Source organism: Megalops cyprinoides, chromosome 15 (genome assembly GCF_013368585.1).
Source record: "Megalops cyprinoides isolate fMegCyp1 chromosome 15, fMegCyp1.pri, whole genome shotgun sequence".
In the NCBI taxonomy this organism is placed as follows: domain Eukaryota; kingdom Metazoa; phylum Chordata; class Actinopteri; order Elopiformes; family Megalopidae; genus Megalops; species Megalops cyprinoides.
This window is the reverse complement of record NC_050597.1, coordinates 1774226-1917884: the sequence shown is the minus strand read 5'-3', so window position 1 is coordinate 1917884 and position 143659 is coordinate 1774226. Positions and strand designations below refer to the sequence as shown.

The window sequence follows — 143659 nt, the reverse complement described above, 5'->3', positions numbered from 1 at the left end:
GGGAGCTAAGCTTTCAGAGAGGGGACGGCAGCGTGGAGAAGTGGTCAGGAGCAGGACTCATAAGCAAAAGGTTGCTGGTTCGATCCCCGACTAGGGCAACACTCTTGGGCAAGGTACTTGACCCAGAATTGCCTCAGTAAATATCCAGCTGTATAAATGGATAAAATTGTAACCTACTGTATGCAAGTCACTCCAGTGACTGCTAAATGACAATAATGCAATGCAGCACAGCTGAAGCCACACCCAGCACTGAGCGCTCGGAGCTCCGAGACCCCGCCTCTCCCAACTGCTTCGACAGGATCACATGTGCAGCCCAAATGTGCAAAATAAGGCCCCCCCTCCCTCTAGCAGCTTTACTACTCCCTCCTCAGGACAGAAACGGCCCCAAACCGAAACCCTCACCTCTGGGGGGGGGATGGGGGTTCAGCAAGTTTTCCATGGTGTTCACAGTGCTGTGGATCACCTTCATCTAACACAAAGCACACAGGCCCCCCCTGCCCCCCGTGCCAGCCGTACAGCAGCGTGGAGCACACAGATGTTTCCGCCCAGGCAGTCCTGCCTCATTATAAAAAAAAACCCTGTGATTTAAAAAAAGTCGATTATTGCAATGCCACAGCAGCGTGTTATCCGCCAGGCACACGGGTCCAGAGGAGTGGGACTAATTGGCTCGTTTTTACAGCCAGTTCTCAGGACCTGAAGAGAGCAGCTGGAATCTGAGTGTTTCAGCTTAACGCAATCTCCCCGGCCCTGAGAGACTCTTTAAAAGCAGCCTGGATGTATTAACCATAATTCTGCTTCACAGCCCCTGAAATCTGCGAGAGTGGGGTCGACCCCAAAACACCCAAGCCCTTCAGCAGAGATTACACATCAGCGTGGAGGCACATCTCTGAACTCAGCCAGGCAGAGCACAGGACTCAGCCAGGACCCCGGTGGAGTCCAGCCTGAGTTTGTCTTTCCTAACTGACTCTGACGTGCTGAACGGAGTCAGGACTCGGGCTGCACCGATTCCCTGCCAGCTGCAGGTCTGCTCACACCTGTGGCCTGTGGCACCGGCTGGGTGTCACCACCTGTATTACAACGAGCTCTGCTGCAGACACTCCTGGGCTACTGAATTTAGAGCTTACACCCTTCCCACAGCACTGACAGGACCCTGGGGCACTCAAATGCCTGAACACACAGACACTGCTCTGGGCAAACACAGCTGCCACCATCTGTCTAAATTCAGTCACCATTCTATTACATGAGCATCCACACATACACACACACGCGCACGCACATACGCACATTCACACACATGCACATTCACACACACATACACACACACTCAAGCATTCACGCGTGTGCGCGCGCGCGCGCACACACACACACACACACATACACACTCAAGCATTCGCGTGCGCGCGCACACACACACACACACACACACTTCAGCTGACTGAGTACATGCCAGGCTGTTACCGCCAGGCTCGGCCATGGCAGTGGGGCAGACACAGAGAGGCACAGCGCTACTCTTACTCCTGCTGTTTGTTCCAGACAGGCTCCTGGCGCAGGCTCCGTGGCGACGGGGAAGCTTGTGCCGTACTCCCCCGGTCACCGCGGCGTGAGATCAGTGCCACAGAGCCAGCCAGGAAACGTCACTCACGTCATCACCTATTTACCCTGCCCAGACCAGCCTTCCTCTCCCTCCTTCCCACATCACCCGCTCTTCCTGTGGGGACAGAGAGGCCGCCAGCGCTCACCGTCTGCTCCGTTACCGTGGGAGACGGGCATCGGGCAAAACCCAGTCAGCTGCGTTCATCCGCTGTCCCTAAACACTGTCCAGCGCGCTGTCCAAACTGCGTCACTCTGGCCTTTCCTGGCTGTGCATTTCTACACCGGCTGACGCTAATGCACTCCTCTGTTGTGGTAATAAAAGGCTGTGTTGTATAATCAGGGCCCACAATGTCCGATTGTGACCCGTGTGAAGGGTTTGTGTGCGGCACCCACACAATGGGGGCCTGCATTATTAAAGAGAGAGGGAGAGGCTGCGTTAGCACGGCACCGCTTACAGTGCGGCTCTGTTCCTCCCAGCGGCCGCGGCTGAACGGAACGGAGAGAGCGCCGTTCACTGCTCTCCTGTAACCGGATCAGGAAGCGCTCCCAGGCCGGGCCAGTCTTCCCCGCCCCGCCCCGGCTCAGAGCAGGACCTTTATGACGGCTCCGTTTCCCCGAAACAAGGCGGCTTTTGTGCGACTTCCTGAAGAGGGAAGCGAGCACCCCTTTCTGCTCCTGAGATTAATTATCTGAGGTAGAAGGAGGGGAGCGTCAAACTCCTCGCTGTGTTAATACAAAAGTTCACATCCTCTGCCTCCACCACACCCCTGAGAGAGGAGCCAGGGGCCTCTACTCTCACACTCAGCTCTGGGAGACACTGTCTGTCCACCACTGACCTCTGAGGTACATGAGATTGCGAGAATGACATGGCAAATGTTAACGATGGAATGGCTCCACTAATGAGCTGACTGATCTACTCATTAGATTACATTACATTATCATCATTTAGCAGACGCTCTTATGCAGAGAAATATACACAGGTCGAAATCTTATCCATTTATGCAGACACTCATTTATGGAGTGTCCAGAGTGTTCCAGAGTTAAGTATCTCATCCAAGGGCAAAACAGCAGTGCCCCAGCAAGGAGTTGAACCAGCAACCTTTCTAAGCCCTGCTCCTTACCACTATGCCACACTGCTGCCACCCATCACCCTGAGATGGTGTGCAGCTGAATCGCTCCTGAACCCCACACTGTCAGCGCCTTATCTGCTAGTGCAGATAAAGACGTCACCACAGGAGAGTCACATGAGCTACACAGAATGTTTACCAGTGAGAAATAAAAAAAACGCACCATTGTGACTGACCAATAAGCAGCCTTCTAAAAAAAGCGTGACAAAAAAGCTTCACGATCAAAGGCTGCCCATTCCAAGCAAGAAGCTAAACTTAGAACGCTGCGTAACACACCAATTAAAGTCCTCCACAAAGTAAAAACACCTACTTTCTCATAGGAGTCTGACGGCCAATAGGATGGGAGGGATCGGCGCTTTGTGAGAAACGTGTGATCCTGTAATGAGAGGGAAGGCAGAGACGGAGGGAGGGAACAGCAATGTCAGACAAAAATAGAAAGAGCTCCTAGATGCTGAAGAAAAAGAAACACAAAGGCCATAAAAAGTGAAGATCTCAGAGAGAGAGAGGAACCATGTCCGTTCTGCGGGAGAAGAGCCAGCCTCTCTCACCCCCTCAGCATCAGCACGCTTCCAGGTTCAGCTGGAGCAGCGACTTCCAGCCAGGCGAGGGTTAACACTCACGCTCAGAGAGAATGTGACCGCATGCTGTCTGTGAGCATCTGGGACAAGCTCTCGAAACTTTCTCACACTCTCTCATGGCTTTCTAAAAAAGCATGTAGCACTAAATCAGAGCATCTGACAGTTTGAGACGGGAAAGGAGCGGCTAAGGAGACACTATTGCCCTCTGACTGCTCTCTGTGCCTGGCTTCTCCCCTGCTTCACCATCCTTTCTGAAGCTTTGTTTGAGCTCTGAGGCTTAAGAGGGTGGGACACTGTCTAGGAGGACAGGGAGAATCCACAGTGATCAGCCGGGAGCAGCCGGGCGTATCAGCGTGTCCAGTGTCAGGGTCAATCTGCCTCTGGAATCCATGGCGATGGGACCCGGAGCGGTCTGCACATGCTAAGAGAGGGGTGTGACTCTGTGTGGAGCAGGAGGCTGGCTGATTGGTTGATACCTGAGATCCTCCACATCACCACAGAGGCACTCAACACCCGGACATGTCTACCCATGTGAAATCCACCCTAATGCTGAGCTTATTCAAAATCCATAAAGATTCACTATGCACCATGAATCTCGCCTGATCAAAAGAAAAACCCGGAAGCACATGTGTTGCATTAGAGACACAAGGCAATTAACAAAATCAAGTCCAGTCAACGTATTCTGTTTTACACCGTTTTACTGAACATTAAACTGAATGCGTAATGCAGGAGAAATGGCAGCCGAGGAAGCGGCACATGCTCAGTGCCTTCCTCAGTACCTGAGTGTCTTCCTCACTGTCTGAGTGTCTTCCTCAGTGCCTTGTTAGAGGTCAGAGCATCAGTGACCCACCACAGACATGAACCACAGCACACAGCGTGGGACAGCGGTTCACTGACTCCTTGTGTCGATGTGTAAAACTGAGTCACCCACACTGCCAATATGCCAGCCAGCCTGTACAGATCTGCCAGAGTGGAAGCCCTTCTGTGGTCTGTCTGTCTGTCTGCCTGCCTGTCTGTCCTCAGCGCAGTTCCTGAAACGTCCGAGTGCGTCAGTGGGTCTGTCTGTCCTCAGAGCAGTTCCTGAAACGTCCGAGTGCGTCAGTGGGTCAGAGGGTCTGTCTGTCTGTCCTCAGAGCTGTTCCTGAAACGTCCGAGTGCGTCAGTGGGTCAGTGGGTCTGTCTGTCCTCAGCGCAGTTCCTGAAACGTCCGAGTGCGTCAGTGGGTCAGTGGGTCTGTCTGTTCCCGCCCTCTCAGAGGACAGTAATCTACACCAACGCACTTCCTCAAAATCCCTCTGCGTTCCCAAAACAGTCCTCACCGGATGCCGAGGCGTCCCAGAATTCCCCTCTCACTGACTCACGTCCGCTTTTACACAGCTGTTTCGGCCCTACCTCAGGGGTGGACCTCAGCGTTCGGCACACGGGCGTAATTACAGAGCTCCATCTGAGAGCGTCTTTTTCTGAGAGCGTGGGAGGGAAGGTGGGAAGCAGCTCCTGAGGCACTGAGACAAAACACAACAGGAAAAAAGACATCTCGGAAGAGGAATCCACTTACTCTTCCATTTCCTAAGTGTCCCACACAAAGTGCCAGAATACACCAACCACAAAAAGTTACAGAACCATTGCTGTGGATGTCTTATAAACTCTTTACTGATGAAACTGAAAACAGACAGTCAGCACTCTCCTCTTGGCCTCAGAAAGTAGGAAGCTGCATTGGACCAAACCTTCAGGTCATTCAGCCTGCTAAAAATTGCCTGAGAACACCGAGAGTTAATCTAAGGAAACTTGAAGCTAGACCCAGTCCCTTCAGAGGCTGTGAATATTACCTGATCCTCTGAGTTTCCTAATGATCAATATCGTAATGACTGCCCTCTAATACTAAAGCAACCTTGTGTGACCAGTACATGCTGTTTTTCACATCTTTCTGTATTTCCTATCTTTCACACAGAGAAGTGCTTGTTTGGACGATAACTCTATAAATTCCGATGAATAAACCAAAACATGTGACCACAGCATGTTTTGTTTTCCATCCAGCAAAGCTAACATTGCTGACCTCAGATGTGATCTGTTTGTCTGTTAAGATCGAAAGTGCAATCCAGACCACATCACCATCAAAACCTTCTGCTTACTGTGCGTGTGGGGTACATCTTCAACGTGTGACACTATCCTAATCCAAACCGATCTGTTTTCAGCAAGCTCACTTAACTAGCTTCTAAAAGAAACACAAAAAGTTTATTTGCAAGCATGTTAACCCTCTTTGAAGCGCATGCATGTCTCCGTCTAACATTACTACTGATGGAGATAAGCTACTTCATTGAGGCGACTGCTCCTGCTACAGCAGCCAGTCACACAAAAACACCAGCTGGAGTTCAGAGCACAAAGGGCCGATCCAACTCCATCCCACTGCTCTCTGATGCAGGCGCTGGCCTATAGCAAGCCCCTGCTAAGTGCAATGGACAGGGAGGAGACATGAACAATCTCTCCTGAACGTCGGGCCTTTTCGGAAGCATTTTTACTGCCCCTCTGCTCCACTTACGGGAGATTATCCTAGGGGTCCTGGTTTAGCCTTCCTGGAAAAAAAAAAAAACAACAGCACCAGACAGTGTTAACTCCTGGCTTACTGCTCACCAGGGCCTGTCTCTGAGGGAAAAACAAACTCTGTAGAATGAAACTCTACAGAGTGCTGATGAAGCTGACCTGGAAAAAACAAAAGCTCATTCTACTTAGCTCTTCACCTGGTCATTTCTCTTGACCAGATTCAGTGTTTGGTGGAGCTCAGATGGATCTCACACCCACAGTACAAGGCAGTCACACCAAACCCAGGAGAACCAGGCTTCACTGTCCGTGAACCATGTTGTTCCTCACACCCCAAATTCTCGACACAAAACATCCCTCCAAACACGACCCCATTCCTGTCTGAGACAAGGAGCAGAGGTCTGCAGCCAGGCCAGTGCTGATTGGACACACACTCATGGCTCATCCTAGAGACAGCCTGCCCACTCCAGAGAGGAGAGCCAATCAAACAAAGCCATGGTTATGTGCCTCCATAACTGCTGCTGACAGTTATTATTTATGTGAAAATTATTTGGCAATGCTGTACAGCTGTGTGGTCATGCCATTAAAGCTTGTTTTAATTTGAAAATGAGTGGGAGACTCAAACAGCCACTACAACCAGAATCACTGACAGCCCATTTTACTCTCCAGCTAAATCTGCTCATATTCAGCAGAACCCGAAGAGGTGTTTCAAACACACTCCCAGAGGCCTCTCTTTGGAGGCAACTCCTCTCTATGGCATTACATTCTGAGGACATCCTAATCCATTTTTACTTTTTTCCAGTTTCAGACAAACAAATTGTGTGTGTGTGTGTGTGTGTGAGAATGCAAAACACAAGCAGACAGCAGTCAGGACACAGCCTATACCCTTACCCACAATCCCCCCTGGCTTTACTGTGACACCTGACGTTTCCCGCCCAGCAGCTGTCAGAGTGAAGCATGCTGGGAGACGCAGAGGAAGTGAGTGGCAGCACTCAGCCATCGGCTAAATGACCGTGAAACGCATCGGTCACGTTGCTCGGAAATTTACAGCAGGAGAAAGCTCGTGGACGATTATTACCCCCATAAGGTGGCGGTCATGAGTAGCGAAACTGTCCAATAACCTCAGGGGTTTACAGTACAGGCAGGTGGGCTGACACTGTCCAATAACCTCAGGGGTTTACAGTACTGTCAGGCGGGTGGCGGCTGAGTTTCAGTCTGTTTTAATAATTCAGTGAGATGAACACAGACTAGCGACTAAAAGCAAACAAACCAGCGCGTCTGTGAGCGTGCTTCTGTGAGTGCATATTGTCTCGTGTACCCTTTCCTGTCCGGAACACCTGACGCACGCTTCCCAGAAAACATCTGAGCGCAGCACCACTTCATCCAACCCCGATTAACTAATGACCAGACCACAAAACAGGAGAAGGGAAAAAAACAGGGAGGTACAGCCCATACAGTACGAACACTTCAGCAGCATTAGTAAAACACACTTTCATAAACGATAGATCTAAGACAGAGCAGAAGGTGCAGAGAGGGAAAGGGTGTATGCTGCGCTTTGATATGGCTCTGAGCAGGAAATCTGCAGGTTCAGGGTCAGAGAGGGGTGAAAGTAGGGCCCCTAGCAGCACACAATCAGCTCGGCCTATTCAATCACCACGGCCTGTCCAAGGCACAAATGGGGCTGGACAAGTAAGGACAGGCATTAGGGGGCTAAGGGAACAGCAATTACCAATACACCTCCCTCTAGCCTAGCTGGAGAGATGGTGCTCCACAGGCAGGACTGGTCTGAGCCGAGCCGAGCCGAGCCCACCACCACTATGGATGATCTATTTAAAGGGGAACCATCAAAGATCTCTAATTTAACCCTGCAAAATGCTGAAAAACATCTGACATCCGTCTCTCATTTTGTTCAGATACAAGCAGTGTCTGACCTTCTATGTACCAGCACACATTGAACTTTACTGGCAACCATGAAATAAATTCATACGCACATATGTCACAAATCATATCAAATCTGGAGTTCACCTTTATTTCTCTGTATCCCACAGAGACTCTCTCCCAGTACTAGACAGGGAGAGAGTCCTTACAAGAGAGGAGCCAGTGAACACAGCACTGACCCTGCTCAAGCAAGACACAGGCATGGGCCAACATGGTGTTTTTTGGGTCAAGAAAACAGGTTACCCTTTCACTCACACGGAAAGCTTCAGGCCAGACCGGTGCCAATGAATGCACACCATGGAGAACTGGCCTGGCGATGTTCTCTCTCTCTCTCTCTCTCTCTCTCTCTCAACATCTCTGCCCGACCACAGGGTGTCACATGACAGACACAAAGCCATAGGACAGCTCTCCACCCAGCCTCCCCCTGAGGGGAAACTGGAAGCCATGAAAGACTCAACGCTGGCTTTGAGAAGACGAGTCTCTGTGCTTCCAGCTGGTATAGACAGAGATGAGCTTCAGAGACCATGTACACAAAAGCCTATGTATTTAAGGCCCTGAATAACACAGTGTTTCTTATTGCTTGGGAACAGAAATGACTTACTGTCTCCATGTTTCATAAATAAACCACACAAAAGTTCCACACAACAAGCTCGTAAGACAAAGTGTGATTTGAGCACCCTGAAAAAACAGAACAGCAGCATGTTTCAGGCAGAAACACAACAGGCAAAGCGCTGTTTGTTAACAGAGGCTGTTTGGAAGCCATTAAAAAAGGAGTGTGCAGAGGCTGAGCAATCCCACGGTTTTTATGTGTAGAAAAATAGCCACGTTTCTGTTTTGGGCTCAGGTCCCGCTTGTGCGGCGGTATACGGCCATGAATGACGCTGTCTGTGCTCATGCTGGCGCGTGAAAACCGAGCTAAAAAAAAAAAATCCAAAACAGCAGGTTTGGAAATTTGTGCGTTTTTTAAATGTTTTTTCCACTGAAACAGCAGCGAATGTGCCCACTGTCTGACCTACTTTTCCAAACAAACAGGCCGCGCACAGACCGGACCATGTTTACCAGTAACAGCCTCCTGCTCTGAATCTCGCACCCCTTCCAAACACCCCTCACCTCCACTTATGGGAACCATATCCTTCCTTTTATTACCTTCTTTCCAAGAATTTCAGAGTGATGGGGAACATGTTTTAAAGACTACGCCTACCTCCAGAGACACTACGCAGCCTTTTATAAGATGAAAAATATACATCCAGCTCAAATGCCAATTTGCAGTTAAAAGACACGCTGAACATACTATATTTGGCCAAGCCCACACTTAAAAGCATTTGCATCTGTATGACATAAAAGTCCAGCCTGGGCAGACGATGCTATTGCCTGATTTAAAGTTATGTAAAAGAACGACAGCCTGCTATGGCATTCTCAGTGACGGCTCTGTTATACCAGGCTGTCCCGGAGCGGGGCTCATCGGGACCCCACCGATGTCCGAGCGGCTGGAGATGACCACAGCCGACTGGGCCCATCGTATGAAGACTCCAGCCTGTAGAATGCTGTACAGTCTCTGTGCATTCCCACGCCAATCAGAGATACCAGTGACACGTGGGGTTTCAAACATGCGTGTTGTGGGTGGGGGGAGTTCCATTCAAACTTTCATGCCAAGGAGTAAAGCGAAACTGTAACTCTGTACGCTATAGTCAAGCTTTTGCTTCACCGTGTCATTAGGTTTGTTTTGTGTTACACACATAAATAGAATTGTTAAAAAATGTTAAGCCTTGCCATTAGTAAAGAGTAAAGAACATACACTTTGTCTGTCTACTATTCAAAAATGAAAGCAGGCAGCTCTGAGGTTTGAAGATCAATATTACTGTTCCAGACCGTTAGCTTAATATTCTGCCATCGGCTCAGTGCGAGGACTCACCAGGACTGTGCAGGGGAAATACGGTTCCCCTGAATGATGCTAAAACGCAGATCCCCCATCAGAGGCAGCAGTGTGCCGTGTTTCCAGCGGTCAGCATGCTGTAACAGAGCCCTGCAGAGCACAGCAGTGTCACTGATACCCCTGTCGCGCTCCTGTATCAGCCGAGCAACCTTACGCCATGGAGACCAGCAGCCTGACCCTCCTCTACTGCACCCCCACAGAGAGACGGCCTCACAGCCCTGGCCTGGCACTCCCCCGCTGCCCCTCTCACCCACTATAGGAGAGCTGGCCCTCCAACCCTGGCAGAGCGGACAGTTTGTCCACAGCCCTGTGGGAGTCAGCGTCCGGGCTGGAAGGAACTGGCCTTGGAGGCTGTGCTGGGACCTGTGTCCCCTCTCCCGGGACCTGTGTCCCCTGCGTGCTCTGACAGACTGCCACTGAAGCAGCTTTACTCATGGTGCAAGTGAAGAATTTCCATGCAACTCTTCAATACTGGTGCTCCTGTCACAACAAGTCTTTCGTTCCAGAATCATCCCGCTCACTTTCAGAAATCTGCCTCATTCCAGGCTAACAGCTCAAAAGTGTTTCTGAATTACGACTTTGTGATGGCAACTTGTAGAAATGGATTATCTGAAATCCGCAAGAGTGAATACACAGCTAATAAAAGACTTGAGAAATTAACAACAGTGTCAGAAGAGAGGTTAATCCAAAAGTACAAAAAACTTCAGAACTATAAAGACCTTTACATCTGCACAAGAGGCAGCTGTTTATTTCATCACTTACTTCCCTGTTATCATTACAAACTGATATCATCAGCTAAACTGCCACTACAGATGCACACAAGACCTTTTCAAGATCACCATCTTTCAACTCCAAACAAAGCAACAGCTTCTGAACTGCCCCCGAGTGTGACTTCCAAGAGTGAACACAAGCCGGAGGAAGGACAGACACTCTGCCCTTACACCCAAAGCAACACTGCTTCATCCTGACACCCAGGGCCACTGCCATCTGCCTGGGCCCTGCAAGGCTCCAGCAGTTGCTCCTTTGTTGAGTTGAAGCTTCGGAGATTGCAGGAGAAAGACCCCCTCTTTTCATTTCAGGGCCTGCCACCTTGCCTTCGTCACACAAAGGGGGGCGCATTGTCCTTGGCTTGACACCTCTTTCTCCCCCTTCCATTCAGTGCACACGGCGGCTCGGCCATCTGGACCGGTCGGGACACATGACGGGGTCTCGGCAGAGACTCATCTGCTCGGCTGACACAGCCCCCACACCGCTCCCAACCTCTCCGGCTCACCTGCTCCTCGCCGCCGTTGCCACGGCGCCAGCACGCCGAGAACATCGCGCTCCATCCCGCTCTGTCCGCCGTTCTCGGGAGCTCTTATTTTGGATTAACTTAATGGCCTTTTAATTTGATGAGGGGATTGATTCTGGCCTTTCCACATAGCCCGTCCCCTTCATTGCTATAATCATTCTCAGCGCGGCTGTTACCACCTCATCCCTTTTTTGGCGATTCAGGGGGATCAATTTTCCGACGGGGAAAGACAACTCAGTCTCCGTCAGCATTAATTTTCACGGGGTGTTCTTTCATTCCCTAATCAGACTATGTTCCCCTTCTTTCTGCTAACAGCTACTGTGCATTGCTAAAATGAACAAGTGAAAAACGACACGAGTCGGTTCTCCGGCTATACGAGGCAGTCTGTGGGCAGTCGTGGGCAGAACTGCTCCAACAAAACGAAATAATGGAGCATTTAGAAAGCTCGTAAACCGTTAATACAGCCACAGCGGTAATGAGCGTTTAAAGTTGTTTTGACAGGACGATCACAAAATAAATCAAATGCCAACTTTGCGAGATTGTGTGACAGGCTTGTAAAAACACATAACGCTGTCAGGGAAAAAAGTTCTGTCAATGCCTGGCTTGGCACCTAAACGGGATGAATTTATGCTTGCTGTACATAAGCTGAACCCCACGAAGACTGTTTCAACGCATAAGTGGTGTCAACAATGCTGATCCAAATTATCACGGGACAAAGGACCGGCTCTCGCAGCCAGATGCCCAAACATGTAAATCACTTTATGCATGTATGCACAATAAGACAAACCCGGAATCGCAGCCCCCAGCTGGTGCTTCAGTTTTCCAACAACAGCCGTTTTGATTTGATCGCCAGCAAATTATCGTTCACTTGGAAATTACAGAAAAACTAGAGGCGGTAGCAGGCAAGTAGCAGTGATCAAAGTTGGCTATATTTACGATGAGAAATTAAATTCGTACCAATAAAACAGCAGAACCACCAAAATAGCTAGCCAACTCTGTAATCAGATATTGTAAGTATCGTTCCTAATCTAAAACAGATTACAAACTCGAGTAGATACCTAGCTACATATTTTGTTTCACAGACAAGGATCTAACGCCTTATTAAGTTAATGCTAGCTGCTAAATCACATCAATCTACCTGCCATCCAACTAAATACTACACTGACAACCCCCAATACAAGCTCGCCAGCAGACTAACCAGCTCAGTCAAAATAAGACCAACGTTGGTGGGAAAAGTAGTTAACAAGTCACTTAGATAAACTGGTTAGCCGAGTCTCAGACGAGATAACTAGAATACACGTGTAACACGGATGTGGTGACAAGCAGCGAGCTGGCTAGGTAACGTAGAACTAACTGATAAACATGTTTTTTTTACACATTTTAAAAGTAGACCTACATCGTCATCTTGCCACCGATGCAAAATGCATCTCCACGTCCAAATCCACAGTGACAGGAAGATAACGTTAGATCGTTTCCCGTGCAAAATGACCAAGAACCTAATGTTAGATGTTTTCCTATGCAATACCAACTGGCTAACTAGCTAACATCTGAAATGTGTACTATACTAAGTACCTGGCTCAGTGTCTGATGCAACTGTGCTGTGCATGGCAATTCAGTGCGCTGTATGGCAAGTTTTGTAGCCAGCCAGTCGGTTTTACTTACAGTGTTACTCACTGTCGTCGATTCTCCAAAATCTAGGAGCGGAGTTCAGTGTCGGTGATTATTAAATCACAGGATGGAAACAGGATGAAAACCCAGTTGTCGTGGTTAGCGAGCTAGCTACACGGCGAACAAAGGACAAGAAGCGGGGAAATCCTCTTTGCTTTGAACAAAAGAAGGCCACAGTTGGGTTATGTTCTCTGGTTTATTTTGAGTTTTATCCCTGTCGATGTCCTTTTAATTACGGAGCTACACTAGCAGAGAACCTCGACCAAGACACGACGTAGGAAGAAATCGCAACTGACCACAATCTGCTCAGCTGGTTGTAGTCACAAAAACCTGTCGCGTCATTGGCTGGCTAATTATCATGAAATGGATTGTGGGTACCGTAGTTCAAGATTCGTTGTTTTCTCGTCGGTGATTCCGTATAATCTGTAAACAAAAACATCATCTCCCGTGACGCTGTGCCACTGAAATCTTGATACGCCGGGTAATGTCGCTTTCGTTGATTGCTTGAAATGAACTGCTGGTTGTTTATTCTTACGGTAAACGCTTTGATTGTTTTCTGTGTATGCGGTATTCTTCTAATAATTTATTGGTACAAACAGCGATTTCCTGTTTCAGCAAATGACAAATTATTTCATCACCACAGTGTTTTGAAATACAAAAGAATCAGTAAACTGACCTCGCAGTCCATTATTTTCAGATACGAGGCTACAGTCTGAAAATTCAGCTCTGTTGGCTGTGAAGCTGCAGGAAGTCTCATTTTCCCCCCGTGTGATACCCATTATTTATTGTTGTCTTAAGTTTTATGTGCATTCTTTTTTATTAAACCTTTATTGACGAAGGAAGGTCAATGGAAAACCACTTTACCATTTATTGTGATGACAGCCAGACTGGGAATTTGACCAGAACACTGGGGTTAATTCCCATGTTCTTTCAATAAACACATTGAGTCTTATAACCACAGAGACAGAGGACATCAGTTTAATGTCTCATCTGAAAGAGGTCACCTTTTTTTTCTAATACAGTGCCCCTAACATGGTGCTGGAGTACAGGACTGACACCCCGCAGGGAAGAATGTCCCCTATGAACTCACTAACACCATTACCAATGACATTGGCATTTACATTCAGCAACTTTTCAGATGCTCTTACCCAAAGTGACTTAGCACAGCAAAGGTATAAAAGAGAAAATAATAATGCCATGTAAGCTAACACTCTTATCCATGTGTCTGACCAAGCCGAGTCCCACTCTGCTTCAGCTGTTCAGCACAAGAAGACTGCAGGGCAGGGAGCCCCTTGGCTAATTTCTTCAGTATACAGCACATAGGTCTGTCTTCTCCTCACACTGGAGCAGAAAACTGTGGTTTTCTCTGGTTGTGTAGAAGTATCAAATTTAGGTACAAACTGAATGTAATGTAATGTATGCATGTGCACCAAAAGGCTTGTCTTACTAAGGCACTAAGTGCAAAGAGCCTCTTTGCAACTCTCAGGAAGCAAACAAATTGGTATTTGAGAAACCACTGGGAGATGCAGATGCAGAATATTAGAAGCAAGTATGCAAGTGTGAGACAGCCATTAGTGTCGACCACAGCTATCTATAAAACAAATACATAGATATCAATGCTATTTAACAAATTCCAAAGCATAATTGTCCAATTTGAAGTGAGTACTACCTGTTGACGGTGTGTGTATTTGTATGTTTCATGTATTTGACTGGAATAATGCAAATGTTTCCAGAAGAAAACAAATGCATCAGGCAATATATGAGAGCAAAGCTCCACAGTACATTAAAGTAGCAGTCAGGTGTGCAACAGATGCAACCTAAGTCCAACTGCCCGATTTAGGCCAGCTGGTGTTTTAAAGGTGACTTCTGGGAGTATATTAAGGTCAGTTGCACAGTGCACAAATCACAACAACCTGGAATCAGCAGGGGGCTTACAAAAACATTCCACTCTGCAGGGTAGGGCATAAGCTGGATTGCTCTCATATCGTATTTCTCGTCCATAATGGCTTCATAACCAGATAATATAATGGTGTTCAAATTTGCTCTTTTTATCAGTAGCTGTATTTGCAAAGCAATGTCTGAGTTAGAGTGCTCAGATGAAAGAAGTCTGTCCTTTTATGAAAAACCTGGAATTTATGAGATCTCATGTTCCACACAGAGGTAAAACTTTAAAAATTAAAGTTCTAAAAGCTTAACCCTGCACTTTCACCTCTATAAGCCAGGGTCTCATATCAAAGCACTCTGACACGCTCCTTTTCAGATCATGTCCCCATTCCTCATCTCAGCTCCCTTTCTGATTCCATGGGGTGTTCCAAATGTGCATCTCTGTGGTGAGAGCATAGCCATACAAGGGAAATGACCCCCTCAATGCAAGCAGTGGAAAGTTCAAGCGTGCCCAGAGACAGATTAAATAAAACTCCCGTCACACTCTGTGGTCAAGGTAATCGAAAACACACAGGCTTCCAAACGCTCCGCCGTCACAAGGCCGTGAAACATGCAGCCACATCAGATAATAAACCACCCAGCTGTCAACAGAGTGAGACCTGCCAGAAACCAACACCCTGTGTCTCTGACTGAGGAGACAGTTGCTCCGTTATGCACCTCATACAGAAACAGTTCTTAGGAAATGGAGTGTGCTAACAGGCTTTTACCTGTTTCATTTACAAACTGCTAGGGTCACAGAGCACTGTTTGACTGTCTGCATAGACTACTGTCTGAATAGGTAACCAAACTGACAGACCACCTATTCAGAAAAAGGAAACACAGGTTGCTCCAATTCTTTTTCCAGATGATCTTAAAGACCACTAAAGGTACTTCCCAAGCTGACATCAAGAAGGCTGAAAATTTCAGTCTGCAGCCATGGTGTTCCTCATGTTCAGTTTAAACAAATATGCCCATTGTTCTAAATGCCCCTAATCTGCTGTGTACAATCTTAAACTGATCACACTTGTGGACATCTGGTGGTGCTTTTACAGTAAGTGCGTCTGTAACAGGACATGTCAGAGGACTGTGATGCCCTCATTATTATTCCAAACCACTGCTGGAATTTCTCCCTTGCCCTTTGTGTGGTGTGTGATTTATAACCCATTATACATAGTTTTGTTAAATCACAAGGCATCCGGTGGAACTGCCAGCCACTTCTTTGGAATTCCTTCATGCGGAACTGCAGGTCATGGGGTCACACCTTGGCTAACAGGAGGAGGAATAGAGCCACAGAGCAAGCGGGAGTCAGAGGCTGGAGGACCGGGGGAAGTGAGGAGACGACATCTGCTCAACAATCTATCCAAGCCCGATTCTAACAATTATGAATTATGTGTTGTATGAGTGTATAAAAAACAACAAACAAACACAGAAGTGGTACGGTGCAGATCTCCTAATACAAGATAAATGGTGTATTTACTGACTCAGCCAGCTCTTGGGTTCTCCTTGTACCCCAGCTGTCTCTTGGACTGCACACCCCCAACAGCAGGGGTTTGTTCAGTTCAGGTTAATTTTTATTACCAAAGCTGTAGTCCAACTTGGCTGAATTGAACTGATGAATGGTGTTGGCTCCAAGGTTAGGGAGTCTCCATGAAAACAAACAGAGAAATACAATATGAAGAAGCCCCGAGATCATTATAGCCCTGACAAATACAAGCTATATCCTCACCACCAAAAAAGCTGGGGGCTGTTTCATCACAAATAAAGCTCCTGCTCCTGCTCCAAAACGATAGTCATCGAAACCTCTTCAGTTCAGATTCCCCGCCTTTGGTTTGTATAGCCTGCTCCTCTTCAGGTCAGCAGCTTGCCTGTACGGGCTTACCAGGAAGGGAGGCTACCTGCAGCTACATGTAGATGTCAGCAGCAAGTGCCAGATTAAAGACACAAAACAACAAGGGTGCTCATGTGAGAAGTGTCATGAACCGTCCTGACACAAGACAGATGCTCTTATTCAGACCAACTTGCATAGTTTACATGCCATCCATTTAGACAGCTGGTGCACTACTGATGCACTTCAGGTTACAGAGGTTTCCCAAGAGTACCACAACAGTGCCCCACCTGGGAATCAAACCGGCAACTCTTGGACCGTGAGTCCGGCTTCTCATCGGGGGTTATGATGCCATATACTCCTGGAGAACACTAGTAGTGATAAACCTCCGCATGTCTCCCTCTGGAAGTGTCAGGCAAGTTCATACGAAGCGCAAGGAAATTGGGAACTATGGTGGAGACGTCACACACTGACATCACAAATCAATACAACTCAGTACTATGAACGTGCTGTTGCGTTATAGCAGGTGCGCATCATTATTTTACAAATCAATCTCACTGCAAAATTAATCAAAATTAAATTTAAAGGGAAAGTTACAGATACCGTCCTATTTTTTAATTGATTTTACCTGGTATTTTTACCAGGGTGAATATCTGGAGTCTGTGCTGCTCAGAGAATACTATCTAACTCTCCTGGTGAGGGCTCCTTGATGACCTATTTTGGCTGAAAGTATGAGAAACCCGCAGATGGAGAGATTAAAGTGCTCTACCAGACAGCATGTCAGGGGCAGGACATGTTCACCCAGCATGACCCAGACAGATTTGCAGCACCGGCACAGTGTTCACAATGGGAGCCAAAGTACAACTAAAGCTTTCTGCATACTCAGGCAGATATGTTCATTCTCAGGGTTTTTTAACATTATAATGCAAACATAGCACCAACTGCTTTGCATTGCAGTGTTGCGCAAAGAGGGGTAATCCTCCATGGCCACAATGAGGCAGACATGTGGACCAACTTGAAGATTTGCCATCTTCTTGGATACTAGCTAATTAGCTCACTTGGCACTTATTATTGCTTAACAACCCCTTATCACTCGCTAATGACTTTGCTTTCTAGATAGAAAAGTAGGTTGTTTTTAAGCAGAATACTTCTTCTTTTCTTTTTCCAGGACAAGGCTACTAGGATCTCTCTAGAAAGCCATTTTTGATTACTGCCAAGCAATGGAGCCAGGGCAACTGCTGCACAGTGCACACACACACACACACACACGCACACACACTCACACACACACACACACACACACACACACACACACACTCTCTCTCACACACACACACACACACACACACACACACACACACACACACACACACACACATACTCACACACACACACACACACACACACACACACTCACACACACACACACACACACACACACACTCCCACACACACACACACACACTCTCTCACACACACACACACACACACACACACACACACACACACACTCACACACACACACACACACACACACACTCCCTCACACACACACACACACACACACGCACACACACACACACATACTCACACACACACACACACTCACACACACACACACACACACACATACTCACACACACACACACACATACACACACACACACACACACACACTCACACACTCACACACACACACACACACACACACACTCCCACACACACACACACACACACACTCTCTCTCACACACACACACACACACACACTCACACACACACACACACACACACACACACTCCCTCACACACACACACACACACACACACACACACACACACACACATACTCACACACACACACACACACACACACACACACACACACACACACACACACACTCACACACTCACACACACACACACACACACACACACACACACACTCCCTCACACACACACACAGACACACACTCACACACACACACACACACACACACACACACACTCACACACTCACACACACACACACTCACACACACACAGTGTGACACTGTCATTCCAAACTGATACAGATACACACCATATCCATGCCTCACACTCACATTTTACCTGTCCTGGGATCCAACTGTCAATCATTTCAGCATTACCATAGTAATAACTTTTTAACATTCTGTACATTTTCCACACCCTCACCTTAGAACTGCAACAGAAAAAACACTATTTGCTATTGGGAAGGAAGCCAAAGAAAGCATGGCAGTTTACAGGTCAGAAACTAAGCAAAAACCAATGAAAAACAGAGAAAGGCATACCATGAAAAATGTGCAGTGAGGGCCCCAGAAGTCATCAAGAAAACTGTCTCTGTACCCTGATCTCCATTCACCTCCATGCACGCAGTATCTCACAGGAATGGCAGCTTTGCTCCTGCCCTCTGACTCTCTTCATTTGGAATAATTCCTTTGGTTTGGACAAAAAATGCACAGCCTGCCTTATCTCCCTCACCTCCCATACCAGAGCCTCAAGGACAGTTTGTTTTCATAAAGGGAGTGTGCAAGTGTTTGCTGCTATTGAGATTAATCACCAAAACATAGCAACAGCTGTCTTAAGTGAGCTACAGGGTACGAATAGGCTAATTGTGGTGAGAAAAGGGGGTTCGGCATAACCTGCCTTCGTACCATAAGGTTATATGATAAAAAATGCTGCACTTGTGCTCAACAAAATATTAAATTTCCCAGTTGCAGTGTGTTTGGACTCTGGCCTGTCTGCTGTTGTTAGGCTGCCATGGCGACAGTTGCCATGTACACAGATATGTTTACAGAATGTTCTAAATGTCACAAACTTACAGGGAACAAAGGAGTGATTGACTGAATTGCATACCTCCAGCCGGGACGTACTCACCCTGTCATACTCTCATTCACCCAGCAGCTGCATTCTAAAGCCAGATCCATTCCCCTTCCAGATCCTCCACAATTCAACTCACACACGCCCAGGAATCCGGTGGACCTGTTATTACTGTTGTAAGGACTCTCTGCTAAGTTGGCATTTCAGGTCAGAAGGGGTCTGTGATTGCTCTGAAGGTTGGTTTAAAGCACTGATAAAAAAAAATATTGTACTGTGGTGCATTGCAAAGTGTCATTTGGATTTTTTTTCTTTTGTTATTTCAACACCTGATTCTGCTGAAAGCCTGCTTTTAAAAATGTGTGGACCGCATAGGTATTTATGGAAACGTTAACATTAATTACACAGGCAAACGTGGTAATTTTGTGCTGTAGTCAGTCACCTTTCCAGCTCCTTGCAATTATCTGAGCTCGGCTGTACCAGGAGCAGAGAGAGAGCGGAGCAGCCTGACCCTTTCAGCAGGTCATGGAGAGTGCGATCATGTGACACTCCTACCGAGATTGCCCGCCTTCAGCACCGCGGCGCTGGAACGCTCAGATTGCTTTCAGGCGAGGGTGAGAGGACTCACAGCGCCGAAAGCCCGTCAGCACTGTACACCCTCACGTTCTGAGACACTAATAGAGGTGTCAACTCAAAGGGATTCTGTCTGAGGAAGTGAGTCAAATTTCACTGGTGGTTTTCATTTCATTTTAAAATGGAGGAGGCAGTGTACATGTTTTAAAAGGTTCCAGGGATAGTGATGTTTTTATTAGACCCCCTGTGGAGCCTTTTTTAAAAGAGGAAGAATGGCTCGAACAATTGCAGGAGAGGGACAGAGAGGTCTGCAGCTGATTCAGCCATCCAGGCCAGCTGAGTCCTCTCCTGGACAGCCTGCCTGGCCCTGCTGAGGCTCTGCTCTGAGACGCCACGCCCTCATGTATTAAGACTGAGCAGGGAGCCGGACGCTGAAGAGCTGATCATTTGCGATGCTTCTCGTCGCTGGAACCGCAAACTGTTTACAACAACCACAGTGAAACACATTCATGTGATTGCTGGACACCCAAAGATGGCAGCCGAGAGTCCCAAACGATCACGCCGTGCGTGCGACCTGTCCTGACGGCAACAGCATGCACATGCTATCACAATTAAAGGAAAAAAGGGCCCTCTTAATCCTCTCTGGCAGTCAGGCACTGACAGGGACGCCGTGGTAGGAGGAGGGCTGCAGTCACGACCAGCAGGAAGAGAGTATCGCTCTCGCCGGGATCAATGCCACATCAGCCACACCCGCAGCTCAGGGCACTGACGGTACTCTGTGTTCCAGCCACAGACGGAGAGAGGGAGGCCTGATGGGCACGATCTGCCATTTCCCAATCATTGTTATTAACGATGTCATCACTGCTGATGTGGAAGGACTGCCTCTAAATGAAGTCAGTCATGTTAAGCAGAGAAGGCGTTCGAAGCTGACTTGGTAATGCAAATGCACACTGTAAATTGGAAGGGGGGGACTGAGATGAGAGAGAGAGAGGGAGAGAGAGAGAGGGAGGGAGAGAGAGAGGGAGAGACAGAGGTAGTGAGAAGAAGAGAAGGAGAGAGAGAAGGTGAAAGAGAGAGAGAGAAAGGGATAGTGAGAAAGGGAGACAGAGAGACAGGAGGCTAGAAGAGGCAGTGACAAGGAGAGAAGAGGGCAGAGGAGAGAGAACATGGAGGATGGAGAGTGAAGTGGGGGAAGATGGAGGATGGAGAGTGAAGTGGGGGAAGATGGAGGATGGAGAGTGAAGTGGGGGAAGATGGAGGATGGAGAGTGAAGTGGGGGAAGATGGAGGATGGAGAGAGAAGTGGGGGAAGATGGAGGATGGAGAGTGAAGTGGGGGAAGATGGAGGATGGAGAGTGAAGTGGGGGAAGATGGAGGATGGAGAGTGAAGTGGTGAATCCAGCAGGAAGTTCCATACTTTCTCCTGGGACAGTGACTTTTGTAGTCAGGGAAAGAGGACCTTGTGCTGGAGGCTCATTCTCTGCATTGTACTCCAGGCAGGTCAGGACCTCAGTGCCTCTGCCTCTCTCACTGACGAAACAAGCTCTGGACCATGTCTGGTTGGCTCCTGTCCACAGTGTGCAACAGTGGGTTTGATGCGTTTAATGCTTTTACTCAGAAGACAGAGAGTAATGAAAAAGAAAATCACAGGTGCTCAAAAGACATAGTAAATATAAAAAAGATAGGCCAAACCCCTGAGATATAGACATTTACAGACTTTAAATGTGGCGCAAAGCCAATAATCTCTGATGCTGCTCAGAAACAAACCAAAGAAACACTGCAACATGGAATGTATCTGCGCTCTGATGACTCAGATAAGATTAATAAATGTCTGTTCTTTGCAATTTCTCTTTGAAGTTTCTCCCGTATTATTTTTATGTTACTTTACTGCCCTATGTCCTTATTGACCCCTCCGCAAGAGTTAGCCCCCCCCCCCCCGCCCCCCAACCAACAGGACCAGAGGGGATGAGAATTAATAGGGGCCTTTCTCACTGACATCAAAAGCAACAGCAACAGCAGAACTGCCCAGCCCTGGAGAAAGCTCGCCTCCATAACAGAACTACTCCACATTCCGAATCAATGGTGAAATAACTGAACTCATTTATCCTGGATTACATGCACTCCATGCGCAGGCTGTGGGTAGAGTACGCAGTTTTCTTTACCCAGGGTTCCTTGCTCCTGTGGGCGGGGCAGACATGGTACGCCTGGCCCCCCTTCCTTCCTGCCATTGTGAGGGGCAGAGACTGGAGCAGACGGCACTGAGGGAGACTCAGCGCCGGCTCCCCCCTGAAGATAAGCACAAGAGCTGCACTGATAGGACACCTAAAAAACACGATTTTACTCTGTCTGCACAACACATTATAGTCCTCCTCCTTCTCTGCTCATACATCTACAGACTTCATAATAGCTGACTGATATTTTTAGGTCTATAGTCAACAGTGCATCAGATGGGTTTTTTTCTTGAAGTATTCTCTACATTAGGAAAGCCTTCATGAGCATTTCCTGTGCTTAAGTGAGTGTGGGGGTGTGTACAGGCTGAGAAATGCACAGACATCAGAGATCTTCAGCAGGGTTACCATTCACAACCCAGTGTGCCTGTCTTCCTTCCACAGTTAAAAAAAAGACACGACAATCTTTCTTAAAAAGTTTAATGTTTCAAAAGTCATAATGTAGGTTATTTTGCCATGGAACAGTTACGCCACTGAGTGGGAGCAGGCAGGGTAAGCGAGTTTAGTTCAGAGGTAGCTGGTCGACTGGGATCCAGAACACTCAGACTTAGCACTCCAAAGCCGACTGGTCCAACACTTTCCATTGAGGGTGTGTTCACAGATTTCAACTGGGATGATGGTTGCTCCTCTGTCTCAAACACTGTGGATAATGTGTTCACGTGGATAGAAATACAGAGGGTGACTTCAGCTCAGAAGGTGGTCTGCCATCAGGTTTCTGAGCTCAGCTGGTAGGAGGTGGTTCCTTGGCTTTCTCACAGGCATTAGTTTGAAGTAGGAGCTGCACAGATCCATTCGGCTTTATGTTATGTATATTAACTCAATCATGTCTGTCTGTACCCAAAAAATAGAAACAGCAATGTGGCACCCATCACTACATAACAATGACCACACTCAAACATAATGGCGGTTTGACACATGGTGAAAATTCACACTTTTGGCAGATTTTTGACGTTACCAAACTGTTATCCCGAGAGAAACCTGCTTGTCTTCCCCTCCTGCCTGATACAGAGGTTTGGGATGAGGCCAGCAGTCTGCTCAGAGCCAGCACTGCGGGGGCAGGGGGTGGGCTAGCACTGTCAGAGGGAGAAACAGGGAGCAGCTACACACAGGAAAACACAATGGAAATCCCGTCTCTGATCACTATCGGGAGGAGGAGCATTTGGAGTAATCCCTTTGCAAATTGATGGTCTGGTAAAGGCAAGAAGAGCAGCTTCACAAAAGCAGAGTAGGGAGTTGGGAGGGGGGTGAATTAGCTGAGCGCTATTCCTGCATCACAGTTTAGAGTACAAATGTTTCTTTTTTCTCTGTTTTTGTTTTGTCATCAGTACAAGCATCTTTTTTTGAATCACTGAATGAGCTTTCTTCAACCACAACCCAAAAAAGTTCACTTTCATTTGACATTTGGCACTGCATCTTGACCTCTGATCCCGGTACAGTAGATCCTGCCGTTTCAGTACATTTCAGTTCCGTTATCAAACATTTTGAAAACATAATATCTCACATTTTTTACTATTCCCTAACTAATTCTGTCTCATACCATCTGTAGTATATGAATTCAATTCCCAAAGTTGACAACTCATTTCTGATTTAACTTATCAGCTAGTGTATTTTGTGAACACATACAGTTTGGAGTCTGGAGAAGCACAATAAATATGCCAAATTTAAAAATACGTATGTATAAAACACTGCAGACGGACTTGCTGTTTGTGCCCAGACCTGGCCCAGACTCTGCTGCAGCTCTCAGCGGGTGCAGACGTCTGAATGTAAACTTGACTGGGTTTCTCACAGGTGCTTCTCCCTGGCACACGAGGGCAGGACTGACACCTGCTCAGCACCACCTGAATCAAACACACTATCACTAAGCAACGATTAAAAGACGAGGACACCGCTGCGCTGCAAGGAGCGGCGTCCCAGGTTCCTGCTATCCCAGCAGCCCCTCCTCTGGCCAGCACAAGGGGGCGCCGAGAGCAGCCAGACCTTGCTAACAGTCTTCTCAGGCCACGCAATCCTCAACACCCATCCCCTTTTCCACGGGGAAGACAGGCACGTACACACATGAAGAACGAGAGCCCTACACCCTTTATGAACAGGAAGTAAAATATTTAGCAGCTCTGTGAGCTCACAGCACTGATTAGCCGCCACAGGGAGCTGGAGAAGGTACCGGCTTCCAGAGAACCTCGGGGGGACGGTGTCAGGACGGCCGGCTCTCAGAGGCACAACGCAGGAGAAACAAATGGGCGGTGACCGATTCCTATCCAAACATCACAGCCTATGAAAGCAAACCTATCTACACACAAATCACATTTAGATATACGTGTTCTGTATATAACGTGTGCAAATCAAGGAAAGAAGCTAGATATACTGCATTTGATTAGTCACAGTAGGTGAGACAAAGCACGTGTGGAATGATGATGGTAAAAAAGGAGTTTTCTGAGAGTTCAGAGATCCTGAGGTAATGTTCTCTGGTACTTATGTAGCACCTCGGCCTAACAGCCTAGATGAGCCTGGAGGGGGGTTAGGTGGAGCTCTGTCCAGAGACCTCCCCCATCCCCCCCCCCCCAAGCTATGCAGTAAATCAGAGGAGGTGCAGTGTCCTTAAGCGCTGGGCTTGCGCCCCAGGCCGCACCGTGGAGCCTGGGACTTGCTTAGCTTGGCTCCCCGAGACCTGCTGCATCGTCAGGGGCTGAGGTTCTCATGTCCGCAGCTTGAGGATAACTGTAGCCAGGATGAGGAAGAATGTGTTCCAGCCTAAGGTGACCGCGAAGCCTCGCCACACCATCATTCGGGACAGATCCCATCCTGTCAAAATAAGAGGCATAAAGGACAGATCCCATCCTGTCAAAATAAGAGCATAAAATCCCATCCTGTCAAAATAAGAGGCCTAAAACCCCATCCTGTCAAAATAAGAGGCATAAAACCCCCGTCTTTGGGAACAGCCAGCACATTCCAGACTACAGTAGCAGTGTAGCACAGTGGTAAGAAGCAGCGTTTGTAACCAAAAGGTTGCTGGTTTGATTCCCTGCTGAGGCACTGCCCTTAGGCAAGGTACTTAACCCACAGTTGTCTCAGTAAATATCCAGCTGTATAAACAGGTAAAATTTTAAGTTGCACTGAGTAAGAGAATCTGCTAAACGACAACAATGTAACACACAGCACTGGGGCTGCGTTTCATAACTTATAGTTCCTTATCTTTAAACTTCCTCTGGCACGATTGGCAGGGGTTTTGGTGTAATTGTAGTTTTATAGGTACCTTTCCATCTGATTACAATCTACTGTAGAGTAAACAGGTCATGAGTATGGCTTCTTATCAAAACAATATCCTCAATCAAGTAATTAAGACCCACAGCATAAAGCAGAGAAGCCCTGCAGCCAGAGAGGGCTGGGGTCTCATGTGACCCTGCGCTGAGTTTCACTGGGAGCTGGGAGTGCCTACGGTTCATGTTCTCTTGTTATCTCTTCCTCTCTCTATCAGCTGTGTGTTCACCATTATCTCCGCTCCGCAAACACCGTTTGAAAAGGCTTCCTGTGTGTGCAACACCATTGTGCGGGTGACAACTGGGGCCAAGCGTCTGTCAGCACAGACTGTGCCAGGAGGATGACACAGAATAAGATCCCCGGTTTGACTCACAATGGGGCGGTGGAATACTGAGAGGGCTTCTGAATAATTAAGAGGAGGGAGAGGCGAGTGTTCCCGCACGGTAAGGCGACCCGGGCCGCACACAGCCACTGGAGCGTGATATTTTCCCAGCCGGGCGATGACGCGGCCGCTAAACCCGCATCGTCACTGCCACCACCATAACAACAGCAAGGAGACGCTAATGAAACGCAGGTAAAGTGCTCCATCAGGCAGACTTTACAGCACCTGGTTTATGTCATGTTGAAAAAGGTAAGGACTCATATGCCAGAATCAGCTGGTGTGACATGCTGGATAAAGACTGCATTGTACAGCACAGCTGTCTGTGTAATGCACGCTCTATTGTTCTGTGTCTGTTTGCTCTGTGTGTGTGTGTGCACATATGTGTATGTGTGTGCGCGCACATATGTGAGCGTGTGTGTGTGCGTGTGTGTGTGCAGGTATATATATCTGTGTGTGCAGGTGTGTGTGTGTGTGTGTGTGTGTACGTGTGTGTGCAGGTGTGTATATCTTCGTGTGTGTGTACAGGTGTGTATATCTTCGTGTGTGTGTGTGTGTTACCTCTGTACATGATGCAGCGCAAGGCCTCGGAGGCGTAGGTCTGGGGCAGGGCCAGACTCAGGTAGCGCAGGGGGTACGGGATGCACTCCACAGGCCAGATGATGCCTGGGGGAGGGGGGACACAGGAGCAGTGCATGAGTGACATCAGCCGACCCCGTCCGTACCCACCCCAGCCAGAGAGCCACCTATCCCAGCTATCCCGCTGCACTGTAACACAGACGCTGCAGTGAGAGGCCTGCTCTTTTCTGCGTACAGCCAGCTGCCTGCCCGTGACACAGGGTAACACGTAACTCTAAGGAAATAACACCTTGCAACTGTGGTCATAACAAGCTGGTTGTATTTCACTGAAAAACAGAAATGTGGCAAGGATGCCAATGCCAGCAGCACTGTTGAAAGCTGGTTGGTTTTGTAAACGAATCTGAATGTTCCAGTGTAAGAACCAGCCAGTTGGGTGTCTGACTATATAGCCCCTGGATTTATACTTTATGTACACACTTCCAAATTATACGCAGGCATTTTCTATAAGCATTTTCTCATAACCTAGGAAAATACTAAAACCATTACGGTAACAACATAGCCGCTGTACAGAGTTAGAGCCCTGTCACACACCTCCTGCTCCATTTCACACACACGCACACACATTACACACTCAGGTATGACTCTGCAGCTGCTGGAGTTTCCGCTCCACCATCAGAGCGCAGACGTCCTGCTCCTTCTGCACGCTACTACAACGCGGAGACTGTCCTGGAGAGGGTGTTATAGACTGCCCTAGACCGCCCTGGAGGTCTCACCCGGCCCGCCCTGGAGGTCTCACCCGACCCGCCCTGGAGGTCTCACCCGGCCCGCTCTGCTGGTCTCAGTGACACCATGCCTTGTTCACACGGCCACTGTCACGGTTCCTGTTCTACAACACTGCCCTATGACGACAGCTGTGCGGGGACCTACCGCTGATGATGAGGTTGGGGTAGAAGATGCCGAGGGCTGCCTGATTGGCTGACTGCTCATCGTCAATGGCGGCAGAGATGACCAGGCCAAAGGAGATGCCCGTCACACCCTGCAGGACGATCAGTGCGATGACGAGGGCCAGCGAGCCCTCGTTTGGGATCTGACAAACACACAGCAAACAGACAGACAGACAGACAGACAGACAGGCAAACAGGCAGGCAGACAGATAGGTGGATGATAGACAGAAAGACAGGCAGACAGACGGACAGACAGACAGATAAATAAACAGAAAGAGACAGATAGATTGGTAGATAGATAGATAGACAGATAGATAGATAGGCAAGAAAAAAGAGCAAGAGAGAAGATGAGAGTGAGATAAATCCAAAGTATCACAGCACATTAAAATTGGCAGTGGTATTGGGGCACTGATTAAGAAAGAACAAAAACACCAACTTGCAGATAAAACAAGGTCATCTCGCAAAGCCAATTACAAATAACATGTTGATTTTTAATGGCTCTGGATGGGTCAGGCCTTGGCTTTCCACTACATGAAACATCACACGCAGACTCGCACAGCAAGATGTCCCTGGCAGGCACACTGGTGTACGGGACACAAAGAAGACTTTCCTTGTGGGCCTGGAGCTAAGCCCAAGTTCTCCTCATAAGTCTTTCTCAGGAGGTGAACTGGAGTGGGAAAGATGGATGATCGCAGGCCTGGGGGTAAGACTCCCAGTGCTTTTATAGCAAGTGCAGTAAAGGGAGGGGGGGCCAATACCTCTTACTTAACAGGTGACACGTCTCAACCGACACCGGGTAAAAATAGATCAGACAAAACAGCACGTTTCCGGCTACCACAGCAATCAGATTGTTGCCATGGCAAAGGTGTACCTGTATTTAGGTAGCATGACTCAGGAAGTGGTTATTTTGCATGGGCCCAACTCCTCTATTCGTGTTGGCTTTGAGCAACGTGCAATGTTTGGCCACGTTACACGCAACCATGTCAGCTGAAGTTCAGTGCTACTCCTGTACACTGACCCAGCAGTATGTGGACATGAATTTATCTGTGACTGCTTGGCCAAATATTTATTACTTTACCATTCTCAAACAGATCCAACTACCTGCAAATCCTAAACTAGAGACCCTTTGCTAAAACCCAGGGTCTGGAGTTGCCTGGTCTCTCTGTGGTTTTCTTATGTAATCTGGTGTAACACATTACAAAGGTAGATGTTTAAAACCTGCACTGTCAGCTACAGCAGCAGCAGTGACCCTTGCATCCACCTCCTGTGCTCTCTGAGGCAAGGAGGAAAGAGCTAAAAACAGGACCAAATGCTTATCATGCTGTACAAGCAGCAGACAAGAGGAGAGTCCGTGAACCTGATGCAGGGAGGGTAAATGAGTGATGGGCCGTGAGGTCCTGGTGGTTAACCCTCTTTATCAGAGCGGAGACTGTCTGCTGTGGAAAGGAGGGGCCTGGGGAAAGGGGGGGGTGAGGAGGGCACACTGATAGCGTCTCCATACCACTCTCCCCTCCTCTCACCCTGCATGTCTGTGCTTCCTCTTCCTGTACCTCCTGCTCTTAGTTACAGCCTGTTCAAATCGACAGCCATCAGGCAAATCCTCCGTTTACACACCGTAAAATGCGAGGCTTTGAAAGGCAGTCATTTCCTCTGTGTCAGTTTCGTCCTGTGTGTCCTGACTCCATTTTCTCTCTGTCTCTTTGCTCTGCAACCTTCAAGGCTGGTAAGGTCACTGGGTTGCTAAGTGACCTTGCTGCTGGGTTGCTAAGCGCTACTGATGTATGCAAATGAGCATTAGAAGTGAGAGGACGATGAAAGGCTTGGATGCACTTTCTAGAAAAACAGCCATGACGGCTTTCCTTGCGCAGTCTAACCTGAAAACATGGCTAGTCTGGTTGGAGGAGGGGGTGGTGGATGGGGGCGGAATGGGGTCAGGAGGAGATTTAGCCTTTCGGCAGGAACACAATGCCATTATTTTACTACAAACCCCTTTCTCAAATACAGCAAGGCAAATTGCAGCCTATGGGGAAAGAGGTCTGTTTTCATGAAAGTGTCCATGCAGAGGTATCAGGGTGTGAGGGAGGTACAGTGGAAATAATGTAACTTCCTGTCTCAGGGACAGGCACATGCTAGGCATATGCTAACAGTACTGCTCCCACAATGCACTGCCACAATCAGCAGTGAAAGTAACCTAATAACACCATGTGTGCATGTGAGGAGAGGTCTGCGTATGACCATTTCTTCTGTAGCACACATCCTGTGTTGTTACTCTTTGCATTTTCAGTGCGCTGTCTTTTCAAAACATATCTGAGGATGAAAAATACTGAAAACTCTAGGAAATACAGAAGAGCCATTCTGGACCTTCATTAAAAAACAATTAAAAAACACTGTGAGCAGCTGCACACTTAACACAGTATAAGCAAATCTAACCAACTCCAACACAAATGTGTGTTTTCAGGACTAACACAGACAGGAGTGTGTGTGTGTGTGTGCATATGCGGGTGCGGGTGTGTGTGTGTGTGTGTGCGTGCGCGCGTATGCGGGTATATGTGTGTGTGTGTGTGTGTGTGTGTGTGTGTGTGTGTGCGGGTGTGTGTACATGCGCGTGCAGGTGTACATACCTTGAAGACGAGGAGGATGAAGAGCAGCATCAGCAGGATCTGGACGCTGATGACGAAGAGCTGGGAGAAGAGGTGGGCCAGCATGGTCTCCAGAGAGCTCACACCTGTGGGAGACACAGAGAGGCCTTACGCTCTGCTACCCAAATCAACCTCTCATTCCTGTCTGTGCACCCCAACAAGTCCAAAATCCATCTCAAATTCTTTTCCATACACCCCAACACATCCCAAATAAACCTGTAATTCCCCTCAGTAAACCCCTGACACCTCCCCGATCGACCTCATGTTCCCCTCCATACTCGACACCTCATGAATCAACATCACATTCCATCCAACACGCCCCACTGACACCTCCCACATAATACTGCCATACACTCATAGTGCTCAGAGCACCAACAACACAACCCAGCCCTATGTTCGTGATGAGAGAGCTCTGAAACTAGGGTAATTTTTCCTTTGGAAGATGTATTGCATCTGCTGTCATATTTCACTGACAGAACAGGTATAAACATGACTGATATATTCAAGCACTGACTCATCTTTCACAATGAATAATCTCACTCCTAAACAGGACACATTGATGACAGGGAGTTTTGTGACTGGCCATGATGTCACAGAATATTTTGGTGTACTGGAAGCTCAAGAGAACATGCTGAACATTTAAAAATTGTGAACTGCATGCACCCTCTAGTGGATAACTTTGTACCACATAACCAAACTCACCAAAAATTGTTTTAATAAAATCAGTTTTCTCTACCCCAAATATACAGTGTAGTAGTCCTTCCCTCTAAAATCTTCCCTTTAAGAAATGAACAAAGTAAGACTTGGGGATCAATAGGAATCTGATTCTGAATCTGATCATGTACCACCTGTTGCATGTATCTGATATGAGAACCACTGGAACCCTTGTATCAGTGTTTAAAGTTTAAACAGAGCAGGCAGTGAGGCAGGTATTCACTTCTGCATTTCAGGTAGTGAAGTCACCTCTACTCAGGACATGTGCATCTTCACCACTGCTTTGTTCAGGTCCAATGAAAAGAAGCTCATGCTGAATTCTTATATGCACCTTTCTGAATCTGTCACCTGGAAAGGTGAGCTGTTTCTGCCGTTTCTGCCTGGAGCTGCACTCACCTGCCACCCAGCACCTGTCCAGCAGCCCCTCCTTCCTCTCCAGGACGAAGGACAGAGCGGTCAGGCCCACCGCCAGGTAGAAGGTGATGCTGAGGGGAGGGAGGAGCAGACACAGTGAGCGACGCCATGGTAACAGAGGTCAGCAGACACAGTGCAGAGTGCTCAGCGTACACCATACCTCAGAACTGCTCCCGGGGTCACGAAGGTGGTGAAGTCAGTGTTCTTACTGCCATATATGGGCTCTTCAATCTGAGAGATGTAGAGGAGAGAGAGGGAGGAAGAGAGAGAGAGACCGAAAGAGGAAAAGAGAGGGAGAAAATAAACTTTCACACCTAGAGATGAACAGAATATACCTAAGTTTAAATTCGTTCATGTGTTGATCTTACCTTTATGGGCAGCGAGACCAGGTAAGACCTGGATCCCAGTTTATTCTGAACAAAGGCCTACAGGAAACACAGATTATGAGGGATTAGATGGAGGTGGTATAATGAACCAGAATGTTGCACTGCTGCTCAGAGAACACATTACCAATAAACTAAAATAAGATGAAGATTAATCAATACTGAGCCTTTTTTTGCCATAAGCAGTAGTAGCAGTAGAGCTGGGAATCCCTGTATGAGGCGGCTATCTCTGCCAGTCAGGCCTTACAAAATGCAACTGATCTCAAGACAACTTTCCACTGTTTATGATTCTTGGTTCTTTGGGCAGACATCTTTGCTGCTAGCAAGAAATACCTCAAATGCTTCTTGAAGCTTTTTCTGGAGCATTAGAGCAATTTGTCGATCTGAAAAATAAAGCAAAGTGACCAGGCTTTTAAAAAAACACTATTCAACATTTAACATATTAAATCAACAACTCTGGCATGCCAGTTTAAAAAAGTTGTCAACTATTGACAACTATGTGAACAGTGCCACCTTGTGGTCACTTTCAGAGTCCAGTGCATAGGCAGATATTCAGCCTGTATTTTAATGAGTCTTGCTCAGGATGTAAGGAAGTTGAGGTAAAACATAAACTCACTGGTCAGGTCAAGCCAGACATGTACAGATCCCCCATCCACTACCTCCCGAGAAACTCTGCTCTGTAGCATTCTGTAAATAAGCACATTGCAAACAACCACTCATTTGTAACAACTTTTCTTAAAAACTGCTGTGTCTCAGTAATAATAACTTAAATTCACCTCGAAACATTAACACATATGTCTGTAATATTTAGATATACATATATATTCTGTTATGTGTTTATTCCTATGAAGTGTGTTACTGTGTGTCTGTGTATGTGCTCTGTTTTTAGAGCACAGAGATCCATACTGCTATTCTCAACAAAACGCACAATGGCACTGTACACTCTGTTCAACAGAAATATCTGTGGTCCCCTCTGATTGGTCAGACAGGGGAAACCACTGGAAACTTGACCCAATCTGTAAGCAGCAACAGGCCAGACCAGACTTTCTGCTTCAACTGTGATTCACACCTGAAGCAATGCAGACTACCCCACCAACCAACTCCTGCCACACGCATACACACACACACACACACACACACACGCACATACACATTCACACACATACACAGATTAAAAACACACACACTCATTCATACACATACACAGATTAAAAACACACACACTCATTCACACACACACACACACACATACACATTCACATTCACACACATACACAGATTAAAAACACACACACTCATTCACACACACACACACACACACACACACACACACACACTCACACACACACGCACATACACATTCACACACATACACAGATTAAAAACACACACACTCATTCACACACACACACACACACACACACACACACACACTCACACACACACGCACATACACATTCACACACATACACAGATTAAAAACACACACACACACTCATTCACACACACACACACACACACACATACACACACACACACACACACACACAGACACACACACACACACACACACACACACACAGAGGATAAATGTGTCCCATGACGGCAGCCGTACTGACGTCGCCGCTGTGATCTGGTTGCTGTGGACAGTAGCACAGTGAGGGGAGGGAGAGGGAATGAAGCAGAGTGATTTATGGCTGTGAGACTGGAGGGTACAGCTGCCACTGAAGCTCTTTAATCCACGGCACTCACACTGTGAGCCACGCCTGGGACTGACGGCAGAGAGCCACGCCCACTCACAGGGCTCACTGTGAACGAGGATCAGAGCAGTCTTGGTACTGTTAAAGCGACACAGCACGGCAGCTCTGAGCCACACGGCGACAGTGGGAGCAACTCACCTCTTCATGAGATAGCTGGAGAAGTTCTTCCCGAATTCTAAAACTCCCCAGTACTGGCCGTCTCGGATCCCAGCAAACGCCTCAGAGTGTGGTAGCACAACCTGAGGGAGAAAGCCGCCTCTAGAATTCATTTATCACTCATACAGGGAGGAACGGCTAGCCCTTAGAGACACTTTGCTAATAATGCACATCACTACAGAGAACTTTCTGCTGTTTCTGCTCTACACATTGTAATGATAATCATAATGCCTACGTATACACCATACTAACATCCAAACAAATCAAACCAACTCAGTATGGCCAAGACTCAGTCTAATCTTAATAATTTTTTTTCCTTTAAACATGGCAAACTGAAGTATGTGAGTGTTTCTTATTTTAGTGATTACACACGGAAAACTGTTGCCACCAAACCCATTGAATTTCTGCAAGCAACAGATAAAAGCAAGGCATCAAGGTTACACTGAATCTTAGCCCGTGTGTTACATAATCAAATCACATTATGTTTTTCACTGTGGTCTGTATTTTTAATTAGGAATGCCCAATGCTTTTTTGATCTTTTCTAAAACTTTGGAATGCCCAGTTGTAACACAGACATGCTGCTCATTGCTGCAGCCCCCTGACGAACCCGAGAGGGAGAAGGCAGGCACACAGGTGCTCTCCTCCGAAACATGCCAACCACTGCGTGTTTTCACACTGCGGTCCCCATGCCAAGCCTGGACACTTCACACACAGCTTTATACTGCCAGACTGCAGGTGCCCGGCTAACCAACGGGGGTCACTGTAGTACGATGAGAAGGACAAACCCTGGCCCCTACCCACTCCTATCCCCAGCAGAACGACGCCACTGTGGGCTCCCAGGTATCGCCTAACCCTAACTCTAACCCTACCCACCTGTATCCACAGCAGAACGAAGCCAATTCGTTCTGCTACTGTGGGCTCCTGGGCATTCACTGGCTGATGACATGGCCAGGATCGAACCCAGGCCATTGAGCTCAGCTTGCGTTCAAAGTGAACGCCTTGACCATGGAGCTACTCTAGGGTTTATCTTTGTGACACACAACCAAGAATTCTGTCTTTTGAAGGAGGTGTCATGTTAGAGAACAGTACAGTACTTCTGCAATGACGAACAGCCAATCAAATCAACACATGATGTTCACCACTTCTTGCAAAATTTAAACTTCAAACAGTCAAAGCAGAAGTGAAAATCACTGCTGCAGCATGCATCAGAGTTGGCCTTAGGTTGGCCTGGCTACTAAACAGGAAGTGAAAGGGGAAGTCACATGCCTCCTCCTTGGTACTGTTATGTGTTTAAGGCTCTCTGCTGCACTGGCTTGATCACCTCTCACCTCAGACGGAAACATAGCGGATAACATCTCAGATGCTGTGTTACAGGATTGGATTCTTAAGTTATTTATAAATTTCTTCATTAATTGACTAATTCATTATGTGAATCATTAATTGGTTGATTCACTGGTTGATTGGCTGGTTCATTGGCTGACTGTCATATTGATTGATTGATCTGTTGGTTGGATAATTGATCAGTTTTTTGGCCGATTGATTAACTGAACAGTTTTTTGGTTGATTGACTGATTGGTTTGTGGGTTGACTGATTGAATAGTTTGTTAGTTAATTGATTGATAGGTTTGTTGGTTGATTGACTGATCGGTTTGTTGGTTGATTGACTGATTGATTGATCGGTTAGTTGACAGATGGCTTGATTGGCCGGTGGGTACCTGCTCCACGCTGGAGTTGTCCAGGAAGGAGAGCAGCGATCGGCTCAGTGAGGTCTCGCTGGTCTCGTTGTTGACCACGGCCACCTGAATGCCGCGGGGATCGCCCCCGATGCAGAGGCACATCAGAGAGATCTGGATCACCGGCAGCAGGAACTGGAAGCACAGGAAGCTGCCCCAGGACAGGGAGAGGAAGAAGGAGAAAGAAAGTACTGGCATTTAGTGAAAGAAACATCCTTTACAAGCACTGTGGCAGGCTGACCTCTCAGACACCTGTCATACAGCATCATATTGAGAAAGAAAGTTTTAATGCAGCTAAAAAAAACATGTTAAAAAAACAAGCAGACGTGTTTTTGTGTGGGATCAGAGCTGATTGGCTGGTGAATCTGTAATATCAGACAGCAGGACTCCTCCTCCTCACCCTGGCAGCCTCTTCATCCGCACCATGGTCTTTATCATCAGAGCCGCGATGTTCCGCCATTTCGGCAGCACGTGCCGTGCCCGCACTTTCCAGTCCGCTACACACACAGAAACACAAAAATATCATCTACATTCATCACATATTCATTCATGACATTTATTTATTTAGTTTTTATTCAGAGTATGTTTTCAGAGAGGTCCAGAGTTAATGGCACAGCAAACCCAACAACAAGGAGAACATTTATTTTCGACCAGACAGAACTTCCTGAAGACTTCTGAAGAATTTTTGGGAAAATATGTGGATGGCTCATGCGTTTTATGATTTCCCTGGTTTATGGTGGCCCTAATAGCATTCAAAAAGGATGAGCCTCACTGCAGAGCATCAGACAAGAGGCTGTGTCAGTGACAAGTGTGGTGACGATCTTAAAAAAGGGGAGCTAATCCAAAAAGGGAGAGTGAATAAAAAATGCACCTACATCTAAAAAAGTGGCAGTTTGCTATGTTACATATATAAAAAAAATATATCCTACTGGAGAGCCCCCCCCTCTCCACACACACACACACACACACACACCCATCCTGCTTGGCTCAGCTCCTCACTGCCTCTAGCTCTCCACACACAATAACCTAATTTAATGACTGATGCTGTGATGACACTTGTCAACATGTAGCCACTAGTGCCTTCTCATGCTGTAAGACTCCAAGCAACAGCAAAGCCGACTATGCATTGTGACATCACCAGGAGGGACAGACCTGTGAGTTTGGGCTCATCCGAGCCTGGTCTGGACCCCGGGCTCAGAATGGGCTGGCTCTCATCCTTGCAGCTCTCAGATGATTGGCTGCCCTCCTTGTGTCGGTCGTCTGGGCTGCCGTTGGGCTTGGACACGGTCTGATCCGACGACTCGCACAGCTGCAGGAAGGCACTCTCCAACGTCTGCCAATCAGCAAGCACTCTGTGTCACTCGGTGACTGACAGGACACAAGGGCAGTCTAAAAACACCTCTGTCCTTCATTTATTATCATTTATTCACTTATTATCAGGGGCATCGGGTGCTTTCCTCTCAAAATCAATCATTCCATATCACCAGCTGACTTTATAGTTACAGTTAAAATGCTCATCAAACTGGAATTTTTAAGATTAGAGTAAGTCAGTGAGAACTTAAGGGAGAGCGTTTGGTTGGACATGCGATATCAGCCACACATTGAGTCAATGGCACTTATGAGGGAGATGAACAAATGTTTGGCATGGCCAACCAAACACCTGCCCTGGAATCTACTGTATCATAGAACAGCCCCAAGGGGCTTTTTCTAAACATAGGAGCAACATCAGATAGGAATGTTAAAATGGCAGGTATGTGAGAACAATATCTTACTCATTCATTCTTTTAGCTATAGTACTGATCTCAGAACAGTGAATGGGCAAGCCGTTGCCATGGTACCAACCGCTGCATTGTGCTGCTTCATGACCTCATCCGGGGGGGCCTCCGCCAGCAGGCTACCATTCCGCATCAAACCCACCTGGGGAGGGGGGGGGGGGAGAAGAGAGTCAAAAAAACCCACCCACGCGTCTGCGTAAGGGCTCAATCCTACCCAAAAACTGAGCCACCCACCAGTCTGCATAAGGGTGTGCTCCTGCCTCACTACGCACTCACTGACAAGCGCGTATAAGGCTGTGGCCCTGCCCCACTAACCGTGCTCCCATCAGAATGCATGCACCCACAAGTGCGTACGAGGCTGTGGCCCCGCCCCACTAACCGTGCTCCCATCAGAATGCATGCACCCACAAGTGCGTACGAGGCTGTGGCCCCGCCCCACTAACCGTGCTCCCATCAGAATGCATGCACCCACAAGTGCGTACGAGGCTGTGGCCCCGCCCCACTAACCGTGCTCCCATCAGAATGCATGCACCCACAAGTGCGTACGAGGCTGTGGCCCCGCCCCCATGCGCATGTCACAGGTGTGCTGCAGGTATGGGTAAATATATTGGTGGTATTTTGAGTGCACTTGCTGTTAACGATCATATTCGTTAATACTGGATCACTGGTTATTGCAGTGGTTAATAAAAGCAGTTCATCATAAATGGACTTGTATGGCTTTGTCTCAAATGTTTTATGAATTTTTAGCCAGTGATTGTTGTATTAGAGATGGCATAGTCACTAATGCACAATGAAACACACCACATGACCAGGTAACTCTACACAGCTAGCTCCAGGCCAGAAATATGAAAACATCACACGTAACGAATCTGTAACTCCCATCTGGAAACAGAAAGAAATGTAACCTTTTCCTAGAGGGTTTGTGCTCCCTCGTAGTTTCATTATCTGATCGTATTAGCAGAAATGTGTCCTTGGCTAGAACAGGGCGTGCTCGTTTGACACAAGACATCAGCTGCTTAAAGCAGAAAACATTTTGCTGCAGGACGAGTTCTGTGACTCAGGTGAACTCCTGTCCCAATGCGGTTATTATGTTTTTTTGTGTCAGGTGGCACCTCTCTTCGGGAGAGCAGTCTTGTGATTCCAACCGCCGCTATTCTTCCCCACGCTAACAAAAGAGACAGTTACGCCACTGTCTGGGCGACGCTAACTATGCCGGCGTTGCCTTCTACGCCAACACAGAGCAGTAAACTGATTCAGCCTCATGTGACAGTGATGTCACTCCCATGCGTACTCCGTGTGAAAAAGCACTCTGAACCTCCTGAGCCTGATAATCAAGCCATTTCATCTGCACTTTCAGTCCCCAGAGAAACACGCCAGGGGAGATTGCTGTTCTTCAGAAGGTGATGTTTGGCACACATTTTCAGGAAACCCTCGACACACAGCACTGCGGTGGCATTTGAGGACCTTCTTTCGGCGTTATTTACTTACAGCTGAAGGAGAAGTGAAAAGCACGCTTGCATACTGTCTGACTGTTCACAGAGATAAGAAAGCTACGAAAGCGAGTGCCGGGACAAAGAGCCCTCAACGTCAGGAAAGTGCCGCTCATGTAACGGCTTGTGATGGCAGTCAGACACATGAACTTGAGTGTGGAGGGTCTTGCAAATTGTTTAGAGCTTGGACTGGACACTCATTCACTGTCAAGATGACAAACCATTACAGAGAACTCTAGCTCCTGTGGAAACACTCACTCAAAGCAAAAGTACATATCCTCTTTTTCGTTCTGTCTGTAGCCGTTATACCATGTGGCGTCCTGCTTCCTTGCCTGTACAGATGGCCTGGCTAGATGGTTTTGCATACCATCTAGCCAAAAATTGATTTAGATATTTTAATTAAGTTAAAGCATTAATAAACTATTGCTGTACAAGATTTGTTTTTATGTTATGTATGTTCCTGACCAGAGCAGTGCTGTGTACAGTGTGCTGGTCTGGAATCGGATTTACAAGTGAAAGAGCATTCTAAGAATTCAGTAGCTAAGCTACTACTTAGCAAACTCGCTAAATGTATGCATTTGTGTTACAGGCACAAATGGCAAGTTCTGAAATAGCAGAAACAGCTAGCCTCCCTTTAGTGACTTTAGCCCCCACCGAAGTGAAAACCCTGCTACTGAAAAGCTCCCAGAGCGAAACTCAGACGCCTGCGGGCCTGGTCTACTCTCGCACACTCAGGCCCCAACACATTCACACCTCGGGGGCTCCGCCTGGCAGACCAGCCTGGCTCGGGTCCAGGGAGAAACGAGACGCTTTGCACAAAGTTCCCTCCTTAAAGTCACACAAACAAAGGCCTTTCAAAGACAGATTGTCCCTCTTCCAGGGGGGTTCCTCCACAGATGTTTTTGTTACAGATATAAATCCTTTTTGAGTGTTCCCCTCCCTGACATTTTTGTACACAATTAACAATAAGAGAGAAAGCCCTTTGATCACACAGGCCCATGGAGAAACAGAAACAGGACTGCAGACAATGAGAGGCCTGCTTCTTACCACGTTGGCTTGCCTGGCCTCCTCGATGTAGTGTGTGGTGATGATGACGGACACCTGTCCACCTTTCACAATCTCAACCAGGTGCTGCCAAATCCTAGGGGAACACACTATGGGTCACTGCGGGGCGTGAGTACAGCTGACCGCACCATCAGTGACAGGCAAAATTACTGCACAGTCATTTTGTGAAGTGGTTTACTGTAGAGTACACCACTTCACCATAGGGGTTCGAAAGGACTTTAACTGAACCATGAATGATGCACCTCTACACAATCCTACCGGTCATGTGTGCACAATCCATATGTATGGCTGGTCATAGCAATGGACACTAATCTCTGTTTACTTAATGCATGACAGGGCCAGACATGGTGGCCGGATATAGGCTTGCATTCTTCTATTGATTACAGGTATGAGTGGAACAGTGATAGTGGAACAGTGACATAGCATAGATTTATAACACACAGCATAGACTCATAGCACACAGCATGTACTCATAACACACAGCATGTACTCATAACACACAGCATCGACTCATAACACAGCACAGACTTATAACACACAGCATAGACTCATAGCACACAGCATGTACTCATAACACAGCACAGACTCATAACACACAGCATGTACTCATAACACACAGCACTCAGACTTCACTACACAGAGCAGTCATGCAGAGCGGCCAGAGGGCACAGGTGTAGTGCAGTGAGGACGGAGAGTGCAGGTGTGGTACAGGTGATAGTGTAAAGGCAGTGTACTGGTTCTGTGTACAGGTGTAGTGGAGTGGGGATGGAGAGTGCAAGTGTGGGACAGGTGATAGTGTAAAGGCAGTGTACTGGTTCTGTGTACAGGTGTAGTGGAGTGGGGATGGAGAGTTCAGGTGTGGGACAGGTGATAGTGTAAAGGCAGTGTACTGGTTCTGTGTACAGGTGTAGTGGAGTGGGGATGGAGAGTTCAGGTGTGGGACAGGTACAGGTGTAGTGCAGTGGGGATGGAGAGTTCAGGTGTGGGACAGGTACAGGTGGAAATGTAGGGGAAAGGTGCAGCTTCAGGCAGAAACGCAGGTGCAGGTGCAGTGAGGACACAGTGCATATGTGCGTATGCAGGAATGCCGCGACACGGCGGTGTCTCTGAGAGGCGTCTGGCGGTGCGTACTTGGCGCGCAGTACAGGGTCCACTCCCACTGTGGGCTCGTCCAGGATGAGCAGCTGTGGGTTCTGCAGCAGAGCGGCGCCCAGCGACACTCGCCTCCTCTGTCCTCCACTAGGGGGCAGAAAGGAGCAGTTTACCCCACATCGAAAGCAACACCAGCAGCTTTCTGATTCTCCAAGCTATCTTCTCAATCTCATCTTTGTCGAGTCGGAGGTGATCCAGTGACACAGTTAAAACCTGCCAGACTGCACCCTACCTGAGCCAACAGGGCTTTCTGCCTTAGCTGACATGGATTTTCATACCAGGGATTCCTCAGCATTGTGAATGACAAACAATTCTCTCTGGAACCTATCACGTAGAGGGGACCGGGGACCAAAGTGTCCTCAAGAAACAGCACGTGCATTGTGAGACAACAGAGCCAAGATGGCGGAGCAGCGTTTAAACCACTACAGAGGACACATTTTTCAAGGCAAATATGCAAAGTTTTTTTTTAAGTATACACATGTAAGAGTCTTCTTATTGTCATAAATGGATAAACATAAAATGTGAAAGTGCCAGACCTGTACAGAACCTGGGATCAACACTGAATCTCTAATGACACAAGATTGGCAAAACACTTGCACCTCTTCCCATTCCACATCCGCTGGGAAGCAGTCAAAACCAGAACAATCTTATTAATGGCTGCCACAAAACTTATCGGGTGTCTGACATTACCCCTGCTCCATTTCCTGAACGGACACCAAAACACAGCGAGGGAGTGATGGACTGTCTTTGTGGGGGAAACAGCCGATCTCCTAACGCTAACACTGGACTTTGTTCACTGTGCAGAACGCCACATTCTGCCCCTGGTCACATGACTGTGGAGGCATGAGGCCTCCTCTTTATGCTGGAATAGAGCCAACTAGTGAACACAGAAGAAGTGAAGAATGATTGGTGGCAGATTTGTATTTGAACTCCATTGGTTGGGACTTTTAGTCTATCAATCATTAATAAATATATTAAGCATTTTATGTTGAGTTACAAAACAAATATGTAATGAACTGTAGATAATGTTAACAGGAAAAGGATGCGCTTGTCTAAAACCTGACATTCAGAGTTAACGATAAACCTGTTTGTGGCAACACTGAATCAGCCTAACAGACTTATTTTCATTTTTGAAAATTATTGAAGGGTAGTGAAAATGCGAGCTTAGTCACAGCATTGTAAATACAGCGTGCACACTGGTGGATTTGCATACCACACTGCCATGTACACACGTACACACATGCACTGTGATTCATCTCCTCTGTGTTGCAGAACCTTTAGAGCGACACTCACCTGAGATTCCTCACCAGGCTGGACTTCTGAGGCAGGTCCAGGAACTCAATGAGGAAATCCATACGGGACTGAGTGTCTTTGGAGGAGAGCCCGTGGATCCGGCCGTAGAACCACAGCGTGTCACTGATGGTGAACTCATTGTACAAGGCCAGGTCCTGGAGAAGACAGCGGAATGAACTCACTCAGAGTAGATATCACATCACAGTGATCACGCTGAGTCCCAGACCTTGGTGGCCTAATTCACCCCCCCCCCCCCGACCCCCCACCCCCGATCTGACATCTCCACAGTTCCTCTTCCCTGCAGTAAATGCACAGAAACTTGGGCCACTGATTCACAGAGCAAAGCATCACAACCTGCCTCCAGCCCCCAGGACACTGCCTGCCTGTTAGCTGCAATGGTCATTAGATTAGATTTGTGTTTTCTCTGTGAGGATTCCCTGTGTGTAGTTTGTTGGAGCATATGGCTGTACCAACTCACCTGTGGCATATACCCCACCATTTTTCCCGGGACCTCATGCCCTGGGAAAGCAGGGGGTTTCCCCAAAACTGTGATGTGCCCCCGTGAGATCTTCAGTGTTCCCACAATGCATTTCAGGAGTGTGGTCTTCCCACAGCCACTCGGACCCAACAGGCCATAACTGGGAGATGAGAGAGATGGGGTGCAATCAGCACTAAACCTTGAAACAAACTGAGTGCTAATTAGTATTGATACTTTTGGGTGTAACAGTCACAGCACTGCTAAAAATACTAATGATTTAGCAACGTGTAAAGAGATGAAGCATTGCTGTACATTTACTGTACAGATCTACAGGCTTGGGTGCTATTCTGCACCTGGACAGCACAAAATATGCACTAGCAGAACAAGAGAAAGGAAGGAACTCTGAAAAAGTGTAAGAAACAAGAGAGGTTATGGAACAGATACTCTGAGGTTAACAGACAGGAAATGCATAGCACAGCATCACAGGACATGCATTTTACAGTGTCACAGGAAATGAACTGTAGCTATGTGGGATTTAAATGTGAGTACCATCAGCGACTCTCTTGCTGAGGTATTATAGATACATTAAAGAAAGGTTACACACTTAAACAGTGACCGAAACAGTACCTTTCAGCCCTAAAAGGTAGCTCATGGATGGAAAAGTTCACCTTGATCAGCGCATCAAAATCACCCCACACACTGCAGGTCTCTGTAGCCTCAGCTCACACGCCTTTAGCGTGTGCTGAGGCTGCCGTGTACCTCCCAGCCGGCACATAGACGGCTGAGTACATGCATGGAATGCGGTCTGAAGAAATGTTTGCCTGAGAAGAGGGATGCTTGGGTGGAGGAGTGACAGGTGTCGCTGAGGCATGTGAGCAGCACAGAGGGGTAGTGAGCGTTTCTGCGCGCCACCAAAGCGCAGAAGCGCGGCATTGTGTGGCGGGGCGGGGCTGGGCGGGGGGACTCACATGTGCCCCTGGGGGACCGTCAGGTTCAGGCTGTTCAGGACCTTCAGCTTGCCGTAGGACCGGCACACGTCCCGGCACCTGATGGCCGAATCCCCGCAGCTCACAGAGGAGAGCGCTTCCGGGTCAGTCCTCATCCTCCTCTCTCTGCCCTGGGGGGGGGGGGGGGGGGGGCTGTGTGAGATCTGTGCTCCTCTAAACAGCCCTGCTCTCCACAACAACAACAAAACACCCCTGCTCTCCACAAAAAACCCAAAACAGCTCTTCTCTAGACAACAATCTAGAAGACAATCAGTACAGCATCTTGCATTTCACGTCACAACAATCAGAACAATGTGTATACTATACACTCACTTCATGGATACAAATCTGATTATTATCAGACCTTTCAGGATAAGACAGTCCTGCGTAATGATAACCATCGAAAGACAGCACTGATAGGAAGATTCCTGCACTTTTGATTGCGTACGGAGTTTAAAGAAACAATTTGTCATGCTGGAGAACCAAGTGTTGAGGAAAGTTTCTCAGTGACCCCCACAAAACGGTATCTTAGCAACAGCTCTGAATCTGCCACTCTGGTGTCGCAGGGTTACAGCTGAAGGCTCCGACCAATACCGAATCTAGGTCATATGTGCCATAATCTTTAATCCCGGCCGCGTCTCGCGCTTTCCTCTCTTACTTACACTTCGATCTCTAGATTTCACAAGTAGATGACTTCAGCAGAAAATTAAATACACATTTTGGGGGAAAGGATGTAATTTACGCCCCGCAAAATCCGCAATATTGACAGAAGTTACATTCTACATATTAAAGTGAATTACTTAATTGCATTATTAAATCGGCATAAAAATATAAATTCTGCGCATTAAATGACAAATTGTGCATTCTTAGCAAGATTTTCGCTGATACTTACGCAATGTTACTTTTTCAAACATTGGTTGGCTACATACAAGTGCGCACAGGAGAAATACTAGCTACATAACCTTTGTGGAAAACTAAGGAATGCATCACACCTCAAAACTTGTCATAAAATAACATCATATCAGATACAAAAAAACCCATATAAACTCACCACAAACAGATGCCCTACCGAAGAACGAACACGTCGAGAGGAATAGGAAAACTACCTGCATCTGCGGTCTGAACACATGAACGAAACCTTCAGACGGGAAGCCCATGTGAAAAATCAGCTGACAATTCCTTTCTAATACTGTAAGAACAGTTGCAGAACTGGTTTGCAGCGGCATTATTCCGTGTGAATGTTACTCCTTCGGTGATCAGCCTGCTCGCCTTCGCATTATTAACGCAGAGACCAGAAAAACAAACACCAACAAAAACAGCTTAAGTCGTTAGCTTTATAATGCTGGTTTTTGTGCAACTGCTGCACTTGTATCGCACGTGATGATCTCGCATTAGATTGGGGGCGAACTGCTTCAGGTTCAACGGGTTTTATTATGAAGCAGATTTTATTTTAGCCTACATAGCCTGCGCTACGTTACCGGTTCGGAACAATTCTGAAACGGATTCAGCGTTACCTTGGAACACCAGCGTGTCTTCTCTGGGCTTGCAACAGCACGGCGTTGCGGTTTGGAAAGTGAACCTTTTTGTTTTTGTTTTGCTCCTGAAAAGATGTATCTGTGCGTGTCTGCGGCGACTCGCAGGTCGCACAGACAGAGCGACGAGATGCGCGGTATTTATATACCGGCCGGCCTCTGCTCCAATCCAGCGCTTGTTTCAGTTCTCCATTCCAGAGTGATGCGTCATTTGTAACGCTGCAGCGCTCGAGCAACCTTTTCAAAATCACTACCTCTGTTCCTTTTTTATCTCTTTCACCCGTCTAATTCAACTGTGCAATCGTATATACATTTCGTCTTTAACGCGACATTGTGACATACGCCGAGTTAGCCATCGCGCTCTGTTATTACTGCAGTTCTCCTGTCGACCCTCTGAATACGCAGGCTAGTACTGTGCAGCACTCCGACGCATCGCGATACGATATCAGTGAGTGTGCAAATATATTTATGTATACGCATCTCACCCGCTCATCCATCTCCGTGGTGTCCAGCGGTGCCTCCCGGGCATCCCCCGGTGCATCCCCCGGTGCATCCGCGGCCATGGTCGCGGGAGCCGGAGCGGTCAGGCGCGGCGGAGCCCGGGCGCACACACACACGCACAGATGCGCGCCTTAACACATTCAACGCCGCTGCGCTCTAGGGAAGCCAGCCATTTTTCAATTGCCTTGATACATTTTTCAAAACATAGCAACAAAGTGGAAAACCTAACAATAATACATTGCTGTACATGAAAGTCATATTTATTTGATGCGGTTTATTTCCGTTTTTGCAATGTATTTAGACAGGAAGGGAAACTCTTAATTGACAGCTCTGCTCCTCAGACACCTTTGCCCCCCCTAAGGACCTTTTCCAACTGCTAATTGATCTTCACGCAAAAAAATACCTAATTATTACATCGTTTACAATTTGTGCTCACTCTTGCAGAGTGACTTATTTGACAGTTACTGCATCATAATATAAAACAGTGCAGAGGCCTCAGCTGCTGACTGAGGTCGTGGTCATAGGGCGGTCATGGTTGAAAAACAATAGAGGTAATTATCTCAGAGAAATCAGTGCAATACTGCCCACGTGCAATGTAAAGAAACTGTACCATGGTTAATCTTGCAGCGAACAAAATAGAATTAGCTTTCAAATCTGTTAAAGAATTTGTTATCATTAAGTAGATGACCATGGTTAAAATGTTTATGTGAAGGGAAGTTTTGAAACATATACAGAACACATCAGACACATTGGATTATCTGCATTAAACTGTATTAGCAATTAATGCATCCATTCAATTAAGATGAACGTGTTTCCATTGAGCCTCATTAAGGACATGGCACAGTGGGCTACAGTCCTGGGACGGTATCACTTGTCCGGACTGCTACTTTTACTTTTACTTCTACTTTTGCTACACTGTCCTGTGTCCCTGCCGAGGACTTTGTTCCTGTAGCAATGGAAGCACTTCTGACTTCATTACATCATCAAAATACCAGCAAAGCTCTCACAGCTTTAGTGGTGGTATGGTGCATTTTACCGGGGAAAAGAGTACATTTGAAAATGAAGGGATAATTCTACATTTGGTAAGTGAAGCTGAGATGCTGCAAATGTGATTACAATTAAACATTATATATTTATATAATGTTTGTTTGTTTGTTTGTTTGGTAAGTTCTGCATAGGCACCCTCTGTAATTACACACAACTGCTGTTTCCATGCAAGCATTACACAGAATATCGGGGGTGTCAGACAGGTCCTTGCAAATCGCAAATGTTTTGAAGCTTTGTTCTCTGAAACTTCCTGTAGTCCTCCTCAGCCAGCACCTTGAGTTACAACTGAAATAAGCAGCGTATTCACAGTAATTTTGGAAGAATTCAAAGTATTTCAATTCAGTAGTTTGGAATTTTATGACAAGCCTGTCTAATGTACACACAAACACATGGGATTGTGGGTTACAACAATTTTGTGCCAATAATTTGTATAAATTCAAGGCTGCAAGGCATTGCCATATACCTTTAGCACGGTGCTGCTCTAAAGCTACTAGTACTAGTACTACATACTAAATCTTTTCATGTCAATCAGAAGCTGAACGGCCATGCCAGCATTCAAATTAAACTCTGACAGGGTGGAGTTATTCCCCTCGAACAGTAACAGGAGAAAGGCTGACTGTAGCACAGAGGTGAGGGGCTGAGGAGTGCCTGTCTGAAGCGAAAACAGACTGGTCAGACAGGAGCTGCTCTTTGGGCCATCAGCAAACAGCCCCACAGGCACAGTAAACCTGTTCTCACATTCAGACCTGATCGATTATCCACTTAGCACCCAAACTCTCGGGCCTGGTTTCACTCAACTGAAGAGGCAGCACAAAAACATTTGGCCTGCTAGATAGCTTGCAATGATGTTTGTTCAGCCAAAGAAAGATTTAATCTTTTCTTTACCAAGCTGGCTAGGTATAGCTACTAACATGAATGCTAACATGCTACAATGATGCCCTTGGATCAGCGACATGGGGACACCACTTGTGCACCTGTTGGGACAGACCTGGGAGTTGTGTGGTCCAAGAAACGGAACTATGAGCTGGCCCAGTTAGTGCCAGCTGATTGTTTGTGTGTAAACTGAACATACTTTAAACGCATGGAAAAGAACGTGGCAGGTTGACTGGGTTGTTCCAGAGCCATGTAGAGAGAGAGTCGCGTAGGCTTCAGATAGTTCCAGGAAGGTCTTGGCAGGCAATTTGAACGCGTAAATACAGAGAGACAGAACTGTGATTTTTTATAATTAGTAGTCAATAAATGCATTGATTTACAATATTTATATAGCACACTGACATGTGTATGTAGTTACACCAATATGTTTTTTAAAATGTAAAATTCGGTACTATTTGAGGATTAGTTAGTGTGAACAGCTAGCGTTACCTGCCTTGCTGACATATTTTAGGCTAACGTTACCTTGGTTAAAGAGCGCGTTGCTGTTAATTGCTTTTAATTGGTTATTGTTATTATTATTATTATGTTCTTAAACCTGTATGGTAGTCAAGAGCAATCATATTCTAATGTTTATTGATATATTTAGAGGGAGGGGAAGGGAAGAAATGTTTCGAAATTTTCTAACATTTCTATAATTCAGAGTGGTTTCTGTAATCCCATGGTAACTGAGGGCCTAAGTAACCTTAATGACTAATGTAATCTTTATGACTTTCAGACTTGACAGAAGGAAACCGGCAGGTGACTACCAAAGATATCAATGAGAGGAGGAAAAAATGGTTGGCTCAAGTCAGCAGGAGCAATCTTACTATCACTAAAGATTACAACAACAAAAATATGTGAAGTAATCATATAATAGGCTGTTCGTGATTAATATTATATGTTGCTAACTTTGTATAGCCTAATCTGTTATCTAACGTTACCTAAATCTACTAATTTAGTGGGGGATAATCCACTAACATGCTTTAATGCACATGTTAATTTGATTCAGATGTGCTGATAATATACAATCTGATTCTTTAAACATCTTACCCTTTAAAAGTGCATCACAAACAGTCTATTCTGCTGCAACTCTACTGCGCTGCTAGTATTTGCTGCTAACTTCCAGGAACTATTGCGAGGCTCCACGATCCGCCATTGCTGTAAAAAACGGTCCATTGGAGCGAATGGAGTTGACGCGACTCTCTCTCTACATGGCACCAGGTTGTTCTGTTTCACATAATCCTCTCACCACATGTAGTCACCACAGGAGGGCAGTAGTGAGGCGGGAGGGCAGCCAGGAGGGTGGAGTTTGAGTTCAGGCCATAGGGGAGCTGGAGGGTGGAGTTTGAGTTCTTGTGAAAAGTGTCTGATGCCATTCAAGCTGTTGTGCATGCAGTATTGCTCGGTGTCATCATTACATTGACGTAAGTGAACGGGGAAAAATATGACCATTTAGGATGATGTGTCATTTGTGTCATTTAAACAAAAGGCAAAAGCAATAGCCTGGGAATTCCTTGTGCCAATGATGAGAGCTCCAGCCACAGGCTACAGCTCTCCCAGAGAGGCCCAGTGCACTGAAGGATCATGGGATAAGGCTGAGCCATTGCCGGGGTGGGGGGGGCAGAGCTGCAGTTGGTGAAGCTGCAGTAAAGCCAGATGTATTACATTTACATTTAATTGCATTATGGTCATTTAGCAGATGCTCTTATCCAGAGCGACTTACACAGGTTACAGTTTTACACGTTACCTATTTATACAGCTGGATATCTACTGAGGCCATTTGGGGTTAGGTGCCTTGCCCAAGTGTACAGCAGCAGTTCCCACACGGGGAATTGAATCAGCAACCTTGCGGTTTCAAGCCCTGCTCCTTACCACTGTGCCACACTGCCACCCTGTGGAGGTGCATATGAGATGGGGAGGTGCAGACCTCCTCCCAAGTGTGGAGCAGCCATCTGGGCCCAAACCTTTCTGTTAGAGCATGGAATCTGGACTGTTAAATTAAACCGACTGATGATAGTTAAATAAATCCACTCCATGCACTGGTTATTGGAGAATTGTGGGGGATTGATTCACACATGATCAGAATGGGTCTGGTTTTTTACATAGTTACTCCTGTGACTTTGTGGGATGCACTTTTGCACACCTGATTTGTATGAGCATGATATGAATCTCTTAATTTTAATAAGGAATGACAAGAATTGAACCTCTGACTGTCCCTGTAGAATGGTGAAATAATTTTATTGTCCTTGGGATTTAAATCAGTCACAGGCAAGTAGCCTCCATCAATGTATGCTTTACCCCTCAGAACTGTATCCAGGTTTGTGTTTAACAAAACGTGTTTATTAATTGAACAACATTACAGGACACAACATAATCAATAATTAAACAAACATCCACCAGGAAAGACACTTGTTATGCAGGACTAGTTTACATTGATAAATGACCCACTGAAATCTTTACACAAAAGCATGCAGTCACAGGGATATCAAACCTCAATTTTAGTTCATGAACTTGCCACATGGTGGCTCTTTGTTTTTGGTGTGTGTGTGTGTGTGTGTGTGTGTGTGTGTGTGTGTGTGTGTGAGAGAGAGAGAGAGAGCCCTCAGGCATGTGTGTAGACATCTGTGAGGAAATTATCAATGGCAATTGTTTACGATTTAGAATATGAACAAGTTCATTTTCATTTTTCGTTCCATTTATTCATTTCATGTTTTTGTTTGTAATGTAACATTATGTGATGGCATTTTGATTGAATGTATGTCACACTTTTCTCGTTTTTCATTCGGCCGTCACGTCTCCGGTATCTGTATTTCTTTTTTTGTGAAATGCATAATTTATATACAGGTGTACAGATGTGATGTAGTATCAGTTGATATTTATAGATAAAATATAAGCAATTTATAGTGTATTTTATATTTTTTCATTGTAAGCACAAAAATTACATTCAGTTTTTACATTCCTCCCCGCAGCACCTAAATCAACAGACAAAAAAACCGCCAGATCATCGCTGAAATGTGGGCGAGAAAAGATATGAACGGGTTACGACTAGAAAAGGATTTCATCAGACTCTGTCTTAATGTGTCAGAACGGGTTATTCCTTTTATTCAAAGTGAGCGGCAGGGGAGAGGGCGTCGCTCACAATAGGCCACTTGCTGCAATTCCTTGTTGAGTGTGCAGTGGGAGACACCTTGTAGTAGCCGGCGCAGTCGCTGCCGCGGCGCTGACAAATTCCTGGGCTGGACTACTCCTCAGCTGATAATAATCCTATGGTATTCTGTACAAGATGGCGGTGGCGAGCACGGAAAAAGACGGAATAGTGAGTATATGAAATAAAAAGGAGAGAAACCTCTGATACTGTTTTCTCATTCAATCCGCGACGCTGTAAACATATCGGGTATTCGCATTTAAATACAGCGTTCTGGTGTCTGTGTGTTTCTGATCACTGTAAAATAAGGGGTGAAAACATTTGGGAAAATAATGCTGTTTAAGCCTAGTGTGAAAGCGACTCAGTAGGGTTTCTGTGGGTCGCGACGGGGATCTATGATCCAGGCCGACACGTTGGCATGGTTTTTTGACAGCATCATGTTGGAGGTAGGCTACCAGTTTGTGTTCCATGCGAACGTTTTGGCTATTCTTGAATACGGTGGTGAAGATGAGCACTTCTACACAGAGTGTGATAGAACAGTTAGACAGATGTTCTGACAGGCTTCATATTTGCACTTAATTTCGTTTAAATTTCCGGCCACTTGGCGATCGTGGGAATTTTAATTTTGCACAATGTGTCTTGTTGAATAGACATAACTACGGCCTTAAAACTGTGTACCCCGCCCTGAGTTATTTTTGTGATTACACAGGCTATATCTTTAAAAACACACTCCTTGTGGGTTTTCTTTGTGTCTATCAGAAGCATACCGAAGATGGGCATTTGAACAATTCGTGCAGTAACCCTGGTCTGATATCCCCCGACAAAGAGGACGTTTCACGGCTGCTGGTAATTCTGTTTTTCCCTCCCTCGCTTTAAGATGTGCTGTTCGCAGCGCGTTTGTTTTATTGCATGTGTGCGTGTCCTCGAAAGAGCTGACAGCTGAACTTTGAGGCGTTTTTTCGCTTTCTTAGACTGTCCCTTTCAGCGGCCGAATCAGAGGCGGGATGCGGCCGGGGAAGAAGATCATCGTGATGGGGATTGTGGACATTGAGCCTGAAAGGTGATTATTTCCCTCTAGAAACAAGTTATTTATTTTACCCCCATTAACAAACGCGTGTAAACGACACGATTCCTGGTTTTGGGATACCGATTGCTGTTTGTTTCAGAAAGTAATTCCATTAGTCAGTCTCCTAGTTGTAGCTGGGATTTCAGCTGTGGGAATTCCACTAATACGTGGTGTGATTGCAACGTAGGCTCCAAGGCTACAGAAATGCCTGAAGCTGAGAGCAGATTTTTTAATCATTGGGTGTGATTCAAGCCGCGTATTATTCCAGTGCGGTTACGCCGCATGACCTGCTGATTAACGCTCTCCTACCAAATCTGAATCACGCCACAGTCTACATCTATGTCACTTAACGTCCCATATACTGTATAGAAGTAATTATTCCATTATAATTCATTCTGATTCATCGTGCAGTTTTGACATCAGCCTGACGTGCGGACGCGGCGCGGAGGAGGAGCCGCCGGCAGACGTGGCCCTGGAGCTCTGCGCCCGATTCGCAGACCGGCAGTTCCTGCGCAGGGCGCGCGTCTCGGGGAGGTGGGGCGAGGAAGAGGCGTCCATCCCCTACTTCCCCTTCATCCAGGACCAGCCTTTTAGGGTACCCGTCCTTTACTGTACCTGTCCATTACTGTCTCCCCTGGAGGTGTTACTGTACTGTTTGGGGAGGGAGTAGGGGTGGGGGAGTGGAGCTTTAGGGTACCTGTCCTTTACCCTTCCCTCTGGAGGGAGGGGTTTCCTTGTGTTACCTTTTGGCACACTTTCCGCTCTGTTAGTAAGGATGCTGTGTCAGCACTCTTCTGCTTCCACAGGCCCTACTGGCACCACGCACCAGGGTTATTTTTAGACACCGCAGCGCTGTGATGCTGGCCTGATTTATGTCACAGCACAACTGGAAGATAATGAGCAGACCTTTCTCATGAATGGGAAGCTGCCTGCAGCTGGGTCATAAAATGCTCTGACAGCCTAAATTAGATATGACACACTGTATGCAAAGCCAAGGTTCATCTGCCCAGTGAAAGTGCCGCCAACATTCGACACCTGTCAATACTCATTCTGTATAACAGAGGAAAGCATGTCTCTCCTTTTTTCCCCTCTCACAGTTTTTGTGTCTGGTTTTTACAGAGCTCATCTGAAACATGATGGGTGAAACGTCTAAACCAATCAACTCAATCCGAATCAGAACTACCCAGGGGTATCCAGTACCATAATTCTTTCCTGGAGCAGGGCTCCAGCCTGGTTTCACTGCCGGTTAAAAATCATAAAATCAATCACTCAGTCTATTGACCCCAGCTGCAGTGAAGTGAGATATTTCTAAATAGGACAAACGCCCAACAGAATCCCTGTGTGCAGAAGGCTGCAAAAATATCCTACACGCACAAAGGAAGGAACTAAACGATTACAAAACGGAAACGATTAGGCCAATCTCCTTTATTTCTGTGCAGATTGAGATCCACTGCGAGCACCAGCGGTTCCGAGTGTTTGTGGACGGGCACCAGCTCTTTGACTTCTACCACCGGGTGGCCTCCCTGCCGGCCATTGACACCGTCCGGATACGCGGGAGCCTGCAGATCACCAAGCTGGGTTAGCGCAGCGCGGCGTGGCATCCGCGGGAGAGACTCCACCCGGGAGAGACTCCACCCGGGAGAGACTCCACCCGGGCGAGAAACACGGAGACATCTCCCCTCACATCGCCCAGCGCCGCGGAGGAACAGGCCAGCCCCCGCGCCGACGGTGAGGCTGTCTGCCGCCATGTAAACCCCTTCACATCAACCGTCGGACTTTTGCGTAAATATTTCAAACCCGTACTGCCGTCTTTGTAGCACGCGGAAGAATGGTTGCTATGTGTAATTGTGTGTCTCAGATGTAAGGTGAACTTTTAGGTGTAGATTTGGCAGGGATTCCACAGTGTAACATGTGCAAAAAGCCTGTAAAACACCAACCAGTGTATACCCAGAGTGTTGCTGTGTGCTTGCTGTCTCCTGGATACACTGCAAAATTACTGAAACTGCTTCGTAGTAGAAACAAAACAATAGGCTCTCAGGAATAGAATATCTACTGATGTATTTATTTGTCTGAAATGTACATAATAATCAAGTCGATAATTGCTAATGTTAACTGGGGATTGGATGTGTTACTATGACAATATGGTTAAAACATTTTCTGAAAAAGGGTGTGTAAAATCTGGGGCACCCCCCACCCCCACTCAAAATTAAATCAGCTGCATTTTAAAGTTAATGATTCTGAGGGAAAGAAAGATAAAGCCCACATCATTTTTGTGTTGTGAAGGCTGTTCAGTGCATAGCAGTGTACTGGCAGGGGCAAATGTGGAATTCTACAGTTTAGTTAATAATTCTGGTTCTACCCAGTCATTCATTTTTGTAAATATGTTCTTGCACTAACACAGAGCTACACTGTAGTAATGTAGTCGAGACAGAACTGTGTTTGGTGTTAGTGGTCCAGGTGAACTGTTGATTCGTTAATTGGCACCAAGAGCTGTTTTTTGAAAAAGTTCTCAGTATTTCACCTTATGATAGTGTCTTCATGGGACAGTGTGTGTGAGTGATTGACTCTGTGTGTGTGTGTGTGTGTGTGTGTGTGTGTGTGTGTGTACAATGGAGCTAGAAGTTAGCTTAATGCCTTCTGGAAAAATGTAACTGCATTTTTAAAAAAAAATGAACCACAGGGAAAGTTTTTTAGTTTGACGTATGAAGCATGTATGAGGTAATTTGACTGTATGAGACTGACAATTAGGTGCTTAGTACGCCCAACCAAACACATTCCCTGAGTCTGCGTTCTCATATGACAGGTGCCTTTAAATATGTTTTTTTTTTTGACCTGGACAGATAGAGTCACTAGTCATTTAAGAAACTCTCAGTTGTCAAGCACTCTGCGCATGTCGGATTCTCTTTCTTCCATTAAATACTAGTCAGTAAGGACTAGGTTACCATATGCAATTAATTAGATTGTTCTCCCACATAGCAACACGATGCCCGGACAAAGACATTGTTCAACAGCCTGAATGTAGAATTGTGGACATTTTTAAAGCATAGCTACAACTAGAAACTGTATTGTCGTTCACTAACTGCTCTGAGTAGAAATGACAAATGTCAATTAATGATAATGAGAAAAAATATAAGTGAAGCTCAGTAAAGTAAATGGTTTTTCAAAAAATCGAACATAGTAACCATGGTTGTGAAGATCACATTTCCATCTGCAGCATAGCTCATAGCTGAGCTTTGGTTTCCTGTTTCAGAGATATACATCTCTGTGTCCACTTCCAGAATATTTCTATTATCCTCATAGTTAATAGAGAAATAGGGCTGAATTGTTTTTCCTGAGTGTTTGTGCTTCTCCCTGGATCAAAACTCTGTGTGTTTTCCATGTAGACAGAGATTCACATCTCCCATTGTTCTGTCTCCACACTTCCTCCTTGGAGTTTCCCTGCTGAAGGAGCAGTTGTGTGGGACAGAAGTCAGTTGCAGGATCTTTATGTTGATCTCCAAGTTCTAAGTGCATCTGATGACATAGACATAAACTGATGTTACACTAAAGCCAATGTACAAGGGCACAGTCCATCTGTCACTACTGAAATCCAATGAAGCCAATGAGGAAAGAGCCTTCTGCAAAACAAAAGCAGTGTTACAATATTAATAAATCACGTCTTTGCAAAATGAAATACCTCTTTTATAAACAGCAGTGTGGGAAATTGCAATCTGAGTTTCGCTGCTGTTTGTCTGTTGCCCCAGCGTTGTGATAGCGTGGGTCATTGCCTCTGATGGTCTCTGTGTGCGTCACTGTGCCGTGGACCAATGGGAAAGCCCAGCCATCAGAGTACTGGAATGCTATGAAAGGCCAAGCCACTCTGCCTGATGTGACCTGCTCCACATTCTCTGTCACACATACTGGACCACAGACAAGATAGCATTTGTCCAACTGATGACTATTGTCCAGGATGGCTGTTGTGTTGTATCAGAGCTCACTGCTGTCATATGGTTCTGCTGTTGGCGTCAGCCTGTGACGTAGTGCTTCCTGCAGATGGAATATACTCTCTCTCTTTTTTAAAAGTGACTCAGACTCAAGCCATATTAAAGTGGACTAGATGTTGCTGTTTATCTGGTCCCTTCAGAGACGTCTTCCTGCTGCCTCCAGCTTTCACCACTTGACCAGCGAGGCCAGCATAGGAAGGATAATGGGTAGTTTTGAATTGTGCCATAAATTTTGGTGTAAAAAGACAGCTATTTATTTGTTTCTGAATAGTGTAAGGGGCAGGGTCATGCTCATTGTGGTGATTATAATCCTGGTGTACCCACTGAAAGTGGACACATCTGCTGTAGAAAATCAAACTTCAGGCATAGTTCAGTTCATTCAGCTCAGCAATAATGTATCTTCAGTTCCTTACCTCTGCATGTGCACAATATCGTTTAGAAAATGAGCATGCATACACATCCAGCAAAGAAGATTAGCATCTAAAATGAATTCATGATGTTGTTGTGCTTTCACAGTTTAGCATATGTAGAAAAAAAAACAGTGGTTCTTTTTTTGCAAAACAGGGTATTATCATAGAATGGAATGGAGGGAGATGAGTTTGCAAAGCACTGATTAAAGACCTCCACTCTGGTGAATGAAAACCCACAAACACAAACAACCCCTTTCAAAACTAACTCTACTTTTTCATTACAGGCAGTAAGTAAGCAATAAGCTCCACTCAGAGTGATGTTGATTTGCCATGTTTTCTTTTTCTGGATGAATGGGGCAGCTTGTCTCGCAGGGAATGGTTTACCAGTTGTTGTTTTAAAAGGACCATGGGGTTGGGGCTGTGTGTGAAATAACAGGGCACGGCTCAGCAACGTTGTGGGTTTCTGTTTGTGTTGTCCTGGTGTAGTGTGTCCCTTGAGTTGTCTCAGCCCTAAGAACTGTCACATTTTGTGGAAAAATGAATAGAAGTGGCTGGGTGGAGGGATAGTGTAGTGCCTCAGTACAGGCTGGTGAGCTGGTGAGTGAGAACCCCCCCACCACTCCCACCCCCCCAATCCAGGAACAGGAGGGACAGGGCAGGACTCAAATACAGGGCCTTACTGTTTAAGGCAGGGGTGTCCAGCTCAGCTCCTGAGGGATCATGGTTTTGTTGTTTTAGGGGTTATTTTAAGCTCTGACCTATGCTTTTAATTACCTAATTACTCCCCTTTATTATATGTTTTTAATTGAAAGTTCTCTCTTAGCATTGCTTTCTCCGCATGATACATCCCTCTGTGTTGTGCTTTGGGACATGCATCAGTGTAAATACGTACATCTTATTAAAGTACTGGGCCAGTCATGCCAGCGGAACTGCTTGAACTAAAACCAGTGTACACATGGTCCTCTGTGAACTGACTCTGACACCCCATGCTTAAGGCATTATAATGAGCTATTAGCAGTTACATCAGTATAAACCTTAACCTGCTGAGTGAATCTTATATTCATCTTAGTAATGGGTTTTTACAGTTCCAAAAGCTAAATAATATGAATGCTGTGTATGAAAGTTACAAGTCATTAACATGCATAATTTGTCTTGTAAGTCATGTGTTTTAAGTCTAAAGGTTTGGGATTGTAAGTTCTATTTTGCTAGTGTGTTGAACATTGAAAGAACCAAATAATACCTGCTTGAGGTGCAGTGTTACTCTGTTACAATGTCTTTTTAAATGGTCCATGAAGAGGACTGAAGTGTTTCTCCTTATGAACTGAGTTCTTATCTTGAAAGAAATCTCTTCAGTGAAAAATATGAAGATAATGATTTTAACTGTAATGAAGCCTAAACATTTTAAAATGCACTGTTTAAACTACAATATAGGGGCCTTGAAAACAATTGTGATTGGTCGAAACTGAATGTCATTGCTCCTGATTGTAACTAAGTGTGGCTATGTCTTAGGTCTTGATGTACCAGCTGTTACACCAGCCTGGGGCCTGGTTTTTACAAATTCAAGTAATCGCTGCAGTCTAGTTATGAGAGGATGTGTCTTACTGTATGAGTGATCTGTCACTCAAGTACTAATATGTACCTCAGTTGTTAATACATTAAAGACAGGTATGTTTTAACTTTGTCAGTGAAGTGGTTGAAATTGTATTTTCCTACAAGATTGGTTGTGTCTTAACACTGAGCTGTAGGTTGGATTTTAAAAAGCAAGCCCTGGTGTTGGACGTTAAAATGCGTGATGTTTTTCTACACTAAGAATGATGTACATGATGGGTCTTATTCAGAAGAACTATGTTGTGTTGTTTGTCAAACTAATGCTTGTGTATGCAATCAGGTTTATTTTTAATCTATGAAATTGAAGGCCTGTTACCACAGAAAGCTCAACTGAGTATTTTTACAGCTACAGTACAAGAAAGGTGATAATGTTGAAAGATGCCATAGGCTTTTGAAATGCAAGAAGTGCAATTTGAATAATACTAATTATTACCAATTTTGTTTTCACCAATTGACTTACTTAAAAAAGCACTTTCCACGCTAAACTTAAACTGTATATCCTACAGAAAATACCATTCTGAGCACCTTTATAATGTGAGTGTACAATATGACCAAATACAGGCTTTGTATAATATTTAAAAAGGCATTTTGAGCTATGTGCTGTGGATTGTGTCCTTTTCTTCCATACTGATTTGTGCTTCTGTACAGATTCAGGTCATCAGACACTTAACAGAAATAAAACAACCGTGCTTCCTTTTCAGAGCATGTGTGCGTACTGTAAATAGTTTCTGTTTCTGTTCTTTGAGAAAAAGAAACCTGAATGAATAGCCTTCTTAGAAGCGCTATGATGTGTTTTCTCTTTTATAGTATTTAATTCTTCATTTTGTTTGTCTTAATAAATAACTGGCCTATGTGAAGACTTGCATTTTGTAGTGAGCTGTAGATTAAGTTATTCCAGTGATTGTGGCATTCCACTGTAATTGTATTTATTGTGCTTTTTTAAATGACTGATTTCCAGACTAATAAACTTACTATTTCTGGATTGTTGTGCCAGTAAATTTCTCTCCCTTTGAAACCATGAAACTGTGCCAACTCGCAATTCAGAGCACAAGAGGCTCTCTGTGCAGCGTTTGACGGTTGGATAGAGAGCTTTGCCAGGGAGTTCCACTTCCAGAACTGTGAATTCCTGCGTTCTTTTTGGTATATGAGCATGTGCAGAAGTACTTCAGCCGGTAATGCATTTCGTGTTGTTATTCCACCCACACAAAAACATGCCAATTTCTCCATTTTCTAATGCCCACATAATTATGTTAAATAGCAGAAAACGAGATAACAAAAAGTTAAATCTCCAACAGCATCTGCAGTAAAATGTAGGAAATGATTGGTGGATGGTAATATGACCTTTCTGATTGCAGTTGCTACATCAGCTGTAAGAGATGGAGAATATAGCTGTTACATTGTCCTCTGAGCCAGTAGTTCCACTTCCAGGCATCCTGTAGTGAAGACAGACAGAGGCCAGTTCACAGCCTGGATGCCCTCACTCTGCCCTGCAGTCAGCCTCCAGTTTTTTATTGATGTGAATCCTGGTTCAGAAACAGCTGTAGCATGACAGGTACAGTGTGGTTCCCGTGTATCCTGTGTGGGAGACACACGCACGGACATGCTTAATCAGAGCATGTCTTACGACACCCGCCCAGTGGAAAAGGTGACCTCTGTGCTGCATTTGCTGTAGGTCACATGACACAGGGATGCTGAGATTGTAGTGTGTTTTCCATCGTACCAGATGCACATTTTTACTCCATAAGAATACAAGCCTTAAATATCAACCTCCCGGTTATTTGCCATGGAATTATACAGAGATCCAGACAAAAACTTAGATGTCTCCACAAATAATAGGCCACAGTTTGGTGACAAAAAACTTGAAACATTTTATACAGATAGTCAGTTGCTAACTAAAACAGACTAATCTGATGTGCAATATATTTCTGATTTGAGAAATTGCTTTGCTTCCTGTCACAGTTCAATCCTCTTTCTCGGTGTCTTTGTAATGGAAGGGTAAGTATAAAAAACAATGACCATTTCTGGGATCTTCTCTGCTGTTGGTGCCTCCACTTTGCCTTTTTCCTCTCTCTGCAAACCACGGGTTCATTGAATGGTTAAATTGTGTCACGTTTATGAAAACATACAGAACCTGTTCTGCAGGGTTATCAGATTTATTGGTTGCATGCAAATAATTTCTCCTCACATGCATGTAGACAAACGGTATATACTGACAGACATTAAAAAATAGTATTAATTGATTACAGTTACCTATTTATTTGTAACACACCATCTGGGTGATTCCTAGAAGTTGGCAGTTCATATTACCTAGTGCTTCCTCTGTTATTTCAAGAGTGGCACCTGTGACCATGGGCACAAAAAGGCAGGGAAAACTTGCACAGATTATGACATTTACATTACATTTATTCATTTGGCAGACACTTTTATCCAAAGCAACTTACAAGTGAGGCAGAGTACAACACAAGCAAAAGCCGTAAAAGGAGTCAAAATAATAGAAGGAACATCAGTGTCTGGGGTCGTCAGGCATGTTGGTCTGCACAGACCAACAATATCACATCTGCACACATGATGCATTCAGAAGGCATCAGTTCCTGACACACAACAGCCGGAGCAGCCATGCCTGCCATCGCCCACCCAGCACTGCCATCTGCAATTGAGGCGCCTCTGGGACTGACATTTTCTTGCATCTCAAAGTGCTGCAGACACTCCCATGCATCCCTGCAGCTGAATCAGCTTCATTCTGTTCCAGGCTGAAGGCAGCAGCCCTGAGCTAACACGTGTGAGCTTCTGCTGAATAACCAGCAAAGCCGTTCAGAAACAGGTGTCTTCATTACTGGTTTGAAGATGGGAACACGGTTATGCCCCATTACCATATATAACACCTGCTACACTAGATTTACACTTCATGTTCAGATGGCATGAAAACAGAAAAAAACAGGTTTTGGCTCTAGGTCATAAACAGGTGAACTGGTTCGCAGCTAGACATGTAGTGTTTGGAAACACTGGCAATTTGTCTCTGTTTGTAGGACGTCCGATCCTGCAGTTTTTCTGAATATTAAAATATTACACTGTATAGGCAGCTAAGTGTTAACGCTCATATACTTCCGGATATGACGATGGCCGGACACTCCTTAGTTTCGCTGTCTGTCATGCAGAGTGAGGGGACCGGAGGACCGGAGAGGGGGACAGCGATGCAAACACCAGCGGGTTTAAACCTCCGTTTCCAGTGAACCTCCGGTGCAGGAATCCCATGCCTTACTTTAAACTGACCGGCAGTATGGTACCAGGGGCCGCGGCGTCTTAACCATGAGAATTAACCACCAAAATCTGAAGGTAACGGGGCAGCCATGCCGCGGATTGTTTCTTTTGTAGCTGTCCGGGGTATGGATGGGGGAGAGTAATACAGGGAGGGGGCTCTTAGGCAGCATGGTAGCGATCTGGACCGCAAAGCCCGTCCTGAATTGCAATCATTAAAAACAGAACGCTGTTAGTCCTGTGTTTTTGCGCAGTGAGTGAAAGATTCAGCCCCGGGATATGTGCGTTCAGATGATCAGGATCAGTAGTGTGTAGTTAGCCAGGTTGCTGTTAGCTACTTTGGAAAAATTAGTTTTGCAGGACACGGACTCAGGGATGACTAGCTCCCCGTCCCAGATGCAGCGAGGTCATTAAATACCACCCACATCCACTTCTTTGGTTTTCTTTAATTATTCATAAACATAGGTAGCTAACTAGCTAACCTGTCCAGTGATGGTACCTTCTCTACGCTGCTTTGCAATTAGACGCGGCTAGCCACACGTTTGCTGGCTTAGCTAGCTGCTGCAAACTGAGACGGGTTAGCCGACTCTGGCTAAGATAGCCGTGACAGCTGTCAAAGTAGCTAACAGTAGTGAGATTTTTTTCTTACTATCGTATCGATTTAGACTACTCTGGATGTCTCTGATCTAAACTTTGACCGTCCTCCCATTCGGTCCTATATTACTAGGTAGCTAACGTTGGCTTTAATGAAATCCACAAACGTAACCGAGATGACCTTGTCTTATTTAGTTAGTTAGCTATCCAATACCCGTTAATGCGTTTTAAACAAGATAAACCGGATAGCCGTCTACATGGCTGGTTAACTATTTGCCAGGTCATTAACTGCGATCGGGCCACATGCCTGCCTTCCCATGCATGTAACGTCAGCTAGAGTGTCTAGCTACCTGGTGTAGATAACAACGTGGAAGATAACCAAGTCTCCTTTTATATTGACTTGCAGTGTCCATAATCTACATTACACACCACTGCATTCAACAAGCTATGTAACTGTGTAGCTCATAGAAACTGTGCAGATGTTTTTATAATTAATTATTATTTTATGATAGTTAGTTAGGACATGCACCGTTAGCAGTTAGTTATTGCTAGCCATAGCGCAGGGGTGGCTAACCCAGGGTGACAATGCGTCCTCTTTTTCCCGGACATGTCCACTTTTTGGGACGCATTTTTTTGGGTCCAAAAAAGAGGATATGTCCGGGAAAAAGAGGACGCATTGTCACCCTAGCTAACCTGACCCAAAGTATAGTGTGAATCCAACAGAAGAAAGAATTTGTGTAATATGACACTATTGAAATGCGTGTCCTCAGATACAGTAGTGAAGTGCTGTGTATTTGTCCTCTCCTTGCATCCTGCCGAGGCCTAGTCCAGCTTTGATCTCAGGTGTTTTTGAGCAGCAGGTCGTGGGAAGGGCAGTTCCCTGTAGTGCTCCACAACACAAGCAGAGTTTTCTGCTGGAGACAGGAAATTGATGGTGGAGTGCAAGTCCAAGAGTGGCTTACAACTGAATTCACGGAAAATGTAATAAACATTAAAAAAACTGAATGTTTCAGGAAATTACACACACCACAGACCAGTAGCTCACTGTGCAGCAAATTCCATGAAGGTTCCACACAAGTTCTGTTATTAAGTGGCTTTACCAAGTCCCAAATAGCAACCAAAGGTGAAAGATACAAGGACAGTCCTGCACTGAAAAGTTAGGTGACCAGGGCTAACCAATGAAGTTAAGGAGTTGGGGTGATAAGTATTGCATGGTATGTTGAAGGCATGTTTTTTTTCTGAGCCTGACACTGCACATATGCATAAGCAGATAAATGATCTGGTCTCCAGATTCAGCTGCAACATTAATGAAATTTGAAGTTGAATGGAATGCATTAGCTCTTGTTGGGTATGCATGCCACACAGTGCACAGTGGTGATTTACTAATAACGCTAATGCTGTCCTAAAGGCGCATGTTGGCATTCTGCCAAACGCAGAAATCCAAAGGTTTACGTTATTCCTTATTAATACTCAGTGGGCTGATTACTGCTACGAGCTCAGCGTGTGTACACCAGCCTGTATTTGCATAATAAATAGGCTTTCTTCACAATGACTAATTCTCACATGCTGAGGTGTCCGCTCAGTGGCCTGCATTGGGCTATTTTCTGCATTGGGCAAACCTCAGTGTTGGGTTCAGCTGTCCCTGAAGCATGTGCTGCTGGGATGTGTTTGGGGTTGCATCGCTGCCTCTTAAAAATAAAAAAGCTGAGTTAGATTTACTACAGGTGCCTTGGAGTGCGAGGTCTCTCAGCGTTTGCTCTCTGCTGTCCTTGGCCGGGGGGCAGGCAGCAGTAGAATGCTGAGGTGTCTGGGATGTGTTAGCGTGTGCTGCTGCGGTGAATATAAGCACACAGTGGCTGAAGTGCCTTTGTTTCTGCTTTGTGGCTGCAGAGGAAGGAAACTGCCCCTGTTGCGTTTCCACAGTGTGTTTGAACTCATGAGCACGCGAGGAGGGAGAGGAAGGTTCAGCCTGGCTGTTTGAATGGTCACAGCACATCCCTGCGTGCTTGTGTTCTGGTTGCCTGATAGCTCTCTACTAAGAGATTTAGTCTGCTGTATTGATCATCCTTTGTCTTCATTTGCTCCTAGTCGCAGGCTCTGTGTTTGAAAGGAGCACTTTATCCCCGGCTTCTTCTGTACCTCTTTAGCCAAAGAGGTTCCGATTATCACATTGTTATTTCTTAATTGGGAATTGTCTGACTGCTCTCTCCCACTTCTCTCTGACTGTGCATGATTAACTCACTGATTCGTCTCACAAAGGGGCTTGATGTTGTGTTGAGTGTTTTTGTAGCATTTGCGTTAATGACAGCAGCATGAAAGTGGGCGTGTCTTCTGAATTTTTTTTATGATGTGTGGCACCTGATTGGATTTTGACATGGTCCCTTTGACCTTTTGTTCTGGTCACAAAAACATAGCATTGGTGGAAAAACCCGTTTTTCTCCTTTGAAGTTTTTCTTGATACTTATCTTTTTAGCCACTGAAATCATAATTGTCTATAGCCACTGAAACTGTATTGTCTATTGAAGTTGTTGTAGCAAGAGAGCTCCATTTTGACCTGTTACATACGGCACATTATATGACTCACTCAACTCAATTATTTGAAACAGCACAACCCTCAAACGTGGTCTTGGGATGACCATATTTTGTATTTTTGGTTGATTTGCTTAAACATATTTAAAATGCACCTTATATACACATCATATTGAGTTTCAGAGTTGGCTAACTTTTCACTGAGAAGCAAACGAAAGCTGGTACACAGCTGCAGCTGAAAAATGATAAAGGTCTAGTCAAGCTCAGTTTGTTTTGTGGTAAAGCCAGATTCATGGGTCAGACTGTTCTTTCTCAGATCTTTCAACTGTGCAGTAAAAAAATGAATAAGTTGTTGTGCTGCCCTCGTTGGCTTGATTACAAAAAAATAATAATCACAATAAAAAATCTTAGTGGCTAAAGCTATGGTTACAAGAGCAGGTCTTGCTTAACACGGTAAATAAGGGAGCATTTCATGAGAGGGACAAATGATGTTTTGCTAACGTGTGTCTTTAATATGCTTTGTGTAAATGAGTCTTAAAGTGACTTAACTGATGATGTATTTACCGTGAAAGCTGTTGGTGAGTTGCTATAGTAACACAAACAAAACATGTATCACTGAATCAGATCTGGTTTTGAGAGGGACTTTTCATCACAAAGCTCTCCAGATGACGTATGACATTGCCAGGGTGTCAGATGTTAGTTTATTGAACGACATGCTGGAAGCTCTAACTGTGGGTAAAAATAATTTTTCAGTATGACATGTATTATAAGTGTCAGAGGTAGAATTTACATAAGGATTTAGCCCATATAAGACCCCTTTTACTGATGTCACAAGAAGGTGTAAATTGATTCCGAGCCGTGATGGGTAAGAGGAGGCTGCTGACATGGTCATTAGCTGTTAGAGGGAGCGGCTGGACTCGCTGTGGTCTAGGAGATCAGTCAGCCTCCTCCGGCCTGCTCCAGCAGGCTGGCTCCACACTGCAGTGTCCTGCCGGGATAGCTTACCGTACTGAAGACTCTTCCTCTGTCCGAGTCTCATTGTTGCAGGCTCTTTTGCAGAAGGCAAGGCAAAAGACAGGATGTTCTCAAGCGGTGACTTTGTGCCAGTACTGTAAGTGTACTAATTCACTGCGCTAATTCAGAAGCATTGCTAGACGGTAATGTAAGACCAGGCATCGGATCCTGGAAAATGACGAGAAGTCTCTGAATGGGAAGAACCAAACTCAGAAGAAGGTGTGTTGGCTCAGTATAGTCTATGTGGTTTTAGGCTGATTTACATTTACATTTACATTTATTCATTTAGCAGACGCTTTTATCCAAAGCGACTTACATAGGTTACAGTTCTTTACAATGTTATCCACTTATACAGCTGGATATTTACTGAGGCAATTGTGGGTTAAGTACCTTGCCCAAGGGTACAACAGCAGTGTCCCAGCGGGGATTGAACCAGCAACCTTTCGGGTACAAGTCCTGCTCCTTAACCACTATGCTACACTGCCACCCTGATCTGATCTCCTACTCTCCCTCCATTTTCCACCTGGAAGTATGACCTGTTCCAGCCAGTATAACACTGAGCTGACTTTATGTGAGCTAAACTCAAGCACATCTACAATGACAGTAATAAGCCTCTGGGAAGTTCTGTTCAGATTTGTGATGATGGATGTGGTTCTGTCTTATCTACCTTTAAAATACCATGGGATACATGCCCTGGAATGGCCAGATTTAATCTGAGAGTGCTGACTAATCTCTTCCTCCTCACGCAAGCATCGTCACCATGTGTTTTCTCCATGGATACGGTTTACTGTGGATACTGTTACAGTATTTAGGACAGTTCTGCCTTTGTAGTGTGTAAGGGGAAGGAAGCTGATTTGAATGGTAAATCGGACCAGGAAGCAGGGTGTTCTGAATAAAGAGAAGTCCCAGGTTGCTTCACGCTGCTTGCCACAGATCTGTCCCTCAGTAACATGAGAAGTCCACATTGTTCATTTTATCAGCCTCTGAGGATAGATTATATGTTATCTTACCATCCTAATACCCAGATATTGTATTAGAATTGGCCCTGGCTGTGGCTTCTGATGAGATAGCACTACGTTTAGAAAAAGTGTACCGAATATTATCAGACATCAGTGATATTTGTAAGTCGCACATTGTGTGTTCTGTCCCTGAGGAAATGCTGGCCTACCAACGGAACGTCAGTACAATAATGTATCTGATTTGATGGTAATGCCTAATAGTTTCTGAAAAAAAAAAAAAAAACAACTATACAAGCTTATGCTCTGATTTCTTCTCTTTGTAAACCTGTAGACAGTCCATACTTCGTGATTGTACCTTTGACAGTTAATAATGGAAACATGCCTGGTGTGGAGGGTTGTTCCTCTGAGAAGAATGATTAAATATCATATTGCATTATTGTCATTTTTGTTTGTGGCAGTGTAGTGTACTGGTAAGGAGCTGGCGGTTCGATTCCCTGCTGGCACACTGCTGTTGTACCCTTGGGCAGGGTACTTAACCCACAGTTGCCTCAGTAAATATCCAGCTGTATGAATGGATAAAATTGTAAGCTATACAAGTCACTCTGGATAAGAGCATCTGCTAAGTGGCAATAATATAATGAGTTGTGTAACTGCTCTTTACCACTATAACACACTGCTGCCATTTTAAATGCCGATGTGTGTTAGGTGGATGTTTACGTGCCTTAGCTCATACGGTCATGTAGGGGAATAAGGTGTCTGTGTGTCTGCGTGCTGTCGGTGTTGTGTGTGGCCTGCGGCTTGCGGGTCTGACGGCTGTGTGTTCCTCTCCCAGGAGCGGGTGTGAGGCGTGAGGCGTGAGCGCTCGAGTCGCCTCGGACGCACCATGGAGCCGGACATCGTCCGCTTGCACCCCTCCTCTCCGCCCCCGCTGGAGGACGCACCCGAGGAGGATGAAGACGACTTCGGTGGCTTCTCAGGGGTGTCCGCCAGCGTCAGCTTCAGTGAGTTTGAGACGCCCGTCGGGTTCGGCCAGTCCCACGCCGCAGACACCTCTCCCCCGGGTCTCTTCAGCCCCGGCTCTGCAGGCCACAGGCAGGGGGCGCCAGGCAGCGGGGTGTCTGATGATGGCCTCCGTGACCCTGGCAGCAGCCGTGACGCCTCCGTCAGCACTGAGAATCTGAAGCGTCTGCCTGTCCCACCTGTGGGCAGGTGGGCTGAGCACAGCCCCCATGACTGCAACGGGGACGTCGCTGAGGTTCTGACCAATGGGTTTGCAGAGCTGAACACAGAGGGAGACCCCTCGGGGGGACCACGGCCTGAGGGCAGGTGTGCCTGTCACTTTGACACACCTGTGGAGCGCAGCCAGGCCCCTGGCAGGGCAGAGCACACCGAGAACCGGGGCCAGAGGACACCTCTGCACTGCAAAGCAGGGTCAGCTCAGCCCAGCCTGGAGGAGAACGGCGTCACAGACTCACACAGTACAGGGTCAGCATCTCCAGCGGGGGCCCCAGAGGGCCTGGCCAATGGGGAGGTGTGCTGCTGCGGGGGGGAGGAGTCTGAGCACAGTGACACCGAGCCCTGCACTGCGCAGCGGGGGTCCAGCCGGGCCCACACAGACGACGCTGCTGTGCACTACGGCTCGGAGTGTGGGGGTGCAGGCGATGGGGGCGGAGGGGGGCGCTGTGGGGAGGGGGAGAGGGAGGGGGAGGCTGGGTGGGCGGGGCAGTCCGCCGTTGCCCCTGGTGCGGTCGGCGGATCAGCCAGCGAGGACTTTGGGGAATTCAGCACCGCAGGACCTGTCCCGTCACCATCCTCACCAGAATCTGCGTCACCCGCTGACCGCCCCGAGGAGGACGCGGGCGGCAGAGACCTCAGCCAGGCGCGGTCCGAGGAGCGGGACGGGTTCGCTGATTTCGAACCCACAGACGCGGGGGAGTTTGGAGATTTCGGAACACCGGATCACTGTACAGGGCAGGAGGCGGAGCACAGCCAGGGGGACGTTGCGGGGTTTCCCGGCAGCGACAGTTTCGCAGACTTCTGCTCTGCCCCCGTGGGTGCAGACGCAGACGCAGAAGGAGGCTGGAATGCATTCGGGGAGCAGGAGGAGGGACAGGCGGGGGGGCATTCTTGGGCCTGTTTCACAGAGGAACAAAGCAGCGTTCTGTCGGAGGAGAGCGAAGACAGGTGGAGGAGCTGCACTGCGGCCACAGCACCCCCTGCTGGCAGCCCCCAGACCTGCAGGAGGGACAGTGTGTCGGTAAGCGTCTTCTCAAGGTTGCGCCGTTTGCTTCTGTGTTTTAGTTTCACAGTCATGGCTGCGTCAGACAGTCTGAGAGAGATGGGTGTTAGGCATTCCAGCATGTGCGATACAACCATGCCAAAAGCACAGCCGTGCCAAAGGGCAAGATGCGTATGTCTGTTGTGCTGGTATTTCTTAAAAAGTATTTGATCTAATTACAACTATTTGGATAACCCCAGAGTGGAATGCTCTGCAGTATCTGCTGTTTAGCTTCTCTGACATCTAAGGACGTTGCTAAAGGACATGCCTGCGTCTGCATTCCGGCCTGAGGAATGTGACCTGACAGGACCGTCCACACTGAGAGTGAGGGAGCACAGCATGCTGGGTAAACAGGAGCAGAATGATCCAGAGCCTCTGTACTCCTCCCAGGGCCCTTGCTAAGAAAGTTAGTGTAAAATTTCACTGGATCATAAGTGTCTCCTGTAGTGAATTCAGTAAGTACAGTGTCCTCTGTGACCCCAGCAGTTTGTGGGAGATGCGACGTGGGAAGCTGGAGGTCTGAGCTGAGTGGTGCTCTGAATGATGGCCGCACTGCCTGGCGCTGTGGGGGCAGACTGGCTTCTGTGTGGGCTGGTGTTGCGTTACATATTTTAATATTTAGTTTAATCCACAGTTTAATTTTAATTTTGTGTTGTATCCAGACACATCTGATTTAATCTTGAAAGGGTCATTCTAGTGAAGTGCAGGTGAAATGGATTTATCTGAATGCATAAAAATGTGGAGGTCAGTGTGCTTCTGCGGAGAGAGGAGCAGAGAAATGACTGTGTGCCGTGGAGGGGGTTTACGTGTAGAATGTGCAGTGACCCGTTCAACTAAGCAGATACAGCCACTGTACTGCAGTTTAAGTCTGGGGAGAAAACAAGAGGATAGAGTAAAGAGGAAACTTTACGGAGGACAGCTTGAGGAGGAGCTGATGAGAACTGACAGCCTACTGTCAGAATGCATTATGGGAAAACTCACCAGCACCATCTTCCTCTGCACCCGGTTAAAACAGCCACCATCACCAGTCTGTGCAAACACTCATCTGTCAGAGCACTCTCTCTACCTTTCTCATTAGGTCTAGGCCTGTACTAAGATGGCGGTAACTCTCTGACTGCCCTGCTGTTTTTGGTCATAGAGGAGCGGGTCTCTGCTGGTGTTTGGGGGAGGGGGTGTCATTAGTGACTGACTGCTAAGTGGGGCGTGAGGGGACCCCACAGCGTCAGAGCCAGCAGGGGGTGGGGGGTGTTTGGGGGGGGACAGTGATTGCAGTGTGCAGGAGAGGAGGATGAACATGAAGCTACAGACAGCCAGAGAATGCCTGCACCAGTGTGCCTGTAAGCAGGTGTAAATGGCATAGAGAAATGGTGGTAAATTAGCTATAGAGAAGATGGTTACCCTATCATAGACTGAACCAGGAATTCAAGTGCATTTTCATGCTGCCCACTAGTGGTCAAACTGGGAACAGCAATTGGATCACCCCTCCACTTGCAGTTAACAGGCACAAAATCACTAAGGAGGGCTTCTCTTTTATTCTCTTTATCGTCTTTTAAGTGGTATGAATAAAATACAAAAAGGATTTCACTGCATAAGTTCTTTTCGAATGGAGACAGAAAATCATAATTATTCATCATTTAGGCAGCGGTCCTTCTGCAGTCTCTCCCTGCATCACAAGGTCAGCGACGTGGCTGACTGCCAGGCCTCTCAGTCACATGACTGCCAAAGCGGCCGAATCTCCCCTGTCCCCTGCAGCAGCCTGTGTGCTGTGCTCTGTCCCCGCGCCCTCAAACAGGCCGCCATTGTTGTGTTTCCCAGGCGTCTCTGGCGGCCCGGCTGGACCGGCTCTTCCGGGTCAGTTTCCCCGAGCGGCCGGTGCCGGAGGCCCGGGGCGAGGTCCGGTCCCTGAGGGTGCTGCTAGAGCCTCCGGACGGGCAGCGGGAGGCAGGGGAGCACCAGAGCACCGGAGTCCACAGGTGAGTCCGCCGCTAATGCTGAGGGTTAAAGTGGTGGAGAGGGGGCGAGGGAGAGGGTTTGGGTGTGGGAAGGGTGATCCTGAGCTTGTCTCTAACAGTGGACTTTAGACCTCTGTAGCTGTGTGGTGATGGTGGATGGGGGGGGTGTTGTGTTTGTGTGTTTGCTTGTTGGGGGTTAGGTGGGAGGGTCGCATGATGCTGTGTAGTTTCAGCTGTGTGACGGCGCCCCCTGTGTGCTGTGCAGGGAGCTGCAGGCTGTGTGGAGGCAGCTGCAGGATGTGGACGATGCTGTCGGCCTGAGGTACCAGTGGGGTGGTTCCCATAGCAACAAGACACTGCTCTGCTCCCTGGGTATCGACACCAGGAACATTGTGAGTTCTGCCAGCAGCCCTCCATCACAAACAACCCTCACTCTGGTTCTTTTTTGCACTCTACCCACTTTTTAGATACGAGTTGTTTTTTGTGTAATGGTTCATACACCTACTGAGTCATCAGTTTAATTTTTTATCATGATGCAAGCATGTTACGCGGATGAGTGTGATCTAGGACTTGATTCTAAAACATTATTTATCATAACCAGAATACCACAATTGGTTTCTGAAGTGTTTCAAATGAAGCCATAAGCAATAAGTCATAAGAACTTAAAAACTTAAACCACATCAGCTACCTGTTTCTAAAATGACTTTTCAGATGAGAAAACAATTATGTAGCGAAGTCATAGTTAAAAATTGTTAATTAATACTGTGATTAATGTGTTAATATCTAACTAAGGAAATGTTATGATGAGTGCTGTGTTGTAGTAGCTGGCTGTCCGTGGTGGAGTGAACCCTAATCTGGGCTGTTTCTCTGCACAGCTGTTCACAGGACAGAAGAAACAGCCTGTGATTGTGCCCATGTATGCTGCAAGCCTGGTGAGTGTGGCCTTAAGGGGCTCCAGATCTTATTACTCATACAAAAGGGCATCCTGCATTACCCCGCTCAAGGATCTACTAGGGGTGGGCGTTCAACCTTAAATTTTGTGTTGGACATGACAAGGGTTTTCATAGAGAAACACTTCATTTTCATGAGCTGATCACGCATTTGGTTGTTTGATGGTTGGAGCACTCAGTTTTGCAGGTGGGTAATACGTCATCTCATTTCAGAACAGGCTTAAGTGTGTTAAGCCAGAATACTGCGTCTGTGATTACGTGGAGGGGAAGAGTGCGTTTGTGTGGGAATGCTGTTCTTTGCACATCTACAGCAGGAGTTTGTGTGTCCGAGTCTCACTCTCCTCCTTCTTTTTGCCCGGTTCCCAGGGAATGCTAGAGCCCACCAAAGAACCCCTGAAGCCCATGTCAGCTGCTGAAAAGATAGCATCCATAGCACAAGGACCTCCTGGGTCTCCAGACATGAGCACCTCACCAGACCCCAGCCAGGTACGGACACCGGGCACTGGAACCCATGCCTGTCTGCCCATGCGTCGCTTCTGTCTCTGAGTGGGCCAGAGTTACGGAAGGTCTGTATGGGTCTCTCACCATGTTGCTGCTGTTTGTTCCTCCCCCCACCAGGAGGCGCTCCCACCCGTCCAGTTTGACTGGAGCAGTAGTGGCCTTACTAACCCTCTGGATGGTACGTCCCTCCGTCGTGCCTCCAGCTACAGGGCTGGAGATAAGAGCGCTCGCCATCGCAGACAGAGCTCTTTCTCCTGACCGCTCACGCCTCCGCGCTCTTTCTGTGCAAACCCAGGCTCTCCTTCTCACGCATCACTTCCTGCTGCGCACCCTCACCCTGCTGATAGTGCAGAGCAACTCCACCCCTTTCTCTAACCCCGAACAGCGCACCTGAATATGGCTCAGTAACATGGCTCAGGCCTGTGTGCCGTTATTGCTCATGTGAGATCTATAAAACAAATGTGCAAATGTGGCGAACAGTATTCATTTAAATTCACTGTGCAAAGTATTATGCTAAAGACAGGTCTCGAGTGAGATCACTGAGAGTTCTAGTTATTAGTGGTTTAAGTTACCATTCATACTAGGACTCATTCATGCGCTTTCTATATATTTATATATATATATAAAAAAATAAAAATAAATATATATAAATATATATTTCAGGGAGTACATTTTAGAGGAAGTACAAAAAAACTAAAATATCACATGCCACCTGGTTCCTGTATAAATGCAGCTGTAAAACCCCCGCATTTGTTAAAGGATAGCCTGGGTTCTCTCGCTGTTGTCCTGTGAGTTAAAATGCTATGTTGTGTTCTGACAGTTCATCCTCTCTGTACCTTTTCTTTGTTGAAGATTAAAGGGGAACAATATTTAATGAACAAATCTGTTTCTTAACATCTACTGTAATAAAGGATTAAAACCTTTACCTTTTTCAGTATTACAATGATTTTCATTGAAATTGTTAAATTATGATTTCCCTTTAATGGCATTAATCGTGGAAATGCTTTAAATTTGATTGCAATAAATATAACTTGTAAAAACAAGACTCACATTATCCTTTGTACTTATGTGAATAAACCAGTGATAATGTATAGTACATATAATCCAGGATGCCATGGCTTTTGCTGTCTTTTGATAACATGAGTAACAATGTAGTGCTAATCCGTAGCTTCTGTATTTCCTCTCTAAGGTGCCTAGTGGTACTATCTGTATTTCAGCTTCTCTTCCTATACTAATGACAAGCTGCTATTCTCCCACTCTCCTGCGCGTAACCCCCCTGGTGCTGCTTGTCTTCCGTCCGGCCTCTCAATCTCAAGCTAGCGGAGGTTCCTCTCTGCTCAACCTCGATTTCTTTGGGCCCGTGGAAGACACTAGTTGTAGCAGCGCCAGCTCATTGCCAGGTCAGCAAGAGTTGTTCTTCTGGGCTTATCACGCGCTTCCTGTTTGCCAGCTCCTCCGCACAGAGGCGACCCTCAGCGGGCAGCACAGGTCCTCTCAGCTCTGACTTCATCTGCCTTGTGCATGGCTTCCCCAACACACGGTTGAAGACCCATACAGTGCTAATGGCTCTACCCATAAGCCCATCCTCCAGCGAGGCCGAAAACAGCCGTTCCTTAGCTAGCGTGGAGCAGTCAGCCCACTCCGTGATCACGGTGCTTTTAGTTCTGGTTTTGGAGAAGCCATGTGGTTCTCTTGCAGTGGAGTCTGTGTTTGTCTGGTGTGTTTTGTTGACACACATGCAGCATGTCTTAGATGAGAGCATAGTTGTCCGTTAGTGTGTAGACTGCATGCAGGTTTCACACAGGATGATTTCATGGAGAAGACAAACTGATAAAAAATGAAATGAGAGAGCTCATTGTAAGTTTTTGTCACAATGGTATTCATCCTCTAGTTGGGCTTTAATCATTCACAGTCATTTACTTTTTTGGTCTCAGCTCAGCTGTGGTATAAATCGTAGTTTAATTAACTCACTTCCACTTAGAACTTGCTGCTTCAGATCTTGGATTTTAAACGTGTTGTGATGGGCCGTATTTCAAGTGAAAGCTGTTGCTTTGTGTATAGTATGTTCTGATTTTAAACTGGCATTGCTAATTATAAGGTCTATGATCTCTGGTGCAAAGAGCCATACCCTTCTCAATGGTTTCATTCATATCTTTTCTTGTCATAGCTCAATTCAGCATTTTAATATATTTTGTGAAGTTAGGCAGTTTGCAGAAGACTTAGGTTTAAGATGAGCAGATGAATATAACATTTTAAAACAAATACATATGACATTTTCATTGATCCGTTTTTGTGGTATTTTCTTTTCTGTTGTGAAAATTATAGTGTAAAAGCATAAAGCATTCTCAGTTTTAGAGAATATGCCTTAGATTAGTCCTCATGCAAATCCATCCAGGTCTTTCAGTGTAACCTTACACAAGGCTGATCTGAGTAGAAATTTGTGTCTGAAAAGCTCCATTTTTGCTTAATTACATCCCATCTGAAAGGAAGTAGACACATACCTTTCTCCCCCACAATGTCAGTTTGGCCAAGACTTTTTTGTTTTCATGACTCAGAAATTCAATGAGTGTAAATAATTGTTTTGAAACTTATCTGTCATGACTGTAAATTAACATTGTGGGATGCATCACACGCTTTTGTGGCTAAAAAGGAATCTCTGAAAAATTGTAAAGAAAATACCAACAGGTTTTTTCAGTAGACAAGTTTTAATTAGTAGACTAGTAGGAGTATTCCAGTCTTCTCACATACAAAGAAGGGGAAAAATATTTGGTCCCAGTAGATCTTTTCTGTTTTACATTCTCTGAAATCTTGATTTCTTCACTTCTACTGTGGAAGTGCACCTTTCAGCTTGTAAGTATTTCTTCTCTTTCTTCTGTGCCTTGCATTAGGCTAGCCTTTCCCTTTCTGATGATGTGATGCCAGTTTTCCATCCTTATATTTACACCTGTAGATGATCCCCTTCTCCTGCATGTGGATCCCCTCTTGGTCCAGATCCAGGACCATTGCCTGTTTTGTGTGTGATGCCGTTTGCACTGGAGAGGAACATTACCTGATTACCAGCCACACTGGCTGAGTGTCACTGGCTTGTGCATGAAGACCTGCTGTGAACGTCCACACCAGTGTTTACTGCGGTCTCTCCAGGGGTCTCTGATAGACAGATATCTGGCTGACAGCAGAAGTGACAGGAACAGAATCCTCCCCTTGTGTGTGTGGATGTGCTGTGGAAATTAGCCGTACTGCTGGGGTGCTGATCCTGTACCTTCCTCTTCGCTCCCCTGTGAAGGTGTGGACCTGGAGCTGTATGAGCTGCCTGGAGCCAGACCGGAGTCCGGCAGCACCAGCAGCCCTGTCTCTGACGCCTTCGCCCGCCTCATGTCCACAGCAGAGAGGACCAGCACCTCGGCCAGGTCAGCCTCCACACCCGGCTCCACACGCAAGTGCTTCATATCACAGACCACTCTGCTGATTATGCCCAGGTGAACACAGTGAGGAGGCTGGCCAGTGCATCTCACTGAAACAACAGAACAGAAGGAACTAACAAAAAAAAATCCGTATCATTTATTTTAAAAGACCAAGCAAAGAAGCCCAGCCTTGAACACAAGCTGGTCACAAAAGTGAGCCTAGCGGCACCCACACACCTGTGTTTAATGTGCCTCTGATTAGGCAGGTGTGGTCCATTAACCAATGGCTGGCTTCACATGCACACAGGTCATTACATTGACAAAGAGCTACACAATTAACAATGAACAGGTTTGGATGCAGTTGATGAAATGTGGTCTGCTATTGGTAGGTTTGATTGGAAAATGAGTTGGAAAAATGAGTTGTTAAGTCGCCCTTGGTTTGACTGACTGCAGAAAAAAATGAAACAACTGTTTGAAATTAGTTTTAAGATGCTTCCTGCTGTTGCTTGACTCGCAGTAGGCCCCTAGGTGGAGCCAGACATCAGTTTACATCTTACTGTTGTACAGAGTGGGATAGAGAGTGTCTGTGTTTCTCAGATGTAGAGTTTGAATCTGGAGATCTGGTGAAGCTCACTGCTGTGAAACTTGTTTTGGGGTAACATATGTGTCCCTCTGGTTTATGACACCAACAGGAGACCCCGAAAAGAGGAGCACCTGAGTGAGGAGGCATCCAAGGTGATCGTGAGGTTGCCAGACCTGTCCTTCATGCAGGCCAAGGTGCTGATGTTCCCCTCCACGCTCACCCCACTGTTCAGCTCCGTCCATGCACCTGAGTGACCCCGCCCACACCTGGCTGCCACACCCCTCCCTGCCTTCCATTCCTCCACTCAGCTCTCTCTTCCTTCTGCTGTTTGTCCAATTCCCTCATGTTTCAACGTTCTTATCCTCTCCACATCGCACTCTGTGCGCGTGTGTGTGCGTGTGTGTGCGTGTGTGTATGCGTATGTGTGTGTGTGTATGTGTGTGTATGTGTGTGTATGTGTGTGTGTGTGTGTATGTATGTGTGTGTGTATGTGTATGTGTGTGTGTGTGTGTGTGTGCGTGTGCGCACACTCCTCTGATGGTATGAATGAGATGTGATGATTATGAATAATAACAATGTTTATTTATATACAGAACACCTATATAATGAAAGCTTGTTCATATTAGGAGAATCAATTTGTAAATAATCAGGGATGAAGTCAGATTCTGCTGGAATATTATTATTTTTCTCTTTTTTGCTGTAGAGGGGGTGTTGTGAGATATTACTGCTTGCAGACCTCGCAATGTGAGAGTAAAGTGGATATAGAACTGAAACCACTCTGCCTGTAAAATTCAGGTGAATGTTTTGTTTTCTTACTGTGATTATTGCCTTATGTTCTGGTTTGTTTTTACTGTATGTAGGATTTGTCATCAGATACTGATGAGATTATGAGGCCTTGCGAACCCCAAATAATGACCGAACCACATTGCTTTGGCAAAGAAAGCAGTGTTTTTGATTGGTTCATTGAAGTCAGTGATTGACAGCACAGGGTAACTCCACCCATAATCGGGGTCATGCTAATGTCGTAAAGCCTCTTTGATGAGTGTCTAAAATATGCTTTTGTTAGTTCGCCTGGCCTTTGTTGTTGAGATAATCTGGTAAACCTATGTCATTTCAACCTATTGCTGTGAATACAGCCATACTATATTGCCCTGTGTTAGTTGTATTTTGGGGGGTGGAGCTATTTCATGGTCTAAACCACTGGTATAGAGCCTGAGAGAATCAGAATGTAAGATGCTGCTGAAGGTGGTGGCAGTCACCTTACGTCACAAGGAATGAGGGACCAGCCATGGGCTGCTTCCCTGCCTCTTGTCACATGGATTATTAGAGGAGCTTTGTTTTGGTTTTTGTTGAAGTATTTTTATCGTTTGCGTTCACTTTTATGTCTTACCACTGTGTACCTTTTTTAAGGGGGATTTTGCACATTGTAAAGATGAAATGGATGTAATCATAGATCGCTGTGGCTTAGGACTGTACTGTAAAATCATGGACTATAAAACCTATGGGGAAATTCCTATGGAAAAATGACAATACACTTGAAGAGCCTGTGAAAAGGTTAAACTGCACACCCTGCTTCTTTTCCGGCTTTAGCGTGTAAATTTTCTTTTAGTGTACACAAAATTAAAATAATTTAAGACAATGTGCGTCCTTGCATTTTGTGTAAATATGAGTTGATTTTTTTCTGTGTTATGTACCATTGTGCCAGGAGGCATCCGTTCCGAAGCTTAAGCCTCGCTGTTCTGGAAAGGGAAGATTACCGGTGGCTAACACACCAAAATGAACAAATCCCTCTCACCGTCAGCTTGCTGTCACTTGCTCCCATTGCACACTGGAGGAAATTGTTTCAAAGTGTTGATTAGTTGAATAATTACTTTGAATTTTAGAAATGCGCACAATTACAGTGACAAGTCAACAAGCATTAACAGCAGCAAGTCGATGTTAGTGTAGTTATCAGAGACAAGCCAGCTTTTCTGTAGCCTGTTTCTTCTGTAGCCTGATTTTCGCATAACTGACTCATTTTAAAAGAGTTTTCCATGCACTGTGACAAAAAAAAGAATTCCTGTTGATGCTCTGCTTAGCATTTCTGTGAAATTTACATGCTTTCAGCACTTGTGTATGCAGGCAGGGTGGCATGAAAGTTTTCCTGCCTGGGGGTTTATGAATTTAAGAAAGTAATTACGGGGAGACCTGGGGAGACATATCCTGGACCCCAGAATATGTGGTAAGAGATGAAATTAGCATCCTGCTCATCAGAACTTCAGTGCAGACCTCATTTCCCCAGCACGGGATGCAGAAGCTCACCTTGAATGTCAGTTCCACACAGCTCAGTGCAAGGTAAGCCTCCACATATGCCTGCCCTCTTTAAATATTCATCTGTCTACCACAGGCTTGGATTTCAGCAGGCCTAGAATACTGAAATCCTGCTTACTAACCATGATGCTGCACACCATGACTGCCTGAGTGTTACAGAGGGCAGCCAGGTAAACATAACATGTCTCCTCAGCTTGGGACTGCTTACAGCCAAATAAAATATATATATATAATATATGTTGTATGTATGTATATGCATACATCTTCCAATAATTGCTCCTCCTGTAACCCTCAGAGCAAGTCAATACAGAAAGACTATTGTGATCATATCATATTTAAACTCTGCATGTGTGTATGGATAGTTGAAAGGCTGTGTACAAAACGACAAGCAGAATGTTGGCCACCGTCTGTGTCTGTGTAGTAGGTTCTCTCTCACAAGGTTTTTAAACTTTAAATATTAATATTAACGCTGATTTTGATCACTTGATGTGTTCCGTCTGTCACTGAGAGATGTGAAACATGTCTTCCATTGATAGATGCGCTCTATGAAAAGACAGCAGCTCCACACGTTTCAGACCGCTGTCACCCTGCCGCATACACCATTTGCGCGGTGGTTTTGCTTTCAGAAAGACTGCAAAAACGCAAATTACTTAATATTAAGCTACGTAGCAGTGTGACAATACAGCCAACATTTAAAAAATGAAGTATGCTTTTTTATTTTATTTTAGCAGTCGTGTAAGAAAACCTAAGACACACATGAAGTGCAAACACATGAAGTGCTGCTAAATGAACAACCCTGCGTAGCTGCATCGCCCTGTCAGTTTCCATGGAGGCTTTATGGGTGTAAATCATTTTACGCCGCATTGTCCGGCCGTCCCTGTGCGTCGCGCATCATCCCCGGAGCTCTATTATGGCGGGGATTAAGTGGCCATGTGACCTGTCGGGCTGAGCGCGTCTGGGAGCGCAGCGCCGAGGATACATCAGCCTGCTGGATGTGCGCGCTGGCGGCTCTTGTTGTGTTGACGCGCTCTGGATAACTTTGTTTCCGTATTATGTTACGGAATCCATCCCATACTATACGGAATTTGCAATCGTAGCCATGTCGGCGGACAGCGGCTCTTCGCCTGAAGACGACAATTTAGAGGAGCAGTGCGGTTCTGAAGTAGATGAAATGGAAAAAAGTGAGCACTCAAACGATGCTTTGGAGCTCAACCAATTCGATGGCTTACCGTACTCCTCACGATATTACAAGTTACTTAAAGAAAGAAAGGCCCTGCCAGTTTGGGATGCAAAGCGTGAGTTCATGGACACCTTGGCCGACCATCAGCTAGTGATAGTGTCTGGAACTGCGAAAACTGGGAAAAGTACGCAGGTGAGTTCGGAATGGGGTTTTTACACCGCTCGTTAGGCAGTTTATACACGCTACATATTTTGATTTGTGTACTTTTTTTTCTAACAGAAACTCAATATTTTAATGTACTCATGAATATTGGATAACATATATGATAACCTTAGTACACGAATGATGCAGCCCTAACCAGTTTTTGCTTTGACTGAGTTAAAATAAAGCTTATTTCTTAACATATATATTTTAAATGTATAGCTAAATATCGAGTTCATAAAACTCCAGAGTTTATTTCGGGTCCTTTTTTGTAATCTGGCACCCTTAGGCATTGTAGAGTTTACACAGAGCGACTTAGATATATGTGGAATTAATTCTTTACATTAAAAGCAGCCTCAAAGCAAATGGAAATGACATGAACCATGTAGATCAATCCGACCACGCCGGATGCTTGGAAAGATTCTGCATTTCAATAAATACATCAAATGTTGAATCTGTAGATTAAACGTGGGTTTGTTAAAAAAGTAGAAATGATTGCATACTTAAATGATGTGAGTTAACAGACTAAACGGTAATGGCTTTTGTCTTTAAACGGAACCAATGCTATACCATTGCTACAGAACAGCTGTCACACGATCCTTCGTCAGCCTTGGAACCCCATATGGCACATCCAGCTTTTGGACAGGGCCGTTTGTAGCAAAGCCAAAACGAGCGTCACATCCCAGCAGATGCTGTCACGTGCTCCTCTCTGCAGCCATGACGTTCGGAGAACATAATACCAAGCTGTGCGTTAGACAAGCCCTCCTGGGCCTCCGTCCAATCAGCTTAGATGCTCTGAACTCATTTTAAAGAAAGGAAACTAAAATTCCTAAGAACACTTGAGAGGCTTTACTCATTTGCTGTTGTTCCATGTTACATTACATTATTGGCATTTAGCAGACTGTCTTATGCAGAGTGACATAGGTTTTTTTTACATGTTACTCATTTATACAGCTGGATATTTACTGAGACAATTCTAAGTTAAGTACCTTCCCCAAGCGTACGACAGCAGTGCCCTAGCAGGGAATCGAACTGACAACCTTTCAATTACGAGTACCACTATGCTACAATGCTGCGCCATGTGTGTTATGAGAAATGATATTTGGAAGTTAATGTTAAGAATTAAAGAGTATGTTTGTTGTAGATACAGCCAACAGCATGCTGGGTAGATGCCGAGACGGTTTTTCTTCACCATAGAAAGTAACCGGGACACACATCCAGCAAATTGGCTCTCATATGAAACTGTTGCTGTGGAAGGAGATGAAAAAGGCCTCCAGCAGGTCCACACTGAGTGTCCCTGCAAAGGGGCAGATGCAGTGAGCTCCAGACGAGTGGAGTGGAGCTGACGTTTGGCTCTGAAGGACACGAGGCCCAGCAGAGCCAACGGGGCAGGATTTCTGAGTGTTTCTGAGTTTGATAAGTTTCTGCCCCCCTGCAGATGCCGCACTGGTGTGCGGAGTTCTGTCTGTCGGTGCAGTACCAGCACGGCGGTGTGGTGTGCACTCAAACCGACCGGAGGTGTGCTGTCGACCTGGCCCTACGCGTCGCTGATGAAATGGACGTTAACATCGGGCATGAAGTGGGGTACAGCGTCCCCCTGGCCAACTGCTGCTCCAGCGACACCGTGCTGAGGTACACACACACGCACACACACACACACACACGCTCACACACACACACACACACCCACACACACACACACACACTGTGAACCAGCCCTTTCTGCTGGAGCTGTCTCCTGCTGGCTGAGGGCGACAGGGCAGAGGGGCCCCTTTTGTCAGACAGGCTGAGCTGCAGCTGCTCTGAGATCAGTGGGGCCATATGTCACTGCAGCCCAGAGTCAGAGCAGCTCACAAAGCAGACACACTTACTCAGGGAGCAGAAAGAGGAGGGGGAATCTCATTAAACAACAGACCAAACTAATCACTACTACAAATAAAGCAGCCAGCCACTCAAACTTCATCGGAAAAGTATAAAAATATCCTCAAAATCATTTTTTAATTTTTATTCCAATTGCTGTACATACAGCAGAAAAACCCTTGTGCCTCTTTTTCATGGCCCTCGGTAAACCCCTGGCTTTGGCTTGAACACCACAGGTACTGTACCGACGACCTACTGCTGAGAGAGATGATGTCGGACCCCCTGCTGGAGCGGTATGGCGTGGTGGTGATCGACCAGGCCCACGAGCGGACTGTGAGTACGGATGTGCTGCTGGGACTTCTGAAGGAGATCCAGCTGCAGAGGCCGGAGCTCCGGGTGGTGATCCTGACCGCCCCGCACATGTCCCACCTGCTGGCCTCTCACTACGGCGACGCCCCCCTGATCCAGCTGGGGGGCACCAGCCTGCCTGAGGTGGTGTACAGCAAAGGCACCCAGGAGGACTGCTTCTGCTCCGCACTGCGCCTGGTGCTGGAGATCCATCAAGCCCAGGAGGAGGGCGACATCGTCGTGTTCCTGGCCTCAGTGCAGGTATGTGTTTCACAGGTAACGCTGAGTCTGAAGCCCGGAGACTGGGGTTACCTGCTGTTTCCCTATCACTGAATCTGATTTAGCACAAGGTCTTCCGTTAGTGCAGTGTTGGGCCAGCTTTAAGGATCTGTAGACTGGAGATGGAGGTAGAACCTTCCATTCCCTCACTGTGTGTGTGTGTGCGTTTCCTCTCTCAGGAGATTACCTGTGCGTGTGAGATCCTGCGGAGAGAGGCGGCTGAGCAGACCCCCTCACTCAGGGAGCTGGTGCCAGTGGCCCTGTACCCCGGCCAGGGGGGGGGCTGCTGGGTGGGGGAGGTGGAGCAGACGAAGAGCAGGAAAGTGTTTCTGACCTCCAGCCACAGTGAGGCGCCCTTCTGGGGTGTGGACACTGTCAACTTCGTTATCGACACTGGAGTTCAGAAGAGACATGTAAGTAAGAGTTTAGTTAATTCAGTTTAGTGTATTAGGCTTTATATAAATTTGGTGAAGCTGTTTTTTCTACTGGCTTTTGCATTGATAACATGTATGGAGATTTATTCTGAATTTGTGAGGTTGCAGGGCTGGTTTGCCTTTACTTAAATCTGGGTACTATGAATGGCAACATATTGACAGTAGTTAATACTGGAGTTTTGGTAAAACTCGCATGTGAATCCTTCGGGAGGCATTTATGAAGTCCATATTTCAACTGCATTGTTACTTTTAAGAATATTGCAGAGAGGCACATGTACAGAGTGTATTGGAAAATTTTGCCATCCTGGAAGAAAACTTGTGTATACATTCTGCATTGTCATTGAAAGTGGATGGTTTCTGGCTCATATGAATAGATGTACTGTGAGTCTAAGCTTTCTAGGGTGTATGAAACAGGCTGGGTGTGACCGCTCTCCTTTCTTTCTCTCTCTCAGGTGTATAACCCTCGGATCAGGGCTAACTCTATCGTGACGCAGCCCATCAGTAAAAGTCAAGCGGAGAGTCGCAGGCAGCTGGTGGGCTCCACAGGTAGGCGGGGGGGGGGTTACTGAGTCACAGGAAGAAACTCCAGTTTGGGGAACAAATGTCAGTGGTGGAAATGAAGCCGTTTATTGAGACTGCACATAAAAATGAGGTAGAAAGTAGGTAGAGTTTTGCTAATGAGCGCATACCACGGGTGTCTGTGGAACAAACCTTGATTGAATGGGCTGTTGGGGGAGAGTGTTCTCATGTGCTGGGCTAGAGTGCTTTTATCTGCTGGCAGAGAGTGTTCTTATCTCCTGGGGCAGAGTGTTCCTGTCTATTGAGGGAGAGTGCTCTTTTATCTTGGGGGAGAGTGATGTTATCTGTTGGGGGAGAGTGCTCTTATCTGTGTGGAACTGGGTTCTCCAGGGAAGTGCTTCTGCCTGTACCCTGAGGAGACACAACTTCTGCCTGAGACTCCTGCCTCTATCCTGGAGGCCAACATCACCCCCACGGTGCTCTTCCTGAAGCGCATGGACATCGCTGGCCTGGGCCCCTGCGACTTCATCAGCAGACCAGGTGAGCCTCCGTCTGGGAATGCATTGCACCCTGGTAGGGTGGCAGGGTAAGATAGTGGTAAGGAGCAGGGCTCGTAACTGAAAGGTTGCTGGTTTGATTCCCCGCTGGGCCATTGTTGCTGTACCCTTGGGCAAGGTGCTTAACCCAGAATTGCCTCAGTTGTAACCTATGTTAACCTATGTAAGTCACACTGGCTGAGAGGGTCTGCTAAACGACAGTAATGTAATGTAATGTAACACTGCTAGCCCTACAGAAGTCAGTGTCAGTAATCAGACTGAGGCTGCAGGGTGAATGGAAAGTACTGCAGCTTGCACAGAGGCGACAGAGGCGACGGCCTCCGTACTGTTCAGGTTACACACAGACAGCAGCACTGACTGCAGACACATGGGCTGTGTTTGTGAATATTGTATTTTTTTTACAGTTAAGCAGCCTCTACCTGTGTTTCTGTGTGTGTGTGTGTGTGTGTGTGTGTGGAGGCTGCAGACGGGCCTGCCCTGTGTCATTGGGAGCCGCTGATCCGTGTTTAATCCCAGCTGACGGCTCCCTGCCAGGGGGCACGGTCAGGGCACGGATCAGCCTGCATGCAGAGCGCTGTTTAAACAGTGCCGGGAGGCGGCAGAGAGGGGCAGCTCGTTAGCCAGCACCACAGTCACATGCACAGGCTGCTCACAGCAGCAGAGAGGAACAGCAATAGCACTTACAGTTGGAGCAGCAGTATGGGGTTATGGCAGGGCTTGTAACTGAAAGGTTGCTGGTTCAAGGTACTTAACCCACAATTGCCTCAGGAAATATCAAGCTGCATAAATGGATAAAATTGTAACCTATGTAGGTTGCTCCTGATAAAGGCCTCTACTAAATGGCAATAATATAATGTAACAGTTTAGTGACAGTTTTGGAATAGTCGCTGTTAGGCGATGCACTGTGTAGAGAAGCTGGCCGATACTTCTCTCATAAAGGAGTAAAAATAAAAGCAATAACCAATAATTAAATAATAATAATAATAATAATAATCCAAACAGACAAAGACACCAGCCTATGCAAGCCAACAGCAGAGACAAAGTGAGCCTTCTCTCTGCTCCCCAGCCACACCTGTATTTAATCCACTGTCAAACAGTCAGGTGCAGCTCGTTACCCAATAGGCTGGCTCTCCAAACAAATTGCCAACATGTGCACATAATTACAAATGATTGACACAATTGACAATCTGCAATTAGCATTTGGATTCTAAGGGAGAGGTGTTGAAGGCTCTCCTTCACATGCTGTTTTTGATGTAGTTTCATGTGCTACATTCTTCACTGAAGGAGAAAGTCTTTTCCATCATCTTTACAATTATTGTTCACTCACAACACATTGATGGACACACCTTTGTAGAGTAAAATATTTTATGAATTATCATTTTAAATTTAACTCTGGAAAGGTTTTAAAAGTGCATCTGGAGCATTGTGAAACTCATTGCCACTGCAGCCGAGGCTCAGTGTGAGAGCAGAGACATGCAGTTCTGCTGTTCCCCCGCAGACCCCGAGGGCCTGATGCAGGCCCTGGAGGAGCTGGATTACCTGGCAGCCCTGGACGATGACGGGAACCTTTCTGAGATCGGCATCATCATGTCCGAGTTCCCGCTGGAGCCGCAGATGGCCAAGACCCTGCTGGCCTCCTGTGAGTTTGACTGCGTGAATGAGGTGGTCACCATCGCGGCCATGCTCACAGGTACGCCCGCACTCAGAGCCCTGCAGAGCATCATGGGAGTTTACAGGGGCATTTCTAGCTATTGAAAGTCAAGTTTTTTTTTTCAGGGAGGTCAGCATCGGTAGGTTGGGGAGGTTATATCAACCTTTATAATAAATAAATATTATCACACCTTCGGACACTGCAAGTCAAGTTCCGCTCTGTTACACAGTCTGTCTGTTGTTTTGCTATAAACATCTCCTTTTTTCAGGGCGAAAATATTCGGGGCTAGGCGTGAAATATTCAGGGCTATAGAGGACCTAACGACGCCACTGGGAGTTTATACACAGGGATGGGGCATATTCCACTCGTTCCAGATGTTGGGGCATGAAATTAATCCCAGGCATAAAACAGTAATTTAAAGTAATAAGTAGTGGGTTTGATTTAAAAAAAGCCTTTAACTACACAATATGTTACTGTTGGCTAGCTTTAGTGTAAAAAGAAGCTTTAAACAGTAAACATGTAAATTAAATTCATATATTTAATTCATATTTTGTGCACTGTTTAAGTTTTAATGTTTATCTTTACATTTCATAAATGCCAAATCCATCCGAAAAGCATTTCAGGGATGAATGATGTATGTGTCTGCAGTGACATTACTCTTACATTAAAGGTATCGTTGCCTTATAAGAAATAAGCCTCTTACACACAGCGTATCCCTGACCCTGTCACCTTGTTCCCATCACTGAACTTTCTGGCTCAGACATGCTAACGCAAACTAAGATGATGTAATCCTTTGTCTCTTGTGCACAGAAATTCACTTTGCATTTCAAGTTAACAAGATGACAGTATAAAAAAAACCAATGAACTAGTACAAACAACCGCAAACCTTTACATACTCACTGAAGGAATGACTCATATAAACAATGTACTGTATATGTAAACAGCCGTTCTGTACTTTATTACATGTAAAAGCTTAATTTAATCATTGTCAATCACACTGTTGTGTGTAAGAGACACGTATATGTATCTTCCTGCAAAGGAGCAAATGACTGAGTGTGTTTGCATTGTCTGTCTTGTGTTTTTAAGACAATTAGAAGAGACGTGTATTCTACAGCAGTTGTACTAATTACTCCTTCATTACTGATTGAACTCATTAGTTTTTTCCTCAGATTTCCCCATACTGATCGAGCTGTTTAATTGAACGTGGGACAAAAGAGCTTTTAAATCAGTTCAGTTTGCCTGTAACAGCCGCTGCTGCACCATATGGGGGCCGTCTGCTGGTGTGGGCGGCTCTCTCCGCGATGCCGGACAGCTGGTGCCGGCTGAGACCGGCTTGGCAGCCCGGCACTAACCCTGATCGCCTCTCTTGGCCCCTTCAGCACCAAGCTGCTTCTTGGAGCTGAGCCCGGAGTCCCGACCCGAGGTTCTGCAGCGCCACGGAATGTTCCGGCACCCCGAGGGGGACCACTTCACCCTCATCAATGTCTACCGGGCCTTTAAGCAGAACCAGCAGGAGGCATGTGAGTGTTCTGCGGCTCCCCTCACTGCACCTCTGTCGCTGGGCAGAAATGAACCTCAGCTTCAGCTCACGGCTGAATCAAACAGGCTTATTGCTTAGGTATATATTTACCTACACTGTATATATCGACATGTTCTTAATACGGATTCTTCCGTAAGCCTGCTTGATGTGGGTCCTGATTAAATGGCAGTGGTACAGGCCGCACTCTGGAGAGGATGCGGTATGAGGAGGAGAAGTGCTGCTTGATGGACACAGAAAGCGTTGAGCGTGGAGTAAAAGTTGTGGGATAGTGCACCCTGTGGCCTCCCAGAGTGATCCCTTTAAAACGGCTTCCCCGCAGGCTCTAACCTTGAGAGGTGGTGTCAGGACCACTTCCTCAGCTACCCTGCTCTGCAGATGGCAGACGCCATCAGATCCGAGCTGACGGACATCCTGAGGCGGCTCGAGCTGCCGGTGTCAGAACCCGCCTTCGGAACCAAGAACAACACCCTCAACATCCAGAGAGCGCTGCTGGCTGGATTCTTCATGCAGGTGGGTGCAGCTCTGAGGGCCAGCTGCTGCCAGTCACACAGCAGATATGACAGATTGTTCTGGAAGCAGTTTGTAAAATGGATTTATTGGTAATATAACTCCTAACACTCTTATTTGGAAAAATGCAGAAGACATGAATATATCTGCACAATTTTGTAATGTTTCGAGAGAAAACTAGATGTAAAATCTAACAGTGTCTCTGCTATAGAGGTCTTCGTAAACTCATCATAGATTCATTTCTATTGCAGTTTATCTTCATTAACCCAGACTTTAGGAAATCTCTGGATGTACATACCTTCTCATTTTCTTTTATTGAAAAAACAATATTCATTTCATATTGAAAAAGAAATCACCGCTATCTCTACCTTTCCTAGTATGTCTTGCGTGTGCGGCCTCTTGATTTTCTGACTGATATAAATGTGGCAGAATTTTTGTGCAGATTTTGTACAGTCGCCATCCTGAGTTCAGGCCCTTTATCAGGCTGCCCTGTGATTTTCACCCACCGTTTCCCCACGGTTATCGTTTCAGTTCGCCAGACGTGTGGACACAGCGGGTCAGTACTTTGTGCTGACCCATAAGCACATGGCTGAGATCCACCCCCACTCCAGCTACCTGACTCAGGGCCAGGACCCAGGCCTGCCCGAGTGGGTGCTCTTTCACGAGTACACCCTCTCTGAAAACAACTGCATCCACGTAGTCTCTGAGGTCTCGCCCGAACTGTAAGTGCTGAGAGTTCAACTACCCCATTTCAGCATTTGATAGTATTATTATTATAACTGTTATTGTACAGTTCACCAGCTAAAGGCTTCCAGATGAAGAGCATTATTTCACTAAGGTTTTCCTCCTCTTTTAGCTTCATTCAGATGGCCCCACAGTATTTCTTCTATAATCTGCCTGCTAGTGAGAGCAAAGACATACTGCAGACCCTCCTGGACCACGATGGCTCTGAGCCCTGCAAAGTGAAGAGGGGGCGGAGCCAGACCCTCAGCAGCGAATCACAGGAGGACTGTGCTGGAAACCAGGCTCAGGAGAGGTGTGTCATACAGTGACTTCCCACAATCACCCACCCTGCAGCCCCGCCCACTCATTCCCACATCAGTATCTGTAGATCTGTCACTTAGACCAGCTATCGAATGAACTGCTTTTCCATACTGACAGGTAAGACAGTCTGAGCATGGAGACTAGATTGTGAGCGCTGCAAATTTAACTGTCTTGGGTAGATGCTAGTTAAATTACATCTGGTTAGTTTATATCAAGAGCATACATAGCTCACGGTATTTAGATGGCATCTGTATATAGAGCTGAATATTTACTGAGAATTCAGATTAAGTACCTGGCCCAAAGGTTACAACAGTAGTAGCCTATCTGGGATCAAACACACAACATTTAGGTTATGAGCTCTGCTCCTTTCTGCTGCACCTCACACAAAAGAATCCTCCTAATATTCTCCAGACATCAAAACCAAAACTCAGCCCATGGGTATTTGATAATGATAATGTACTTTGTACAGCCAGCAAGTATAAAAGGATCAACAAGGGAATATATTATCTTGTGCATTTATTGTTTTCTAATTTTGTCAAGGAAACAAACACTCTGATTTCTGAAGGATTTGGTTCTGTTAGTAAATGTGATAAGATTGTAATATACATGTCAATGTTGGCTTTATGGGGAAATAAATGAATGAATTTAAAAATCTGTTGCCTTGTCTTGATTAAAATGTTAAATTGAGTTGTGCTACATGAAAGAAACCTTTGGAACATTCTGGAAACAGTTCCAAGCAGGTCTGGCTGACACAGAATCATGTGTCCTTTGTGACCTCATATAGCCCAGGTTTACACACTGAGACAGGTTAGGTAACCGTCTCCATTGTAAGCAGGGGTTCATCTCAAATTCCCTGCTGGGGTTTTCATTACCTAACGCCTAGGAAGTGGTTCTTCATGTGCAAATTCGCCCATGCTAAATTCATACAATATGTTACATTTTTAGTTATATACTGGATGACTTCAAGGAGAGCATTTTTTGTTAAAATTCGCAACAGTGGGCGATTTGCAAACCAAACCACAGTGATTTGCTCCAAAGACGTTGACTTAAGTGTCTTAATTTTTGATGGCAACATAAATGTTAAATGTAAACATTACATGCAGTCTGCTAAAATACAAGCAGATAAAACTGAGTTTGCCAGGTCCAATTTTAGCATTCTTGCTGTCATCATATTTCTGTTAGTTTCTATCTTCTGCCATTATTTTCAGTTAAAAATGCAGTATTAAATTAATATTGATTGTCAAAATGGAAGGTGATATGGACAGTAGTGTATTTTGATTTACAGACGTACAAACTGAAATTTATGTGAATTTAGTTGACCATGTCTGGACATTTACACGGCTCTGTGACAGATTTGTTTGGGAGATAAAAGCTGTCCTGGTCGCGGTGTTACACTCAGGATCGCACAGGTGTTACTGACAGTGGAGACGCTCACAATCTGTCAGACAGACTAGAATCAGTCTAATCTGACCAGTGGAGACCGGGCATTAGTACTACTTAACACAATCCCTTTCTTCCAGCTGTTTTAGAGTGGAAGACCTGGGAAAAGTTTGGCTTAGGACTGGTCATTTCAATGCCATGGACTTACTTTACAAGAGTACAGAAGAAGTTGATGATTATGCTGATAATAATAATAATAATAATTATTATTATTATTATAGAGTCATATGTGGTAAAATAATTATGTCTGTGGAGTCAGGACTCAGGGTGATGCTGCTGAAGGACTGAGTTTAGCTCCACTAAGAGAGAGCAGCAGAACTTCATGGTTTCTTGTTGCAACAGAAGCCATTGTTCAGTCACTGAGAAGCTGAACATAACCCCGTCTCTCAACGTTATGTCCATGCAGTTCAAATAGGAAGCCAAAAATTCTGATCGAGACACAGGCTCAGACCTGGGGCGGAGGAAGATGGAGGGTTGCCAGAACGGTGACTGAACTCCTCTTATGCTCTGGCAAATCATCTCTCCTCCAGGGAGCAGACCGGGGTTAATCCCCCGGCAGCAGGACCTGATGACACAGTAAGGACAGCTGCCTCTGTGCCTGCTGGTCTCCTTAGCCTCTGCTGCCGAGAACTCCTCCTCGTGTCCGAAAATAAACTCAGGAGATGACAGCTATTTTTCTTTTTTATTAATTTACAACCATCCATAGTATGATATTCAAGTGTTTTCAAGTCAATGCAGATATGAAGCCGTGTTTGTCACGAAGAGATTGGCCAGTAGGGGGCACTCTGCCTAAATTATCTGGGCTGCACATCAGGAGTTGCACTAGTGTGTGCTGACCTAGTTCCTCTGCAGGGCATTACAGTAACATGTGACCCATATTAATCACCTATACAGGCATTTTCAGAAAGGTCCCGACAGATGACACTTTACAAAGCTTCAAAATAAGTGCCTCTGTAATCCATAACGTTTGGCATTGTTTTATTGTATGTGAAAAGGCAGTGAAAACTAGATTATCTAGCATGTCTGTGCATTTCTGGACAACGTCTTCACGAGAGGTTGAACTTCAGCGCCCTTAGCACAGTGAAAAGGTGCGCAATTATCCATCTAAAATTAAGATCATGATAAAATTATGACACATCTAACAGATTAAAAACATCATTCAAGCCTTTATTTCAACTCCAGAGCCAGAGAGCCAGAGCACCCACCCTGACCCACAATAACACCACCTGGGAAAACCATCCCTTCCAGAACAGGCTGCAGTCAACATTGCCTGGATATTGCACAATATTTATAATACAAATCGTATATTTATATCAGTTCTGAAAACATAAGCTTTTCCATAAACAGCAGCAATAAGAGTAAAACCTTGCAGTGATCCTGTCCATATTTCCATAAAGAAATGACACAGCTCATCAGGGTGCAGTCAGCAGAAGCTGGGATTCGCACGCTTTGTGTTTTGTTAAATGCTGAGCTTCACCAACGGCTCAGAGGGTAATGTCACCTCACCTCTCCGTGTATAAAAATGTGCATAGGGTACCTTCTACGAGCGTATGAACCAGTGTAAAAACAGAGTAAGAAAGAGAGAGCTTGAGCTGGACAGCTTCAGTGAAGGTAAGGCACGGCCGGTGGCTTCACATTGACTTCGTTATGTACGTGTGTGTGTGTGTGTGTGTGTGTGTGTGTGTGTGTGTGTGTGTGTGTGTGTGTGTGTGTGTGTGTGTGTATGTATGTGAGTGTGTGTGCATGTGGAGAGGGGGGCTAGATGCTGCTACGACGATGGTCTGTTGTCAGAGTTGTCCACCAGGACTGCCAGCTGATCAAGCAGCTCCAGGAACAGTGCCACCCGGTGGAGCAGCGGGGCAGTCTTATCAGCACGCAGCAGTCTGGAGTACACTTGCTTGTAGGTCTTCACTGCCTCCTCCTCCTTCACACTGTTACAGTACAGACAGAAGCACACAGTCTTAGGCTGGAGAGTGATCACAGTGATCCAGGCTCACTCCCACACCGATATCTGCTGAAGCATTTCACGTGAAGTATGCTGAGAAAAGGTTCAACTGCCATTCTCCAGATGGGACTTGAACCTGAAACCTCATGGTTACAAGCCCAATTCCCTTACCACTACTACATACTTTGATTTACAATTAAAATACACCATCCACACAATAATGAAAACCCCACCATCACATTAACGCTTTGCCCCAGGTGCACCATCACATCATGTCAGTGTTCGATACAGGCAGCACAGAAACAAGTACGAGCAACTTCAGTCAGATTGAGGCCTGCTAATCAACTCAAACTAATCACTGATTCAGACAATATAAATGATAGCGTCACAACACCTCTGTGCCAAACGGAGGACCAATCAGAGAACAGGACTCTGCCCCCTGCAGAGCCCAAAGCCCCTCCCACTTTTCAGGTCAGGTTCCAGTTGCAAAACTGACTGAGGCACTGCACACAGTCTCCGCCCCAAAAAGCACAGGCAAAATAAACACCCAGTTATTTGGAAATTACAGTGTGTGTGTGTGTGTGTGTGTGTGTGTGTGTGTGTGTGTGTGTGTGTATGATTTCATGCGTGTGTGTTTGTGTGCGTGGGTGTGGCATGAATGATGTAGTTTAGGAGCTTCCATTAGAAGCACAGAACCAACATCAACATTTGACGTATGCTGGCTATATCATTTCAGAATCTTCCGCATCAGAAGTATCTTCCGTTTCATGCAGTCCACCGTCTTCCAGTCATCTCTGCCATTAAGATCTTTCCTTTCATCTCCCTGAGGATCTCAGCACTTTCCTTTCATCTCCCTGAGGATCTCAGCAGCTTCATTTGCACAGAGAGAACCCCCACATCAAGCGAAGTGCCGGAAGCGGCGATTAAACCGCCGCTCGGAGTATATGAAGGCATGGCGCTAATCACAGCCAATCAGCCAATCAGAGCTGTGGCAGAACACAGGCCCTCCGCACCGAGCGATAAGGCCATTAAAGAGAATCATCTAATCAGCCCTGCTGTATTCACAGCACTCAGTGCAATTAGCACTCGTGTGCTGCGGGGCTGCGCTGGCGTCGGGCGTGAGGGGCGGGCAGAGCACAGGCTGTGAGCAGAGCTGTACAGGAGACACACAGGGCTGCAGCTTCCGCACGTCATACACACACCCCGCTCTGTCCTGCGGCCGCCCAGCGCAACCCCTCAGCATGCACGGTTCTGACAGTGACAGCAGCCTGATGAAGTGCGGGGGAAGGATTAACAGCTACCGAACATGCGAACGTGACACCGGGTCCAACAGCCCATTATGAGCTGCCCTGAGGGGGTGGACAGTGTGGATAACGAGCTAGGCCTGACTGTGAAGTGGGGCGCTGCCTGTGTACTACCAAGCAGTGGAGTTCCTCTGAACTGCTTCAGTCAGTAGGCAGCTGTGTACACGGATGCAGGTAGAACTGGTGAGCATTGATGGTGAAGATGAAGCCAGACGATCAGAACAGCGCCACAAAGTGACACCCCTGTGCACACCATGGGCCCGCTCTAACATCGAGTGGCCTGCTCACCTCGGCTTGCGCTTGCTGGCCGTCATCAGCTTGACCAGGTGGAGCAGGAGGAAGGAAATGCTGGGCTCGAACACCCCCACGAGCTTCAGCACTTCCTGCGTGTTGAGCCCAGAGGAAGCGGCGCTATCGGGGGGGCCCGACTGCTCTGTGGCGTCGGGGGATTCGGCCTGTGGTGGATACAGACAGAAACATTCACACGCTCAGACACTGGGGGCTGCCTGAGTGTAAGTGCTCGCTGGGGCCACAGGGGGGCGCTGCTGCGTACCTCTCGCTGCTCCTCCAGCAGCTCTTTGTGTATCAGCTGGAAAGCGTGTCGCGTCTCTGTCATGATCTCCAGGGCCCCCGACAGGGTCTTCAGCTTGGCTGCGTTGCTGCTCTGACCTGCACACACACAGCAGAGGGGGAACTACACACCACCGCCACCAACAGCTCTGCATTTTCCACTGTCAGAAGTACACAAGGCACATTTCTAATAATTATATAGCCTTTAGGAAACATTCATAGTAAGCCCTGTCACTCATGAATAAATGATATTATATATATATGTACACACAGAAAAAATAATCAGATACACGGAGGCCCCTGCATTGTGGGATACGGGGGAGGGTGAGAGTCGCAGCCTTGTCCCGGGCGGGCGGGGGGGTGCTGACCTGACATGTGGAACTCGGCGAAGGCCACCCTCTCCAGCTGAGCGCGCAGCAGCTCGCAGGGCGTGTCCTTCAGGCTGAGGAACAGACGCACCGCCTTGCTGTAGTGCAGCTCCGCCAGGCTGCGGTGCTGCTTCCTCAGCTGCTCGTCCCCCACCTGCGGAACGCAGCGCAGTTTACACACCGCCACCCGCGCATGCACCCGCAGCTGCAAACTCACCAGCCCTGACCGAGGACCAAGCACCAAGCAGTACATCACACACCGCCACCCGCGCATGCACCTGCTGCTGCAAACTCACACACTTCACTCAAGCAGCCCTGACCGAGGACCAAGCACCAAGCACTACATCACACACCGCCACCCGCGCATGCACCTGCAGCTGCAAACTCACCAGCCCTGACCAAGGACCAAGCACAAAGCACTACATCACACACCGCCACCCGCGCATGCACCCGCAGCTGCAAACTCACCAGCCCTGACCGAGGACCAAGCACCAAGCACTACATCACACACCGCCACCCGCGCATGCACCTGCAGCTGCAAACTCACCAGCCCTGACCAAGGACCAAGCACCAAGCACTACATCACACACCGCCACCCGCGCATGCACCCGCTGCTGCAAACTCACACACTTCACTCAAGCAGCCCTGACCGAGGACCAAGCATTACATCACACACCGCCACCTGCGCATGCACCTGCAGCTGCAAACTCACACACTTCACTCAAGCAGCCCTGACCGAGGACCAAGCACTACATCAGTTTTAATGATAAAAAACATTTAACCATATCCCTGCACACACTGCTGAGTCAGGCTGAGGTGCAGCTGTCAGACTCTCCCCATACTGTGCCCTCCCCTCCTGCCAGACAGGTGTGAGATTGGGGCGGGGTCTCAGGGGTGCGCACCTGGTTCCGGAAGCAGCTGTGGTACATGGAGGCCAGCCGGTGGTGTATGGTGGCGGCTCTGTACTGGTACAGCGGTTGCCGTGCCGACTCCGTCTGCAGGTCGCAGTACTTCAGAGACTTCATCATGGCGTCTGTCACTTCCCTTTCGATCTGAATCACAGGAAACACATCCTTCATCAGGTTACCAAGCAACGCTGAGCATCCCAGCACATCCACACTGGGAGGGCAGGTACACCATCCCCCAGGGTGCGGGCTGGTGGGGTCCACTCTACACCTACACTGCACTGAGAGTTAAACACACACTCTCAGAGGAAGCGGACACAGGAAGCGGAGATGTTTCCTCACCTGCTCCTGGGCCTTCCTGGACAGCGGGGCATAGTCCTGCTGCAGTGTGGCCAGGGTGAAGTAGGTGGTGGACAGCTCCCAGTTGACCGAGTCCCAGACGGCCGTGTGCCTCTCTCTCGTACCCAGGCACTTCATCGCCCTCAGGTAGTAATCGATCGCCTGCAGGAAGCGCACAGAAAACGTGTCTCATGTGAATGAGTTCAAAGCATATGCAAATGTTTAGTAAGTTTCAGACTAAGGAGCATTTTGTGTTTGGATTATTTTTATGGTATCAAGGTTTTATTTATTTAACACTCATTTAGCCAGGACACACACACACACACACACACACACACACACACACACACACGCACTCGAGGGCGTCAGGCAGGTAGTGTGGCGTCGGTACCTTGTTGTAGTAGAGCGCCTCCTCTGGTGAGAACTCGCCCCTGCTGAGGTCTGCGGAGACTGCGCAGTGCGCCTGCGCGCAGATGCGCATCAGCCGGCCGGTGTTGCACAGGAGCAGAGCCGTGTTGGTCTCGTCCCCGATGGCCTCGAAATCCTTCATGCCCTTCTCAAAGCAGGAGAAGCTCTTCTTCCACATCTCCTGCTCCGCCACGGACACCGACCTCTTCGCTGCAGAGAGACGGGGAGGGGTGAGAGAGACACAGAGAGGGAGGGGGGAGAGGGGGGTGTGAGAGAGAGAGAGAGAGAGAAAGAAGGAGAGGGAGTGAGAGAGAAAGAGACAGAGAGGTGGTGGTGATGGAGTCACTGCAGTATGGCAGGGAGGGGTGGTGACGGACAGCGGGGCTGGGCGGGGCTTGGCTCCGGGACTCCGCCTACCTTCCTTCTCCGTCTGCATGGCGGCGGCCTGGTTCATGTAGAACACGCCCATCTCGTTGCGGATGTTGCCCAGTCTCTTCTGCAGCTGGCGGAGCTGCTCGGAGCCGTGCTTCCTCAGGTCGTCCGAGGTGAGCAGCTCGTACCCCGCCTCGTAGCACTTACAGCTCACAAACAGCTGGTACTCCGGGTCCATGGCCAGGTCAGTCACCAGGTTAAAGGCTGGGGAGGCAGGACAGAGGGCACAGCTAAGCATATGATCACAAATCTGACTGCATTTCCATGATGATGTGGAGATAAAACTGTAATCTTAGTGGAAAATAATGACTATACTTTCCTTGGCATATTAATAGTCTAAAGTTCAAGAAAAAGTGTCTAAAACTCTTTCCCTTTTAATGTAGTTTACTTCAATTAAACAGAGTGAGGACTATTATCTCAAACACCTGAATACTTACAGTGGCTTCAGAAAGTGGCTTCACCCCCCTTCTGAATTTTTAATACATTTGCAAAAAATTCTAAAAAATGTTTTTGCTTTGTCATTATGGGTTATTGTGTGTTGATTGACAGCCAAAAGAATACATTTAATCCATTTTAGATTAAGTCTGTAACACAATAAAGTGTGCAAAAAGTGAGGGGGTGTGAATACTTTCCAAATATCCACTTTAAGTAACAGTTTCCTGTTTGAAAGGGGCATTTGAGCGCTATCCCGCGTGGTTTGGAGCACCGCTCCGACACGGCTCCGGGGCGGCCTCTCTCACCCTGGCAGCTGCACTCTCGGTGGAGGCTGTGCAGGATCTCCTGGTCCTCCTTGGTCTGGTAGCTGTACTCCTCCAGGTAGGCGGCGCGGTTGCTGGCGTTCTGGGCCAGCATGAGCTGGATGTCCCCGCAGAGAGACAGGCACTGGCTGTGGAAGAGCAGCACCTCGGGGTGCAGGCTGGTGCTCACAGAGCAATATGCGTCTGCCGACAGGGGGAGCAGCAGCGTCAATGAAGACAGCCACACAGCTAACACCGTACCTCACACAGCCTGCGCTAACACCGTACCTCACACAGCCTGTGCTAACACCGTACCTCATACAGCCTGTGCTAACACCGTACCTCATACAGCCTGTGCTAACACCGTACATCACACAGCCTGTGCTAACACCGTACCTCATACAGCCTGTGCTAACACCGTACCTCATACAGCCTGTGCTAACACCGTACCTCATACAGCCTGTGCTAACACCGTACATCACACAGCCTGTGCTAACACCGTACATCACACACAGCTCACACTGCACAGCCCACGGCCCACAGCGCACAGCTCACACCGCACAGCTCACAGCACACACACAGCCTGTGCTAACACTGTACATCACACACACAGCCTGTGCTAACACCGTACATCACACACACAGCCTGTGCTAACACCGTACATCACACACACAGCCTGTGCTAACACCGTACCTCACACACCCTGTGCTAACACCGTACCTCACACAGCCTGTGCTAACACCGTACATCACACACACAGCCTGTGCTAACACGTACATCACACACACAGCCTGTGCTAACACCATACATCACACACACAGCCTGTGCTAACACGTACATCACACACACAGCCTGTGCTAACACCGTACATCACACACACAGCCTGTGCTAACACGTACATCACACACACAGCCTGTGCTAACACGTACATCACACACACAGCCTGTGCTAACACGTACATCACACACACAGCCTGTGCTAACACCGTACATCACACACACAGCCTGTGCTAACACGTACATCACACACACAGCCTGTGCTAACACCGTACATCACACACACAGCCTGTGCTAACACTGTACATCACACACACAGCCTGTGCTAACACCGTACCTCATACAGCCTGTGCTAACACCGTACATCACACAGCCTGTGCTAACACGTACATCACACACACAGCCTGCGCTAACACCGTACCTCACACACCCTGTGCTAACACCGTACCTCACACAGCCTGTGCTAACACCGTACATCACACACACAGCCTGTGCTAACACTGTACATCACACACACAGCCTGTGCTAACACTGTACATCACACACAGCTCACACTGCACAGCCCACGGCGCACAGCGCACAGCTCACAGCGCACAGCTCACAGCGCACAGCTCACAGCGCACAGCTCACAGCGCACAGCGCAGACTGACCGTGGCACTGCAGGGCCAGCTTGATGTAGCGCAGGGCACGGCCGTACTTCAGCAGGTTGGTGGCGGCGTCGGACAGGACGTAGTACGCCTTGGAGGCCTTCAGGAAGAGCTGCAGCTTCATCCTGTGCTGCCAGGAGCCGGGAATCATCCCCGAGCGGGTCGGGTGCTTAAAGGCCTCCTGCCCGGGGCCCACTGCGCAGACACGGGGGGAGGAGAGAGAGAACCATCTCATGAAGCATTTCCATTCTGACCCACTGCAATATGGGTTATTTCTTTATGTGGTTTAGCCTTTCATTAATGGTGAGAAACTCTTTGATATTTCCTTTGCAGAGTCATAGAGTATTACTCATAACTAACATTGCACAGCTCACCAATCAGTATTATGCCAAAGGAATCATTACAAATGCAATCAAGCAGCCCTTGTCACTGTCACAGTTTCCAAAGTAGGACCATTTCAAGAAGAGCTTTCTTCCAAATACCAATCCCACTCCTCATGAAGCAGTCAAGAGAGTAAACTGACTGTATACGCAGAGTGTATGTGCACCACTTTTCTTTCTGTTTCTCAGTGGTTGGTGTGTGCTGGTGTTTGCTTCTCTGCTTATGTTGTTTAAGTAACAGATATTGTAACAGATAAGGAAGAAAGTTACTCTTGGAGGTAATGAAATGAATCTGAATCTGATACGCATCATGAGCAAACTGTGGCACAGCGCACCACCCACCTCTGTCCAGCAGGGGGGCGATCTCCTTCTCCACCACGCCAGGCGCAGCGCTGGGGCTGCCCTCCTCGTACTTCAGGGGGATGGGGGTGTTGGGGTCGGCCGCAGGCAGGTCGCTCTCCTTCTTAATGCTGCCATCCACAGCTTTCAGGCCCTGAGGAGCCAATCAGCAGTCAGCACTCAAACACTGACTCATAGGTCAGCTCGGTAACACGCTGCAGGTCAGCGCTGCAGGTCAGCTCGGTAACATGCTGCAGGTCGGCTCGGTAACGCACTGCAGGTCAGCTCGGTAACACGCTGCAGGTCGGCTCGGTAACACGCTGCAGGTCGGCTCGGTGACACACTCACCTTCAGCACGCAGCTCAGCACGTGGCGACAGCGCTCCTCCTTGTCGTGGGAAACAGGAAACGCGCAGCTGGGCTGCAGAGAGGACATTTACGAGCATTTCATTTTCAGCATTTCATTACTTAGATTTCCCGAGTATCTACAGGACAAATGCTGTGACAGAGGCGATTCATACAACAGGAAAGATCATTACGGAGCATCAGCATACATAAATATAACTGCTGAAAATTCATATACACAGCAGATAACTAATGCAAATCCATACACACAGTGGTTGACATCTGCACACTGAGCAGTGTGTGGTGCACTAAGAAAATTACTGGACTCTAATCCCTGCTGTGACACTGCCAGTGAGTGTCCTCACCCCCAGTTTGGGAGCCACTGAAAGCATGTCTGTCCTGGGTAAGAGTTTCTGCTAAGCGCATCACTCACTGATGCAGTTTAAAACATTTCTTAGTTCCTCGTAGGTCCGTGTAGTTACTCCTTGTGTTTGGCCTGTGGAGGGCTCCAGAGACAGCTCTGCTGCCCCAGGCCAGCGGGACACAGCGCAGGGCAGACACTTACTCTGATCTGGTGTGTGGATTTGTATTTCTCGGGGACTGACAGCTCCCCCACAGACTTGATGACGGCGATGGCTTTGCTGTCATCAGGCGGGTCGGAGCCGGTGCTGTAGGAGCCGTTCTCATCGCTGTCCTCCGGAAGCTCCTCCTCTTCCTCCTCCTCCTCTTCCTCGCTGTAGCTGTCCTCGGAGCCGCCACCCCGCAGCGAGTCCCCCCCGGCCTCGTCCGGGGTGTCGTCCAGCTGGAACAGCTCCGACAGCATGTAGTGCGCAGAGGCAATGATCTAGAGACAAGCAGCCAATCACATGAGTGGGCCTGGGAAACGGGCCAATCAGCAGGGGAATCAGCAGCACTCCTGAACAGTGTGCCTGACTGAAGTCGCTCCGCCTGACTGCAGGTCTGTGTTATCTCTCAGTAAAGCGCGCAGTGATGCCGTTTACCTGAGGATGTCTCTCCTGGTCCAGCAGTTTGATGCAGTTCAGCAGCAGTGTTCTGATGGTCCCATAATGCTTCCTGTTCTGGCTTTTTTTCATCATCATGTTGCTGGCCACCCTGAAAAGCAGCGCCTGAAGCTCAGCCCTGACCTTATGTATGATTACAAACACTCATCAGCAGTAGGACCATTACAGGGCTAGATTATAACCACTGTAGCTGCATGCAGAACTGAGACAGCCAGTCACTCATTAACAGCCAGGAAGGCACACAGAAGCTGTGGCTGCTAAGGACAGCAGTAGCGCACTGCCCTACCCAAAATTAAACCCTTTCTTCTCCACAGGTTCAGACCCATACTTCAGTGCCACCTGGTGGTCAGTCGGTGCCATTGCGAACGCAGCGCAGTGACACGTGGGGAAAGGGTGTGTGTTGTACGTACTTGTAGAGCAGCACGGCCACAGGCAGCGTGAAAGGGTTCTGACACTTCTCCTCCGCAGCCTCCTCACACAGAGTGGTGAGGTCATACAGCTTCACGATGTCGCTGCCGCTGGCTGGAGAGAGCAGTCAGGGGAGCGTGAGAGTTAGCGGCCCAGCACAGGTCTAACGGCAGAACCAAGGGACTGATGCTCTCGCACAAGACCATACAGCTAATGTACCAACAGACACTTCTGTACAACCAGCAGGGCTTTAAGAAGGCAGGTGGCCAAAGGGAACTCAAAAACTGAGCTCTTTTTTCCCCTTTCCCTTTTCTGAGACTCAGACCAAGCCTTTTGGAACCAAAGCACATCCTCAACTAAGCCTCGATGGACTCAATGACTCCTGCACTATCTGGATGGGCTGAGAGCAGTACACAGCACTGGCTATCAGCTATCCAAATTATTTAGAAATCAGTGACCTGTGCAGACTTTGTCTTCAGGCGGCAGGAACACGGGACGTGCTTTGGTTCTAGAATGCTGGGATTGATTTGTAGAGGGAATGGAAGACAGGGGTAAGAATACCAATTATTTTACAGGTGACCTATCAAATTACAATTTTCAGGGTCCTAACCCAAACCAGATCTATATGTTCCACAACCTTTCAGTATAAATTTAAATGTAAAAAATTTACAACTTAAAAAAATTTCAAAACATTTGAGACACATTTACTTTAGTGTTCCTGCAGACACAAACTTACAGATGACACCATGACAGTGAGTAGAAAATATCAGGTTTTGGTCCCGGTAAAAGAAAATGTTACAATGGACTGCAATTTTTCATGACTTTTCAAGGACAGAAGGATATTTAACCACTTTTCAGTGATTAAAAATGTTTGTGATGGATGTTCATGGCTCGTTCGAGCCCTGATGTTTCTGCTGAGCCCGTGGCTCACCTTTAAAGAGCCAGTAGGTATGGCCCTCTTTGGTGCAGTTGGACTTGAGGAAGGACAGGATGTTCTGAGCGATGTCCTTCACAACCCTGGTGGAGAAGGTGGAGTTCTCCAGATCTGGGATGTCCTCTGTTTTTATCATCTCGTACTTCTGTTGACAGACAGACACAAAGACACAACTGGTTGAACATGCTTGTCTCGTCAGAGAGAAGCTGTCACGTGTGTAACAGCCGGCGATAGAAAGGTGGAAAAATACCTGCACAATGCCGTTAACATGAAAGCACATGACAAGCTCCGGCACGTTGCACATCAGATTGTCCAGCCAGTAATCAATACCCGTCAGAATGTTGATGGGTTTATTATTATCCCTGAGAGAGAGAGAGGGAGAGAGAGGGAGAGAGAGAAGGACATATTAGATAACACAGGCATGGGAACAGCAGGAAAGCATTTGTTGGCTAAACACATAAACACACAAAAACAAAGGGCAGATGATCTCTAAATGCAACCCTCCACAAACACAAGAGATCAGAAACCCCACAACATGGATGTCTAAAACTTTCTGCTGACAATTTCAATGTAAAAATACAATATTTTTTCAATGAAGAAAGAGATTCGATTAACGCAGTTACTGTATTTGTCCATGAGTGATAACGCTGAAGAAGTTATTGCGTGTGGAGGCACCAAAGCGCAGGTGTAATATGTTAGATCAATAACTCAGTGGTGCTGAGTGCACCGCTGTGAAACATAACTTCCATAACAAATTGCTAAAATTACTCACACATCAATTTACCTCTAAAAAGACAGAACACCAGACAATATGTCTCTGATCAAATACTGTGGATGTTCTCCTTAATAAACAGACAGGTATTGACTCTTAGTTCCCTGCTGAGAGGATCGATTCCTCCATCACTGCTTCATCACTCCTGCACCTGAGGCACAGCTGCTGTATGACGCGCAGTCCTCACCTGAGCCGCAGACTCACGGCGGGGTACCGCCCTCCTCCGAAGATGGGCATGTTGGACCCCACCAGCATGTGGATGTCTTCAAACGTCCACAGGATGTTTCTCGCAAAGTCGTTTCTCAGCCCCTTTCAGATTGGAAAATGACACAATTGCGGTCTCTCCAGGCAGAGGGAAAACACTGCTACTCTCCAGGAGCCCAGCACATTAAACAAATGCAGTGGGACAGTGCTGTGGGGGACAGAACTCAGCATCCACCAACAGACCTTCATTTGTCAGGGAATGAAGAGAATTAAGCTCCGCTCTGCTTCAGACAGGAATATCACTGACCGGTTAGAAAAGTGCTGGGACAGAGGCTTACCTGGCTGTTCTCCCCTTCATCAAAAAGCGTGGGAAGGTTCTGTTCTTTGGGGACTGAGGCCACGTGCCCGAGGGCGTACTGGGTTTCCACGGGAACCCCCTCCTGGAAGGACACAGAGGAGTTACTGGCTGGCACTGTGCCCTTCTCATCACCGTGGCAGAAAGCGAGGTGCGGACAGTGGCCTACCTCCTTAGGGGTGGCAGACTCCTCCGAATCGGACGCCGTGCCGCTGAAGGTGGCGGGCCACGAGGGGCCAAACTCCTCCGCCCCGCACCCCCCCTCTCCCTCGTCGGGCCGGTCCGAGTCTGACGGGACAGGAGCCGCTGACCCGTCACCGTTAATACTGCAACGGCACATGCGCTTATGATCCAGCCCAATCAGAGAAGCCCTGCCATGCTAACGTGCAAAACGCACCTAATACATACAACATCTACACACATGGACACACAGCCTGTTGAGTTCTGCAGCTTATATGATGCTTTGAGCTGTAGGATTGGCAGGTAAAGTACATATGCTCGGGGTACCTTTGGCATGTGTGTACCCACATCTAATCACATCTGATCAAGAGCAAGTCATTCACTGCATGTGTAGTCATTCAAGACTATGTGTGGATTACAGATAGCAATAGCTAATAACATGATTAATACTGGATTTGTGAAACACTTGGTTGGTTTTTTAGATAGTGTGTCACCTGCTCACGGTACGTAGTAATTTACCTACATTGTGGAATATTCAGTGACTCTTCTGCCCTTGCTGAAAGGCATCTTGGGAAATACACCATGTGCCATAAGGAGGCAGACGTATCAGGCATGCACAGCAGAGTACAGACTTCCAGATTCATTTAAGGTCGGTGACCTCACCTGTATAACAGCCTCTCACCTGTAGTAGAGGAACTTTGACAGAATTGCTTTTTGGTACCAGTGTTCTTTGCTCTTCTTTTTTCTTTGCCATTTTTGATCTACCAGCCTCTGGTAAAACTCCTTCAGCCAGGTCCAGTCTCCGGTCTGTAGGTGATCATGCAAAGGAGGAAAAATAATACCCTTATAAATGTAATAAAACAGATGTTTTTACTTATTTGGAAGTACATGTAACTGAACTCATGCAACGTCATTTACCTGGGATGATCGCATGAAGAGCTCCTGGATGTCCAGCTCATCCAAGAGGAGAGTCCGCCCAACTCGGTGCACAGCCATGCTTACATGAGACTTACTGTACGGAATCTTCAGCAGCTTCTTGATGTTCTGAAAGAAGACCAGTACAATGTCATGTTACAACATAAACCTTATGTCTATTTCAACTGCATAAATACATGTTGTTCATCACCCTTCCTAAAGAATAATCAACAACAATAAACCATTTTCCTATCAGAGCAGTAGAACAAGCTAATCTACATTTCACAGTCTCTCTCCCCCAATGCATGCTGGGATTGGACATCCCTGTGTGGCTCCATGGGTTCATGCTGAGATTGTAAAAAAAACACTGCCTTGTTGCAGGGAGTCTGAAATGAAGTACAAATTCCTTTCTAATATACTAGAGGGGGGAAAGATAACCTTCAAATGTCAGACCAAGTAAATATTGAAAACAGAAAGTTCTCTACCCTTGAGACAGCTGCGTAATTCATTTGGAAACCTACCAAATTGTAAACTGGGAAATAACAAATGCATTAGTTTTGCAGTTTAATCCAATAATAGATCCTGATTTCCCCGTCCGAGTTCATGTGGGACGCACACCTACCTCTGAGTCAGAAACAACATCCACATCGTTCCCAATGGAGTCGATGAAATCATACGCCATTCCAAAACTGCAGAACAACATTTACACAACAGTTACAGAATGAAACCTGAATAGGTTTAAAGAGCAAGAGACCTTCCTTATAGTGCCTACAAAACATGAATTTTTGTAGCATACTGAAAACATTACCAAAACATTTCCTTACTTAAGGTAATGTGTAAGGAAGGTAAGGTGTGAATTTGACTCCATTTTGACATTTGACTCCTGCAAGTTCGTAGTGTGGGCAGGAGGCTGACCTGGAGAAGGGCTTGTTCTTGCTGCTGGAGCCCAGGACGGTGGTGCCAGCGGCTCCCAGCTGGGTGCTCTCTCGGAGCCAGTTGGCGGGGGGCAATTTCAGGTCCGTCTTCTCCTGCAGCAGGGCGTAGGTGGCGGGCGGTGGGGCAGCGGAATACTTCACCACCGCCCGACTCTTGATCTCATTGCTGCTAAGACATATCACTGCCTCCTACAAGACATATCAAAACAAAGAGCGTACATTTAATAACACACACACACACTCCTGTGCAAAACCAACGTATTGGCAATCACGTTCTTTGCTTTTCATTCACCGCTACTGGAATACAGAAGGCCAGTGCATGGAACCCAAAGCAAGATGGTGTAATTTACCCCTCCAATAGTAATCACAAGGAACAGCATATACTAAGATGTTCATTGTATTCCGTTTTCCGTGAAGGAATGCCACCGAAATTCCGCATGCATACGACACTATCCATAACACTACCAAACAGTGCAAACGTGGCGTTTTATCTGTCTTAGCTAGCTAGATAAACCCATGCTACACTGTGGTAGTAAGCAGTTAGCCAGCTGGCTAACTTAAAGGGGGCTAGTCATACCCTGTATAAAGCATATCACACATACTACAGTGTAGCCATAGACAAACTGAACGTGTAGTTTTAAACTTTGCACTTGACCAGGAAAATACATCTGTATTTAGCCAGTTCATCTGTGTTTGCTAACGCTGGCTCGTAGACAATGCTGTCAACTCTGGCGCTGTACTAAGAACATTCTAGCTAATTCTAGTAACCTAATGACACTTATTCATAAACAATAAACAATAGCTAAGTAACAGGTTGAAGTTATCTCACTGGCTTTCCTGCTAGATACTGCTGACTGTTACCTCGCTAAAAACATTGATTAATACAGCTGTCAGCACTATTAACAGATGCTTTAGCGTTGATTAGCCAGCTAGCCTTATTCTCATTATAAACGTGCCTGTACCGGTCTGCTTTCCTCTCCACTGTCAGCCGCATCTTCCTTCCCATTAACAGGAGAGACGGGAGTCCTGTTTTCCTCCTCGGTGCTCATCTTTTCGGAGACCTGCAGCAGGTATGCTAGTTTAGGTTAGCTCACTGACCGCTGAGTTTCCAGCGGCGGAGCTAGCTGGCTATATAGCTAGCAAGCCAGCACTTGCAAACTGTATCACTCCAAACGCTAGGTAGCCAGACTAGCCACGGAAACGAGGACTAGAGATCACATTATGTATTTGTTTACTGATTAAATTTGGAGAACTGTCTTCGGATTACGTCAGATAAACAAAGTTAATTTGAATGTAAAAGTGCACTAACGCTTGAAGAGTCAGGCTGCCTGGCTGATCTGCAGTGGCAGACTCCAAGCTGCGGGAGCTGCAGTCACATTTGCACAGTCCAGCCGTGACCCCTGACCCGGAAACGCAAAGCGTCGCTCTCGCGTCTGCTTCCTGTGTTCGAGAAAGCGGACAGCAGGCAGCCGGTGACCTCAGATCAGTTTACGAATACCGTGCGCTAAGTTAGGGGTTGGATTACATGTGGGTAAACTGACCCTAGATCTGTATATTTGGGTGACAATGTCTAGAGTTTTCGAGAAAAAGGGCAGGAGTTCGGGTATGCATCTGACTGAAAAAAAGTTTCAAAAGCGTTAATAATGGCTGGTTGTACTGTAATTTAATAATAGAACTAACTAACTAATAATAGAAATAACTAAAAATACAACAACTGTACTTGTAACATTAATCTATTATTATTTTTATCATTATTATTATTATGACATTGTTGTTTTATTTCTATCACCCAGTGTCAATCCAAATCAGCTTCATATAAAACATATTATACCTTTCTTAAACCGTAATGTTTAATACATTGTTGCTATAGTAATTGTCATTTAATTCATGCTACAGCTGATTTTTCATCTTGTGAAAGAAATACAAGATTACTATAATCATTTATATCAGTCAATAATTTGGCATTTATTGCTAATTCTATTTTTAAAACAGTACATCTGGACTTAAGTTCGTTTTCATAAACAGGAACAGATGGGTTGTATTATGTTTCTATGGTTACAAAAAGCTCAGCAGTTCAGTTAGTAGATTATGGTGGTTTGCGGTTTGTTGGCGTAACTCAGATTCAGATAAGGATAAAGGACACGTTTACTTACTTAAAACTTCCGTTAAAAAAGAGATCTTTGACAAGGTAGAACAAGTCATTGTGTAAACAAGGCTATGTCTGATCATCTTTCAAACAGAATTACACAAGAAAGATCCTCATTCGTGGACAATGATGTCAAAAGGGTAAGTTTTATGCACACAAACACACACACACACACATGTATATATATACATATATATATATATATATATTTATATATATATATATATATATATATATATATATATATATATATATATATATGAATTACTGGGTATTACACACGTATATGTATATATTATATATGTGTTTACTTGTGTAATACCCACTTACTAATTGTCATACATAATACAGCATTGCAAAAATAATTAGAAATAAATAAATAGATAAGGTTGTTGATCCATGATTCCAGATACCTGCTACCACCCTCATGCCTGGCTGATGATGCCTGCCTCATGCGTCCTGGCTAACTTTTGTACTCTCCTTAACAGAAACAATGCAAATAAGTAGTTTGTGCTTTGAGAATGAAAAAAAGATCTGTGGAATAAAACTAATTCAGTAATAGAACAGAATTTTGTTCTCATGAGAAAAGGATTGAGTTCCACAGTCATGGAAGAGTTTAGATCGTTAGAGGCTTAGGTCTGTATTCTCCCTTATTTAGAGGCTGTAAGTCAAAGGGTTAAACCCCCTCAAATCAAAGCGTTAGTTCTCAGCTAAAGCTTTAGCTGATTAATCAGTAAGCTTGATCAAGTAATTGCTATGGCATGAGTTTTGAGTGGGAAATTGCTTACAAAATTGCTATAAAATACAGCGGAGCTTGCTAGCTAACATCCAAGGATCTATCCATTAGATTTCATAAATTTGTTTACTTTTTTCGAGTTATTTTTGCTTGTGTAACTAATTTAATCTCTAAATTTAGCACCTTTGACAGTATCCTTGAAGTCTTTACATGTTGAAAAAAGTGAACTGTATATACATATATACATATATACATATTTGTTTTAAAGATATATAATATACAACTGATGACTACTGATAACTGATAATTACAATCAAGAAACTGTGTGTATGACAGTGAAATACAGGCTGAAACAGACCGTCTGCTACAGAGAGCTTTATTTATAAAACATCTCAGAACACTGTATGGATATATGTCACTCCAGGGGCACACATTCATTAATGAAATGTATTTTTATTTGGAAAGTTAATGATCTACATCTGTTTCTGAGTCTGTTCTCTCACAGATCAGCTCAGAGCCACACTCCCTTTCTGTTAATCTCCTTACAGGTCAAATTCACACTTCTTTAAGTTTGGTTGTGTTTGAAGTGAAATTGCTGAAAAACTACATGATTTTTTTTGTCACAAATCAAATAGTATATTCTATTCAAAATATTCAAAAATATATTTGTACCTGAGCAGTTACATGGTTGGGTGAGAATTGCGTCTTGTTAATTACACAGTATAAATCAGGAATTCCACTAGGAGCAGACTGCCTTTCTGTTTGGCAAAGAATATTTTTGTTTAGTTGCTGGCCCAAGATGTATTCCTCAAGGCTATTTCATATTCCTGTGTTTTATTTAAACTTGATAAACAAGGTCTTTACACAAGAACAAGTAACTATTTCTGAGGTACACTATCCATATAGATAATAGGTCTCATAAGTCATTTTGTACTTGTGCTGGGAAAATTAAAAATATCCTTTAATGTAGTGCTGGTAATTATTTAATGCATTATGAGCCCCACTGCAAAAGAAACCATTTGATATCACAACATACAGTTAAATGAGAAAAGTGTGCACTGACTGTTTTGGTCCACAAAGCACAGGATCCATCACAGACCACGCCCCACTGACACCTGGCACAGATTACATTTCCAAACCCTACATAAATAAATAAATAAGAAAGCAAGCAAATCATAGGATTCTTGTAGTCCTTCACAAAGAATACTTTCATTTTCAACTGAATTTTGATAGTAGTTCTCTTCTCAGAAAAGGGGCTGCAGAGAGTATCCATTTTCCACCCATGATAACCGGACCTCATTACAAAACAGCATTGAAGCATATGATCAGGTAAGTGTGATGATCTCAGAGTGAAGTGCTTGCTGTGTATAACAAAACATTTTCCCCAGGGTCCATGCACTAATACTTGAATTACTAAAAACTTTTTCTCCATAAGAATTCCAGTTAACTTTCAGATGTTTTAGACATACTAAATGATGATTGTAATAAAACTGTTGGCAGAGGCTCTCCCTGGGTGCCCTTCAGTCGTCGCTGACCCCTCTCTTTCCAAAGGGACTGGGGCGCAGGAAGTTCGCGGGTGAAACGCGACAGCACAACTCCCACTTCTGCCTGAGGGATGATGGGAACTCGAGCGAGGCGGGAGGCTGGAGCGAGGACTCATCTGCCTATCAGACAGACTACCAGGGCTGCCAGGGGACAGAGGGCACACACAGCAGGCGATTTCCCAGAAACCACCTGGAGAGGTCGCACGCCGCGGTGGCCAAGGCAGGCGAGGGGGGCATGTGGTTTGGGAGGCATGACGCAAAGCACTGTACACCCCTCAGTGTCCTGGCTGCCACTAACTGTTCCTGTGGGAAAACTCTGAGTAGGACTGCTCCTGTTACAGCATCTGTTAATGCAGCCAGTAAAACCCTGAGGTAGCTGCAGTACCTTTATCCTCCAAAGTGATATATGTATATTATACGTATGTGTTACATTATTGTCATTTAGCAGACACTGTCATCCAGAGCGACTTACATAGGTTACAACTTTACACGTTACCCATTTATGCAACAATGCCCAAGCGAGGAATTGAACCAGCAACCTTTCAGTTACGAACCCTGCTCCCTACCACTACGCCCCAATGCTACCCTATATATACATGTGTGCATGTTACATATACAGTGTACATGTCTATATTGATGTGTATGTTCTTGGTTTGGTGATGGAGAGCAGTCATCTTGGAATGTGCTTGGAATTTCTGTTCCTGCTCTCTCCATGAAACCATAGCCTCAGAGAATCTCACCAGACTGGCTCGCTTGTTGATTTCATGCACAAATATGATGTACATGTCGAGACACAGTTTCTAATGCTGTTACATTTTGGTTTATTATTCAGATATGGTAAATAAATTGCCATAGACTTAGCACCCAGTAAAGTGTGGGAGTTCTTATATTTATTTATTGTAACTGTGAAATGGCAATATGGGCCACGCTGTGGGTCTCAAATTATCAGCCAATAGCCAATCACAGACTTTATTAATAACTTGAATCACCAATCAGTTGCTGTCAGAATTATCAGGTGGCAGGGTAAGATTTAGGGAATAAATTTTGTGAATTGAGTCTGCTCACACATTTCAGCAGAACCCTGGCATTTTAAAGCATAGAAAATGACCAAAATCAATTTTCTCAGGATTTCTTCAGCATAGATGCTCTGCTTTTTTTCCCGAAATGAGCCAGTACTATTTGCATTGCAATTATAGAGGCAATGGCTGTAGAATGTCAAAGGCCACAGAGATTTTTTTTTTTTGGTATCTTCATCTTCGCTGAGCAGTGAGGGGAAAAGCTCTTCCAATGATAAGTGGTGAATACCAAGCTTTGATCAGGTTTTAACTCTTTCCTCTCAATACAGCCTATAATGGAAAAATGAATTATGCAGGAGCATGAACATATTAGTCAGGATTAGATTGTGCTCTGACTGAGCTGAACTGCTCATTGCAATGCATTCCTTACAGAAACCTGAGACAATTGATGAAAGCTGTTTGTGGTTGTTTATTAAAATGTATTCCGCATTATTTATGTATCTGTCTATTAAAATATACTAGGCTATAATATGTCTTTCTGCTGATAATAAATGTCTCCTGTAATGGATTGAGCTTTGATAATGGTCCTAAAAATTGATCTAAAAACACTCAGAGTAGCCAGCTGGCATTAGCTGGACTCTTATTTTATGAGGTCTTTCAGTCAGCTGAAACATTAAGCTTTCCTCGTATGAGTGATATCACCTATTCTTTAGTGCATAAATACTGTCACTTTCTGCGTGACTCTGGGGCCATGGTGTAGTTATCTCTGTTATGGAATGCACAGTATGCTGCATGGGAGACAGCCAATGACATCAGTGCAGCAGATATCAGACGCATCGGACGCGTGCCAGTGGTCTCACCTCAGCCTCCTGCAGGCTGAAACAGTGGGTGACTGACCATCACCTGAAGATGGCAGTGTGGACCACGACCATTCAATGTCAGAACACCTGTCCAGACCCCTGCGTTGCATTTAAATGGACCTCAAGCCAGTGCAAATTTCGTGCTGATTTCCATCTTGTTATTCCTGCAGGACATCTATGGATAGCTCCTTGTTAGAGTTTGAGTGGAGGCTGTATAATAGATACATATGTACTCATGCACATATGTATTCATATTCAGTCATGGTGGGGTCCACAGCCTTGGATATGCAGTCTCAGAAATAAACATAACAAGTCTTGATAATATTCAATTCTATATTTAACATATATTTGCATGTGTTTTGTGTACACACATTATAAAATATTTATCAGGAGATTATTTCTTCCCTGCATGGTATTCCTGCTGTCCACGTCCCATAAATGTTAATATTTTCCAAGCATGTTCGCCTGTCCTTGCCTTTATTAGCTGTTTGTATTTTAATCATTTGAGAATATAAATGAAATGGTGTTAGTCTATTAAAAAACTATTACTCTATTAGTCTATTAAAAAACACGAATGCTGCAGTCCCTGAAAGGACAACAAACGTGAGATGCTAATATTGCACCTGCTGCAACTGCAAAGCTGTGGGCATCACAGTGGAGTGTGCTGGGGGTGGCTCTGAGAGCAGACTAAACCCCGCCACTTCTCCCTTGCTCCACAGTTTAACTCTGAAGAGGAAGTACTCAACTGCTGCTGACAGCTATAAACGAAATGAATAGCAGACTGAGCTGGCCACAGTTGGTTGCATTTTATAAGACTCAGTTATACAAGACTCTGGTTGAAATGATGGCCTTGGCTTCCATTTCAGACACAGAAAAATGGGCATAGTGATTGGAGAGGCTTTGAGTGTGAAGTGTGTAGTTAACAGATGAATGTGAGGTGAGCTGTCCATCCAGCAGATACAGCAGCCACCCAGGTGCTGAGGAGAGAAGCTCATTTCATTTGATGTCTTAAATGTCAGCAACACCCTGCAGAAACGGCTCAGTGCTGTGCGTCTGCCAATACAACTGCCTGGATTGACTGTAAGATCTAAATAAAAAGGCCTCAGTTAACAGCCTCGTTGGTATTCTTATTGAAATTAAATGGTGCTGGTGAATGAACTGAAATGCACTAGTCTGTTTTGCCTCTAGGACTTTATATGTATAAGTGTTATCACTGAGTACACAGGAGTGTTGTATTTATGGTTAAACCAGTCATTCGCATACTGTACCACCTGCCTGATACCATGAGAGATGTAAGTATGTTGTGTGATGTGATATTTCACGGTGATATCCCAAAGGATATTTGGTGAAAAGTAATTATGCTATAAGTATATAGTTTCATAAAATATTTTTATAATAGCTACCTCGAAATTGGTATGTCACAGTTAACAGTTCACTGGTGACCTCCCTCACGGAGTAAAACAAAGGCCACACTGAGGCGAAGAAAAGAGGCATTTTCTTACCACAGAAACACAAACAACAGTACAAAGACACTAATGAGCGCTAGCAGCTAGCCCCCACGGACGCATCATCCATTGCTTTCTGTTCTCACTGGAATGCATACCTCCCCAGTGCTTTGTTTCTTTCAGAAAAAGCAAATATGAGTCCCTCAGAATTTGTGATTGCACAAGGAAATTCTTTTCACAACTCGTTACCCATAAATATAAAGGCTGTGTCTGTGATAAAGGGAAAATAATTTAGGAAACAAGAGTTCAGTGCTTCAGGAAGGTGTGCGCCTTAATTTTAAAAATTTACTATTAGATTAATAATAATGACCAAGCAAACTGATTGTGTTTGCCTGTTATACTTGGGCTGATTAATAGAAGATCCCAGCTACTTTTTATTTTTTATGAATGAACCACAAATAGATCTGCATAATCAAGTGTGCTGCAGCCTTGACAGTTAAAAAAAACAAACTGTGTATTGGATAATTTTGTTTTAAGGTGTACAGCAGGTTCTGAAATGATCTATTTGCATTTTCTTGCGATTAGATTCTTCAACTCAGAACACTAGACAATATAATTACAACCCTTGAGTTAGTGATGTGTTCTACCAATGGAGCAGCTCACTGATGCACATTGTTTTGTCTGGTAAAGGTTATTCAGAGTTTATTCAGGGTGAATGGATCCTCAAACACATATATTTTGTGCTCATTTTTCTTAGTGTTACGTTTAAATTACATTGTGAAATAAAAGAAAATCTTGCACTGGATTTACATCAAAAAAAGGTTCAGAAACTGCAACAAACAGATTGCGGAAGCACTTCTTTATCAGTTGCCATGGAGAAACTCGTTAAGTCGTAATATTCCTGTATCTCATTACTGAGATGCTGTGGGGTGTCCACGCTCACCTCTTCCCTTGTTGAGTGTACATGTCAATCTTCATTTCAGATTCATAACATTGTATCTTGGATCTACAACAAATACGCTCTCAGGATATGAAAGGGCCAGGTGACTCACATGTGCAAATCAAAATTCAGTACATACTCATTTGCAAAAAATATCTGCAACCCAATGTTTTGACATCTATGACGATATCACTCTCAGCAGACAAACAGAGAGCATTACTCTCAAGTAGAAATCATATATTTATCATATGTCAGTACATGCATATTTGCAAAAATAACTGCCACTCAAAGTGTTGATGTCAATTTGCAACTAAAACATTTACAGACATTATCTCACACATACTAAACAGGTACTATTCCAAACTAATACTACCCAAGGTTTCCTCCTTTCTTTCAAACGACTTGGCCCTAGTTTCACAGGCAGCCTGGCTCAAGCCAGTTTCATTGGACAGTTTTTCTGCCCTGCTTGAAAAACTGCCTCATTTCTGTGAGAAATCCAGATAATATGATTTGTGCATCAATCATATATCTACACCTGTTGGAGAACAGACATTGCTGGAAAATATTGTCATATGTCATTTATTGAAACTCAATTTATTCATGCCACAGTCAGGCTGTGGCATGTGCCGTTTCACATCATCACCAGCAGAGGGCAACCTATCTGTAGGGATTGCTCACAGAAACGGTCACACGCAGACAAGGAGATGCCGTGCCCGGAGTAAATGACCAAAGACAGAGAGTGGGGTGGCGCAGGCCTGAGAGCTCAGAAGCAGCTCCGCTGGCCCTGATGCTTTCTGCATTCATGCACACCACGTGCATCCTTGCATAAAGCCCAGTGAAATTTATTTGAGATCATGTTATGCATGTCAAAATGTAAGACACAATAGGCTCATGAAAATTTCACATGCATGGAATTAACCTCTGCATGTATTGCTGTTCTTTATATATTCCACACATGTAGCGTGGGAAAAACGCCGGCCCTCCTTGCCTTGTGAGGCATTCTCAGAACTGTGCCTGACAGAGGACGCTTAGCACCTTTTTTCAGCACAAATCCCGTCATCGTCCAGGCCTCTGGATCCCAGTGTGCAGGGTTGCCAACACCCCTGTGAAGAGTGCTGGCTTTGTGTGGATGTGCATGCGTGCTGATGCAGGTAGGAGCGCAGAGACCTCCCCTCATTAATTAAGTTCGTTTGCACTGCATCCGGCTGCTATTTGTGTCCATGCTAAGGATGAGGCCATTAGAATGATCTATGGAAAAAAGGATGTGAGCGCATAAATTCGTCTCAGCAGATTCCCAGCATAAGGGTATTTTTTCTTTTCTCCTAAGTTGCGTAAGATTGAACGGTGTGTCATGCACAGTCGAGCGAGACACAGAGCCAGGTGGGAAAACTCCAAATGGATGTGGACAGGAACAACTTTGCTGTTGGTTCTGAAATCCTTCAGAACCCTAATTTTGGGGTCATCGTAAGTCTTCTCATGGGTCTTTGCCCTGCCAGACAGCCCTGTGTTTACACTGGCACCAAGTCTTACTGAGTTCATTATGTGTTCATTAAACTGAAATCGGTTACATAACGCTCAGTGTATTTGGTGCTCCGGGTCAGTCTTCACCACAGTAAATGACCAATAAGGAGAACATATGGTAATCATTTTATGCATCAAGTTTGGGGGGGGGGGTGTTGTTGGGGGTGGTGCCCTGCCAATAATTATATAACATGTTTTTAGTGCCAGGATGCTGAGGTTATTGTCTTTGACAACTGATCTCTTAAGTTTCAGTAACTGTATTTAACTACCATTTCCCATTTATTAATATAACTATATATTGTGAGTTGCATGACATGACTATAAACTTATATGAATTTGCCTGGATGCTGCAAGGGGCAAGGTTGTTATCCATGTACAATATAGTTTAATGTAATTGTTTATCGAGACTCTTCTGAATGGTTTAGAACCATTATGCTACTCACCCTGAGAACATAAACAGAAACGCCAGCCCGTTTCTCATATATTCCATGGTAAGCAGGGCTTACTCTTTCATGTTGATGCCATCTCAGAATGAGTGGTTAAACACTCTGTTTACTCGAATGTTTGCGTGAAATTCACCGGTACTGAATAGATGTAGGGAAAGATGAATGAGTCAGCTGCCGTACCTCTGAACACGCAGATCAGCGTTTTATCCGCGGTGCTCAGGGAGGAATTCAGCCGCTTCTGAAAGACGGGCTGTGAGCTGAGCGCTGGCGTGCGGCGTCACTGCGGCTTGTTTACCGCGGTTTAAATGGAGCTTATTCCCTCTACAGCCTGATAAAGAAGCCAGGATTAAGAGGGAACGCTGTGACTATGCGTTCTCTGCTGCCACAGTCACTCAGACACGTAACCAAATCAATATTTCAAAGGGTTTATCACCAAACATTTACCCAGAAAGACTGCAATGTTGTGGGGCTTTACTGCTACTAAAAAGGCAAATAGAATTCCGAGTTTTCATACTGAGATATTTTGACTCATTCTTGCGTACGATATTGTGACAAAGTTATAATATTAATGAAGAACAATGCTAGCCCAGCAAGGTCTGCTAGAAATCACTGTGGAACCTCTGGGAAAATATTACTGTGAAACTGAATCATTTTTCTTTCTTTCTCATAATTTGTATGTGTAAACCCTCCGTATTACAGATATTTAATTACTTCTCTGTTTGCGCTTAGAAGCCTTTCATCCATTAAACAAAGACGTTTGCCACTGCAGCCTGCTTAATGAAGTGTTCTATCTCTCTGAATGCTATTAGTTGCATTAATTCCTCTGAAACTGTTTCTCCGGTTAGCACAAAGGAGATAGATTTGGATTGTCCTATGCAGTGTACATACACACACACACATACACAACATGCACACACACACACACACACACACACACACACACACACACACTCTCTAATCATCACAGATGTGAAGCCTCACAAATTTGTGGACCTTCCATCTTTCTTTGTGGGATGATTGACACAGGAAGCACTCTGAGGAAGGGTGACCCTTGACCTTTGGCACAGGGGTGAATGAGACAAAACTGCTGATGAGTTCCAGCGGCCCGGTTCTGTCAGGCTGAGTGACAGCAGTACGCAGGGGCAGAGGGGGCTGGCAGCCGCGCCCGTCCTGTGTGCTGGCTCCCCGAAACGTGGGCTGTCAGCGGCCTGGCTGGGGGACAGGAAGCACACAGGCAGCAGCAGAGCTTCACACTGAGAGAGACAAACAAGCCACTAACGACGAGAGAGGCAGAGGGCAGCCGCAGCAGCGGGCCACCGAGGGCCCTGTCAGGATCTGTGCTGATAAAGCCCTTATCTGGATGCCCTCGCTCCCCGAGGCGGACGGCCACGGCACCGTGAGGCCGCGCTGTGAAGCGCTTTCCTTCAGCTTCACCCCCCAGGGGGAGGCCGTGCGCTCTGTTTGGGACAGGACAGTGAAGGGCCGGCCTCCTTAACCCACCCAGCTTACATTTCCTGCAACTCCCTGCAAAAACAGCCTTGTTAAAGTGCTGGCTCTGTTATTCCTCCCTGGATGCACGCAGGCTTGTTCATTTGCTTGCCAAACGCCCTCCCAGTCATTGCACCAGCGTGCATGACTCAGTGAGTCACTCAGATAAACAGTTTCACGGACTCTATTTAAGCAGCTCGCTGGATGACAACAGAACTAAAGACAAGATATTGTGAGTGACCATCCAGAATTTGTCCAATTTTCGTTTCGCTTTAGCAAGTAAACAAAAAAATGTATTCATCATAAATGTCCAGAAATGTAGGTCACACACAGAAGATGAACTAAATTTCCCTCTAAGAAAAACCTGCCCCAAATTGTAGTGTCCGCTGCTCACACAAAGTCACTTGTAGAGGGCAGTGCAGTGACTTTCTGCTGTGAAGAGTTGGCGAGACAGCTCCAGGGTGAATCAGTGCAAATGAAGTGATTTAAAGATTCTGGCAGTGTGCACCGCAGACAGAGAGAGCAGGGTGCGGATCTTTTCCTCTCCCTCTCTCTCTTTTCCTCTCCCTCTGTCACTCTCTCTCTCCCTCCCCTGAGAAAGCACGGAGGAGACAGAGCATGACAGGGTACAAAATGATTGAAAGGTTTGAAGTTCTTTTAGAGATTTCTCAAGGATTGGCCAGCGGGACGGACATGCCCCCATCTGGAGGCTCTGAATCCCCAGCCCTCTGTATTGACTGTTATTCATGCTGTGCAGACCAGAAGGCATATCAGCTGCATGTGGATGGAATGCTGCCATCTTTACATTATTATTAAACCAAAGAAGATTTGCCTGGAAGCTGCTGACATTTAAACAAACTCCACAGTCAGCGACTCAGCAGAAACGGTCTGTGACACGGGCCTGCTCTATTTAAATGAGGCAGGCAAGACAGAGGAGCAGCCTCCTCGAGGGCGGCATGCTCAGATAGCTGTCAATAGCATTTATTTCCTCTGGTTATTTCCAGATAACAGAGTGCAGGAGAGGCAGAGAAAAGCCATTATCAAATAGCATGTCTTCAACTTTCTGCAACTATTAAAAGCGGTCATGCAGAAAAGCCTCTTGCTTAGCTCCCTGCATCTTGTGAGGGTTCACCTCCCGCTGAACTGCAGGCTCTCTCGCCACCCCACGCATGCAGCCCCCGGGAGGCTCCTCTCATCTTTATACACAGCCGTGTCACTGATTCCTGCCTGTACCACAGGAGCTGGGGCATTAATTAATCACCTTCTTTCAGGGATTATGTTTGCAGGGAACTGCATGGAACTCCACTCCAGCTCCTTAGATAAACTGAAAACTTAAGGTTTGTGAATATGCATGGTACAAGCAGGCTTGGTGCTAGGAAGTGCAACTGCAATCCACGGGGGGCGCACAAAAAGTCATAAATACTATGCAGACTATAAACGAGACAACTGGGTGTGCACTGAGGCCCGTCTGGGGTTGCAATGCACCCGTAAGCACCTCTATAGCGCCGGGCCTGAGGTCAAGTTCAGACCCCTGAACACTAGGACTTTTACTTTCTGAAGGCGGGGTTGCCCACACGTGATGAAATGCTGAACATGAAAGGACACCAGGGTGACAGTGACAAGGAAAATATACCTTTCCAACAAGGATGGTGACACAGAATTAAACTATTAGTTTGAACACAAAATATCTTACATTGCTTAACCACTGCAATCTCAGAATTTTATAAGCACTCACGGTGTTTACCATCTCAGTACACTGCAGGCTTCTGGAGTTTGTCTGGGTAAGAGTCACACACACTCCTTTCACACTCACACTCAAACTCACACTTATTGTTTGGATTTTTATTAGGCACGTGCTGTGATACCACAACCCATCTTGATGCAGCCTCCCTTCCAGGCTTAGGGTGAGGGTGAGGGATGCATAAAAATATGAACTGCTGACCGGAAGGGGAGGATGAGGGAAAAAAAAATATAATTCCATAGCGGCAACTTTTTACGCAAGGGAGACGTATGGTTTTAATGCGGTTTGAATGGGTAGAGCAACGATTTTCCATCAGTGGCAAACTGGTTGTTTTAGCCGAGGCGCCGGTATCGAGTATTTGTTTGCGTCCCACCACGACCAAAGCACAGGTCGTTTGGTGTGCTGTTTGGTATAGCTGGGACTCACAAGACGGCATTTTGGCGAGTCACCTGTTCGCCGTGCGTTCGTTGAAGCTGGAGTTGGACCTTTGCGCGGTGCCGTTATTTTTTATTTAAAAACAAACTTAAATCTGCGCGGTGGCTCCGATGGCTGTGGAGCCCAGACACAGCTGACCCCTAAGGAGATCCCGAGAGTCGGTAGGTTTACCTTTTACTACCCTGTATTGGGAGGTCGCTCCGTACTACTTTTTGGGTTGTTTGTTTCAAAAACCATGAAAAGTTCTGATTCTCCAAACATTGACACAACTTCTTAGTTGTCCTTATTGCCAGCATCTTTGCCCTAACCGAACAGCACTAACTGCCTGTTCCTGTCTCCCCGACAAGGATGAGGTACCGAGTATTCTTTGCTTCCTCTGAGTATCCGCCATTGGTGGAAAGCTAATTTGTAATAGTGTGAAATAGCGTCACCAAAGTTTGGACCGGTGGAAGTTTGACCACAGTCTCCAGTGTTTCAGAATGTCTTCATGTTGTATCTCCAGTGTGATGGAATGTCAGCATAGACAAATGAAATTTGATGTGATTAAAAAGATTACACATATCATCATTAATCATGCAACATACAGTAAACCACAGGAGCACAGGAGTTCCGCCATTTTGAAAATTGTAATCAACCTTTGAATTCATTAGCATTTCATTAATACAGTATTTCTTGCCAGTATAGTGAACAGCTATGCATAAGAATTCTGTATGTACCTACATACTGAAACAGACATTTTCTTGCTAAATGGAAATTATGTGGCTGTATTTACAGAGGCAAACATCAATGCTTACAGAATTATAGCGGCCGGTCTTTACTATTTCAGTCTGTACAGGCATAGCGTGCCATATTTAAATTGTGTAGGTAGCAGTGGGGATGCACCATGTCTGTCAGTCTCCGTTTTCAGTCCTTTTACTCCTTAAAATTTCATTGACTCCTCTTTCATTGACCCTCTGGGCCTATCAGTGCCTATCAATTCCTCTGAGTTCCCTCGCTGTACCGTCTGACCTGGGACCATGACAGGGCTGAGAGAACCCAGAGAGCAAAGAGGATAAATGACGGACTGTGTAACATTTGCTGAGATAACACGGGTCCTAATTACATTACACTGCATCTAATAAAAGCGGGTCATTCTGCGAGGCGGCAGCTAACGTTTCACATTGGAGTGGAAATCGCCTCCGAGACACAAAGGGCTCTTTGCAGGTGCATCGGTAAACCCGCAGTGGAAATGGCCTTCACAACAATTTCTCCACCCTCAGAGAATGAAGCATTTACCATGACTGCCGGTCGAGCGGAGTTTGTGCGTACGCTGGCATTGGTTAAATTACAGCACATTAAGCGATGGCCTTAAACCGTTTCACCCGCTGAAATGAGCGTTTTATGCAGAGCGGGGCTGCATATGAGTGAATAGCTGCTGTGCTGAATTATAAAACTAATCGTTATCATATGGTTTTCACCTTGAAGGATTGCATTTCAAAACAGCCTTTAAAAATCAATTTGAAGCATGCTTCCCACAAGCAGACTACGTCTGCAGGAACATTCTGCCTTTTGTATATTCTTGATTTGTGTTTAGAGTATTTAATAGGTTGGAATATTGCTGGAGGCAGAATGTCAGTTCAAGTATGTTTCCTTTTTAAGTCAAAATTGAATACATGTACGATCTGTGCCAGAATTTCTTTTATTGAAAACAGTGGAGTGGAGTGACATGCGTATACATTCTGGTAATGCAATATTTCACTTTAACTGGAAAAGTGTGGTTTGATCTAATGGAGAATTCAGTGAAACAGGAACATGATGCTGAAGTGAGAAATTGAGGCTGACACTGATAGAACATTCCCCAGAAACAGCATGAAATAGCAGAGGCTCTCTTTGTGTCTCTGCATGTTCACTGTTTTCTGCTACATTTGTGCTCTGTGAAAAGTCCTATTCATTTTCCCCCCATGTGAACACATGGAGATCTAACTATTTTCACTTTTGGCGTCACCAGAGGTCAGCATTTCAAGACACCACAGATAGATAATGTGGTACAGACAGAGGTGCGCACATATTTAAAATGAACAACAGTCAAATTGTTGTAGGAGTTGTTGGTGGGAACCCTGCTAGTCAGATGTCACTGCAGAGTGGGATGGCGGTGTGGTGTAGCGGTAAGGAGCAGAGGTGTGGTGTAGCGGTAAGGAGCAGCAGTGTGGTGTAGCGGTAAGGAGCAGCGGTGTGGTGTAGCGGTAAGGAGCAGCAGTGTGGTGTAGCGGTAAGGAGCAGCGGTGTGGTGTAGCGGTAAGGAGTAACAGGATGGTGTAGTGGTAAGGAGCAGGGCTCATAAGCAAAAGGCTGCTGGTTTGATTCCCCACTGGTGCACTGTATCCTTGTGCGCTTGTATCCTTATGCAAGGTGCTTCACCCAGAATTACCTCTGTAAATATCCAGTTGTATAAATGGATAACGTAAAAATTGTAACCCTTGTAAGTTGCTCTGGACAAGAAAGTCTGCTAGATGGTAACGGTTAATGGTAATGTTTATTTCACAGGAAGGCTCTGCGATACCCATGCCGTGAATCAGAAAGCCACCTGAGATGCTATCAGGCAGAGTGCTGTATAAGGGGTTCTGTTCGGTTGTTCTGTTAGCTTTGCTGGAGGGCATTGTACATTCTTACAACAGCTTTGGACCTCTGCATTTAATGATTCTCTCAGTAATTCCATACAGGAACAGAGGGTACAAACAAAGCAAACCCCGGGGCTTATGAGCCTTTACAAAACAACTGTGATGCTGGGTCTGTTCCTTTTCATCTCTAAGAAACAAAAGTGGCATTTTAAAAAAACGGGAGGAGTAGGCTGCTACGCTACAAAGGCAGGTTTGATAAGAGGTGTCTCTGGAAGGGCATGTAGACAGATTAGCGGTGTGTTCAGTGAGGAGGGGGGAGAGGATGGCACAGTGCTCTGAGACACAGCCACACCTTTGGTACTGTCAGCTCTCTGTGGTTTTGGCTGGTAAGGCCACCGATGGGGATCCCTCTCTGCAGGTAAAGGAGGAAGGACCAGTGTGTGCAGTGGTGGGGAACTTTCTGTGATTTGCTGAGTGTGCAAGCAAAAGCATTAATACACTCCATACATTTCTCTGCCTTCCTCTCCACAGCGGGTGCCAAGGGGCTCAGTGGCTCCTCTTTCGGTAAAGATCCTGAATTGGGTAGAGAGAACCACAAGGACACAAAACAGGAAAACAATCTGACAGAGTTCCTGTCTGTATTCCCATTACACTTCCTCTCAAACGGCAGGGCCCAGCCAATCACAGGAGACCGATTGTCTTCAAGATATGACTTCTCTTAGGGTGCTAAAAGGTGTTTACCTTAAATTAGTGCTGCAATTATCCGTCTATGATATGTGCTCGATTCTTGCAATTGATGAGCACATATTTGAACTGGCTCATTAGAAGATAAATCAAAAGAAAAGAAAATATTCAGTATTTTAGTCAAAGAAAAAGAAAATGCTTGACATTTTAGTCAATATTTAGTTAGTTTAAGCCCTTGTTCCAGTTAGCCTCGTCAGGGGAGCTGAGGTAATATGATTCCACACTGCATGCTTCTCATTCAGCCAGACAGAGGAGTCTACCCAGAAACAGAACCTCACAGTTCTGCCTGCTTCCACCCTGACAAAGGGGCATTGTGCACACCAGTCATTTTCAGCACAGGAGTTGTTTGGTGTCTTTGATAGGAGCTTGAATACACCACGGTGCTCCCGCTTTGTCAGGTCCAGTCTGTCTGTCTGTGGCGCAGCGGGTTTCACATCAGCATCATCTGAAGGCCCCGGATGCTGGCTCACCCCCCTCTGGGGGCAAGTGCTGTGTCACCCCCGCAGGTAAAATCGGAGTCACTCCCCAGCTGTACCCGGTGCTGTGAAAGAGCTCCTGCAAGCAGCAGATTCTCGTTGCAGGCATCTATTGGACTGAGTGAGAGGCCCAGTTCCCGGGTGCTGTTCCCTCAGAGGACAATCAGCCCCAGCGGGGGTGACATCACCACCCACGATGGCTGATGCACACAAAGAACTGTCAAACAAAGGAGGGAGACTGAGAGGCTCTGCTCTGAGATGCATGTGTCTGACAGTCTGAGGTCTATTGATAGAAATATTCTGTTCACTCGGTGACAATCCGTAACTTGGATGATCTATTATCAATTTCTGTAGTTGGGTATATGTACATGCAAGGAGCTGAGAGCAGTGTGACTAGGAGTTTCTGGCTGATGCTAACCACCAGACTCTTGGTCATTGTGGCAAGTAACACAGCAGACTCTCAAACCCGGGTGTAGGCTTTAGGCTTCAGCCTGCACTCAGGTCAAGCACCTTAACTGACTGAGCCACTCGGGAGCCCCCTCCCAGTGGATGTTAAGCTATTCATGTAAAATGCATAGCTTCAGGGTGTAACAGCAGTGCCCCCTATTTGTGATCCCAGGAATCAAATTAAACAGGAAACGGTAGTTACCACGGCAGTTCCTGAACCTTACACCCCTGCCTGAATATTTTATTTAAAAAAGAGCATTCTTCCAAATGTTTGTAATTTAATTTGTTTCTCACCATGACTTGTTCCTTATTTGTTTCCTTGTTTTTGTGCAGGCTGACCAATGGAATCTGCTTTTCAGCACATAATCCCTGTGTAATATGTCAGTGAGAAACTGTCTGAATTGTGTCAGAGTAATTTCTTTTTCCTTCCACATGCAATTAAAGAGTAAGTGGATCCTTTAATCCATGAACGATGTTGCTGGCTTTGCAAAACAGTAGATCCTAAACATACTGTATCCATCACCGTTTTCTCAGTCAAACACTGTCGTTTACTCAATAATGAGGTGCAAAGCATTTCCACAATTTATAAAAAATTGAATGCAGAAAGAATTCACTGTTGCCGTATGGGGGAGAGATCTCATTTACACTAAATGGCCAGTGCTATTCACATTATGAGTTTAGTGGTATCTAAACTTCTTCCATTCCTACAGTATAAGAAGCTGATGCAATTACAGAATAATGACATGGTACAGGCTGGGGGAAATGGAATCTGTTGACAACATGGCAGAAAGGATACTAATATCTCAGAAATAAAAAAAAAAAACTGTATATTGAGTCACATTATGTTGTACAGTGCCTCTTTAAGAAGCTCCTTTGCTGATGGGCAGCTGAAAAAGTAAGCAGCTGAACTGAAAGAATTATATTTCCAATTAATTGCACTAATAACAGTAATTTGTCATCAGAATCAGATGACTGTAATAGTTTAATTAATTTACCAACTACAGAAAGGAAATAATTTTTATAAAAGCCTAAATTGTGCGTAATTAAGTATGAATCGGAGATTCTGAATTTAATAGCAAGCCGTGTTCTGGGTGATATGAAGTAACCCTTGGTGCACCAGACCTGCCGAGGGTTGTCAGACCCAGCACGCTCGGTTCTCTGTGGCAGGGACATTGCGAGACTCTCACCTCTTGTGTAAGTGCTGTGTGTTTGGTGCTGTAAAGCGTTATGCTTTGATGTGTGAACTGAAGGGTTAACACATCTGTTCTCTGAGGGGATTCGCATGTTGTGACGCACGCTCTCAGAGATGCCTGTTGAGCTGAAACGCTGGGTAGTGGACGCAGCTGAAGCCATGGCTCTAAAAATACAGGCTTGGCTTTTCTGTATAAATGGGAAGAACAGCATTTCCGAAGCCATTCATTTCCTGGACAACAGGCATTCCAGAAAGGTCACCTGTGTCAGCAGGGGCTGTAGTCATGTGGGCTCTCCAGCCCATCCACAATGAAAGAAGAAATAAAGGAGGCATCCGTGATTCTCAAACACAGAGACTGAGTGTGTGTGTGTGCGTGCGTGCGTGTGTGCGGGGATTTGCATCCTCATACTATTTAAGTCAGGATTTGTGCTACCACGTGCAGTGAAAGAAACAAAGCCACTCTTCTTGTTCTTTGTTTAAAAAAAGCAAAATAAGAACAGAAGCCAGGTGTTGGGCTCACACCACCTGCCTCTGTCTCTGTCTGCCTGCACCTGCTGGCTAACAAGGCCGGGACTGATCTCAGATCTGTTATCACAGACAGGCAGTCCCTCCCCTCCCTCTGTCGTAAGGCACGCCCCGTATGCAAATCACCCCAAATGCCCCTCACTGTTGTAGGTGGAGAGGAGCAGACTTTAAGCAGCCTTCTTCAGCAGAACAGAAAGCGTGTCTGAGCGACCGGCCTCTGTCCCAGCTGCGTTCGTTTGGGGCACCCAGCTTTTTTAATTACCTCTGCTCCACTCCTGATGTGTTCCATTGAGACAAGATTTTATTTTCCACGGCAACTGAATCCTGATTAATTCAGTTCACGGAAAGGGCAAGAACAATGATGGCCACGCACCCAGCCCCGGCTTCAGAGGCCCTTAATGTAAAAGTCAAGATTGAGACATACGCTCTTTTTGAAGAACATGTGGCTCTTCTCCTTTTCACTTTGTTATTATAACAATCATGTTAGAGCAAGAGAAAATTCACAAACCTCTAGAAATACAATCAAGCAAGAAAATGAATCACCTGGGATTGTTCTCTGTGAATGTACTTACACCAGTAACAGTCCTGTTATCTCCTCATTTAAGTAAAGAATATTTACTTAAGAATACATAGTCAAAACTGTGAGATGGTTCACAGCGGAAAACAGAGACTTTTCACCCCTGTGTGCAGCTGTTACGGTCCACCTTCATGCGTGCTCTGAACCTGCTGTGCTCCTGTTGGCGTCTCAGGCTGTTCCACTGTCTGTGTGCGCGTGGTCATGTGTGCCAGCATGTGACTCTCAGAGCCTTTAGCCTGTGAGCAGTTTGGCTGTGTGATGCCAGTATGATGTCCACCCCTTACCTTACGTCAGCATTTATCTGCATTGTACATGTGTCTGCAGCTGTGTGCGTGTATCAGTGAAGCAGGTGAATAAGTGTGTGTGTGTGTGTGTGTGTGTGTGTGTGTGTGTGTGTGTGTGCTCATATCAGTGTGCGTGTATCAGTGAAGCAGGTGAATGTGTGTGTGTGTGTGTGTGTGTGCGTGTGTGCTCATATCTGTGTGCGTGTATCAGTGAAGCAGTTGAATAAGTGTGCGTGCGTGTGTGTGTGCGCGTGTGCTCATATCAGTGTGCATGTATCAGTGAAGCAGTTGAATAAGTGTGCGTGTGTGTGTGCGTGTGTGTGCTCATATCTGTGTGCGTGTACCTGTGATTCACCTTTAATCTTTTACTGTGTGCCTTTGCGTGTATGCATCTGTGAATTACATTTATCAGCATGTGTGTGTACGTGTGTGTGCACTTGTGTCTACGTGTTTGCATGTATTTGTGTGTGTGTGTGTATGTGTGTGTGTATGTGTGGGCACAGCTAAGAAAGATAGAGAGGGACTCTCACAGATACAGAACATCAGGAACTTGAAGGTGAAATCTGATTACATCCACAGGCAAAGGCACAAAAGACACATTTTGATAAACACCCCCCTCCCCAAATCCAGATGCACATGCATGAATATTAATCCTTTGAAACTGTGTGCTCGGAGATGCTTTGAAATTAATTAGACCCCCCTCTCTTTTCAGGTACAAACAGAGGAGATGAAAACCTTTGGCACCCTGCTCACCGTGTGTAACGCAGGGATTGGCTGTTTGATGTGCGGAGCAGAAAGGATTCCCACCCGCACAGAAGAATGGATCCGTGCGGAGACTGCAGACTGCAGACTGCAGACAGCCTGCGGCCGCTTCCCTCCTGGACTCGGCAGACCAGACGCAGTCCCTGCGCTCTTTTACCTTCCTTTCAGTTAATACAGGAGGTAAATATTTGTGTGTGACCCCTGTAGCGGCCTCAGCGTGGGAGTGAGAGCTGGCCTTGGAGTGCGACCCCCCGCCCCCCCCGGGCCCTTATGGTAAGTCTCCCCTCAGAGGAACACCCCTGCTGTCCACCTCGCCCCTGCCGTCTTTCACTCAGAGGGTAAGAAGCTGTAATGAAGGAAACCTCGGTCACTCGGGCAGGGAGCTCCACTGTCCCAATGCTTACAGCAACATGTGGACTAAGGCATTCTGTGAACCACATCTTGGCACAGAACTGACACACATCATGGCACACACACATTCAGACTGCAAATGCAATTATACTTAGTTTGCATATATGTTTTGTTACCACAGTACATTGATACCTGTATGCTGCATAGGCATTGATGTATGTTAATGCAGTAAGATTATAGTTATTGACTGTGCCTCTGTTCAACACTGAATATGCAGATGAAATGTACTGAAGGCATGTTCTGCTCATTAGAGAATTTTTTAGTAACAGACATGTAAATCACTACAGTGGCAAAGTATGTAGCTGTAGTGGTGGATCAGCATTCAAGAAGAGCCATTTCAGCAGTTTGCTTCTTTGACCTGGAGTTAATATGCAAGGATGAACAGGTCAGCAACAAAACAGAGACCCCCCCACCCACCCCAAAAAATAAACCAAGAAAAAGAAAGATAAGACTTGCACCTCTCTCCACACCTCAGGGTTGTGGTGCAGGGTCCTCTGGACACATTAAGGACACTAAAGACGAATTCGCCAGCTCTTTTTCTCATGGAGGGAGCTCTGAATGGAGGCATGTCCTTCCAGGGCCTGTGTGTTCTGCCTAATTATGCACTCTGGGTGTGGGGTGCTGGAGCTCTGATGAATACATGGCTGTGATACATGGCTTCCAGATCTCTGCTGGCCAGATTAAAATCAATTCCAGCGCACCATGCACATCTTTACAGCCGCAAAATGGTGGACTCTCAAGGTTATTGAGGTTATTGCTATAATGAGGCTGAGACAAGCTCATAAATTACGACGCGGTGAGATGCAGATCAGCGTTTGACGTGTATTTGCTGTGTGCGGATGAAAGGAGGCCTGGTTTTCTGCGAGGTGGCACCTCCAGGAACGGGGAAAATGAGGAGTCCAATTAAACAGACACGTGGAATGTAACTGCGTTATCCTGCCTAAACTACAGCGCACTTTATTTGAGAAAAAGGGTATTGTAGTATTAGAAATTCTTTTGGTTTTCACCTGTGATTTAACATCATTTTAATCATGTATTGGAAAGAGACCAAGGAGTGTGCATACAGTACATGGTGATGAATGATGTAAACCCCCCCCCCATCACCATCACCCTTGTTCTGAGAATTCCAAGAGCCCCCACTTATCTCTGGTGCTCCAAAATTACCTCCTTTAACAGATTACAATTGTGGGATGGTGGAAGTTTTTGAAGAAAGGGTGGAAAAAACATATTTACACATATCTTTCATTTTCAAATTATGTCTTAATCTATGGGAAAAAATGCCAAAACAGTAAAACCTAATACAAGATGTACTGAACAAATATTGCATGTTCCTGATAGTATATACTTTGCTTTCATTCCCAAACATTTTAAGAGTACAACTTCACAGACACACCAATTCCTCAACAATACCAAAAGGCCAGATCTGTATCAGAATGTGTTAATAGAGACTTCAGATCTTCTCTGTCAAACTACAAATTGAAGAACTCCTTTGCAACATCTGGCTTAAATATAATCTCAAAAAAAAAAAATCACATATGCCCAGACAAAGATGGTACCGATGAGTGACAGATAGTAAAAAGAGGCATCATAAATCTACCATAGAGGTAGCATTGTGTAGATTGTGCCAGTGGTGTCTGCTCGGAGAACAGTCCTTTTCCTGTTACGTTACATAACTAAAAACATATAAATATGATGCAATTGCATGTCCTTGTAGTCATCATGCCTTGAATTATTTGGCAAAATGGCCCCAACTGTCTAACATCTTAAAACCCCCTCTTGTCCAGCTAACCCATGGAAGCTGGGCTTCCCATTGAAGTCTGTCAGAAAAATGGATTTTATTTGATGTCAGTCAGATGCTTTCTCTGGCTCTGATTGGACATGCAGCAACATTATGATGAGATTTAGCCACGCCCAGAGCCTGGCTTCATGTCCACTCGTACAGTGCTATATCTGCAGAGGCGTTACACACTGGACCGTATGATGAATTATCAGGGATTATTGACATTCAAATAGACATTCACAGCAAAGTGAATTATATGGATATGGTGTTGCTGCCTGCCCTTGTCCTTGGCAGAAGGGTATTTTTCTTTGCCACTGTCACCCTGGTCTTACACACATTAATGTTTCCTGATGTATAGGAAAATGTTTATGCAGATTTATTAAATATTATTTCACTTGTATGCAATGAGTATGTATTATATGTAGTAGTCACACTTTGCTTTTTACTCTAGTCATACCTGGGTAGTACAGTCAGCTTGTCCATACCTCTCTTTCAAACTATCTCTCTCTGTCCTCAAGTAATAGCTCCTGTCTCCTTACTATTTATTTTTAAACAGCTGTTTAGTCTCATTGTCGTTTGAGGTTGTCCACTTGTCTTTGCCTTTGGTGTTGTCCACTTCACTGAGATGTGAAAGGGATACAAATGAACCTGGTTCAGGTCAGTCTTTAATAGATATAATGAGAGAAGGAGAGAGAGGATGCACTGCTATTTTAAATTTGTCCAGTTGATATTGTCACAAGAGAAGGCACTTTCCCACCACAAAAACCAGGTGATTGTCTGGCCCTCTCTTCCTCTGTCTGCACCCAAGCCATACAGCGGTTCTGGCTTATCACCTCCTGAAAAAATGCTTGCTTCCCTGTCTAAATATTCAGCAAACCTGGTCCCGCAAATGACAGCTCCCATAATTTACTTTTATAGCTGATTTTTGTAGCAGTAATGAAGTTGTGAATGTTACATTTCCTTCATTACCTATTCATTAAAGATACGGCTGGAAAATATAGTTGCCATGGAGATGGCTCTGAGCATTCTCAGCACATTATAAGAATTTCACTGTTTACTCTGGTGCTGAGATAAGTGAAGGTTACATTAAGGGCTACATCAAGTTTTTTCTCTCTCTCTCTCTCTCTCTCTCTCTCTGCCTCTGTTTCCCTTTCTTTTATAAATCAAATATGTGCTGATGCAAATAGCTTATTCTGCTGTAGTTCTATATTTATTTATGCCTAGACTGTTTCATTAGCTCTTAGTTCTCCAAATAATAACTGACACTACTCATTTGAGATGAAAAGAGCACATTCAGATGCACACAGCAGTAATTTACTGGAGAGTGGACCGTCTCAAATGGCACATAGTTATATTGTCCTCCTGCCTGTTAATGGCAAGTCATTTTTGCAGTAGTTTCCATCACCTGGCAACACATTTGCTCAGTTGAATTTCTCCCAGCAAGGAGAGATAAGTTACCGAAATCGCGCTTCCACAGGGATCTCTCAGACAAAGTGTGGAGGGGGAAAATGTGTTGTCTTCACCTGCTTTCTGTCTGACAGTTGCTTACTAAAATAGGCTGAGCAATGCTGTGTTTGAGTGGATGCACAATAACCAGCAAATGCTCCTCTCTCACCCAATTTAGCATCATTCTTGCTGTACAGCCACCAGAATGCAGACAATTGCAGACCTCTGATATTGTGATTGGAGTTTGCCGCTGTCTGGACCCTCCTCACACTTTTGTTGGAGTGGGCGATATGTGTGTGTTGGAGGTGCTGCTTTGTCAGTATTGACTTCAGGAGTGTCGTTAGTGACCTCTGTGTTTCCACCGTCCTCTGTGTCCCAGCCCAGGAGAGTATGCTATCAGCATGAGCAGTGTAGCTTGTCAGGCTCGTAAGCAAAAGGTTGCTGGTTCGATTCCCCACTGGTGCACTGCTTTTGTATCCATAGACAAGGTGCTTAACCCACAACTGCCTCAGTAAACATACAGTTGTATAAACAGAAGACGGTGTAACCTGTGTAAGTCACTCTGGATAAGAGAATCTGGAAAATTAAAACGATGTGATGTCAGATGTAGGCAGATTACATCATCAAAGAGCAGATTCTGTGGATTCAGAGCAGAGCCACAGAGAGGACCTCCACGGGCCACCCTGGGGTGAAGCGTTCTCTGAGCTCTTCTGACTCAAACACAAGCCTCGCCGTGTGCTGAAGCTCAGAGGGGAACCGAGGGCTTTGAGGTGATGGCGAAGTGTCGAAATTTACTGTGGTGAAAGATACAAATGAGTCCCAGTGCAGTCACTCGTAAGCCCTTTGCACTGCCGCGTGTCTCCCTCAGTGCAGTATTACAGCAGGTGTGTTAATGCTGTGTGCGCTGCACAGCACTTCCCACTCATCTGTGACACTTGCAGAGTCATCATAGCCTTTGTTGCCCTTACTTTGTGCTGACATGTGATTGGTTAATCTAAGTCATCCTCCTCACTCCTGGCCAAATGAGTCTTCTTTTCACCACCCCGTCCCAGACTTTCATAATTAATGATGTGAGTATCATGGTCCAGAAGCTGAGCCTGGCAGCAGCGGTCCACATTGTCCCCTCGGGTGCAGTTATGAGGGATTTGTTGCTGAGAGCTTTTCTTTTTAACTAAGTTCTGATTTCTCCTGCGATGCTGTGTAGTGTCCTTGGTTAAACCTCTGCTGTTGCTTGTGTTAGCCTGTGCAGGTTTCCGAAGAGGAATTTGAGCTCTTCAGCTTGTTGGAACTCTTCCCTTATGTGTCATTACAGTAGTAAGACAGGCTGTCCTGTGCTGCTCTACAGGGGTCAGCAAATTCATCATACTATGTGTTAAACTCCATCATCTTGAGCCTGTAAATCTTGCTTGTTCTTCTGGCTTAACAGCAACTGTATTTATTGATAATGTCCATCCATGGTCCATCCATGCTCCGTTCCAGAAAGCCAATAAAATGCACTCTAAGTGTCTTCTGTTCATGAGCATCGCTGTCTGTGGGTCATTACACCACAGAACCATAATTGTTCTGAAAGGAGATGATGAAGCCCACTGGGATCATGCATCCTTCATGCATGTGTTTCTGAGATGATTTTCAAAATGAAATTATTCCACGGGACAGCCATATTCCGGCTGAAATTGCTAGAAGATAATGGAACCCAAACAAACAAATCTTTCTGGAAAGTACTAAGGATCATCAGGAGGTCAAGAACACAGTTTAGCTGGTTTATGTTCATATTTACCTAATTTGCCTGAACTATACTTCAATAAAACATTTGGGCAGCAATAACAGCCGATCTCAGTATTGTCATTTGCAATTGCAAAGCCAGAGGCAAAGAGCTGTTATTCTTAGGTTTGGTGAAAATGGACTCTCTGAGCTGTGTATCATTGATGTCTGAAAGATGACTTACAGTGTTGCATTCTGGGAGATAGGTGAGAGTTTTCTGTGCTTTGCCATATAGCTCTTGTGTTTGCATCCTTATATAGATCTATATTACTTCAAATAGTAAAGTTATCAACTACAGATGGAGTGAGTTGGTGGGACAATAAAAAGAACCATTCCCTTTGGATCTATGTGACTCATTTCATTTTTTAATAAAACACCTCTCTTCAAATCTCCTCTGATTGAATAGTCAGGGCAAAACTGTAAACCTCAGCATGAAGGCACACAGACAATTTGCATTCTGCATAAGGAGAAAACAAGAAACAAACTATTGTAATTATTTTTATCACTTTGTGCCATATTATCATTTCCATGATATGAAAACTGAAACTGAAAAATGAAACTGCATTTTATAAGAGTTTCCCTTTAGAGAAAAGTCTTTTATTCTGCAGCTTTGCATTTTAATAGGATCCATACCATTCCTGGGTTCATGTTAAGTTCAAAAGGTTATCCAACACATTACAGGTAAGATTCTTTCCACATCATACACTACGTATTTTCCCCACATGCTGATGTTCTTGATAGAGACATCCAGGATATCTGTGATATTGGTTAAGCTGTGTGCTTCCTGCCGCACTGTGTAAAAACGCTCCGGAGAATCCAGGGGCAAAGAGCAGGGCTGCCAGGGTAGTTCAGACTTTGCAGGCATTGTTCTGCCAACCATGCAGCCATAGAAGTGCAATAATGCCGTCAGACTGTATTCTATACTCAGCTGCGTTCTTCTGCGTCATGGATCAAACAGAAGAGTCTGACAGCATTATTTCCTTAAGGACCTAAACTTGGGAAGGAACCAACAGGAAAAACAAGCACCTAACAGTGTCTCTTGGACATTGCAATCAATATAGAAGGAAAAAAATCACCAAATGTTTGTAGAGATAAAATGAAGCACATGTACTGTATCTGTCTCAATAGTCGTCTAGAGAAGTGTTTTATGATTTTAAGTGCACGCGCGCGCAGATATGCACACATACATTTGTATATAAATAGACACATGCATTAGTGAAATCCATGGGACTCGATGACAGTGGATTACTGTGATTGCGAAATGCTAAATCTGTAAAAGAGAACAAAGCTGAAAATCAAGTGCTGTAGGACCTCTTCAGTTGCTGAAGAATTGGATTAGATGTAATCAAATTATCTCTTATAAAATTCAATTGAAACGGCTCATCTAAGTATCTTTAATTCTCAGAGTGGCTGGCTGGTGGCTTTAATCAACCCGTAATTATCAGTCGTATTCAGAGAGCTGCAGTAATTAAGCCATACAAATGCGGGCTGCATGGGAGGATTTGATCATCTGGAGATTTCCATCGAGACGCTGGGGAGAGGCAGCCTTCACAGACCAGCTGGGGTGACATCAGGGGGCAGTGCAAGCCTCTTCCCTCTGGGACAGGAAATGGGAGATACTTCGGACACGTTAATCATTTTTATCCGAAATGGAAAAAAAAGAAACATGCAAAAATAAAACTGCTAATTTTAAGGGTCAGTCCAAAGTATGTTTTCTGAAACAGGGAAATGTTTCACTTCTTTTTCTCTCACAGAGCCATGGTGTAATGTAATGTAATGTGATGTAATGGAAATTGGTACGTGATCTTGAGAGATTTTGGCATCACCTTGTGAGAAAAACCAGGAGTAGGGAGACGCTCCCATCTGTCACGACGATGGAACTGAGAGTAACGAGGGACCTCTTCCTCTGTGTGACAGATGAGTGACAGGCGACTGGTTGGCAGCATGTCACAGATAGAGACGCATCCATTAATCTGCCTGGTGAGGAGGACTTGGAGGATGGGAGAGTTGGCATCACCAGCACATCGATGAGTACCTGTCACTCATGATATAAATCTAGAGAACATTGGTTTGTTTGCTTATCAATAGTAGGACTTAGTTCCTTTGGAAAACCTTGATTTCTGTCTCAGCTAATCAGAGTTAACATCTCCAGTCAAAGCTCAGCCTGGCAGCTGTTTTCATCTAGGATATCACTTTTAATCAACCAATTTATACCAAAGATTAAAGAAAGACTGCAGTGTTATTGATGTATTCTTTGTAAGTGCTTTTCATATATGGATAAATATAGTTAGAAATTTACAGAAAACAACCTGACCTGTATCTGTATTGCTGTACGGCTAAAAATGACCATTTTAACTTTGTTGTGGAGTGGAAATTGAGCGCATTATTAATTCTGACTGCAAATCATGTTTTTGTTCTCAGTAATAAGATGGTAATTCGGTATTATTTCAGACTACAATATTTGTACATGATGGTGTTGCTGTTCTCTTTTATTGGATGGTAGTTGATGAGCTTGATAACAAAGTGGTTCATAAGTATTACATAAATTTATGTATGAAAATGATTTATGTATGAAAACTGATTAAGACAATCAAGGAAAGCTTCAGTGCATATTTATGCTTACTAGAGGTTTGATCCACAAGGGCTTGTATATTACTTACAAGGCGTTCCACATCACACATTTATGTTATGTAAAAATTTAACTAGATATTTACTGGCTGTTTAGATTAAGTACCTTGCTTGCGGGTACAACAGCAGTTCCCCACTTGGCTATTTTTCAGCATCTTAGTTTCAGTTGCCCAACCATTGTGTCAAAAGGCACCTTATGGGTAGGAGTAGGGGCTAGGGTTAAGGGCTACTTTTCTAAAAACTGTGCCAATTAAAATAGTTATTTGACAGGTTTTTGTAGCTCTGTTTTGCGTGCTAATGTTTTTTTGTTTGCTTTTGTGAAATTTAATTTACAGTGCAGATGCACATGTGATAAGCTCGGCAAAGATTAATTCTCCTCAGAGCAAAAAAACAGGAGAAACAATTTCTATTTCATATCTCCCTCAAAGGAACTGAGCTGATAAAACTCTCACATTAAACAAAACGTCATTCAGCCCAAGCCAGCGTAATATTAAAAAATGCAATGAGGTGACATTAAAAAAAAAAAAAAAATCCCAGCGCGACCCGCAGATGAGACGTTTCTGCGGTGGGTTTTGTTACTCTCGCCTCCGCTGTGAAAATGGCGCTCTGCAGTGCGTGACCTCTCGGTCTTGTTTACTTCATGCTTAAATTTGCTCAGCAGTGCCTTGTGAACTCTCCCTCAACAACATGAAACAAACAACTATGTACAACAATTAAGAGTCAGTAGGGAAGCTCCCACGGCCGTGGCACGGCAGAGAGAAAATGGTGTGTGAGGGAACAGATTGCGTCCGAGCAGGGGACCCTTCAGAAGCACAGCGCCACACGTCCCCCTATAGGCATTAACAAACGCAAATGGGGCAGCTCCTCTCTCCTCTTTTACGGCCTGAATTATCATGTTTGTGAGATGAACTCATTACCTGGGAATGATGACTTTGGTGTTGCGCAAGTCCCTCTGATTTAATCTGAATACAGAGCTCATACACACTGCATATCCAAAACGCCATGGTTACACGCTCAGTGCAGGTCAGTGTTTATTGACTGATTGTGTGATTCATGCCTGTTCTGTGTTTCTGTAATAGGCTTATGTTTCCTCTCGCTGCTTCAGGTCTGCTGGCTTGTGAGCTGCAGAGCATCTGTACCCCTGAGCATCTGCGGGTCTTTAGTCCTGCAGTGCGGGATACCTGCGGAGATTATGAATGTGGAGAGATCTCTAGCCACGTGCACCTCAAAGCTGTTGGTAGAGCTTACGTTATTTCTTAGAGCATAGCAGCAGGCAGTTACCCTGCTGTGTAACATGAAAGTGTCAGGAAGACATGGTGAGGGGCTTGTTCAGTGATTTCATGCATTTTCAGGACTCCACAGGAGCCCAGGTGCATCTGTTCAGAAGTCAGGTCCAACTACAAAGGACAGGTGGCATAAGACACCTTTATTGATCCTACAGATAGTTAGTCGCATACTGTATGTCATACTCTATGGCATTGTGAGCTTTGAAGCATAGGACCACTAAGCCTTCAAGACTAACAGTTACATCAGTGTCTCAGCTAAAGGACCAAAGACCTGTTACCAAGAGTTAGTGTGTTTGTGTCTGCTGCCGGCTGTCCTGTCCCCAATGCCTCCAACAGTCTGTGTGTGGAGAGTAGATCCCACTTAGAGAGGCATGCATGGAGGAAGGAGATGAGGTACCGAGGTGGGACAGACTGAGCCCGCTGCCTCAGAGAGGTGAGATGACGTGCACATCTTTTCCCTACTTCTGTAGAAGAACGTCTCAGATCACAGTTTTCCCTGAGGCACCCAGACCAAGTTCCACCAGCCTTGCCTTAGACAGCACCTTTTGAAAATTCACTAGTAGTTTGATTCATCATCTGCAAGAACTCGTGTTCCTCGTAGATTCATCTGAGACGCCACAGAGCCCTGTGGGAAATGCCAGCCACGGGCAGCTCAATGACATACGGCTGCTCTTAACCCAGCACGCAGGTCCCACAGGTAAATCGTTTCGGTCAGAGGGGCCCCACGCGTACTGATAGAGTTCTGCATTGGCGCTTTCAGTAGGCCGGCTGTTGAGATTTCATCAGAATTGTCTCGTTATAATATCTTGCCTTTGTGGCTCTCTGGAGGCTGTAGTGAGCGTGCTCACTGGCAGACAGCCGCCAGGTCTCAGCGACTCCCCCCCCGAGAGGAGGAGAAAGAGGAGGAGGAGGAGGAGGAGGAGGAGGAGGTCTCTGAAACCATAACGCCCGAATCTGCTCCCCTCCCAGCCAACCACTGCCTCAACATTTTAATCCCATTAGCCCAACAAGATAAATCTATCCAATTTCACAGATTAGGAATAGCAGTCTCTTCCACAGCCATTCCTTCCATTGGGTTCCTGATGCGCTCTCAGCCTGGCGGAGTTTTTCAGAAATCAGGCTGAATGTTTAATTAAGCACAGTTATTCACAGAATGCCAGTGACACATGGCAAACTGAAGTCACTGCCGGCAGCTCCTGAAGCAAAGCTTTTGGATTAACGGTCTTCCGGCCCTGTTTGCTCCTGCCCTCTTTTTATCCTGAATAGATCCACACCAACAGGAGCGCATATGTACCGCACATATACACAGCTCCTGTAGTTTGTGGGCATATCCTTCGACAAATGCACCGCTAATCAAGGTATTTCCTGCATTTAAAGCTCACTGAGACCAAAAGGCAGGGGAGTGGGTAGCAGTGTGGTGTAGTGGAAAGGAGCCGGTTTGATTCCCCACTCCAGCACTGCTGTTGTACTCTTGGGCAAGGTACTCAACCCAGGATTGCCTTAGTAAATATCCAGGTGTGTCCAGAGCATCTGCTCAATCACAATTATGTGATGTAAAAAGTGTTATATTGAACGTACATTTTATTTATCACCCTTGTAGGCCCAGCCACTTAGATGCTTTGCATAATAATACTTTACTTACTTACTGTACCCATTAAATTATAACCAGCTTTCGGTAGATAAGACAGTGTGTCTCAGCCCTTCCTAACTAGATTGTTCCCCTCATTGGGAGTGGATTTCTTGGGGGTTTAGGGAAGTGGTCAGTCACCAGGTAAAGCAGTGAAGGGAAAGAAGGGAGGAGACATTAAGCCAATCATTTTATCACTGGCATATTGATGAGTTTATCTGTTTAAGAGTCTCTGCAACAAAGCTCTCTATTACCATGGACACAGCTCATCATGGCTATACCACCATCAGATGATGCATCCACTAGAATGTCACAATTGATTTGTCTCTTTTTTCATTGAAATGTTTATTGACATATTTTGATAGTATTTCTATACATTACTGAAATTCAGAAGGCAACTAATAATGTATTGCTTTTAGGAAAAACATGAATACAAGCAGTATGGAAAAGAGGATACCTGCCTATGGTCAATGCAAAGTTTTTCTCCAGTGCACCTTCACTTCAGCACTCAGAATCCTGGACTTCCTCTGTGTTTTGAAAGACAAGGTCGACACGATTGGCCCTCAAGTAGGCAGGAGACCCATGACCATTTCACAGCCTGACTCATAACCTCTTAAAAATATTTATTTTATTTTACATCAAAGCAGGACTATTTCTGCTAATAAATCCATCTGCTGTTGACATTCAGAATGCACAGAGAAAATAGCTAGAGCTAATCTGTTCCTTGCACACATGTTTCACCACCTTTTTAAGACCACAGCAAAGGAAAATGTGATTTTGTTTATTTGTGTGGGGATGCCAAACTCTCTTTTTGATCAGCCCCCTTGTCTCCGTGTTGGTGAGATTTGGTCTTGCATCAGTACACTGTCACTCTTTGGATGATTTATGTTTGACTAAATCCAAGTAAAAAAATATGGATCCGCTTAAAAAATTACTTGTACATCACTTTGATACCCAATAACTTCCAGTGAAAATGAACATTTGATGCTGTATTTGCAGGCTGTGGATAAACTGTTGGCTATGTTCTGAGCATTTTAAATAGCACAGACATGTCATTTACTGTTGCATTTGCCCCTACAGTGATAGAGTGCAGTAGTGATGTTCACAATGTTCTCTGTCATTGCTATTTTCTGCTGATTTCAGGAGCAGATGTGCAACTCTTTAAATTAGTACAGTTTCCAAAATCACCTTGGAAAATGGTATTACAAAAGATTTATGATGAACTATTGTTCTAACATCTTATTTGTCTGTTTTTTTTTATTGAACGTTTGCTTTTTAAAGTTGTGCAACAAAAAAATCGGAGAATCTATGACTCACTTAAATGTTAATTTGCATTGAATGGCAAATGTATGGTTTACACCTGGAAAAGCTGGCAGCTTGTTTGCACACCGGTATTGTAACGAAGCCGTGACACCACTGTGGTAAGGTAGAATTATTCCAGATAAAGGACAGCTTCTGTAAAGATCTCACAGTTGTACCCTACCTTGTGCATGCCACAAAGAGCGGAACTGTTTTCACAGTACGGAAATCTTGGTTTTCCTCTACGGTTGCCTCAAGCTCTGACACAAAACCTTTGGCATGCCCCCTTTCTGATGATGAAATAATAATTGTGATAACTGTAATCTTCATATGAGCCTTCGAAGTATATATGGCAGACTATGCTGAAACACAGACTGAAATAGAAAGTACATGATTTCATTCCTGCCTCCATTCCCCAGAATGCATTGTGACAACAGATACACTCTGAATGACTCTTAGCAAGGCACTAGTCCAGCACTGAAAATTGATCAAGTCCAAAACTCCGCATTGTAAGACACCAACCTAGTGTACTATAATTCGATTATATGTACATTTTAATGTCAGCTAAGCATTTGGAGTCTGTATTCATGTGTTAAAGTGATGGTGTGAGTTACAACAGCCATATTTACAAATATAATATGTTACGAGGCAAAAAACTGGAGCAGTGCTTTCTGGGCTTTATGTGAATGTTAGATTAGGTAGGTTACTAAACCAGAAAATTGTTAAATTGGCTCATTTTTTAATTATTAAAAATAATTAAGAGCTTTTCAGTGAGGATTTGTACTATAGTAAATGTTAGGAATAACAAATTACCTTTTAAAATTTACTGTGAGATTACCCTTTAAATATATTATATGGTAATTTTATACATTCCTTACAGCATGCAATAAGAAATCAGAGAAATATGAAATGCAAGAAATGACATCATAGCTTATGGCATCTGATGGGAAATACAGACAGAGTGAGAGAAAGATTAGTTTAGCTGAGGAGAATGCACTCTGAGTCCAGCAGTTAAGTTGGTGTAGTGTTCCACGAATATTTATTCAGATAAAAAAAAAAACACGTTTCAGGCTAGTTTGGCAAGTCGGCAATGGAATTCTTAAATAGAAACGTGGCTGTTGACATTCAGTCTTTCTGATTTTACAGAAAAAAACCTTTGTTTAAAACACTCAACTCCTTAACTACAGATGCTACTTATAATACGGTATAGTGTATATCACATTCATTCAAGAGGAATGAATTTTTGGTAGAATAGCCATTACAATTAGATTAAGAGTGCTTTACAGAGCATTAATTTCTACTGATACTAATGCTACTACTACTACTACTAATAATAATAACAATAACCCAAAGAGAAACTGGGCGGGAATCAGTGAAAACGTATGCGCTGGCTCCTTGTCAAACTCCTGGAAATATGTGAGAATACAGATGCGACGTACGAGTAGCCGGTGAGTCACTGAGTGTCAGTCAGCCTGCCATAGAGTCATGAGGAAGGATGCAGGGGCTCCTTTGTGTCCTCAGGGCCGTGAGTGGATGGTGGAAGGCAAAAGAGCTGGACAGCAGGTCAGAGTTCAGGTCCTTTTTAATGTTCACGGTCATTGGCTGCAGGGTCCTCACAGTGTCAGCTGCATGGATGCAAATTCACGTTATCATACAGTCAGATTGTGAGGTGTTTTACAGTTTTGGCATGTTGATATAGTAGCTGTCCATGTGTGGGTGAGGACTAATCTTTCAGTTTTAATTGGTCATAATGGGGATTTGATACAAGTAAATAATGTGTTTCTTTTTACCAGCACTGACAATACAGAAAAGAGGATCATTTTGTGAGTAGAATTTTACCATCCAAAAATACTGCAATGAAGTGGTTTGAATTTATTTTTTGCACAGCCTGAAATCTATCTAATCACTAGCATCAAAACCAGGAGGATGGCAGATGTAAGGCATTTTACCAGGGCGATACTGTAATTCATGTTATGACAAAGACACTTGACTGAACAAATGTTCTCCTAAAATAAAATAAAAAAAAAAAAAAACTTGAAAATCTACCAGTTGAGGCTTTTGTTAATATCCGTGCCTTAAATGAGGGGGTGTTTCCTGAAGCACAGCAGAGGAATCCTTGTGAAGATCGCTTAATGCCTGTGAGAGGAATCTGAGCTGCTGCAGCTAACAGGCGGCTTATCTGCAGTCACAGGTGAGTCAGGGCGCACGAAAGGTCAGCGCCATCCGCTAACTTTGCGAAAGGATCCATCAACCTGACAGCGACGCGGGATGTGACTGAGCGTGAGGGGATAGTCAGGTACTCCTCAGCAGCACAGAATCTCCAGGTGTTTAACCTGTTGAGACGGGGGATGGTTTGGATTGGAAGGTGCCAGCTGGGCGGGTGGGTTGTGGTGTGGGGCTCACATTCCGCATCTTTCTGCAGCACAGTCCATTTTAACACTCGCATTGCCTCCGTGGCCAGTAACATCCAGGCATGCGATTTTTCCCCATGCTGGATTTTACAGCGGTGTCCTCTGAAAGCAGTCCTGTCAGTGACTGTAGACCCTCTGTCCCTGTGATTCAGCAGGTTGGAACCATCATCAGGGTGAAGGTGTTGCGCTGGGATGCTGTTTCATGTGGCACCCCAAGCGATACATGCAGTGAGGCACTGAGGGTGAAGCTGGTGTATTATGGTGGCATATGTACTCTAATGTAACGTACTCTAGGGGCTGCACTGCCTCAGACCCCCTATTAAGGGCTTTAAGTACTCCTGTGTTTTAGCAAAGTAGGGGTTGCATCTCCTTTGTGACTACATGATGCAAAACATCTGTTAGATATAATAGTAATGCAGACATGGGCACAAAGGCATGACATTTGACTCTAATGCTTTACGCCAGGCTGAATTCAACTTGTTTCTTAACAGGCTCCATCTAGTGGTCAGTCTGTGACACTGACTATGCCACACTGCCTGTGGATGTTTATAATTGGTTTTGATGAAGAGGATCGCAGTTGAAGATTAAGACCAGATACCTGAGTGAAAAAATGTAAATGAAGCAGACCAGTTGTTTTAACAATGCGCTTAATGGACTAAAAGCACACAAGCTGTGCTAGCATGACCAGAAACGCAAGAACAGCTCGCGTAAATGACCTGCGGAGGCCTCTGTGTGTCTGCTTCCACACGGAGAGGACTAAGTGGCAGTCACAGTGGTCATGTGTTATAGCGCCCGTGCTGTTTAACCACTTTAGACTCCACCTCTAATCCGTGCTTTGCCAGCGTTCTTGTCAGCGCTTAGTAAAACACTGTTTCATCTTACGGCAAACTCCATTCACACAGTGTTCACATTTGTATAAATGAATGTGTACGGCGACATGTGCCGGAGGAAAACGAAAGAAACTGAGTCACAGAACAGCAGGGAGTGAGGGGGAAGCATTGGTCTCCCTCTGAAGCCTCTTTAATGTGTCGGTAGTTTTTGAGCAGCGATTTTTCTGAAACTGATTGCGCAGGCGGGTAACACAGAAGCACACACTGTATCTCCACTTTGAAAGAGAGACATCGGGCGCTCTGTGTGGAAACTTGCAGAAATCCTTTCATCTGAGCTGAAAAATCACTGCTTGTGAAGTCCGTTTCCCACACTTGTCCAGACTTCCTGTTCCCTGATAAATGCTGGCTGCTGGAGCCTGTGGAACAGAAACTGCTATGTGAGCGCCGATCAGCCCACCACCGACCTGGAGCATCCATCTCTGCCAGGGACACACTGCTGCAGGAAGTGAAGGGTCCAGGTGTGTGTGTGTGTGTGTGTGTGTGTGTGTGTGTGTGCGTGCATGCAGAAATTGGAGTTTTTAAAATAGACAGTCTCTTGTCTGGTATTTCCCAGAAAAACTCCACCTAAAGGTTTTCTGTGTGTGTGTGTGTGTGTGTGTGTGTGTGTGTGTGTGAGTGAGAGAGAGAGTGAGAGAGCAAGAGAGAGGGAAATAACACAAGGCATAGTTGTGTCCACGTCCTGCAAAAAGTATCTTGTCTCCCAAGTTTTTGGTTGTTGGAGAATGATCTAGCACATTTTCCTCATTGTGACAGTGATGGAATCTTCATTTTACCGCTGGCTGATCTCTCACCACACAAGCACTTTTCCTGCTGGTGGTTTGGCCTTAAGAAACCCTCCTGACCTGATTATACAGAGGTCTTGCAGTGTTTCACTGCAATATTGTTAAGCAAGACTGACTGCAAAAGAATGCTGGTCTATGCCATCATACTCAACACTGATCCCAGAGAGGAACAGCGATTATGAGACTTAGTCAGACTCAACAACTGTGTGCTCAAGGTGTCAGGGGACTCATTTAGGGTGGTCCAGGAACAAGGAGCAGACCTCCGTGCCAAAGCATACTAGCGTTGCACTAAGCCACCATTCAATTTATGCAGTAGGATCTTTCCAGCCAAAAACACTGTGATTTTCTCTGACAAAAGAAGCCATTCATAGGCAGCGTGGATTGTTGCAATTGGGCGTAAAAGTCTGAGAGTGGATTGAGCATTTGGAGTGAAAGGATCGCTGAGCACGCCGGCGAAAGGGGATTTCCTCGTCCTGATGGCAGCAGATGTTACCAGCGCATGTGCCTCTGTTCTCCTCATTAGCATTTGCAAAGGTCTCTGTCTGTCTCTCATCAGAGGCAGTTCACAAGTTACCTTACAGCCGTCCACTGGAGGGAACAAAAAAAACCCTCAGTTTCCTCAGAGCAGCCTCCATTCGTCCCTGCACCTGTGTGACTGTGAGCTGCTCTGATTTTGAACCCTCTCTAAGCAATATTTACTCTCCAAACATGCTCTGATCTTTCAAGAACCATTCATTTTCCAAGCCATCTCAAAACTCTAATGCTGATGTGTACCATCAATATTTATAGCCTTTATGCTTATTCAGTTCCTCATATCTACACTTTTTATAAACATTTTGTCAGAGATTGAATCCTTGTAGAATC

The 143659-nt window shown here is 45.7% G+C and overlaps 7 protein-coding genes across 10 annotated transcripts in view; 4 read left to right on the top strand and 3 right to left on the bottom strand.

The window, feature by feature from the left end:
* The window catches only part of peli1b (pellino E3 ubiquitin protein ligase 1b), a 28837-nt gene extending 15891 nt beyond the window's left edge, over positions 1-12946 (bottom strand). The window contains exon 1 of the mRNA XM_036547377.1: positions 12658-12946. The gene's annotated coding sequence lies outside the window, so the exon portion shown is untranslated. The remainder of the gene's footprint in view (positions 1-12657) is intronic.
* Positions 12947-22498: 9552 nt separating this feature from the next.
* Positions 22499-45314, bottom strand: abch1 (ATP-binding cassette, sub-family H, member 1). 3 transcript variants are annotated; one of them, XM_036546900.1, is made up of 20 exons: positions 45261-45314; positions 43226-43374; positions 42258-42417; positions 41780-41934; positions 40466-40573; positions 39317-39410; positions 36847-36921; positions 36157-36337; positions 35405-35501; positions 34987-35155; positions 33254-33354; positions 31972-32042; positions 31689-31738; positions 31341-31397; positions 31133-31203; positions 30955-31043; positions 29827-29930; positions 27189-27348; positions 26244-26348; positions 22499-24847 (listed from the first exon to the last, which is right to left on the bottom strand). In XM_036546900.1, exons 1-20 carry the CDS (start codon positions 45270-45272, stop codon positions 24741-24743), a joined length of 2115 nt encoding a protein of 704 aa, XP_036402793.1. In that variant the 5' UTR covers positions 45273-45314; the 3' UTR covers positions 22499-24740. The 3 variants fall into 3 exon arrangements, with proteins under 3 accessions (XP_036402793.1, XP_036402795.1, XP_036402796.1); XM_036546902.1 differs by lacking the exon at positions 45261-45314 and adding an exon at positions 44758-44879; XM_036546903.1 differs by lacking the exon at positions 45261-45314 and adding an exon at positions 44295-44356.
* Positions 45315-50356: 5042 nt separating this feature from the next.
* Positions 50357-54038, top strand: LOC118790144 (galectin-related protein-like). Its single transcript, XM_036546979.1, has 5 exons — positions 50357-50551; positions 51140-51226; positions 51352-51440; positions 51858-52041; positions 52886-54038. Exons 1-5 carry the CDS (start codon positions 50519-50521, stop codon positions 53027-53029), a joined length of 537 nt encoding a protein of 178 aa, XP_036402872.1. The 5' UTR covers positions 50357-50518; the 3' UTR covers positions 53030-54038.
* A 6561-nt stretch (positions 54039-60599) lies between these two features.
* Positions 60600-75799, top strand: aftphb (aftiphilin b). The gene is made up of 11 exons (XM_036547169.1): positions 60600-60780; positions 66631-67425; positions 67489-68055; positions 69892-70049; positions 70294-70420; positions 70904-70960; positions 71345-71464; positions 71597-71657; positions 72796-72879; positions 74763-74886; positions 75573-75799. Exons 2-11 carry the CDS (start codon positions 66682-66684, stop codon positions 75715-75717), a joined length of 2187 nt encoding a protein of 728 aa, XP_036403062.1. The 5' UTR covers positions 60600-60780; positions 66631-66681; the 3' UTR covers positions 75718-75799.
* Positions 75800-78872: 3073 nt separating this feature from the next.
* LOC118790263 (putative pre-mRNA-splicing factor ATP-dependent RNA helicase DHX32) lies at positions 78873-87940 on the top strand. The gene is made up of 11 exons (XM_036547168.1): positions 78873-79145; positions 80593-80786; positions 81251-81623; positions 81821-82054; positions 82528-82621; positions 82985-83134; positions 84650-84841; positions 86182-86322; positions 86662-86852; positions 87381-87571; positions 87706-87940. Exons 1-11 carry the CDS (start codon positions 78873-78875, stop codon positions 87899-87901), a joined length of 2229 nt encoding a protein of 742 aa, XP_036403061.1. The 3' UTR covers positions 87902-87940.
* A 3129-nt stretch (positions 87941-91069) lies between these two features.
* On the bottom strand, positions 91070-105733 carry edrf1 (erythroid differentiation regulatory factor 1). Of its 2 annotated transcripts, none has more exons than XM_036546693.1 (25): positions 105509-105733; positions 104533-104741; positions 104240-104306; positions 103621-103746; positions 103385-103509; positions 102692-102848; positions 102506-102607; positions 102151-102272; positions 101442-101553; positions 101189-101336; positions 100260-100371; positions 99829-99940; positions 99393-99671; positions 98832-98903; positions 98487-98637; positions 97768-97959; positions 96345-96545; positions 95590-95808; positions 95156-95382; positions 94768-94926; positions 94423-94572; positions 93521-93674; positions 93136-93251; positions 92871-93037; positions 91070-91264 (listed from the first exon to the last, which is right to left on the bottom strand). In XM_036546693.1, the coding sequence occupies exons 1-25, from the start codon at positions 105599-105601 to the stop codon at positions 91102-91104; spliced, it is 3735 nt and encodes a 1244-aa protein (XP_036402586.1). In that variant the 5' UTR covers positions 105602-105733; the 3' UTR covers positions 91070-91101. The 2 variants fall into 2 exon arrangements, with proteins under 2 accessions (XP_036402586.1, XP_036402588.1); XM_036546695.1 differs by having other exon boundaries at positions 105515-105733.
* Positions 105734-106769: 1036 nt separating this feature from the next.
* tex36 (testis expressed 36) lies at positions 106770-122758 on the top strand. The gene is made up of 4 exons (XM_036547167.1): positions 106770-106838; positions 108683-108763; positions 108986-109283; positions 122718-122758. Exons 1-4 carry the CDS (start codon positions 106770-106772, stop codon positions 122756-122758), a joined length of 489 nt encoding a protein of 162 aa, XP_036403060.1.
* Positions 122759-143659: the final 20901 nt, after the last annotated feature.

Coding starts and splice junctions, on each gene's coding strand:
- tex36 (XM_036547167.1), top strand. CDS start 106,770: ATGTCTGATCATCTTTCAAACAGAATTACACAAGAAAGATCCTCATTC. Junction 108,764..108,985: donor GCATTGAAGCATATGATCAG/GTAAGTGTGATG, acceptor CTCTTTCCAAAG/GGACTGGGGCGCAGGAAGTT. Junction 109,284..122,717: donor GGCTGCCACTAACTGTTCCT/GTGGGAAAACTC, acceptor TCACCCCCGCAG/GTAAAATCGGAGTCACTCCC.
- LOC118790263 (XM_036547168.1), top strand. CDS start 78,873: ATGTCGGCGGACAGCGGCTCTTCGCCTGAAGACGACAATTTAGAGGAG. Junction 81,624..81,820: donor TGTTCCTGGCCTCAGTGCAG/GTATGTGTTTCA, acceptor TTCCTCTCTCAG/GAGATTACCTGTGCGTGTGA. Junction 84,842..86,181: donor CATCGCGGCCATGCTCACAG/GTACGCCCGCAC, acceptor TGGCCCCTTCAG/CACCAAGCTGCTTCTTGGAG.
- LOC118790144 (XM_036546979.1), top strand. CDS start 50,519: ATGGCGGTGGCGAGCACGGAAAAAGACGGAATA. Junction 50,552..51,139: donor GCACGGAAAAAGACGGAATA/GTGAGTATATGA, acceptor TGTGTCTATCAG/AAGCATACCGAAGATGGGCA. Junction 51,441..51,857: donor GTGGACATTGAGCCTGAAAG/GTGATTATTTCC, acceptor TTCATCGTGCAG/TTTTGACATCAGCCTGACGT.
- aftphb (XM_036547169.1), top strand. CDS start 66,682: ATGGAGCCGGACATCGTCCGCTTGCACCCCTCCTCTCCGCCCCCGCTG. Junction 68,056..69,891: donor GCAGGAGGGACAGTGTGTCG/GTAAGCGTCTTC, acceptor TGTGTTTCCCAG/GCGTCTCTGGCGGCCCGGCT. Junction 70,421..70,903: donor GTATCGACACCAGGAACATT/GTGAGTTCTGCC, acceptor TTCTCTGCACAG/CTGTTCACAGGACAGAAGAA.
- abch1 (XM_036546900.1), bottom strand. Junction 29,931..30,954: donor GGACAGGTGCTGGGTGGCAG/GTGAGTGCAGCT, acceptor TGTCTCCCACAG/GTGTGAGCTCTCTGGAGACC. Junction 26,349..27,188: donor CCCCAACCTCATCATCAGCG/GTAGGTCCCCGC, acceptor CCCCTCCCCCAG/GCATCATCTGGCCTGTGGAG.
- edrf1 (XM_036546693.1), bottom strand. CDS start 105,601: ATGAGCACCGAGGAGGAAAACAGGACTCCCGTCTCTCCTGTTAATGGG. Junction 104,742..105,508: donor AGGAAAGCAGACCGGTACAG/GCACGTTTATAA, acceptor TATGTCTTGTAG/GAGGCAGTGATATGTCTTAG. Junction 98,638..98,831: donor TGCTGAGCTGCGTGCTGAAG/GTGAGTGTGTCA, acceptor TTGGCTCCTCAG/GGCCTGAAAGCTGTGGATGG.